General features: G+C 41.1%; 1 protein-coding gene across 1 annotated transcript; it reads left to right on the top strand.

The window, feature by feature from the left end:
• Positions 1-27,850: 27,850 nt before the first annotated feature.
• Positions 27,851-119,555, top strand: ZDHHC17 (zinc finger DHHC-type palmitoyltransferase 17). Its single transcript, XM_054988684.1, has 17 exons — positions 27,851-27,930; positions 49,658-49,761; positions 52,978-53,100; positions 56,708-56,785; positions 59,651-59,795; positions 64,051-64,115; positions 65,985-66,147; positions 77,961-78,086; positions 78,274-78,416; positions 81,296-81,398; positions 95,755-95,877; positions 97,660-97,722; positions 99,807-99,900; positions 101,660-101,743; positions 111,936-112,093; positions 113,385-113,479; positions 116,563-119,555. Exons 1-17 carry the CDS (start codon positions 27,868-27,870, stop codon positions 116,699-116,701), a joined length of 1,869 nt encoding a protein of 622 aa, XP_054844659.1. The 5' UTR covers positions 27,851-27,867; the 3' UTR covers positions 116,702-119,555.
• Positions 119,556-125,084: the final 5,529 nt, after the last annotated feature.

Here is a 125,084-nt window from a genome sequence, read left to right as displayed (position 1 = left end):
TAGGTGACTTTTGTAGCCTTTAAGTTGTTGTTTGGCAGTCTATTGTATATTCAATGTATCTTTTCAAATTGGTATTTCTTGAATGACTTAAAGGTTCTTTAATTTTGGTCTAGTTAGTTTATCACAGCGCTCTGCTTCCTTTTTTTGTGAGTGTTTGTATACACCACAAATTCTGTCTGTAAACTGCAGAGCTGCCCCTACCATTAGGCAGGATGAGGAGTATCATCTCAGGTGGCAGATTTTGGAGTACTCTTAAAAGGCAGCAAATAGTCAATTACACTAGTTCATTCTTATATTTTCACCAATAGAGGTGGGGAGTAGCGTTGGAATTCTCTGCTTCAGGCACCAGGTTTGGGCTGCCTCTGGCATGCCGCTGTCCTCAGCATGCTAGGCACTAAGGAACAGTGGGAGAGCGCATCCTACCTTGCAAGCAGTGAATGTAGCAAATCTTAACCACTCATGTATTGCTCGTATCAGCATTCTGCTACTTCTCTCACTACAGAAGGAAATATTTCTTCTGATGTTCTCTGCAGTTAACATGTTTTAGCAATGTAGTAAAATTAATCACCTCCTTTTTGCAGCTGGATATAGATGATAACAAGGAATGTCCTGTTTACATATTTCTCTGTCAATTTGTTTTGTGGCCAAGCCAACTGCATAAACAAGACATTGGAAGGGACAGAAGGTGCATTGCTGTGGATTTAGAATATTTGCCGTGAAGAATAATTTCCCTGCTACCCTGTCATCATTTTTTGTTGTTGGCTCAGATGTCTGCAAGGATTCCCATTAATAAACTCCAAAGTGCTGAAGGGCCATGTTAGTGGTCTGTATGTTAGCCAAGTAAATCCCACACAATTCATTTGTTGTTGGGGACATTATCATCCAAACAAAAAGGATGACTTTGTTTACCTTACTAAGGCCGTTTCCGTACTACCTTTAAAAAGCAGCAGGCTCCCAAAATGCTGACGGCTTCTTCATGCAATGTTTTCTTTAAAACAGATGTGGGGCGTTTTTCCAGCTCATATCGTGTGAAGAAGCTACCAGTGTTCCAGGAGCCTGCCGCTATTTTAAGGCAGTGTGGGAACCAACATTTTGTGCTTAAGAGTGCTTTTAAAATGGAGTCAGGTATAACTCTCAAATATACTCACAAAAGTATAGGCTATATTAACTCCAGGCACTAAGGTCACTTCCAGACATCAGCTGACTGGCATGCTGATTCAAAGTATCAGTCATCCCTCAAACCTATATTCAAGTGGGCTAAAGGGAACTCTATGCTAATTTTTAATCACTGCTCATCCAAATGAGGTAACAAAATAGATACGGGTGGTTAGGCCTGTTTTGGGGCTTAAACAGCAATAACAGCTCAAAATTCACCACAACAGAAAATATATTAATGAGATACTTTGTTTCAGCACCTTTCTTCCCACTGCTATAATGTATAGTAGTAACAACAAGAAAAAGCCCTGACAGCTAAACTAGGTTTTAAGAATCCTTTATATTAGTATGCTTATCTTACACTAAGAATTCTCACTTGGAAAATATGTATATAGTCTTTTCTGAATATAGTACAAATATTTACTTTGTCCAAGGAAAGACATTAGAATAGTTTGGGGAGCTAGACTTGAAGACTTCTTCACAGCTTTTGGTTCCCATAGATAATTTAAGTCTCAGCTGAAGTTCTGCCCTCAGCATAGCTGATGCGGTTGAAGCATACTGTTGGCTTAGGTTATGAGGAAATGTGTGTAATTCTTTCCTGCAGGCATGGCCAGCATCAGAATACTCTTGAGGTGTGTCAGCTGTTTAGGCCCAGGGCTCCTGGTGGGGCCCACTGCCACCACCATGCGCTTGTCTGCCCTGCTGCCCCCCTCCATTTGCTTGTGCACCCTCATGCCACCTACACTCCTTGATCACACCCACTGCTCACCCCTGCCACACTGAGAGCCAGTGTGGTGTAGTGACTAGAGTGATGGACTAGGAGGACCCAGGTTCAATTCCCTTCTATGCCCTGGAAGCTCGCTGGGTGATCTTGGGCCAGTCACTCAAGCGAACTTCCAGAGGAGGAAAGGAAAACAATGTAAGCTGCTCTGGGTCTCAAGCATGAGGAAGGCTGGCTGGCTGGGTGGGCAGTGGGTAGGAAGGTTGGATGGAGTGAGGGGTGAAGCAACAGGCAGGGGAGGGGAGGGGCCCTGGTCACTCTCTGTCAGGGCCCACCAAAACCTGGAAATGTCCCTGCCTGAAGGTTGTGTCAGTTGTTCTTTTCTGCAGCCATTTAGTTTTCTGTGATGGGGCCACAAAGAGGTTCTGATTTCTCATTTCAGGAGCTGAAGTTCAGTCATGAAGGCATGGATGAAGTAATTGCTACCAACTGGTAATTGTAAGGTGACAGGGTGCTATCAACAAGCCAATCCAATTGACCCAAGTAAGCCACACTGCTGTCCTATGAAGAACCACAGCCAGGGCCACCAGAGGCATGAGACTGATCAGAGAGGGTTGGGGCCATATAAGCTTCGTTTCAGACTTCGCTCCTCAAGCTGGTAAGTTGTTTCATGGGGAAAGATCTAGTTCTGCTCTGCTGTCTGTCTTTCCCCCATGTTTTTGGCATTTTACTTCTATGGTGGCTCACCAAGAATAGACACAACACAATAGGAAACCAAGTGTTCTTATTGTTATGGATGCTGTTCAACAGGAGCCATTATCTTTTTCTCTCCTCTCCTTCTGTAAAATGGCTAATAGGTGATGGATTGGCAAGAACCTTTTTCTCTTCCTTGCTGTGTTCTAACATATCCAGATATTTCTAAAAGTAAGTTGTTAGGTTCTATCATGAGCTAGAGCCTTAAAACATAAGAGCAGACTCTTGTGAAAAAACATTCTGTATGCAGTAATCCAGCAGGTGGCAGGACATTCTCAATAACACTGTTTAGCACCTTAATAATTTAACAGGTTATCGTCTTTCCTTCCTCAATTTAGAATTTTCTGCTATCTCCTGAAGCGTTTAGGATTACACACTGGGGAATGCTGATGCATGTTTACTGCATTTTTAGAAAGTTGCCTTTATGCTTTGTGCATTTACTGAGAGGAAACACTGGTGTAACACAAGACAAGCGATGACAAACACAATTGCTGTGTAAAGTGGAATGTTAATAGCTGTGATGGATCAGAACCAACTTCCTTTGCAAATGGTGGTGCTATATCTTCCTTTTGGAGAAATTTTTATTTTACTAGTAAGATTAAAAGCCCAGTAAAAAGGGCAAAAAAAGAAAAGAAAAAAGAAAAAAGAATATGAAAGACAAAGATTAGAAAAAACGAACAAAAATACATGTTTCATTTTCCATTCTTCTCAACAACACCTATCATATTTTAACAAACATACTTTTAGTTTTTGTTATATCTTCCAATGGGTTATGGAAAGAAATGGGTACAGAAAGAAAATTGCTCATCAAAGCACAGCTTTAGATGGCAGAGACGAACAAGAGGGTTTGTTTGTATTCAGCAGGAGATCCTACTTTGTGTGTGGAAAGAAGCACTTTAATTTACATTGTTTAAAAACCACAATCTTTCTATCCAGCCATGAGGTCTTTTAGCATATAAAGTGGCCTGACAGTTGAGTAGACCAGTATTATTAGAGCAGGTCCTTACATGCCCAGGGCAGCCACTAGGGTTGCCAACTTCCCACTGAGCACAGAGAATTTCACCCTGTCAAGCTGCTGGCAGGAGGGGTAACATTTTTAAATTGCCATCACACACAGTGTGACTTGATGTCCAAAGAAAACCCACGATGTCTTGCCTCTCTAGAAATCACCCATGGTTTTATCATAGAGTTTCCAGTGATTCCTAGGGAGGCATGACATCATTTCCGGGTTTCCCCTGGCAGTGAATAATGATGTCACCTGATGGCGTCCCCCATGTCCCTGCCCCTCTGGACTCCAGCAACTGGTGGCGTGGCAACTCTCGCAGTCACTCATGGTCTTGTGCCTGGGAATGGAAAAACAAAGTCCTGGAAAAAAGAATCCTTGAGTAGACTGTCACCCATCAGTGTTTAAAGACTGCTTCAAGACTATTTAGAAATTGATATACTACTAACTGGCCTTCCCTGGAAGCATTGCACATCTGGAATATGTATGAGTTAAATACTGTAATCAGGGCCAAGTATGAGGAGAAGGGTTGCCAACTCCAGTTTGAGAAATTCCTGAAGATATGGGGGTGCAGTAACGTTGTCAACAATTACCCTCCCAAATCTGCTGCCACTCAGTAGGCCAGGAATGGAATCAAGCAACAATCACTATCATGATGATAGTATGATGTTATTTCTGGGGCAAAATTGAAAGTGACATCAATCAGATCTAGGATTCAGTGCAGAAAGGACATCACAGGTTGGTGTGATGGTGCCCCCCCATATTCCTGCCCCCAGGCTCTCAACAGAGAATCATGGGCATCTGGCATTCTAGGGTGGAGCTTGTGGACAGGGTTTAGTGAGTGGAAGGACCTCAGTGGGATATAATGCCATAGAGTCTACTCTCCAAGGCAGAAATTTTCTTCAGGAGAACTGATCTCTATAGTCTAGAAATCAGTTGTAATGCCAAGGCATCTCCAGGTGCTACCTGGAGGTTGGGAACCCTGGTGAGGAGAAAAACTTAGATACTTTACTGAGTTCTCAGGATCTAGCCAAGCCCAGACTAGTTGCCAACCATGATATAGTCAATGTAATTCAGAAATAAAACAGAAATTTTCCTAACTTATGAGAGTGTATGATTGTCTTAAAACTGGAAAGGGAGCATGTATTACACATTTGTATCAGGCCTACAGAGATCATGTTTTAACCCCACCTGTAAACAGCAAAGTACTTGAGAATATGTATTGTGCTTAAGTTTAGTATCACTAGCATTAACGGGGTCATATCTTTAAGATTGCTTATGTATCTTGTGGCTATGTAAACATCTAATTATGCTGGTGAAGCTACAATTTGTTTGCATTCAGATATATTCAACAAATATAAAACCAACATAAAGCAGGAGTCCAGGGATCTTTATAAGATCTCCCCCCCACCTTTCTGTTGGAAATATAAAAGCATAGACTTAACAGATACACACTCCAAAGCATCTAATGAAGTGAGCTCTGACTCACAAATGCTGAAATAAATGTTATGACTTACGAGTCTTTTATGTGCCGCTGGACTCCTGTTTTATTTTGTAAACTAACATGGCTGCCCATCTAGAATTCTTATTATGGAAAGCATTAAGTCAGCAAGTGCAAAAACCCAATGTTGCTGGGCTTGAGAGCACCTCACTCTCCCACTCCTTAGCTTGATGAAAGAATCTTGGATGGAAACTGACTGGACACCCGCAATGTACAAATGCAGACACGTTAGTTAATCAGAGTTAGTAATCCTCCCACAAAACAGTATTCTAAAGTATTGTTTCATCTAGTCTTAGAAGGCCAGTTTCTTGAAGAAAAGCCAATGCATATTTATTGGTATGAGATGCATAACCAGAGTTAGGCTTGGATCCTAACCTCATTTTCTGTTTCCACAGTCCTATCTTCAGTTGCAGAGACTGTTGAAGAATGCACTGCACTAGCACTAGACGCTTCCTACTAGGGTCTTGCAACAACCAGAAAACACAAAGTCAGAAGAATGAGCTCCAAAATGGACCACTACTGCTATAATGGAGGACACTGTTGTGGGAATGAAAAAATGATCCAAGTCTTAGTTTCTAACTGAGATCCTTTCATCACTTCCTGTGGGAGAAGGGAGGAGCAAGGAGGGAGTTCATGCCCATGTCAGTTTAACCCTGGTTAAAAGTGATGTGAGAATGTAGTTATAGTGTAACAAAGCAGAAATCAAGCCTTCTGTGATGCTTCTCTACCTTAGAAATGCAGATTTTCTTCATGACGCTGCATGACGCCTGTTTAAGTGGCCTAGAGCGCTTGTAAATTATCATTGTCTTGGAAGTCAACAATAATCTGATAAATCTTAACTTGTTAAATATATACCTGATGCATACATGTTTTCTCACCCAATCAGTACAGCCTGGCAATAATGCATTTGCACATAGCCTCTTGTTCTGTGGGTGTCAGGAGCTGCATCTGAGTTTTTAGAAGCTGATGCATCTGAACTGGCCAAAACTGAATGGAAAAGAGTTGTAGTGGATATCTTCATGAAAATGTCTATGCAGCAAGCATCAGTGATTAAAAAAAGGCAAACTCTATGCTGGGGATTATAAGGAAAGAAAATGAAAATAAAATGGCCAATACTGTAATACTTCTATATGTATTTATGGTGTGGCCTCATTTGGAATACTTTGTACACTTCTGGTCACAGCATCCCACAATAAATGGTCAATAGAATTAGGAAAAATGTCTTTATTCGATGAGTGATTAAATTGTGGAATCACTATGTCAGTGGACATAGTGATTTTTTAAAATTTGGATTTTATCTGAAAGGAAAATATAAATAAAATAAAAAGCCTCAAGCGTAATAGAAATAAACACATTACATCAATAATGAAAAATCTACACATAAGCATCCATAAAAGGTTTCCAAATATCTAAAAAATAAGTCCATCTGTAGTTGTCATCTATTTGCCATACATTCGACTATAGATAAAAATTGTAAGGTTCTCCATCCATTGAATTATGTGAGGTGGGCATTTGTTTCTCCAATGTTGTAATATAAGTCTTTTAGCTACAGTAAGGGCATGGAGGGTCCGTTTTCATATACCATCAGTCAAAGATCAATGAATAATCACTTCCTCCCAAAAAAGTTGAATAACTGGACATAGCCAGTGCATATGCTTAAGAGATGCATTCTGTAAATTACAATGCCAGCAATTAGACACTGTACTTCGTCCTTTATTATAAAGGCATATGGTGTCCAATATACTGCAAACCTACTTTTTGCTGAATAAGTCATAGCTTAAGATACATACAAGTAACAGGTACACCATGAAAGGCTTTATCCCATTGCTTTGGCAAAACTGGGCAATCTGACTCATTATTCTATTCATTCCTAAGATTCTGCAGATCATATTTATGATCCAACATCAAATATTTATATACAAATATCGCAGGTTTGGGTTTTTGAGTAGATTCAATTAGAAGTTCCAAAAGTGAGGCAGACTCTGAAACACTCAATGCTGCAGGGCCAAATCTGGATACCAACAGATATTGTAGTTCTAAATATTGCCATTCAGCAAATGGTGACACGTCATATCTTGACCTCAGCTGAAATAATGGAAAAAAAACCTCATCATCATAACCTATCAATTGATTCAAAGTAAAAATCTCCCTATATATCCAAGCCTTCCATAGAAAAGATTTCCTCCCAATTTTTAAATCTGGATTGGCCTGTAATGTTAATTTAGGTAGGTAGAGAGTACCCTCAAGTTATAGCTGACTTAAGGCAGCTCCTGGTGGGGTTTTCATGACTAACAGAGGTGGCCATTGCCTGCCTCTGCAACCCCAGTCTTCATTGGAGGTCTCCCATCCAATTACAAACCAAGGCTGACCCATCTTAGCTTCTGAGATCTGATGAGATCAGCTCACCTGGGCTATCCATGTTAGGGCAATATTAATTTAGCATGTAAAAATTGGTCAAATTGGTATTGGAGTGCCACTATGCCCCATAGTTCTTTAACTGCAGAAATTGCAGGATGAATACAATCCAGTTTAACACGAGTAGACCCTAATTCATTCAGTTTAAAAAGGGGGACCTGACAAGAAGTCTTCAAAAGAGCCCAAGATGGAAAATCCCACCTTGGAGAAGCAGTCCCAGTAATTAAGTTAACAAATATGCCTGATGATATAAAGCCAAATTCTCCTTCATTAAATGGAAGTTGCATCCTCTTTAGAGAAATCAGGTGTCATAAGAATCCCCACATAAATTTTCAAAACAAAGTATTAATTTTATGAATATATCTGCAAAGTATTTGAAAAGGAATTGCATGCAATATATATATATTATTCTAGATAAAATATTCATTTGGAATGCATTTACCTCATAGTGATAGGTTTAAACTTGTCCATCTGTCTAAATCCAAAGATATATCAGCAATCAACTTATTAAAATTTAGCATAATCATATATTTAATATTTATTGGAACCAATGTTCCAATATAAATGACAACATTTAGACACTACCAAAAATGCCTATTAGCAAATGCACTGTATGATATATTGTCTCCCAATGGCAACAGATTTTGTCCAATGATTCAAATGGCCAGACAAATCACCAGAAGTATTAATTTGGATCATTCATTAATACTGGAATTGAAAACTGTGGCTGTGAAATAAGCAATAAAAGATCATCTGCGTATAGGATAAACCACTGGACATACAGTCATTTTAATGGTTGTGGACTTATTTTCTAAGCAAGCCCATTTCATTCCATGTACTACTATCCTCACAGCTAAAAAAACAGCCAGCCTGTTTATGAAACATGTGGTTAGATTGCATTCATTTCCTACTAAGGTGATCTCGGATTGCGGAGTACAGTTTGTTGCCAACTTCTGGCGGGAGCTTCTCAAAGTTGCTGGAATTGAACAAGGATTAAGCTCCGTCCATCATCCTCAGACCGACGGACAAACCAAATGCACAAATCAGGTGTTAGAACAATTTTTGAAATGCTATATTAGTTATCAACAAGATAACTGGATCGATTTCATTTATTTTGCCGAATATGCATACAACAATTTGATCCACAGCTCCACAGAAGTTTCTCCTTTTAAAATAGCCCAAGGATATGAGGGGAATGCTGTACTTTTTTCTACAACCCCTCCTTCCCCAAAACCTGGAGATTTAGGAGAATGGTGGGCCAACAACTTCCCAATAGGAAGTGATACAAGAGACTTTAAAAAAAGCTAAGGAGGACTATAAAAAAATTGCCGACAGGAAACGTTCTGAACAATGGAAACTGCAACCAGGAGATTTTATGTACATCTCCACAAAAAACATTAAGGGAGAATAACCTAGTAAAAAACTCGGATTAAAATACCTAGGACCTTTTTCTGTAAAAAGAGTAATAAATGATGTAACTGTAGAAATAGAATTGCCAAAAAACTTAAAATAAATCCACCCAACATTTCACTTCAGCCTCCTGAAAAAAGCTCCTCCACCAGACAAATGGCATCCAGGAAAAGGAGCTCCTCATCCAACATTGGTGGATGGCCAGATCCACTATGAAGTGGGAGAGATTCGGGACTCTAAAATCAAACACAATAAGTTTTTTTACTTAATCAGGTGGAAAGACTTTGATGAATCTTTCCGAGAATGGATAGAGCAATCTCATGTAAATGCTTCAAGACTCGTTTCAAAATTTCACAAATGTTATCCTGACAAACCTGGCCCCTGACAGGAAGGTCAATTTTTAGGGAGGCAGAAATGTCATGTCTGTACCTCTACATCCATGTCATTGTTCTAGGTGCTGAAACATTGCTAATACTGTGCCTTGATTTCAGTTTGTAAATGCTATAATCATCACTTTCGTTTCTCTCTCTCGCAGCCTGAGAACACAGCTGTGTTATCTCTTTCTTTGAAGCTCACTGAAGTGACCTTGCACTGTCTGAAATGTTGCCATTTCTTTTATGCCTCTTTGTCCTGTCTAGCTGATGTATAAACTCCAGCAGAAGTTCCCAGACTCCTTCCCACACAAACTTGTGGTTTGGGGGGGGGGATAATTGAGTATTTAGAGCTGTACTTTTCTCAAGTTTCTATTCCTGTCAAGGAAGCATGTACTGCTTGGATGCTTTCTTGCCTCTGAGTAATTCTATGGATATATATATGGGAAGATTGGATTTCTGAATAAAAACCATGTAACCAAAAGCTTGGACTTCTTGTTGCAATGGTACAGAGACCTGTTTACCATATCCTGTCATCCATAGCCTGACAGAGTGTATTACAGGGCTTATGGTCTGTTTGATAAAGCTCTTTGGCCTGGCAAAGGTTCTCTCCTGCACCTGGACCCATGGGATCACTTTCCCATTCCTCAAAGGAAGTGTCTGGAGGCACTGGAAGAAGCAGAGGGCAAGATAATTGTGCTTTGCGGTCTCCTCCAGGCACCCCCTCAATCAGGCCAGTGGCTCCCATATTATTGCAGTGAATCTTTCATGCTCCTCTTAGACCCATTGGCACTGATAGAACTAGAATGTTGTATTCCATTCCCTGTAGTGCAGCTACAATGTAGGGTAATGGCTATTACAGAGGGACAGTACAGACACAATGGAAGGAAGAGCAAATGTGGCAGGGATTTGGGGGGGGGGACACACTAATGGAGGGAACCATGGCTATCTTGTGCCCAGTTGTCCCCGAAAACTTGCAGCCAACCATAAGTATACTAGGAGTGTGTGGTTCAGTATCCGGTATACAAACTACATACCGAATAATTGCTTATTCGTTTTTTTCCGGATATACTGAATAACATTAGTGAATCCCAAAGAAAACTGGTATACCAATTAAATCAATACCAAATTAACCCAAATTTATATTGGAACAGATATTAAACACATCAGCCTGCAAGCATCTGATGGACAACATAGTGATATGCAGAAGTCAGCATGGATTTGTCCTCAATGGGTCCTGCCAGACCAACCTCATTTCCTTCTATGATCAAGTGACAGGCTTACTGGATCGTGAGAATACTGTTGATGTAGTTTATCTGGATCTCAGTAAAGTTTTTGGCAAGGTTCCTCATGATGTTCTGATGGGTAAACTGGAGGACTGTGGACTGGACTCTAGGATAGTTAGGTGGATAGGGAACTGGTTGGAGAACCACACTCAAAGAGTAGATGTCAACGCATTTCATCTGAATGGAGGGAGGTTCCCAGTGGGGTGCCACAGGGCTTGGACCTGGGCCCAGTACTTTTCAATATTTTTATAAATGATCTGGATGAGAGTGTGGAAGGGCTATTCATTAAATTTGCAGATGACATCAAATTGGGAGAAGCAGCAACAAAACCAGTAGATATAGAATTCAACAAGATCAGAACATATTGGAAAAGTGGGTGGATGTGAACAAGATGCAATTTAACAAGGATAAGTGCTGAGTTCTACATCTGGGTAGCTAAAACAAGGAACACACACTGACCTCCAATGACACCATTATCTCCAAGAGAGATAACGTTGCCATATGGAGTTCAGTTGTAATGGAAACAGATCTCCAGGTGCCATGTGGAGGTGTTGGCAACCCTACTAAAGAGGGGCCTCTGTGGAGTACAGTGAAAAAGAGGCTAATCTCCAAAACATCTGCTGTCAGAGAGAGTTTTAAAATCTCTCCTTTGGCGTACATTGGTAGTTCTTGGAGATCTCCAGGCAGGTTGGCAACTACTGTAAGGAGGTGTTTCAGACACCCCAGTTGCCAATACCACCATTGTCTCCAATTTAGGTAAAATAGGACATATGGAGTTCAGCTGAAATGGAAGGAGATCTCCAGGTATGGCAACCATAATATGGAGGGTCCTCAGTGGGGTATAATTCCACAGAAGCCACACTCCAAAGCCACCGTTCTGTTCGAGATAATTAAAACCTGTCCTTTGAAAGTCATTTGTAATTCTGGGAGTTCTCTAGGTGGGTTGGCATCAATTGTCAGGTAGTACCTATGTGGGGTATGATTCCACATAGGCCAGCCTAAGAAGCCTCCATGTCTCTGAGAATGTTAAAACCTGTCATTTGGAGATCAGCTGTAATTTGTGGGGATCTCCCGGAGGGTTGGCAACCACAGTGTCATCAAGCCAGGAGGCCTTAGCATGGACCTGCCTGCTGCCAGACCTGCCACTGTCTCCCAAAGAACCCCAGGAGCAGCGAAGGGTGAGGGTGAGGGCAGAGGCATGGACCAAGCACAGGAGTGCATGCCTGGCAACCCATGGCTTTCCCCCTGCTGAGGAAATGTCAGGAGAGCCTTGAGCCAGTACAGGATCTGATCTACTCCTCATGAGTAGCAGAGATGAGTCAGCTTGGAGAAAGAAACTTAATGAACCCAGCCTCACCTGTAGGGGAAACTCCCTTTATAAGGCTGCAGCCAGCGTGGGGTTAGCTAGTCACAGTCGTGGTATTCTGGACCTGGCTGTTGCTGAGCTTGTAGGTTCGGGCTGCCTGAGCCTTGGAGGGTTACAGTCTTTGATTTTGGAATCTGTTACTTGACCATGGAGTTTGACCTGAGAATCTTTGTTGTTGGCCCTATTGTTGTCAGAACTTGCCTCCAACCTGGTGAGCAGGACACTTTTCATCCTTCTGTTTCTATTTGTTGTTCTCTGTTATACTCTTAGATTATGTTATTGCTGTTTCTGCTGGTTTGTCATGAAAATATGGTTTAGAGTACATTACACTTAGTGATACACATGTATTATAATGCACTTTGTATGTTGCTCCTGAGTTTTGTTTCTAAGATTTCTATTCATTGGTCTATTGTTTGCAGTAAGTGTGATCATAAGTGGTGTGAGCTGATTCTGTTGGCTGGCATGTATGCAGGAGAGAAAATAACAAAGTATACACTTGTTTATACATAGAAAGGAAATAAGTGTTATTTATTATAGGAGCTCCATACCCTGACAGGAAAGGAGGAGAGATAAAGCCTATCTAGTCTAAATATAGGAATGGATGCTAGGACAAGTCCTGCATCCATGGTTCCAAGAAGGAGAGAGAGGGCGCCTGGAACAGAGCCAGGAAGAGAAGCGTGAGAAGGAAGATGTCACAAGGAGGAAGTCCTGAGAATAGCAAATACATATCAAAGGGATAGTCAGAGCAGTAAAGCAAAGTCTTGGTAGTGGCTTGGTTAGTGTGTCAGCAGTCATCTCTGTGGATGGACAGTAGATCATCTTTATGATGCCTTTCTGTTGTTGTTCTTTGATGAGGTGATACTTCATGTTGATGAGGTGGTACTTGGTATGGTGGTGGATGTATCCTCTCTGTGAGAAGTTGATACAACTGTCATGGGCTGGGCCTGCCCAAGCATGGTGGTTCAAGTCCAAGCTCCAGCACAAAGCCCAAGGGGAGTTTTAGGGTTGAAAGCCAAGTCCAAACTGTGGTCAGAGCACAAACTAAACACCAGGAGTGAGTCCAGAGTCCAAGAGCCAGGTCAGGTACAGTCCAAGGTCAGTTGGCAATAGTGTCAGGTCCAAAGGCAGGCACAAGCAAGGTACACAGCACACGGAGCAGTTGCAGGTAGTTTGACACTTTGCTCCCACACCTGGCAGTTCCCTCAGCTCCACTTTTATAGCCAGGCATGGATTACAGCCAGCTGCTGGGGCTCCATCCTACTGCTACTCATCATAGCTCTCCAGCAGCTGGCGTCAGTTCAGGAGACGAGCACTGCGCCATCTCTCCTGCAGCTCCAGCCTCAGCCTTTGTCTGTGGTGTTCTTTATGCGTGGGCGAACCTGGGGGAGGTGGAAGCCCCTAGCCGGGCTTCCCCTGTGGTGCTGGCAGTCCCTGACTGAGCTTCCCCTGTGGAAGTCCCTGGCTGGGCTTCCCCTGTGGTGCTGGGGCTGGAGAGTACTGGTGGCTCTGCTTCAGCTGCTGGCTATAAACTCCAATTAGCCAGCAGCTGTGGCTCCTGATTACCAGCCTCTGCTGAGTCAGGGCCGGCTACATGGAGCTCCTCTTCTCCTGAGGAGTCCTGGCTGGCTACATGAAGCCCCTCTACTCCTGAGGAGTCCTCGCTCTCACTGAGCCCAGACTGGGCCATGACAACAACTTTGATTGTCTTCATTGATTGTTACAGGTAGTGAGATCTGTATTCCAAGATATTCTAGTATTCACTTTAGCCATGTTATCTCTTGGCAACATAGTCCAGCTGATAGGTATTCAGCTTCTGTTGAAGATTGAGCGACTCTTTTTCGCTTGACCAACTTATTATTTTTTTTACTAATCCAAATTTAATACAAGAAATGATAAAACCGTACTGTACAAACAAGAAAGGGATTGAAACTAAGCCATAAAAGACATTATCAGAACCACTCTTGGGCTTGACCAACTTATCATTCCATTTCCATAGAAGAAAATATATCCACTGGTAGATAATCTGGTATTCAAGTCTTCTCCATAGTTAGCATCTGTGTACACAATTAATTCAGGTTTGCTGGTAGCTGGTACCTCAAGCTTGAATGTGTACCTTTCAGGTATATGACAAGTCTCTTGACTGCATTCCAGTCTTTGAGTTGGTGCTGAAGTTTTTCTGCATAGTAGACCCACTGCAGTACTTATGTCAGGTCTTGTTAGTGTACTGATGTAGAGTAGCTTGCCTATGGAAGCATGATACTTGTCTGTTGGGAGGTTTTCAGTGTCATCTAGGTCCTTTACATAGCTTGGTTCCATGGGAGTAGAAACTGCATATGCATCTTCCATGTTCTTGAAGGATATAAGGTCTTTGATCTTTTGCTCCTGGTTGATAAGGAAATGTCCATCTGCTCTATAAAGTTGCATGCCTAGGTAGTGAGTAACATTACCCAGTTGCTTGATTTCAACGTTTGCTTAGGTGTTGTACAACTTCCTTTCTGTCATCTGGATTTTTATGTGCCAGAGTCAAATCACCAACAAAAATCAGTAGATAAATCCATTTGCCATTGTTCTGCTTGGTGTATAGGCAAAAGTCATTTTCACTTCTCTTCAATCCTCCTTGGATGAGTAGATCATGCAGTTTTAAGTTCCAAACTTAAGCAGCTTGTTTGAGTCCATAGATACTCTTCTGTAGTTTGCATACAAGGTCATCTTGTCCCGCTTTCTCAAATCCAGGAGGTTGGAGCACATAGATATCTTCTAGTTCCCCATGCAGAAATGCTGTCTTGACATCAAGATGTTCCACATGCATGCTTTTGCTTGCAGCAACACTTAGTAGTGTTCATACAGTGGTGTGTCCCACAACAGGTTCAAAGTTTTCATCAAAATCTTCTCCATATTTCTGAGAGTAACCTTTAGCAACTAGTCTTGCTTTGTATCTTTGGATTGAGCCATGTTCATCATGCTTGACTTTGAAAACCTCTTTGCATACCACGGCCTTTCTCTTCTGAGGTAGCAGTGTGAGTGTCCATGTTTTATTCTTGTGTAGGGCTTCAAGTTCTTCTTGTGTGGCTTTTCTCCATTTCTTTTTTTATTCATTTAATATTTTTCCAATTTAACATATAAAATGAGCAATGTGCATCTCAAAAACATAACATTACTATACCAGAGAAAGTGTAATACTATGAGACGTACAATAGATGTATCAAATGTTACTAACTACAACTATGTTCAGTACAATCAGGGCTTTTTTCAGGGGGAATGGAGTTCCGGCACCTCTTGAAAATACTTTGGCAATAGTGCTTGAAAACAATATGATTTCAAAGAATCCTGTATGTTTCTTCATCATTTCCCTCTTGAGAGTTCTGCCACCTCTTTTCCCAGGAAAAAAAACCCCTGAGTACCATTAAAATGTTAATAAAACTGTAAATAAATTTTTTGGTTCTTTTACTACTAAACTGGGTTTAGCTGTAATAATAACTGGGTTTAGCTGGACATAGCTGTAATATATATAATGAATGGGTTGCTCACTGAGCTAAGGCTGTATAAAGAATTCTTTGCAGGGGGTGTAGGTTTTTTTCAGATATATATTCAAAAAATGGGTACCATTTAGCCATAAAATCAGTTTCTTTTGGAAAGTGCATTGCTTGATAAATTTTATCATGATTTTTTTCTTGTATATAGTGATCCCAAATTTTAGCCATCCAGCTATCGATTGATGGACATTTTGGTGATTTTCAATTAGTTGCTATTACAGATTTGGCCGCCACTAGGAGGTTGTTGATCAAATCTTTTCTTATTTTGGGGACTGATATAGATTCCCATTGATCTAAAAATAATATTTCCTCGGGTGAGTGGAATTGTATAGCCAGTAACTTCTTTTATGTGTTTTAATATGTCTTTCCAAAATTTTTCTATTTGGGGACATTCCCACCAACAATGTGCAAATGAACCTATTCCACAGCAGCCTTTCCAACAGAACGGTGAGTAAGTTGGTGAAATCACAGAAAGTTTTTTTTTGGTGTTATAGACCACCTATGTATTTTATACAATTGGATTTTGTATAAAATGCTTGAGGACCAGATTGTCTCCCATTTTTCTGATGTGAATTCTGATTTACAATTTAATTGATATTTTTGGGGTTTGGCTTTGATCATTGTTAATAGTATGTTGTATAGTTTAGAGATTAAACCCTTTTGTATATGTTTTGCTTTATCAAGAGGGTGTTCAAATTCAGGCATAGGTGTGTACTAAGTATTTTTTTATATTAATTTGATTCATCCGATTGGAAAGTTGTAAATATTTGAACCATTGGATTTTTTGCTGAGTTTTTTGTTCCAATTCTGATTTGCTCAATATTCCAGTTTTGGATACTATATCTGTCAGGTGTGTTAGGTCTGCTTGTAGCCAAATTTTCATGAAGGGTTTTGATTGTCCCTGTGGGAACGAAGTTTGTCCTTGGAATGAGGAAAATCTGGATAAGTTCGGCGTGATCTTATATCTAAATTAGTCCCAGACATTTAATATGGCCTCAAAAAAGGGATTACTTTTGATTTCTTGTGGGCGTTCTTTTTTGTCATTCCGAAACAAATTTTGAATCCTGCTTTGTTTTTCTTTTCTTTTTTTTAAATTTTAAACTTTATTAACAACAAGTCATAACAACATCAACTGTAAGAGGATATATCATATAACAATACACAAAATGATTTTTACATTACAACTGCAACATAAGAAGAGGTTTCCAATGTATATACCGTAGGTGACATACTTTGCCTAGTCTGCGAACATACAGAAAGCGATACTTGTTGGGTTATATCGCATGGGTAAGATAACATAACTACTCCAGTACCACAGTGGCTCCTTGAACACTCACACTTCCGGGTTTATGAGTGCTTGAAAGGGCAGCCGAGATGATAAGAACTCATTTTTGGCTAGATGGTCCAAGAAAGGGAACCACTTGGCAGCAAAGTCAGAGGGTTTCAAGGGGTTTGTAGAAAGTTGCACTCTGTCAGATATTCTTTCCATTATAAGGTGGTCCCACACCAGCCTGTACCACATGTGTAAATCTGGGGGGACAGGTGACTTCCATTTGATTGCTATCGCATTCTTGGCAGCATTCAGGAATGTGTGAATTAGGTCCCTCCGTTGGCGAGGTACAGGAGAATCAGCCCAGACATCCAAAAAGATTAATTCAGGGCTAGGACTGCTTTGTTTTCTAATTGTAAAATAGTTGCCCAATCTAAGGTATGAAATGGAATTAATATTTGCAATGAGTTTAGGAGTCTAGTTGAGGCTTGATAAAATTCCAAATCTGGGTAGTTAAGGTCACCTTGTGATTTTTTTTTTTTAGTTTGAGTGTATTGAAAGCGATTCTTGGTGGCTGGTTTTTTGGGGGGCCATAGAAATTTGTTTAAGGTGCTTTGCCAGTGTTTTTGAGTGTTATGTGGTATTTTCAATGGTATTGCCCACATGAGGAAAAGAAGTTTTGGTAAAATGAATGATTTTATGAGGGAAAACCTTTCATACCCAAAAGGGTTGAGTTTGTTCCACTTATCTAAGTCTAATTTGACTTGTTTCATAATTTTGACGTGGATTAATTCTATTAGTTGTTTGAGATTTGTAGAGATAGTTATACCAAGATAATGAGATTTGGTTTGGGGCCCCCTGGTAATTGCAAATTTGTTTGATTTGGTTTTTGGTATTGGTTTGGATATTTATTGGAAGTAGTTGTGATTTTGTTTGATTAATTGTAAATCCTGATATTGAGCTAAAGTCTAGTAAGGTATCTTGTAAAGAATTTATAGGATCTGTAATAAAGATTAACATATCGTCTACAAATAAGCTTAATTTGTAGTTATTAGAATCTAGTTTGATGCCACGTATGCTATTATTCTCTCTGCTATTGCTAGAGGTTCCAGAGCTATAGCAGATAGGATGGGGGACAGCAGGCATCCTTGTCTGGCCCCTCTTTGAATTAATATTGTGTCAGAAGTTTGGCCATTAATTTTGATTTGTGCTGAGGCTTGAGAGTAAATAGTTATTATTTTGAGTAATTTTTCTCCAAAGCTCATATGTTGTAGGGTTGCTTTGAGATATTGGATTTTGATCAAATCAAAGGCCTTTTCAATATCGAGAGAGAGGAATACTGACTCTAATTGATTTTTCTGACAATGAGAAATTAAATTGTTTTATAAATATTATTTGTTAGATCTCTATGGGGAATGAAACCAGTTTGATCCTGATGTATGTAATTGGATATAACGGCGCTTAGTCTTTTAGTTATAATACTTGTGAATATTTTATAGTCTTGGTTAAGGAGAGAGAGAGGCCTATATGAAGTGGGTTTTGTGGAATCTTCCTTGTTTAGGGATGACTATAACAGAAGCATTTGCCCATGAGAGGGGCATTAGTCCCAGTTCTAGGACTGTATTGCAAGCATCAGTTAGTGGTTTGCATATTATGGTTGCAAATTTTTTATAAAATTCTGAGGTGTATCCATCTGGGCCGGGTGCTTTATTGTTTTGGAGTGATTTGATTGCATCTAATGTTTCTTGAAGCATAATGGGGCCATCTAGCAATGATCTATGGTTATCCTCAAGTTTCTTTAGGTTCTTAAGTGATTGTAGAAACTGTGTAATGTTCTTTTGGTCTGGGAGTTTAGATGTGTATAATTGTTTGTAATAATTTTCAAAGGTTTTTAAGATGTCTTTTGTCGTGTTATGTAATTTATTTTTTTTGTTCTGGATATGTTTAATAAAATTTGATTTTTCCCCTTTTATTTTATAGGATAGTAAGCATAGTGATTTGGGAGTATTAAACCAATAATTTTGCTTAACGTACTGAAGATTTCTATGAATTTTGCTGATTTCTAAAGATTCTTAATAGTTTGAGTTGAGTCGTTAGCTTTTTATAGATATTATTGCTGCCTGTTTTTTTTATGAGTTATTTCAAGAGTTTTGATACCATATAGCAAATCCTGTTTTTCTGCATTTCTTTGTTTATCTGGGTTGAAAGAGATCGTATGGCCCCTCGTGACAGTTTTGATTGCGTCCCATAGGATATTTGGTTTAATATCATTTGTAGCATTATCTGCAATGGCTAGTTCTATGTATTTAGTAATTTCATTTACACTGTTTTGATTGGTAATTAATGATTTATTTAGTGACCAAAATTTTTGTGCAGAAGTGTCTTCTTGATTAGTTGCTAGCGTACATTCAACCCAAGCGTGATCTGATAATGAGATACTACCAATTTCTGAGCGGATTATTCTATTTATGGTCATATCTGATGTTAAAAGATAATATATTCTGGTGTGTATGTTGTACTTAAGTGAATAGTAAGTGAAATCTTTTGTATTGTCACGCAGATGTTTCCATATATCAATTAGATGATTATGTTATAATATTTTCGCTAGTATGGTATATGGGTTTTCCCCCTTATATGGTTTCTTTTTGGGTCTCGATCTGTCAAGTTTATAATTTACTAAATAATTGAGGCCACCGCGCCCCCCCCCCCCCGATCAGTGTACCTTCTTGAAAGTGTGAGAGTTTGTCTATGCTATCTTCTATAAAAGTTAACTGTTCTTGGTTTGGGGCATAAATTGAGTTAAATGTGTAAGTTTGGTTTTCTATTGTGCCTTTAATAAATATGAATCTGCCTTTCGGATCTCTTAGTGAATCTTTTATGTTGGAAGGGTAAATTTTTTGAAATTAAAACAGCTACTTCCATTGCTTTTGAGATCCCTTTTGCGTGGTATTTTAATTGGATCCAGTTGGATTTTGACTGTTCAATGGGTGAAGGTGTGTTTCTTGTAAAAATGACGTCTAATCTAGTTTTGGCCAAATTGGTGATTACACGTTTTCTTTTTATTGAGTTTCCAAATCCACGTACATTGTAAGAGAACTTTAATATTGGAGGGCATTTCTTAATTAGATTTATTAAATGATATATATGCAACTTTGTATAATAAGCTATAAAGCAATAAGTCAACTATTACTGTATTGAATAAATTATAACTTAAGAGCTATAATAAATCTCAAAACCCCTTCCCTTGCTTTAATAGTTAGGTGTATACTATGAAATGTTATAATTCTATTGGTAATAACAGTGAATAAAACTCTTAAATACAAAATACTAACTCAACAATTAGAATGAAAATATGACTGTTAGACTTCATTGTAATAGTTACCTCATTGTTTAAATAACAAGTTGCCGCAAAAGTTAAACATCTAAGTTGTAAATTATTAAACAATAGTATAACTTTAAAACTTCTTAAATTTTACCTTTTTATTTTTAATCCTAATCCCTCTAATTTCCTAATTGCTGGTGTGTGTAAATCACACAACAGTTGATTTGCTAAAGTAACTATGGTAGTCTGGTTCTTACTTAACTATTCCCTCCCTTAAACCTTTACTCCACCCCTCTCTTAGTTTTATTAACAACATTATTAATATATTGTTCTTGCTGTAACGAAAATTAGTGAATTATAGGTGATGTTGTATTCTAATCACATACCAAATGTTTTAGCTTCTCTATTCCCACCCTCCCCCTTTCCCACCTTACACTTTCTTCCACCCTTTCCCCCTCTCCCACTATCTACCCAACTAAAAAAAAGGGGGGGGGATGAAATTAAAGCCATGTTTTCCCTTATAATATTATTTACGTTTGCAATTTATAGCAGTTCACTTGAGTTAGCGTGCTTTTCTCACAAACTAGCTCTTGGTAGTAACCAAATCCGAGGAACTGTAAATAAATAGGAGCAACAGTGAAAAGTCCATACTGTCCCACCCTGAGAAACCCCCCTTTCATAGTTTATATATGCTAGTAAGTACAACATTACTCTTCTGATGTTTTCTGTAAGTCCTGGTAAATTAGGTGTCCCAAACTGGAATCTTACTTCCTTTTTGAGGGGAAGAAGATTGTGGCATTTTTCTTTTTTGATTGGGTCTGTTTATTTCCATCGGTGTTTCTAGATCCAAATTGTGGAGTAAAGCTTCTGCTTCTTCCTGGTCTGAGGCAATGTATTGTTTTCCTTGATGTATCACCGAGAGTTTGGTGTAGTTTAGCCAGCGATGTTGAATGTTAGCTTTTTTTAGGTTTGCTATTGTCAATTTTAGTTCTTTTCTTTTAAGCAGCACTTCATTTGGAAGGTCCATGAAGATGTGTATTGGAGTGTCGTTGAAGGGTATTGAGCCTTTAAGCCTGGCTTCTTCAATGATTTTCTTCCTTATTTTGTGATCTGGGATCTCTATGATGATGTCTCTTGGGGTGTTCCTTTTCTTAGCTTGTTTTGCTGAGCCAACACAATATGCTTTGGTTATTATCGAAGCTGACCCATTTCTTAGGTTCATTTGCTTTGTCAGCCAGTTTGTTGTTATTGTTGCTAAATCTTCATTTTTTGTTAACGATTCATCCAGCCCTCGAAGTTTAAGGTTCCTAAGTTTAAGTTAAGGTTCCTCTGCAGAGGTTAATGCTCTGCAGAGCATTAATTTCCAAATTAAGAATTCTTGTTTTCTGAGATTCTATTATTTTTTTTAAGATCTCCCACATCTATTTGAGACATGATAGCAAGCTCCAGAGCATTTTCTACTTTTTGATTTGTTTCACTGAGTTCAAGTTTTACTTTAGTTAATTGCTCTGCCAAGGGCTGGATTAGCAAAGACATTTGTTTTAGTAGGTTTTGTTCTAATTTCGTGAATGGTGAGTCAAGTGAGGGATCTGTAGCATTTACCATTGCATGGGCTTCGGCAGCTTGTCCGTCAGCCATTTTGGTTTGTTCTTTTTCGCAGCTTTCCTGGGCCGCAGTTTGATTGGCAGCAGAGAAAAGAACCTGCACGTTTTTAGTGGCTTTCGATGGCGATTTCTTTTTCTCCAGCTCTTGCTTTCTGATGATGTTACACAAGAGTAAATGTTATAGGCGTTTTGGCGGGGTTTTCAGGCATGGGAGAGACGGAGCTCTTTCAAAGTGTGTTCAGTCTCTTTGAAACGGACGCCACACCCTCCACTTTTCTCAATTTCTCAGCTTCTTCTGGTGGTAGCTGGGATAATTCATCCCATGAAGTAGGTTCAGGTATTTCCACTGTTCTTGCGAGGTAGGACAGTCACAGAGCTGGAATACCTTCGGTTAAACGTGCTGATCACCTTGGTTCCACCTCTGCACTCTGTGCCTCTAGTTAGTCAGATGTTTCTGAACACTGTTCCTCCTGTGGGACAAGTGTCTCTGGACTTTGGACCTCTCAGGTGTCTCTGGTGGTGAAGCATCTGGTACTAGATCTGCAATTGTTGTACCAGTGATATGCATCATAGTCTCCTGGTTCTTCATCTGAATTAGGATATGTGATTTGGCTGTTATCTTCAGTGGTTCCCCCCCCCGTTCAGGTATACCCACCTCACTTTCATTGAAGTATACAGCTCTGCTCACAATAGTTCTTCTGGTTTGTGGATCATAGATCCTGTATCCTTTGCTTTGTGCTGAGTATCCAACAAGAATCCCTTGTGAGGCTCTGTAATATCATGGCAGTTTGTGGAGTTGAAAGTAGGTGAATGCATTTTTTGTAAAATTTGGCAGGGAATCCATCCCTGCCTGGAGCTTTGCTATTTTTTTCAAGGATTTGATGGTGACTCTAACTTCTTGTGTTGTGATTGGTTGGTCCAGATATTGTTTGTTCTTGTGAGATTTTTTTCAAATTTCCTGTGATGATAAATAATTTAAAATATGGTTCGTGTCAGGATTATCTGATGTACAAAGGGTTTGGTAGTATTCAGCAAATACATAGCTAATTTTTCAGAATTAGCTTGAGTTTTTCCTTGGGCGCCTTTAATAGCTTGTATAGAATGTGAGGAGGTTTTTTCCTTTAATTTTCAAGCAAGTAAGTTTATAGATTGGGTGGTCACATCCAATAATTTTGTTTACTACAAAGTAGATGTTCCTGAATTTGAGAAATCTCTAAATTTTCCAGGATTTTTCTTTCTACTAGGAGTTGTTTATATACTCTTTTGCTACAAGTATTTTTGTGTTTGTCTTCTAGTTTTCTTATTCTAGATATCGTTTCATTTCTAATGTTTGCTTTTTGCTTTTCATGACAGGAGGCAATGGAGATTAATTTCCCTCTAAGCACCACTTCCATAGTGTCCTACACATGGATTTGAGGAACACCACATAGTGTATTTGTTTCTAAACATTGTTTAATTTCTAAAGAGACTTCAGAAGAAATTTGTTTGTTAAATAAAAGTGATTTATTTAGTTTCCCATTTGTTTGATGTCATTTATTCTCAGTGTACATTCTGTCCAAGCATAGTCTGTCCACAATTTGTTGCCAATGCTTGATGTAAGAGTTTGACTAATTAATTTAGGATATAAGAATATGTAATTTAAATATGTAATTTAGGAGATAAGAAAATATAATCAATCCTTGTGTATATATTGTGGATAGAAGAGAAGTATGTATAGTCTGTTTCCAGTGGGTTTTGAAGATGTCAATAGATCAATAAATAAGAAAGCATAAGTGCCATTAATTGATCTTAGCAGCTTAGTAACTGTATTGTTAATTTTAATTGCTTTGACACTATAGGCAGTAAAATTTAAAAGATCATTCAGAGGGGAGTGATACAAATGTTTACCGCTGACACATTGATTCACCCATGCTGAATGAAAGCAGAACTGAAAGCCAAGGGAATCAAGTGCATTCCGCATGAAGACAGCTAGCCAGGTTGTTTTGATCTATAAGTAGCTCTCCACACTGAAAGCAGCTTCCTCAGTAATCATGCTTTGCAGTATTATCCAATAAAATTTTTAAAGTTTGTATATGTACACTCACACATTATGCATTTATATTTTGTATCACTTTCATATTTATCAAAATACTTAAGTCCACAGGTCAAAGGATGGTGTCACGGAAATATAAATAATAATAATAATAATAACTGTGCTTATATACCGCTCTTCTAGACATATTAGTGCCTCACCCAGAGCGGTGAACAAGTTAGTGTTATTCTTATCCCCACAATGGAGCTGGGGCTGAGAGGAGTGGATGACCCAAGGCCACCTACTGAACTCATGGCAGTAGTGGGATTTGAACCAGTAGAGTGCTGGTTATGGTTTAGAACACATACTTAGTGATACACGTGCATTCTAAATAACTCTGTATGAAGTTTACTGTAGTTTTTTCCCTAGTATGTTATATAACTGGTGCTCCTTTATCTTTGACAGCCAATTAAAAATAGTGAACAGTATCAGATAAATGTTCTGTAATTGTTAGTAGGGACTAAGGATGATCTGGTCATGTAACTTTTCCTGTCATTTTTCCTATTCATATCTCTTATCTTGCAGCTGGGCATAGTGGTACTTTTGGCTAGGTAGAATGTCACATGATTGGAAATAGGAATAATTAATTAAGTTATGATTGGTTTGATATTTATCTGTTATCACATGAAAGATCTTAGATTTCTGCATAAGATAACATATAAAAATGCTAACCCAAATAACAGATCAAGGTTTTGGCCAAAAGAAATCTCACGAAGATCTAGGCAGGAAACTTACCCTTGTAATATGTGATATGGGAACTTGAATGCATTTCATAATTAATCTGACTGAGTTAGATTTTGTTAAGAAATGTTAGGAAACTTAATTCTTGTTGTGTTTATCTGTTCTATTTTTGTATGTTTTATTTAAATAAGCATTTATATTTTGATACCTCACTTAATGAAAAAGACTAGCATTGGTTAATGAAAGAAATCATTAAACTCTTAGGAGTCTCTGTCTCCTGGTTGGGAGAGTGCAACAAAAAGGTCCATCCCATTTATTTTGTACTGACAAACAGTTTCTCTAAAACAGAGAAACCTGTTTTCTGTTCTCACTTGAAGGTTTTAAGCTGCTCAGGATTTAAGATAAAACCTTCAACACATCCCCATTGAGTATTTTACTTAATACTTTTTACTTAATGTTTAATAGTAATGTTTAAAAGTTATGATTAATATTTATGCCTAATATGAATGATTATAGAAGCTATACTGTTTGAATTATCTATATACTTATTCGAGTTGCAATGTTAGTAAACTTAGTTTTATGACATTTTTACCATTTTAAACATTACAACTTTGTACCACAAAATTTAAGTTTTGCATGCAGAAAAGGATGCCCAAAACAAATTTTTCTAAAAAAAAATCCCCACCCCCACCCTAAGACAGAGGTTGCGGCTGTGCCACTCCCCAGGGCCCCGCCCACTGGACTCCATGCTTTACAGCTGTGGTCAAATGGCTGAAATGAAACAAATTGAAATTGGACCCACCTAAGATGGAAGTGATGCTGGTTGGGAAGGCAGAAGTCTTGAAAACATTGTGCTTTCCATTTTCAGCGAGGTTCAGTTGACCCTGACTGACTCAGGGTCTCCCTACACAAGATGCCTTCACAAGCTGTGAAGTGTTTAAAAAGACAGATCCAGTGGAGTTCACTCCTCAGAGGGTTTGTTAATTTCAACTTCGCCTTCAGGAAGGCCTCCCCTAAGGCTCTGTCAATTTCACCTCTCTGTTTCTGGCTGTTTTCACACTGTCTATAAATCGCCGGAGACTCACGGAAGGCTGCCGGCTTTCTCGCGCGATTTTTGACGCCATCTGTTTACAAAACACCACAAACAAGTGATTTACGGCGTTTTGTAATCGGATGGTTTTAAAAATCGCACAAGGAAGCCGGCAGCCTTCCGTGAGTCTGCCGCGATTTATAGACAGTGTGAAAATGGCCTCTGTCTTTTTAAAGTACCCTTTCTGGCTAACATTGCACCTCCTGACACACATTCTTCACATGTCAGATGTCTCATGTAGAGAGACTCTCTGTTATGAGACAAAGGGTTATACTGAATCCGGCATAGTAGTTAGGAAAGCAAGTTAATGGAGCTGCAAAAAAGGCCTTCTGCCAACTCAGACTAGTCTGGACACAGACAAGCCTACCTTGAGATAGCCAATTTGGCCACCTGGATTCATGCCATGGTAACATCAAGACTAAACTACTATAATGCACTCTGTTTAGGAGACTCTAGCTGCTGCAGAACACTGCAGCTCAATGACTTGCGGGAGCTAGGCAGAGCATGCATATTACTCCCATTCTGTAATCACTCTACTAGCTACCCATCAGTTACCAGGCTCAGTTCAAGGTTTTGACAATCACATGGCTTTGGTCCCTCATATCTTTAGGACCACCTTTTCCCCTAGGTTCAGATACCAGGTGGGGGTGGGGGTGGGGGGAGGGAGAAAGCAGCTATGTCTCTATGGCTGTAAAGCCTGAATGCTTTTGTCCTTTGCATATGTGAGAAGCCTTTCTTTTCCAAATATGCGGGGGGGGGGGTGATTCCAAACCTTGCCTTTAGAGCTCTGAATTCCACCATGACTGCCCTGGGTCAGTGTTTTCACTTCTAAAATCTTGCTCTCTAGTGTCTGTAATGCTTCCCACTGTTTTCTGTGGTACTGGCATTTCTTTTGTGCCCATTCCGGCCTGTTTTGTGCTGTTCCAGGAGCATTTTGGCAGAGACAGTGTTAATAAAAGCATGCTACTTCAGTGTTTTCATTTTTGCAGTAATAGCATTTCTTTAGTGCCCGTTCCATGGTGTTCTGAAAGCCTTTTGGCAGGGACAGCGTTAATAAAAGTGTGCCACTTCAGTGTTTTCACTTCTGAAATCTTGTACTGAATTGTCTGTAATGCTTCCCGCTGTTTTCTGTGGTATTGGCATTTCTTTAGTGCCCGTTCCGGGTTGTTTTGTGCTGTTCTAGGGGCATTTTGGCAGGGAAAGGGTTAATAAAAGCAAGCGACTACGGTGTTTTCTCTTCTAAAATTTTGTTCTCCAGCTTCTTTAACACATCCCATTGCTTTTTGTGGTAATAGGTTTTTTTTAGTGCCTGTTCCGGCCCGTTCTATGGTGGTCCAGACTCTTTTGGCAGGGAAACAGTTAATAAAAGCATGCTAGTTCAGTGTTTTCATGTTTAAAATTTTGTTCTGCATTGTCTGTAATGCTTCCCACTGTTTTTTGTGGTACTGGCATTTCTTTAGTGCCCGTTCCGGCCCATGCTGTGGTGTTCTGGGAGCATTTTGGCAGGGACAGGGCTAATAACCACGTGCCAGTTCAGAGTTTTCATTTCTAAAATACTGCTCTGGAGTGTCTTTAACACATTCCACTTTTTTTTGTAGTTCCGCTATCTGTTTAATGCCCGCCTTTACCCCATCCCTAAATGAAGTTCTCTGAACTAACGGCCATCCCCACATCCTTTCCATAGCGTATCAGTGAATCTGTTCAGAATCTATTGTCAACCAATCGTATCGGGAGACCCCAATGCTGATGTGGTGATAGACGAGGGAAGAAGGAAAAAAACTTTCTTCATACCATGCCTAATTGTACAAACGGAGATCATGTTTCCCTCTAACCATCTTTCTTTCCCCGAACGGGAGGAAGGTTTAGATGTTCCTTTTTACGAAAGATACCACAATCCCTTGATCGTTTTGATTACTCCTCTTAGCACCCTTTCCCACACTACAATAGTCTTTTTGGAGCGGGGGGACACTGTGACTTGGTTGACGGAGTAGGCGGCGATATAATTCGAAAATACGTTAAAAGTACAGAAACGTGCATAAATAGAACGAATGAATTTTTTCCCGTGAAATAACATGAGTAAAATCAGTCGACGGGGATCTGCAACCACTGGCTGAGGGGAGAGAGGACCGTGTGAGCCCCCTCGGAGGAAGGACGGTCAGCATGCCACCCGGCCACAGAGAGCCGAACTTCCGCCGCTCCTCCAAGCCGCCCCTCCCCAGGCCGGCTAGAGCTGGCCCTCCGCTCCCCCCAGCGTTGCGAGAGGTCGCGAAGGAGCGCGTTACCCAGCATGCAGCGGGCGGCGCGTTCGCACCAAGATGGCGGCGCCTCTGGATGAGTACGAGAAAGAAGCGGGCTGCGTCCCTATCCTGCACCCTGAGGTGAGGCCCTTCTTGCTTCCCGGTCTCTTCTTGCAGCCCCGTTAGGGGAGGGAGGGAGGGACCGGGAAGGTGCTGGGCGGGGACTGGAGGAAGGCACCGGCAGCCGTTGCCACCTCCGCCCTTGGCACTCCCTTCTCGGGGCGGGGGTGGAGGTTGGCCCGGAGGCACGGGGAGGGTACGCGGCACAGAATGTGCTTGCCGGGTTATGGGAAGGGAAGATGAGGTAGGGGACGCTGTTTCCTGGTGTCCTGTACTGTGAAAAACGAGCTGCGAGCGTTGCTTCTGTCAAGCCCTCTCCCCGCCCCTTCTTTATGTTCCCAGGAAAGGGTATGTTTGTTTCTGTATGTATGGGGTTGAGGCCCAGCCTGGCCTGCCCCTGTGCCTTTGCTTAACCCTCCCCACGAGTGAAGGACCCTGAATGCCCTGTGTTCACTCGGACAGGGATACTGACAACCTTGTCGGTTGGCATCCTTGTCGCTCTTTTCTACGCCTTCAGCTGACTGATCCTGAGACTCAACCCTCTAGGGAAGTGACACACGTGCCTCTTAAGTGCCCTCACTCACTCACTCACTCACTCACTGCCTGAATCCTTAGTACAGCAGGAGCACGAAGTTGCACAGTTTATGGAACCCCAGGGCTACTTTATAGATTGAGTGTTTTGTAGATTGCAGTTGCCTGCCTGCTAGGTGAAACGGTTCCTGGAATTCAAAAGCTCTCAAATTGTGGGGTGTGAACAAGTTGGGGCCTAATATGGCTTACATGTTGGTTCAGTATTTGCTTAGAAATTAATGGACATCCCTAGTAGACCACACTTCCTTGAATGGTTGAATTAAATTGCAGACTTTGCCCAGTTTCATAAATTATGGTTTTCCAGCAGTTGCTAACTGTACTTGTTGCAAAAAGTGCCTGTTCTTTTTATCCTCAACACACTTAGTATTCATATTTTTATGTGAGGAAGAATGGTATTGATGACATCTATTGGATGAGGTTCTCACTTATCAAGCACCCCCTGCTTTCTTCATGGATTGCCAATGGGAAAAGATTTACTGCATTTCAATGACTCCCCCCCCCCACATAAAGTTGACAGCATTGATGCATGGCTGCTAAAATTTTAAAACAATCCTGCCCTCTAAAGACTTGCTCCAGTGTTTCCAGCACCTTGAAGGCAAGTAATATCTCACTTCTGCCCAGAAACGGTAACTCTACCCTTTCAATAGAGTGGGGTTACCGTACCATTCACCCCATATAGATAGTGCTAGTAAAGAGGGAGAATCTGGAAAACAGCTTTGTTGAGTTGACTTTGAAACTCTGGTTGATTTTAGTCATCAGAATATAAAAACTGCCCCCCATACATTTAGCAGTTATTTGAAGAATATAGTACATACTGTGCAGGACAATGTCTGTATATTTTTAATTGTCATTCACCAAGTAGGAGCATGTTTTGATTTATTTATGGGGTGAGGGGAATCTGTCATTGAAAGGCGTGCCAAATAATCAGGGTGCTTGGCTTTTATTTTGTTTCAGGATTTTTTTTTTGACTGAGCAGATGGTATTTTTCTCATAGACGCATCTTAAGCTTTTGTCTGAGACAGTACCTTAAATTAGTAATGTTTATCCTTTTATAGCCCTCTCTGTGAAAATAATGCAATTAAACTTTAAACAAAATATTGTGGAAAAAGTATAATAGTGGCAAGAATTCAAAAGGTTAGGGCAGAAAAGATAGCATGTATTTGGTCTTGTTGCTGCCTGCAAAGATAATGCTTATGAAGATGTATGTGGAAAATAAAAAAAATGTATAAACATAAACTCCTAATTGGTCAATGATTTTACTTTACCTAAGGTGATCAATAAATATGTTTGCATTAGAAACATACAATCATTGACTGAAAGGTTGTAACTGAGTTTGCCGAGGGACTGCACTTAATTTTATTGCTTAGCCCTAGAATCTTTGAATTTGTGGTCTTCATACCAGAACTCAGTCTTGGAAAATGAGTTAGTAATAAAGAGTTATGTATGTGTACAGAATGTCTTGACCTGGATAGCCCAGGCAAATCAGATCTTGGGAGCTAAGTGGGGTTGGTCTTGTTTAGTAAATAGATGGGAAACCTCTAAAGAAGACCAGGGTTGCTACGCAGAGGCAGGCAATGGCAAACCATTTCTGTTAATCTCTTGCTTTGAAAACCCCAGCAGGGGTTGTCATAAGTCAACTATAACTTGATGGAGCTGTCCACCACCAACATGTGTGCAGAATGCATTTCCCTTACTATTAAGTACTGTAGTTTAATTCCATACATTTGGGATTAGTCGTAGCCCTTTCAGGTCACATGATAATAAAAATGAAATGTCAACACTTTTACATGTACATAGTCTCACTAATCCTTAATATAACAGTGCAAAGAGAGACACTATTATTACCAACGTACCAGAGATTGGGAGTCTCTCTACACAAGACGTCTTACATGGGGATGTTCAAGTGAAAGATCTCACACTTGTTCTCCCATTGTGGATTACATGTATTGCTAGGGAGACAGGGTACACTTGTATATAAGACCACACAGAAAGTAAGGGCCAAGCTATGAGTGACAAATGACACTTGAATGGCAAGTGGATTGAGTGGAGGGCAAGTGAACAGGGAGAAATACACTTGCCGTTCAAGTGTCATTTGTCACTTGTAGCTTGGCCCTCAGTCACTTGAGTGTCTCCGTGTAAGATGTCTTGTGTAGAGAGACTCTGGGATGGCTGAGGACGGCTAACAGTTATGGTGCAGTCCTAATCGGAGTTACACCCTCATAAAGACCACTGGCTCCAATGGACTTAGAAGTGTGTAACTGCTTAGGATTTTGCTGTTAATAGTATGTCAGAGGCCTTGCAATGAATAAATAGCTTTGCTGACTTCTAGCTCATTTACTGGGTCACTGTGACCAAACAACATACTACATTTGCCACATGATCACCATGGGGCCTTGCAACCTTATGACAGCTGTGAGTTCCCTGTGAGAATTCAATTCAAAAGTACTACAGGGTACCCATTCCCAACCTGAAACAGCCCTGGGGGTGTTATTTGCCCTATCAGGAGGACTGCACATGCATGAATGCTTGTATATACAGCTATCCCACAGGGCAAATAATTCCCCAAAGGCCATTTCTGGTCAAGATAATGGCACAGGGGAGATTGCAGCCCTGCTTCCTCTAGTACCAGGGTTTGGATCTGAATTGGGCCCATGTGGTGCTTCTGAATTTTAATTCTAACATGGATCTCACAGCTGGCATCCTGCTGTAAGTTCCTATGGTATTTAAAATGTGTAGTTTTGCCCTGTGTTACACCTGTGCTACATGGAATGTAGCATCCATGCAGATTAAGGTTTCAGCACTTCACTTTTAAGAAATTAAACACTTCCTAAAACCTAACAATTTGCTGTAAGAGTTGGGGACAAATTCTGGGTATTTGTTGGAAAATGGGAGATGGTTGGAGTTTCTGTGCCAGGTTGTTATGATATGACCCTCTTTATTTTTCAATTAGATTTTGCCTTTAACCCTCTTCTTACACCCTCTGAGTAGATTACTGCCACCAGGAACTATATTCCAAAATATTTAATTTAAATTTCCCCTTTAATAACATGCCCAAGTATCAGGTTCCTTCATGGTACTATGTGGCCCTGAGGAAAGGAATGGGATATAGGAATAACATATACTCTGGGATGAAAAAAAACACACAAACTTTTATCTTTACTAGAAGCGTATTGGTTTCATACTATTACTTAAGCTTGATGGTTTCAAAGATAGTTTTCAGTTCTTAAAGTTTCTTTACATAGGCTCAGTCACACAGATATACATAAACTTTCTCTCTCGGGTGCGCACACAGTTTGCCTGCTTCAGATAGATCAATCATTCACTCAGATGTACAGAGACTTCCTCTCAGGTGCACATACAGTTTGCCAGTCTAAACCAGATTCAATATTTCTCTCAGAAATGCATAGACACCCTAGGCTGCAGCACACAGCTTGCCTGTCTAAACCAAAAAGCCTCTTTTCTCTCTGCTCAGTAACTAAAAACAGCAGTTCACTCCTCCCACACTCTCAGTCATCAACCAATCATCTCACTCACTCATCCTGCACTTTCACCTCCCATTCATTATCTGTACTACACCAAGCATTTAAAGACACACACACTTAAAATCATTACACAGGTCTTCTAGTTTTTTATCAAATTTGTGACATTGCAAGGGTCTGGTAATAATTTTGAACTTCCCTTCTCTCAAGATCTTTTAATCCTTTAAAAGCAAGCAGAACAAAATTGAGCAACTCCTTAAGTCACCAACATGTAATATTTAACTAATTATTATGCAAGTTCATATGTACAGATTTTTTTAAAAAGTGTTTCAGTTAACTGGGTATGTGGTAAACCAGTTGTGGAAATGATCAGTGTCTTTCTTTATCAGCAAAATGTCAGGCCTGTTTTAAGGAATCACTGCAAAAATGGGAAATGCAGTCTCCAAGTCTCCTGTCCTGTCTGTTTAGAGTCAATGATGAATCTTTACTGAATCCCTTAGATTAAAGCAATAGGATCAGCAGTGGGCCTGATCAAAGCTAGTGAGGCACCTTCCTGGGGAGGTAAATTTGTGCCTCCAACTCCTATATTAGAAGAAATGTCAGACCTTTTTATTTCAACTGTCCATTGGTTAGTGATCTAGAAATGTAAAAATTCCACAAATTTTGAAACCATGGGGGAAAACTGTTAGGGGGAGGGAATGGAAATTTTGGGAAAAACAGAAAGAGATGCAATACTTACTTTCCTATCTTGTATCACTATTTTAACAACATAAAATGCATATTTTATAACTTAGTATATAAAATTGTACTACTCGGCATATTTATGGAATTTAGAAGTATGAATGTCTTAGTATTCTAAAGCTAAACTGAAAATATACCCAGTGTTTAAGAAAGAATTGCAAATGGTTGCGCCTAATACTACCTTAGCACGTGTATCTTCATTTTTGCCATCTGAAAGCTAGGTAAATAAACATTGAAATTAAAAATTCTAGTAAAGAAAAGGAAGTGTATTATTTAGACAAACTGTCTTATACAGTAACAATAGAACTACCAGCATAGTTGTATATCAACTTAAACTTTATAACATTCAAAATACTAAATTTGTGAATAATGTATTATCAAACACATAGTATAATAATTGTTGCCTAAATTAATGACATTGCAACAATAAAGATAAACATATCCTTGAAAACATGTTACATCTAGAGTGTACATAAGAATTATATAATGCCGCGGATTGTTTTAAATAAGGAATTTTAAACTACACATTCTGATCAAATAAAACCTTGTCTTAAAAAGCATTTCACTCATTCCAAATGTATTTATACAAATGGAGAATCGTCCACTTCCACTTCTCCTACTTCTCCTTCATATTTTATAACTGCTTAGTTACTTTCTCTTATCTTTTATTCCCCTGCCATATCTGAACCCTTAATATATATGTGTGTGTGTTCATGCGTCGTACGTGCATACATGCTAGGAGGGATGACAGTGAACAGGATTAGCGCTTCTCCTTCCTCAAATGCCTTGAACTGCCAGTTTAGGCAGTAGCAATTTTTTTTGTCCTTGCAGAAAGCTAATGTTAATTGAAAAGTAATTATAATTGATGATATAGTGTTTTCCTTACATACTCAGACTATTCCACATCTGAGTTACCTTTGCAGCTCCGCTTATCCATGAAGCTCTGTGGTTGATCTTGTGCTAGTCACTAACTCTTAGCCTAACCTAATCATAAACAGGTTGAAAAAGAGGCTGGTATTATGGGCAAAAGATTGTGGCTAGACAAAGGTCATCCTGTGAATTCATGGCCCAGCTGAGATTTAAACTAGAATTTCCAGCTCATACTGTTTAACTATTACATTATTCTGTATATAATATGATGTCATAATAACACACACAGAGATAAATTTAGAGGCAATTTTTGTTAGATTTTGTATGCCAAGACAATACAAAGTATTGGCTTCATCTCATAAATATTTAAATATTTTGCTTCTTAGTTTTTCAACGCCTTTTCAAAGTGGTTATGAGATGTTTATGTAAGATTTAAAATGTTCAGGAACTGGTTAGTGCAAACCTTGATAAATTTTCTTTAGCTCTATGAGCCAGCCCAAATATATACGAGTCAATTTTGTTTTTCAGCTTTTGGATTTTGTACTTTATGATATTTTCTCATTATTGGTACCACAAAACCTAATCCTAAATACTTCACTGTTTCTTGTAACTTTATTAATGCTGCGATGAAATTGTTGTAGTATATAAGTAAATGTGGGGTAACTCTGGTTGTTATCACTGCAAAAACCCCAAACCTCTAACCCAGGGATCTTTAATAAGAGCTGCTTCTGAGTAAATATTTCAAGCTACTCCCCCTCCTACCTGTCACAGAAATAGAACATGTAGGGGAGCGCACACACACAAAAATTGGTAAAGCCGGACTGGGAATACTGATCCAGAGAGAAAAATTTAGTATTCCCTGAATACCAAATTAATTCTTAATTTGGTTTGGTAAATAGCAGAAATTTGGTAAAATTTGGCCATTGTTTCCTATGAGAAACTAAATCCAGAGGCTATCCAGTGGGTTGAGTGGAGTGTGTGCAGTTTTCTACCAGTCTTCACTAAATTTTCAGGGAACCTATTCCTGGCTGCCCTCTAAAGTCCTCCCCAAGTTTCATAAAGATTGGACCCAGGGGCCCAGTTTTATGGGCCCTTAAAGAAGGTGCCCCAGCCACTCTCCATTATTCCATAAGGGGAAAACTATTTGGGGGCTATCCAGGGGTCTGGAGTGGCATTTTTCAAGAACATTTCACCAAATTTACAAGGGATCGACTCCTTTTTATGAAGGGTTTTATATAATAAAAACCAAAAAAGACAAAACATAAAAATATAATTACACAAAAACTAGCCAAATAAAGAAATCAGCAAGCAAATTACAATAACCGTACAAATAGAACAAAAATATGCATAGAAAGAAAAGAAAAACTATATAAACTAAACATTGAAGCCATGTTTTTATTTTCCGGGTTAAATTGATCCTGTATTTTCATATGTATATTAACATTTTTGTCTTCTGTTTATTGATCTTAAATCCCGCTCCTGTACCGAATTCAGCTTAATCATTAACGTTTTAGTTCCCTTTAGGGGGATCTTCCAGAACCAACACCAGATCATCAGCAAAGGCTCTTAACTTATGTCTCTTTTTTGACCTTTATCCTTCCAATTCTTTCATCTTGTCTTATATCACTATTTATACTTCAAGAACAAGTATGAACAACTTGGGTGACAGTGGGCAGTCTTGTCTTGTACCTCTTTGTATTTCAAATGGTTTAGTCAACTCTCCATTTACAATTATTTGTGGAGTCTGAGATGTATAAATCGATTTTACCCACTTTATAATTTCCCCCCAAAATCCATATCCTCCAAAACTTTAACAAAAGTTTCCAGTTTAAATTGCCAAAAGCCTTCTCTGCATCTAAGAAAATCAACACTGCTTGTTTTTCATTATGTTTTTCCAAATACTCCAAAATGTCCAGTAGTGTTCTGACATTGTCCCTCAGGTGTCTTTTAGGTTGAAATCCACTTTGATCTTCATCAATAATATGCTGAAGGATTACTTTTAGTCTTCCAGCTAATATTTTTGTCATTATTTAATAGTGATATTGGCCTATAATTTCTTGTCAGAGTCTGATCTTGATCCTCTTTTAGCAATAGTGCTATATTGGTCTCTTTCCATGCCTCAGGCGTCTTCAGGACCAGGTGCCCCTACCTGCTTAATCTTTTTAATAGCATTCAACACTTATTGCAAGGGAACTACTCCTGACCTACTCCTGACCTCCCTCTAAATTCTGTCAGCCCCAAAGAAGGTGCCCCCAGCCTTTAGAGGACAATTTTCTTGAAAAATGCCTCCCCCAGCCCCCTAGATAGCCCCCAGATAGTTTGTCCCACAGGGAATAATGGAGAGAGCGCCTCTGGGATCCAGTCTTCATGAAACTTGGGGTAGGGGTCTTTTGAAGACTGTCAGAAGTAAGTTCTCTTAAAATTGGTGGAGTTTGATTGAAAAATGACCTCCCCTACCCTCTGTGGTAAAAGGGCAGGAACTGCTGTTACTTTGCAGAAAAAGAGCAAAAAAACAGCCCAGCCTGTATTACTGAATTTTACTGAATTAATTTGGTAAAACTGAATTCAGTATTCCTGAATCGGTATTCATTATTTTGATCTGGAATACCCGGATTTTACCGACTCAGCTAAAATTCCTTTTTAATTCCAAATACCAAATCAAACTGCTCTTCCCTAAGAACATGTACTAGAAATGGGGCTATCAGCTAAGCAGCTGATATATGTTGGAGACCCCTATTCTAAACCTAACCTAACTTCTTGCAAGTTATTCATACTTTCATTGTTGCTTTTAAAATCTCAGTTAAATTAAATACTGGAGCCTATATAGAAAGTGACTCATTAAGGAATTCATCTACCACCATTAAATGGTGGAAAGTTAACATATAAACAAGCAATGACAACAAACATACTCTAATATGAAATGAAAAACAAACTGTACTTCTACTGAGGATAACTGAGAGACACTAAAATAAAAAATAAAATTGTGAGTTTCTTGGTTTGGGTAACCACTAAGAATGGGACAGATATATCACATAAGTAAGCACTTGTAAAACTTATTGAAATCAGTGAGATTTAAAAATGTGTGTTATGTTGTATTATATCCAATGTTTAGAAAGCTGTTGATATGCCTCTACAGTAATGCATTCTATATGAACAAATCTTGCTAACCGTTTGTACTAAATCTGTATATTGTTGTTTTTCCAGTAAACAGTGAAGATGCTTTGAAATTGTAGAAATAATTGGAATGTTTCAGTTATTTCAAAGGAAAATTCATACTAAATCCAACAGAGCATGTTATAGACCTCATTGTAAGACATGAAATAGTGGTGAAAATGGCCAAAATGTGTTACTTCTCCGCTGTTGTTGCATCAACCAGTTTATGGCAATCCCAATTGTTTAAGGTATCTCAGCATCTACTATATTTAGATTTCGTAAACTGGAGAGTTTACTGTCTCAGGATCAGGAAATTAATTATGAATCATTTTGATCCAGTTACCATGATGGATTTGACAGGATCCTGCTCTGTGAAGGCTACCACTTGGGCTTTGGATCCTTGTCCACCCTGGTTGCTGAACTCATCTAAGTACCATGTAAATGAGGCAGTCACCAGCGCAGGCACTGTTGCAAACCCTCGTCTAACTCAGGTTTGGGCTGACTTTCCTCTACCCTGAGGTAAAATGTCTCCTCTCCCTGCATATGAAGCTGAATACTGGGCTGGGAAGCCTTTAGTAGCGTGGTTGAGGTTTAGCTTCAACTTTCTTTCTTGTCCCACCCTTAAGGAACATAAAAATGGTATGGTTACCCAGCCAGGTCTAAGTAGGGGAAAGATCAGGGGTTTCCCTTATAAAGAAACTGGCACAGGAGGCTTATGGAGATTCAAAATGAAACAGATGTATTTACAAGTAGATAAAATAAGGCATGTAGGTAGGTGTTTAAAACTGAAGTAACTTAGATAGTTTTGAACTGAACATTTCACTGGTATAAGGCACAAAACACTTGGTATAGTTCTTAAGTTGCTGGCTTGTATGAGAGATATTGGTGTTATCAGACTTAAAGATGTTAAAGTGAGTTCTTTCTGAGGTTGGCACTCCTTCACAAGTTAGGTGCTTCAAGTTTAACAACTACACAGCACAACTTCCCCTTTTCTGCAGACCTCAGGATAATCCACTGAATCCAAAACCCTTTTAAGATACTGGGCAGGAGTTATTGTCATGCCCCAGCTACAACCCTGTTCCTTGTGCTAAAGGGGAGACTCCTTTCTACCCACTTCCTTGGCTACAATTCCCAGATCTCTGGTGTCTGCACAGAAGTTAGTGCTGTCTGTCCCACTTTAGTCCAAGGACTAAAAGTTCTTCATACATGCTATGATTTCTCTTGTACGGGTACACCTTCCCTTTACTTCCTCACACAGAGGACTCTCTGGCTAACCCTCTCTGGTCAGAAGCCAGGCTCCAACTCCCCTCTTCAGTTTTCTCCAACTGTCAATCCCTCAACATTCCATTACCAACTGCCATTTCAGGCTAGCCACAAGGGGGGACATGTCAATCATCCTCCCCTCTTTGCTGCCCGGCAATCCCAGCATTTGAAGCTGAGTCCATCACAGCACCTTCTCTTGGCCACTCAAAAAAGCATTTATTCATCCTCTACTCAAACAGCCATCCCTACAGAAAAATGATGTGGCCAATTACAGCCCTGTCTCTACTTTGCCCTTCTGGGGATTTTAATTGAGAAAGCAGCGGTGGACCAACTCCAGGCTATCTTGGATAACTCATGTGTTCTGGACTGTTCTCATTTTGACTTCATGCCAGGTTGTGGAACCAAGGTGGCTCAGATGGCTTTAGTTGATGATCTCTAACTGAATGTTGACAAAGTCTACACCTCCTAATCGCTCCTACTAGATTTATCTACTGCTTTTTGACAGAAATAAGTATCAGAGAATATGATTTAGATTGGCTTAAATTGTTCCTTACTGACTGGATTCAAAGGGTTGCTGGAATCTAGTAATCATCAATTTGGGATTTGTTCTATGAGGTTTCACAGAGTGCAGTCTTATCCCCCATGCTGTTCAATCTCTATGTAAAGTCTACAGCATTATTGCTGTAGAAGCAAATTAATGTAGCCACAAAAAATGCTTTCTACTTACTTTAGCCTGGAAGATGGCCCTATACCAGGAAGGTTCACACACTTTCCCACAAACTGTAAAACAACTGTTTAGGAGGGCATTTTTATAAATATACATACTGATAATATGCATTATCAGTATTATCTTTTGCTGTGTATTTTTTGTCTTGATCATACTGCATTGTATTTCTACTTATGTAATACCATGTCTTCCATTGTTTAACATGTCATGTTTAATACTTGTGCCTTGTTTCAGTTTTCTGCAATCCTAGTCTTGTTATATTATTTATTAGATGTCTCCTTATCTTATTGATTGTATTGACTTACATTATGTAATCTGACTTGATACTCGGTGACAAAGGCAGACAATTAATTAACACTTAATTTAAAATTTAGAATGTGTTTAAAAAATCAGGTTGACATTGAAAGTAGACTCTGCAGTCCAATGAAATCAGAGGGGGAAATTTTCCTACTGATTTTTAAAAGGAAAGTATTCCATCCTTTACAAATCAAAGCCAGCTAATCAGAGTGGTCCAGTTTGTGATTTATTTATTTATGTATAAGCAATGACTTATTCCTCACCAGCTGTGCATAAAATCAAATGATCTTTCTGACCTCCAAATAATGTGAGATTAAGGGCTCTGATCCTGCATCTGTGTCCCTTTGTTATGTAAAAACTGTGTGAGCATATTAGAGAGTGGGTGGGATTAATCAGTTAAATAATTGACATTTGCTGAATGAAGTTCTGCCATTGTTGTGTTTCAGCTTGAGAATATTTTTGAATGGTTAGAACAATATTCTTTGTGCTATTTGCAGTGAAATCCTAAGCAGTTACACCAGTCTAAGACCATTGATTTCAGTGGATTTAGACTAGCGTAACTCTGCTTAGGATTTCACTGTAGGTTTACTAAAGTTGTTTGATATTATAGTTGCCCCATTTCTACACTTATATTTTTTTTAGTTGATTGTCTTTCTTGAAAGGACAAAACATTCCAACAAATATAAGATTAGAGCTTGTTGCTTTTGTCTATGCATTCTTTCTCAGAAGTTGCAGAGTAAATCATATCAACCACTCTATTATGATGGTGTTTTGGATGGTTTCTTTGGAGATACTGTGTGTTACTTATGACCCTTTCTTTCTCTTGAGTAGATTTTGCCTTTAATCTTTCTCTTACACCCTCTGGGTAGATTACTGCCACCAGGAATATTATATTCCAAGATATTTTATTTAAATTTCCCCTTTAGCAATGTGCCCAGGGGTCAGGCTTTTCGTGGTACTATGTGGCCCTGAGGAAAGGAATGGGATATAGGAATGACAAATACTCTGGGATATTAAAAAAAAAGCAAAATAAACTTTTATTTTTATAAGAAGCTTATTGGTTTCATATTATTTCTTAAGCTTGATGATTTCAAAAGAAGTTCTCAATTCTTAAAGTTACTTTACTTAAACTCAGTCACACAGATCTTTTCTCAGGTGCACATACAGTTTGCCTGCTTTCTCCTGACTGAATGCTCAGGCTACCACATAGGTTATATTCCTCTCAGACAACATACGCAAGTTCAGGCTGCACACAGCTTGCCTGCTTTTGATATTAATTTCTCAGTTACAAGTAAGATCTTTTCTCAGGCGCACACACAATTTGCCTGCTTTCCCCTGACTGAATGTTCTTTCACATACACACAGTTTAGGTTTCCACATAGGTCATATTTCTCTTAGACATCATTAACAAGCTCAGGCTGCACACAGCTTGCCTGCTAAAACTAGACTCAATATTTTTCACAAAAATGCTTAAAATTACTCAGGCTGCACACAGCTTGCCTCTCTTGCCCTGACTGAATCTTTTTCTCTCCCTCAGTTTAAAACTGCATTCACTCCGCCCACACTCTCAGTCATCAACCAATCATCTCACTCACTCATCCCTCTCTTTCACCCCCACTCTTCGTCTATACCACACCAAGAGTTTAAAGACACATACACACATTTACTTAAAATCATTACACTGTGTTTTTAAATTCATGGGTGGGTTTTTTTTAATATAGAGAATTTCTTCTCTAGTGATATAACTAAGAGTGGCTTTGTGTGTGTCTGCAAGGGACTACCTATGGTTAAGGTATATATTTCTGCAAAACTGGGTGGAACTCCAAGATTGCAGTAAAATATGGAAAATTAAAAGGAAGTTGTGGGGCTACCCACCCCCAAAGTGCCCTCTGTGCATGTGCAGATGGCATTGGAAAAAAACTTTCAGGTGGTATTTTGGGTAGTCAGAGCAGCCCAAAATGGTTCCTGAAAAGTGGAGATAAGTTTGTGGAAGGGGAACAAGAAGCAGGTAATTTGGGGTGGGAAAGAGGTGTGGGGACAAGGGAAAGAGACATTGTGGTAGCTATGTGAGGGTGAGCCTATAAGAAAGTAAACAGCAAGTAAATGATATGAGAAGTCACATGGAGTAAAAAGTGGCTTCCAGTTGGGTTCAAGGGGCAGGGAAGGAAAAAAGATTCCGAGGGTGGGTGGCCAAGGAGGAGGAAGTAGTGGAGGCAAGAAGGATCAGGAAGACAGCTAAAGAAACTGAGGGATGAGAGCGATTAACAGGGAAAATGGAGTGTGTGCGTGCGTGCATCAGGAGGAGGACTCAGTAAGCAGGAGTGAAGAAGAAAGTAGAGCCAAAGACAAGAAAGGAAAGCAAAGTCAGGTCAATGGAGAGAAAGCATAAGGTGAGGGCAGACAGGAATCTATAGGTAGAAAGTAAGATCGGGTAGGCAATTAAGCAAGATGTCTGGGGATGGCGCCCCAGCCCTCTGCGAGCTCCACCCCCCCCCCCACGGCCTGCACCAGCACCCAGTTGGAGCAGGACAGCCACGGCAGGGCCACTGGGCTGGGCAGGAGCACTGTGGCGGCGGGCTGTAAGGCAGCACTCTCTGTGGCTTCATCTCCTGATGACTGTAGGCACCCCGACAGTGGTGACAGTACAGGGAGGCAGCAGAAGCGGTAGAAGAGACAGCGGCCTCAGGTGGAGATGGCTCGAGAAGGCGTGGTCTGCTGTGGAGGCCAGCCCATCCCACCCAACACCAGGGAAGGGGATGGGGCCAGAAGCTGGCCCAGAGCACGGCACAAGTGGCGCCACCAGTAAGGTCCACCCCCAGGGGAATGAGACGAGGTGACGGGGCCTCGGAGGTCAGGCGACTCCGGCATTGACGCCAGCCCAGAGCAGGGTGGCAGAAGCCCACTCATTGACTGGCCTGGGATGAGGTGGGTCTGACAGGTGTGGCCACAGTTGGCACAGGTGGTGGGACTTTTGCTGGGTGTGGGTGGATGGGAGAGGGGCTGGAGTTGGCCCTAGGGGAGGAAGAGGATATAAGGAGGTCTCAGACTCCTGACCTGGGAGGAGAAAAAGAGGACTGGCCCTGATGCTAAGGGTGGCCTCTCAAGTGGGGCAAAGCTTCCCAGGGGCACACCACCCCAAATATGCACCTGCTGTTCTCACAGGAGGAGCCCTCCAGTATCCTTGGCGGGAATGGGAGCTGAGGTCTGAGCAGGCAGCCTGAGTCTAGGTCAGGGCGCCACAGCAGAAGGGCGTGTGATGCAGAGGGCAGAGCTGGAGTGTGACACAAGAGAACAATAGGGAGAAAAGATTAAGATGATGTGGGGGAAGGCGTGAACATGTCAGAAGGAAAGGAAATAAAACCAGAGCAGACAGAAGGAAGATGTTCAGACAAGAAGAGCAAGAGGACAGGAATTGGGGGGGGGAGTAAAATGGGATCCCCCATTGAATCTTTACAATCGCCGGCTTATACAAATTAATTTATGACAAAAGGGCAGCCATCAAAATATTCTAAACAGATTTGCTGCCAAGTATGTGAGCAAATTTAAAGTAGATTATTGTCATCTTTTTATAATAACAGAACCAGCTTATCTTATTCTATGACATTGCAGTGGTAATGTTCTGCACCTATTATCAAAACCATTGGCTCTGTAATGGGTTTCTAATACATTGCACTTGTAAATAGTTTAAATTACAGTACATAGCAAGACTTTGGAGCAAAAATATGGCAGTTCCAGATTAATCCTCACAAAGGAGCGGCATTGACACATTTAGGGTAAGGGAAATAATGTTCTGTTGCCATACACTGCATCGGCTTCAGTATTTACATTATACCAGTCCAGGAGCAGGGGGAGTAGAGAGACGGATGAGACGATAATAAATTGCCATGTGCTGTATCATTTGGCTACTCCTCCATTTCCATCACAAAGATCAGCTTGTTAAGAAGAACTTGGAGTGTCAGAAGTTAATTTCTCCTCTGAATCTTTTCATTAGAGAGAACCTGAGGATCCAGCAAATTTTCTTCCCTATGCAATGCTAGTCCTCTTAAAGTGTTAGCCTGTAAGTATCTGTCTAGGTAATGTTCAGATAATCAAATTTATGGGTTTTAATATGTATATTATGTCTCTGTCCTGTCCCTGAAAGGTAGAATTAAGAATGCGCAGCAAAAAAAAAAAGTTTTATTTGGATCTGAATATCAAGAATGCCATAAATATTCAGCATTTCTGATATTTAGGTCAGATTCACTATTCTGATATGATTTTATTCTTGAATCCTAAATATATTTGGCCATTATTCCGTATGAGGGAAACTGTTGGGGGGGCTGAGGTGCATTTTTCAAACAAATGCTACCAAAATTGCAGAGAACCTGGTCTACTTAAGAACCGCCCCCCCCCCCCAAGTTTGAAGAAGATTGGATCCCAGAAAACAATTCTGTGGGCCCTTGAACCAAGTGCCCCCAGCCACTCTCCGTTCTTTCCTATGGGGGAAGAAATTCTAAGGCTTTCCCAGGGTAAAGAAACCTTAACCAAAAATATACAGAGGCAACCGTGGCTGAAATCCAATCCCAATGCAAGCTGAATCAACAATGCATTACAGATCCAATGTCAAACCAGAGAATCCTACCAGAACCAAACTGAAGCAAGAGACACTTTTGCAAACCCAACAGAACCAGTGTTACTTACAGAAGCTAGGCAGAACGCAGGGCCAACATGGGAACACCACAGAACAGAAGTAAGTACCAACATATTAACCATAGAGCAGCAGAACCACCAACCTGTCACAAGGCAATGGCAAGCAAATGCAGTTGTTGTAACCCTCTCCCAAGGAAGGCCTCAGAAAGTGAGAGGGAGGGGTAATTTTGGGTAACCCAAGTTTTTCTCTCTGCAGTCTATTATTCACTGGCTCAGAGGAGCATTGAGAGAGAGCTGCAGAAGCTGCTCTTCATCACTCGCCCTCCTGTGACTTTCCACTCTTGCAAAGAAGAAAGCTAACAGTACAGAATAACAGCCCAGCAGCATTTACTAACTTCATTTTGGGTATTTCTGTGGGCTTGTTTCTGTTTAAATTTAACATTAGCATATATGTGGTGTCAGATTCTCTCCCTAACAACTCTGAATTTTCCTGTTCCAGTGGCAAGAGAACAGCATTTTTGGTGTTGCCTTTCTTAATTTTCTGCACAGAATTGTGCCAGGGTCCAAGAAGTGTGCTGGTTGGGTTAGTGGTTGTTTGGGTGATGGGTAGATTCCAAGGTGGTGTATGTATTTTATAGTGTGCCAACTGGATAAAGTTGACACATTAACTGGAAAATCCTTCTGATTTTCCGCCTAAGTTTAACTTTGGGAAAAGTGCTTTTTCCCACCTCCCAACACAGACTGACAAGATACAGATACAAGGTGTGTTCAGTTCAATCACTCTCAAAGTCCAGAGTTGGGAAACTGAAGAGTGGCAAATCGACCTTCAGAAAGACCAGCTGCTCCACTCTCCAGGGAAGCAGGCAAGTGTGATTAGAGTTGACCGTGTTTCTCATATGGGAGAAGACATGCTTGCTCTGCATGCTGGTTGGAGGGCATGAGAGGAGCCTCTGAGCCATGCAAGAGAGGTCAGACCACCTCTTTCTTGGCCCAGTAGCTCAAAGTAGAAGTCGTACACAATTCTTAGGGTTTTGAAAGGTAGTCCCTGACTATTGCCTCTGCTGAATCCAGGCTCAAATGTCTCATGTTCCCAGAGGGGTCGAGCACCTCCATGATGGCAACAAACTTCATGGATATCTTAGGAGGGGCCACAGCGGGACCCTGCCATGAAGAAGAAGTGCAGGAAACAGCAGAACTGGTCTCCCTCTCCTTCCCATCTCCTGGCAGGGTGGCCCTCCTTGACCAGCATAGGCTGTACCTGCTAACAGAGTTCATCACCCAAAGTTGTGAGCATCCTGGCCCACTCAGCAGTGCTGTCCTTGATACATGGGTTGCACATGGTCACCAACATGTACAACTTGTTCTTATAGATTGCAGCCTGGACTTAATGCCTGGTTGCAGCCTTCTCACGAGCATGCACACTTTTGAAACAAAGTCTGCATTTGCTGTGCCTGGGTCCAGAAAGGAGGCCATCTTTCTCTGAAGCATCTGGATCAGAAGAATGATCATGCCCAGGGGTGCTGGGTCAGACAAGACTGTGATGGTGAAGTCCTTAAAGGGTCTAAGGACCTCTACTATCTGTGAGATGGTCAGCCAGTCCTTTTGGCTGAATTGAATCTCCTCCCAGTTTCGCTCATGAGAATCACATAGTGAGGGTGGAGTTCCAGCAAGTGATAACATTGCTGATAAGGCAATGCTCTGGCATGCCTGCCAGGACCTGCTTCTGGTGCAGTTGGTGCAGCTTTCACACTGCTCGTGAAGTGACCCTTGATACGCCAGCATCTCATGATGAGACACTGTCACTCATCAGTCACAGCATCTAAGTCCTCAAAGGAATCAAGACCCAGTGCATCCTCACCATAAGGTGAAGTTTGTCAGCCACACAATGAATGGGCTTGAGGTCCACTTTCACAGCCTCTGCCCAGATGTCTTTGCCGCCATCAGTTACTGTGTCTCCCATGGTGATGTTCCTGCCTATGCACTGCACTAACTCTTTCTCGATGATGGCACAGATGTCTGCCATGTGTGCCTCATTGATAGCCTCAGCATGGAGGAAAACCTTGTGGTAGCTGGCCCAGCAGCCCTTCATCTGACCCTGCCTGACACTGGTTGTCACACTTCCACCCAGAAGGTTGTCAGGTTGCCACCAGTTTGCAGTCAGTGAGAGGTACGCCTGCTGTGACTGAAGGCAGGTGCAGATCTCTAGTGTGAAGTGCACACTTCTCCCAGCAGTACAGGATAACTGTACCTTCACATACTCCTGGCAACCCCATAAAGGAAGGGCTCCATGGTCCTGCTCAGCATGTGAACATGTGAGAGCTTAGACCAATTGGTAAAGATCTACAAATGTCTGCTTCACAATGTAACTCCCACATAATAAATCACACAACCCAACAGAACCAAACTGAAGCACAGGAATGAAATTCCCTCAGAACCAAAGCGAAGCAAGGGGACCAGCATCACATCAGAGAATCATATCCAATCCGCCCAATCCAAACTGAAGCAAGGAACACTGTTGACACTTAGCCCATCAGAACTAGTGTCATTCGATTCGGTTTCGTTTTCTCAGCCATGCCGGACGCTCCTCTCGGCTGGTCCGGGAGGAAACGACCGGGCACCCTGACCGGGCGGCTGATCCGTAAGGATTAGCCCCCAGGACTCCCAGGGAGGGAGCCAGGGTCCGGGACGCGGCGGGAAGAACTCCCCGAAATCAATGCGGGGGGGGGGAATTGCCCGTTTGTCCCTATGGAGGCCGGCAGATGTGCGCGGCGCCTCGAGTGCCGCCGGGCAACGAGAAACGGCAAGTAAAAGAAACAGGCGGAAGCCTGTAAACAAGCGAATCCCTTCTGTTCTACAAGCGTTTGTGAAGGAGAGGTTGATCTGAAGAAGACTCGCTCTTCCCCTTCGTGGAGTTCCAGAATTTTGTTGGCGCCCCCCCCCCCCAAAATGGCAGCAAAGAAGCAAAGTCCCGCTCTCGGTAAGTCAATCTCGGCCACCTTGCAGAAAGGGGAGTCGCTCGAAGAGTTGGTGCGCAGGGCGGTGGTGGAAGCCATAAAACCCTTTGTTGACAAGCTGAACGAAACTGATCAAAGGGTGGGCTTAATTGAAAGCGAGGTGAAAACCATTAAGGCAGCAGCGGGGGGGGCAGAAAAGTCTGCTCTGGAAAGTGCGTCACTTGTGAAGGCTACAAAAAAGGAGCTGAAGTTGGTGGAGAACCAACTGATCGGGCTACAGGTGGAACGAACGCAGACAATTTTGCGTCTCCAAAACGTGAAAGAGGAGGAAAATGAGGATCTGTGGGATTTGGTCTCGGAACTACTGGCGACACCCGCGAGGACGACTAAAGAAGAGGTTAAAAGCGCCATTTTGGAGGTCCGTCGGGCTTCTTCAAAATATGCAACAAAGCGACAGTTGCCTCGTGAGATCATTATTGACTTTTCAACTAAAAAGATTCGGGACACCATCCTATATAACTCATACAATGCGGATTTGGACTTTATGGGTTTGAAAGTCAAGATTTTGAAGGACGTTCCATTTCTAGTCCGGAAACGGCGTTTTAAATATAAAAAGTTTGCAGCTCTTCTGAGGGACCATGGAATAAAGTACAAATGGTTATTCCCGGAAGGAATATGGTTCAGATATAAAGATCAGGCCTATAAGATATTATCAGAAGATCAACTAAAGGATTTTGAGAATAAAAACCCAGAACTCTGCTGCACCAAGAACGAAGAAAAGGAGGAGCCGGAGGGGGGGGGGAGGAGGAGAGCATCGCAACAGCAGTTGCACAGAGAGAATTGCGTCCGGGACCTAGAAGGGGGAGGAAAGTTTAATCAGAATTTGAAATGTTTATTTTCTGTATGATTAACCACTCCATCATTATTCTATGGAGCTATTCTTGTATTATGACAGTATGAAGGGAAACATTGAAGTGTAGTGTTTAGTGTTTGTAGTTCATTCCCCCCCCCCTTTTTCTTTTTCCACTCCCCTTTGTCCTTTCCCTCTCCCCTTTCCTTGTGATAGTCTGGTGTAGTGTTTTGTAGTTATGAAAAATAAAAAAATTTATAAAAAAAAAAAAAAAGAACTAGTGTCATTCACAGCAGCCAGGCAGTGGATTCAGCCATTGGGGAAACACCACAGAACAAAACGAAACAGTACCCAGCCACAAGCACAAGGCATTCCCTAGCTTCAGTTTGCTTCTATTGGCTAAGTTGCAAGAGTGTCCCTTTCTTCAATTTGGTTTGGGTGGAATGGATGTGATTCTATCATGTTGGGCTTTCTCTGGGATGAGCTCATCTTCCACTTGGGAGTGTGCCTTGGCCTTGGCAGGCTTGCCTTGGTGTGTTTGTGCAATGGGAGTCAGCTGTGACTTCCTCCCATAGGAACCAATGGCATGACTGGGGGCACCTTATTCAGGGGCCCATAGAATTGGCCCCTGGTGTCCAATATTCCTGAAACTTGGGGAGTCTTTAGAGGACAGTCTTTAGAAGAGTCAGTTCCCTGAAAATTTGGTGGAGTTTGTTTGAAAAATGCCATCCCTCAGCCCATTGGATAGTTCCTGGAATGATTTTCCCATAGGAAACAATGGCCAATTTTTTTGGAAATAGCCGAACTGAATTAGAGAATCAATCCAGAATTTAGGGAATTCTGAACTTTTTCTCAGATTTGGTTAAATAAATGGATTTACTGAATTTTTTTTGGTGCACACCCCTATTTTGGAATATAGGCTTGAGAATCTTGGATTAATAAGATTTCAGATAGTTTGTAATGATTCTCCATTTTTTCACGTATCTTCTGAATGCTGGTAAATTGTAATGTACTTTAAGGTGAGTGGTTACTGATTATTCACCCTGAATATTGTTATATTTTTTTTTACAAACCAGGGTTTCTGAACTAAGGCTGTTTGAATTCAATCGTGTTAATTTTTTTAAACCTGCATTGCACCTTCAGAGATGATTAGCAATAGCAACTTCAAAGAATCATGGTTAAGTTGCTTTGTACTTTAGCCTCTGGCCAGGCTGATAATAAGATTGTGCTTTTCCTGTTGCTTCCTATCAGCCCATCTAATTGAGCTTTCAGTCCTGTTTATAAAAGTGTAGCCCCGCTTACTTGAAAGTAATCTCAGTTCTGGCAGTGTAGTAATCTACATAAAATGCATAATCTCTTCTAAGAACAGGTTAACGCCTAAAAGATGTTAACTATAGTATTCCAGACAAGTGACTATTCCCAACTAAATAAAACAGAAGTCCATTAGCACCTTCAAGACTAACAACATTTATTCCATATAAGCTTTCGTGAGTCAGTTTGACAGAATGTATTCTATAAAACAAGTTGGGAGCAATGAGGACTCACAAGGAAGGGAAATCTCATTCTTCCCCACCAGGTTGATCCTAGACTGAACTTAACCTTGATTAAAGTAGTGGAACTATTCAATGGTTGTTTACTGCTTTGACTGTTGAGAGGGGCCAGTGTGTTCTTTCCCCTCTTCTCTTAAAGAGCTCAGAGCCTGGATCACAGGTACATACTTTCCCAGAACAGTAGCAGTCCCTGAAAATCATCTGCTTAGGGGACCCTCATAAATCAAATGCACGGAAGCAAAGGGAGCCGCAGTAAGGAGAAACCAGATGAAGCACCCACCTCCATGTGCAAGTTGAGAGCTTGTAGGATTAAAGCCAGTGTGTTTAAAATAGTATTGCCTCTTTTATGCATGTTGTTTGTTTTTTACAGTTCTGTAACTCAGCTAAATCTAAGCCTATTTCCTGTCGGTTGTCAACGTTTGTAGATTGCTTCTATATATATTGTTTGTTTACTGTCTCTTGTTGCTAGTGCCACAGCTACTTAAATATTAATGGCTAAAACTGAGATTCTTTACTGAAATAAATAGAGGTATGCACAAATATTTTTAGCTTAAAATAACTGCTTCCCAAGTGCTGTTTTTTCTAAGAAGTTTTAAAATTAATCTGAATATTTTTGCCTGACATCAGTTACTTATATTTTATAGGAAATAAAGCCCCCAGCCCATTATAACCATGGATACAGTGACACTCTTGGGCGCAAAAGTCACATTGATGATTATAGCACATGGGATATTGTCAAAGCTACACAGTAAGTAGATTTATTTGGTGCAAATTGTTGTTCCGTATTAACAATATATGGAAACATCTCATGATTGTTCATTGCGGGGCAGTTTGGAGAAAATCAATAGTAGTTCTGGACTGATGAATTCTTTAAAAAACAAAATGTTGGTTGATTGATTGATTGATTTAGGAGTGAAAATGCAGATATGAAAACAGATGTACAAGTACCGCGAACTTAAAAGGGGAGAGGAGGCTTTAAATAATGATACTGAATCAGTTGCTGGCTCTGCCTGCCCTCAATAGCGTTGGGACCAGCCTTTTTACTGCCAGTTACTAGGGGCCTCACAAGATGTGGCAAGAAAAAATAATGTGGTCACCAGAAACCTGTCCTGAAACACAATAACCTGTTCCCCTGCTTGACTTCAGGAGCTAAAGTCAAGCAGGGGAAGAGACGATAAATGCTGGCACTTTGGATATATGAAAACTTTGTCCTCATTTACTTGATAGGCTTGTATTTTCACTGAGTGTTTGCAAGTTGAAAAGATCATCAGAAGTTTCCAAGTGTGCTGCTACCTCTAGATAATGAATTGTCATAGTGCTAGTATTTTATGAACAGAATGTGAATTTGTATTTAAATTACTGGCAGAAGAAGAGTTACAGTAGTAGAAACTCAGTTTTCTACCAAAATGTATCATTGGTGGGGAGACTGATAATGAAATTTACAAGTTGAATCAAGTAATCAGAAGGCTTCTTTGGATGATATGAAAGAATGGTCAAAATAGTTTTCCGTTGCAAATAAATACAAGGCTGAGAACAAAAATGGTGCACTGTTAAAGAACTTAAGTGAAAGGGAATTTATTCAAAGTACTCTGCGTTTTAATTTTATCTCCCCTGTGAGCCAATGACTTTACACAAATGAAGACACCAAAGGCAAAGAAAAAGAAATTGTTGATATTCCCTCCTTGTAGGGCCGACGTGACCTCAGCTTCTCTCAGCTTAATCTGAGAGAATCAATTTGCCCATCAAGGCAGATTTTGCCTCCTGTGTAGGTGGTCAGCTTCAATAGAGCTCATCCATAGGTCTTTAGGCAAGGGGTCCTCAAGAAAAATCCTTTTACATTAAGTTATTCTAATAATGTAAACGGCTTTTCCTTTTTGATTTTACTTCTTTCTTGTATTTCAAATTACGATTTATTGCTCTGTAATGTAACAGCATTTATAACTGGTGTGTTAAAAATGCTGAACGCTATTACTCTGAAGCCTGCTATTACTCTTAGTGAGTAAATAGAATGAATTCTAAATAAATCTGCCTAAAGTAATTGCTTATGTTTTGGGAATGTAATTAATTATTTGGATGAATTACAAAAAACTAAAACTCGTAGTATGAAATAGTAAACATAATTGTAAAATGAGCAGAAAATCCCAGACTAATGGTTATAAGCTGTAAAAGTTATTAAAATACTGTGCTGCAGGAAGTGGAATCCACACGGAGTCTCTCTCTTTCCCTTCCCAGACTTTGGCTTCATTGTAAGTTTTTGCTTAACAAAATTACGGTCAATAGCTTCAGAAGCCCTAATATTAGAATGAAAAAATATCAAATTTACAAATGGTATTGATGGGACAACACTGAATAGTTTCATCACAACATTCTGTAGAGAAAGATGGTACTCTGTTTTTTTCTGACAGTTAAATTTGATAACTGGTGAGAACTATACATAGTGTGAAAATGAGCACCATCTAATGGTCTAAACAAGCATAGCTACACTTGTAATACCAGGCCAGTTCCAATGTGTGTCTTCTGGAAAGGGAGAAAATTGATGATGCGGTTCAAAAAGTTTAGCAAATTTTCTATAAAGTTCTGTTGTGTGTGTGTACGTGCATGCGCGCGTGCCTGCATGTGTTTTAAATGGTGCACAGCAAGCATACGCATTTTACTCAGAAAGGAAATTGACTTTCTCTAAGCAGTTAAAGATATGGTATGGAGTCATACAAGACTTTTCTATAATAATTCAGCATGCTTAGAGTATTCATATGTACTCTAAGCATACTCTCATATATATACTCTCTCATATATACAGGTGAAGAGCCTTTCCTTTTCCTATGTTTGTGTTTTTGTTGCTAGTGTTTTTGTTACTGTGGGCTTCTGTTATATCAAATACCAGGGGACAAAAATGTAACTGCAAATATTTGTAGGATATTAAGAAATTATAAAACATCATTTTAGAGAACTCATGATGCTCATTGTGTTTGTCAAATAATCTAGTCTTGACAGTTTTGCTCTGTTATGATAAAAATGCATATTTCAGGTCAATGCCTAACTTTATTTATAAGTAATTCAAAATGTAAGTCTCACTGCAGTTGATTATGTGGATCTAATTTGAAGCCTGGGATTCTGGAAAGGATGTGGAAGGTATGATGCAAACAAGGGTCAGTGTGCTATGAGACGTATACGCACCGTGAGCTAGCTACAACAGGGAAACAAGGAAAGAGGCCTCCATTGAGTCGAGGCACTATGGCAAACCCCCCCCGCCCCGCTGCGCGTGCACCACGGACTGCACGATGACGCCATCGGATGACGTCATCGTGCAGCGCAAGCCGGGGGCATTCACTGGCGGATGGCTGGGGTGGCAGGCGGAGGCTGCTCTGCGCTCCACATGCCGCCCCAGCAGTGGCTCGTGGCTGCTGCGCCCAGCTGGGGGCATGTGGCAGTGGTGGCGGCGGCGGCGGCAGCGGCGGCAGCACGGGGCTGGCTGGCTGGCGGCGGCAGCTGCGGGCCAGCCATGCCAGCTCCGCTGCACGCGCCTCCGCCCCCGACACCCCCTCTGGCACCTCTCCAGTGCCCTCATGCCCTGAGGCCACCGCCTTCCTGGCCTCAATGGGCGCGCCAGCCCTGAGTCAAGGTTTCTTTTGTAGGCAAAGGCTTGGATTGCAAGTGGAGTCAGGCTAGAAGAAAGCAGTTTCTAGGAACAACTAAAAGTGTTCTGCATTTCAGCGGATATAAAGGAACGGTGTGGGGAGCAAACTGAAAGTCTGCTGCAATAGGGGGAACTGGCAAATTCTCCTTCCCTTCCTCTGCAGATGGAAAAGTTCTTCAGTTGGAGGAGTTACTGCTACACCAGCAGAATGGCACCTTAGGATCTAAGCCAATGTCTACAATAGAGGGGACTTTGTAATCCAAAACAAGGTCCGTACATGTGTGAATTTTATTAATTTGAAGTAAAGGAGTTGTGATTTTTTTCTTCAAGGTATGGAATTTATGAACGTTGTCGAGAGTTGGTAGAAGCAGGTTATGACGTACGGCAACCAGATAAAGAAAATGTTACACTTCTGCATTGGGCTGCAATCAACAACAGATTAGATTTAGTGAAGTAAGTGAATATCTCACTTTGTTTGGTATCCACTGTTGATACTAAATCATATATTTGTGTGCATGTGTCTGCAAACATGTATGGCTAGAACCACATTATGATAACATAGCAGGAAATATTACAGGTGTATAATTTAAAGACTGTTTATATTACTGGCTTGATGGTTTTGTACCACTGTCCTAATTTGGTTGAAAAGAATTTTAAAAATTCAAGCCAATGTTACCTACAGCTTTTTGGCAGTCATTTTGCAGATAGTATTTATTTGTATTTTTCTCAAATTTCTTGTGATTTCATAATGGCCAAAGCTGCCTAACAGGCAAATTGATATTAATTTGAGAGCATATACTAGAACAGTGCAGTGTATAAGTGTTATGACAGTTCCTATACCCAAAAATGGTGGTATACACACTCAGAAATCCAAATATTATACAATTCTTAAGTTATTAGTTCATTCAAATAAATTGTATGCAGTTGTTTTGGAAAAGTTAATATGGCAAAATCATAATGCCGTGTGTGTGTGTGTATAAAAATGTTTTTAAAAACTCTTCATTTTAGTTGTCTGAAAGGATGTGCTGCTACACTATGTTCAATTTCCTTGTCTTCTAGTGTTTTGTTTTTACTTTTGTTTCCATTCATGTGTAAAACTGTTTATTGTTACATCTTTTTTGTTTGCCGATTTCTTTTCCTTCTCCTGATGTTCGGCTCCCCTACAGCTCATGCTCTTTTCCATCACCAAGAGAAAATATATGTGGATACCATACAGTGAAATCCTAAGCAGAGCTACTCCAGTCTAAACTAGAGTGGCACAAAACGAACCACGGAACAAAATTCCGTGTGGAATGGCTGGTTTGTTTGCACCGAAACGCGTTCTGTGGGAACGCATTTTCTGGAACAAATGAATTTTTCCAGCCATTCCATGGGTTTGGAGTTTCACAGACCCTGCGCCGGTTTCAGCCCAGCCCAGCGGTTTCAGCCCAGCGCAGGGTCTGTGAAACTGACATCCTCTTTCTCCTGCCGTTCTGGGTTCAGCCGATGGACTGAAACTGGCACAGGGTCTGAGAAACTGACAGCCTCTTTTCCTGCTGCCCGGGCTGTCAGTTTCACAGACTCCATGCTGGAACTGATGCAGGGTCTGTAAAACTGACAGCCTGGGCAGCGGGAAAAGAGGCTGTCAGTTTTACAGACCCCGCACCGGTTCCAGCGAGGGGTCTGTGAAACTGACAGCCTGTTTCTCCTGCTGCCCGGGCCGTCAGTTTCACAGACCCCACGCCGGTTCCAGTGCGGGGTCTGTGAAACTGATAGCCCATTCTCCTGCTGCCCAGGCAGCAGAAGAAAGGGGCTGTCTGTTTCAGATGCCCTGCACCGGCTTCAGCAGCCAGTGCAGGGTGGTTGAAATGCCACGGAACAATGAACCACGAACTGGGGAAAGGTCGGAAGTTCGTGGTTCAGGGTTCCGTGGAATGCTATGAACCACGAATCACGTGGGGGGGGGTTGTGCCCATCTCTAGTCTAAACCCATTGAAATCAAGGTGGGAAAGGGCAGGTTGCCATTTCTTAGTAAAGCGGTAAAGAAAAGGCACTTTGCTGCAGATACTAAGGCAGCTTCTCTCTTTTTGCCTCAGTTCCCCAGGTCTGATTGTGACCACAAGCCTGACCTTTGGAATTCTCCCTTGGCATGAAGTTACATACAGCAGTGTCCCTCTTCTATTCAGAGAAATGCCACAGGCTATTTCTTCTCCCTGTTCACTTCCCGTAGATATACTTACAACCTACTTACAACAAGTTCTCCTGCTCCTCCTGTGTAATTTCATTGCCCCAGTTCACTCATCTCCTGCCTCTCCAGTCATACTTTTGGAGAATAATTTTTGGTTTTATTTTTTCTTTTTCTTTCCCATTCAAATTAACTGATGTGACCAAACTTGATTCCTGAGAAATGCAGAGACTTGTGCATATGTGCTGCCATATCTCCTATTAAAATACACCCTTTTCAGCATAAGTACCGGTAGCTGTTCGGCGTAACAATAACAGTGTTGATTTTGTTTAATGTCTCATGCTGCTATCATATGCAGTTACTTGCAAGTAAGTCCTTTTGAAGTTAGTGAGATACTCTTGTAAGTAAATATGCAGAGGTTCATGCTTGTTATGGATTTCATATATCTGTGTTCTGTACTTATACACAAGCTGCACATTTGCTTGATGTATGGACACATTGTTGTATCTCTGAGCCTTAGTGTTCCCTAGCTGTAAAAAGGTGCTAAAAATGCTAATACAACTTTCTGAAAATGAAAAAAGAGCTGCCTTTCATAAAACCAAGCATGGTTGTAATGGTTAGCATCCTGGGTAATCCTCCACGCAAATCCCTGCTCAGCCATGAATCTCATTGGATGACCTTGGGTCAGTCGCTCTCTCAACTTAATATACTTCATAGGTTCTTGTGAGGGGAAAATGGAGAGAAAAAGAACTACATACGATGCTCTGAGCTCTTTCACATTTGATTCTTGTAAACCACCCAGTTTGTGAGAAGGAAACAAACTCCATCTTGCCCACATATTTGTCATTCAGACTGCCCAGACCATGAGGGAAGAAGGAGGGGCACAGGAGAGCAATGGCAAACGATCCATGTTAGTTTAGGTCATGAACAGAGGTACGTTGTGATATGTGGCCATACACTAACCAATGATCTAAGACTGTTTTTTCTACAGATGAAATAACTTCAAATTTTCATTTGAGGGCAATCTTTTAAAAATGTGTTTATGATGTTTTATGCATCATTTTATTGTAAACTGCTTTGAGGGCCCTCTGGGCTGTAAAGCAGCTTTTAGGTGTGATTATAAATACGTACATTCAGGAAAATCTGAAATTTAAGTTCTATAATCAGAGACTTCCTTTAAGACCTCACACATGTATAGTTCTGAAAATACTTAAAGTCCAAATATTATTCATTTGATTGTCTGGTTGGGCATTGCAGAACTTGTATCAGCCCCTTGCACAATCCGTTTCATAAACACGGCTCCCATTGTCTTTTGTGCCTGATAACAATGTAATGGAGGAACACTTGGCTGGCATTCGCTGGTATCAGGGAGAGACCAAGGCCATTAGTAGACTCCTTATGTAATCTCTTGGGATGCTTTCAGTCGCCTCATGGCCATGGGTGTCAGTTCATCCCCGTAGCCCCCATTTGCCTATTGTACGGGGCTCTGCAGGAGTGTTACTAGTAGGTCTGCATTTTCAGTGTTTGTACACCCTCCAATGAATATAAACTTTTAAAGCTTAGTATATTAATGTTTCCTCTGATGGAAAGTAATAATAATGAAATGCACAGCTTTGCTTATAAAACATTTTCACTAGATAATTGATGTTTATTAGATGCCAGCTATTGCTTCAGTGTTAGAAGTGACCAATCTATTTTTTTTTTAAATTTTGAACTTCCCATCAGTTTCACCTCCTCTTCCAAAATCTCAAGTTTCGTTTTATTTTTTTCAAAGAAGGCAACTGTTAATAAGCGAGGAGGAAACAAACATCTATTGATTTCCATAGCTGGAATTGATGGCAGTGACTCTCGCTGCAGTCTTTTATTACTATATATGTACGCATTCTTGGATTGCAGGTACTACATATCTAAAGGTGCTATTGTTGACCAGCTGGGAGGGGACCTAAACTCCACACCACTTCACTGGGCAACGAGGTGAGGCAAGACTTGGATGTTTTACTTTCAGTGTTACATCAGAGGCATTTGGTTGCTGCTTTTCATGTTTGTTTTGGAGAATGCTCACACATTGTGCAGTAAAGTCTTCACCTTTGCATTAGAGGGAATTTTCTTGCTTAGTTAACATGAGGCTGATTTTATCCAAGAATTCTTGTGGATCTTGGCTTAGGGGAGTATCTTACACCCAGATTCAGCCATATCTCTGCCTACAGCAAATGTATTCAACTTGGTCTCAAGCATGTCAGTAGGAAGTAAATTCTTCCTATTTCTTGTGCTTTCAGCCTACTAAACAATCTGATATGGCAGTCTGTTTAAATATGAAATAGTCTGTTTAAATGTAACTTGAGTTTATCCCCTCTCACTTCCTTTACATTGTGTAGAAGTGAATTTCCAAATTTAGATTGAATCCACTTTGCAAGTGAGCATGATAGTTAGAAGTAAAGGAAGATTGCATATTCAAGCCAATACATGGTCTTTCAGGTGTCCATATCTACACCAGTCAAGTGAGAGGGAAGGAGTAAGAGGAAAGAGAAGGTATGAGTTCATGAGAGGTGAGGGAAAGTGGGACGTGAAAGGTGAGGGAAAGGGGGACATAACATCTGAACTGCCCTCAAATGTTTAGTTTTAAAGGCTAAAAAAATTACATTTGCTAACTTTGTGTATAAAAGAGTATGATCAAACTGTGGAAAAATGACTTGTACAAAGAATACTAAAATGGCTTTATTCAGATTTGGATTAATTTACATGATAAATGGCTGCAGTGGCTTAATGACTAAGAAAAGGTCTCCTAATGATGATTTCCATACTTTAGTTGTTGTTACCTCAGAATACTATCATGTTGCTAATGCCATGGATAGCACAGGTGTGGCGGAGTCCACTTTTTTATTAGAGAGGTAATGTTTGCTTTCCTCCTGTGTGCCTCTCCCCTTTGCCTAGTGCCTTCTCTTTCTGCTTCATGTTTTCTTAATGTGTATATGATTATGCAGTGTGGAACTCCCTCCTACCCTGTCCTAGCGAGAAAGTATACTTGGACCAATTGTCAAAGGTTTGTTTTAAATAGCAGGGTCTGGGACTGAGCATTGTACTGATGCTTTTGACTTAGCAGGAGGTGCCCCGCAATATACAGTTATATGTTTGCTTCTGTCATCAGAAAGAGCCACCCTGAGGCAGCCTGTCTTGGACACAGATTTTGGAGTATTTTTATACGGGTAGTAAGTTGTTGATTGATTGTGTTTTCTGACTGCCCTCCAAATGTTCAGCTGCTTAAATGAGTATTGTAAAGAAAAGAAGATCCAAACAAGAAACAAATGAGCTAGAACAAATTTAGGTTGGCAGGACTATATAACTTTGAGGTTTTTGGCTATCTGTGCACCTAAAATAGGCCTGCCAACAGGCCTAGATAAAAATGTTCTGTCCCTTTAAAAGAGGGTTAATGTATGGAAATAGGTAGCTGAAACTTTTCATGACATGGAGATAAATAACATCATCTGGTACGTAATATTTTATTAAACCTCTATTAATGGGACAGGACTTTTTTTCTTCAGGCAGTTGGTAAACCTGAAAAATCAGTGCTGGTTCCTTTAGGCTGAACAGGAATAAAATTCCTGTGTGTGATTGAACAGCAGATTTATTATTTATTTACATTATTTGTAGTCAGCCTTTCTCACTAAGACTCAAGGCAGATTACACAATGTGAGACAGTACAGTCAGTTTTATAAACAATGTAAACAATGTAATAAGGTATATAAATGCAAATTGACAAAGATTTCAAACCAGCGAAAATCCAGTACAGAGTTGAAGAAATGCTGAAATGGAGCATAAGCAATTCTAAGACTGACATATTAAACAGTATAGATACTATCCAGTAGGATCATACTTATAGCAACAGACAGTACATAGTAAAGTATAACTCTTAGGATCTTAACTGAGTCTGCAAGGGTCCGACAAACTCCATTGAAGGTGGGGAGTACAATGTCCTTCAAGATCTTTGCCTGCCCCACCAGCATCACACCCATCTTGTCTGGGTTCAGTTTCAATTTGTTTGCTTTCAGTTATTTGACTACAGCTGTCAAACAGTGACCCAAGATCTCCTCTGCATCTCGTGGTTATTTGGATAGTGAGATATAGAGCTTGGTGTCATCTCCACATTGATGGCATCCAATTCCATAGCTATGAATGAGTTATCTTAAAGGCTGAGTAACATAGGGGACAAGATCGTGCCCTGTAGAACCCCGCAAGATAATTAAAACTCCGGAGATAGTCTCCAACAGCAACTTTTTGAGTCCACTCCATGAAAAAGAATTTAAACCCGTCTGAGTCACATCCCCTGATATCCCCTTTGGTCTCCTAAAGCCTCAGCAGGAATGGTATGGCCTACTGTATTGAAAGCTGCAGTTAGATCCCAGAGGAGCAACAAAGAAGCAAGGCCTTTGTCTACTTTCAGGCAGAGATCATCAACTAAAGCCACCAGAGCTCTTTCTGTCCCATAGCCTGGCCTGAATCCAGACTAAAAAGGGTCAAAAACACCAGAGCTATCCAAGAAGATCTGGAGCTGTCCAAGAAAATACAAGAATCACATTCTCCAAAAAATTCTAAATAAGAGATTTTTCTGAGCTATATATTCAAACATTGCTAGGGACATTGTGGGAAAAGTGAACTCCTTGCTTTTTTTAAAGTCAGTTTTCATGCGACTAAACTAGAAGTACTTCTGCAGTCTGAGTTTATCTGTGAGGGCACAGGGGTTTGTGGATATAGCCCACTTTCTTCCAGAAGCATGCATCTGTTTAAAGTTTTTTTTTAAAAAAAAATCTTGTAATGAAATATTTTCTGTATCTTTTATTTTAGACAGGGTCATTTATCAATGGTTGTACAGCTAATGAAATATGGTGCAGATCCATCTTTAATTGATGGAGAAGGATGCAGTTGTATTCATTTGGCAGCCCAGTTTGGACATACCTCTATTGTTGCGTATCTAATAGCCAAGGGACAGGTAAAATGTGTTGTTATTTGTATATTTTAGTGGTTGCTGCATTTGCAGACTCGGTTTTACTGGGTGTTCAATATGAAAGAAATATCACATATCACAAAATTTCAGGACTAGCTAGTAAGCCTGGCCTGTTTTGTGACTTGTGATGTAAAGCCCTAATTCTTGACTGAGTATACAGCTGTGACTGGGATATGTACAGGAAAAAATAGGTAAATTCAGGTTCAGTAACAACAAACTGAAAACAAAATTTGTATTCCCCAAATACTGAATTCATTCTCCAGTTTGGTTTGGTAATACAGAGCAAATTGGATGAAATTTGGCCATTGTTTTTTCTGGGAAATTCGGAAATATCCAGTGGCCTGGCGAGGGAGGGGGGAATAATTTTTGACTGAATTTCACCAAATTTGCAGGGGACCTACTCCTAACTGTCCTCTAATGATCTCCCAAGTTTCATAAAGATTGGACCATGGGGGCCATTTTATAGCCCCCCCCAGGTGCCCCCAGCCACCTCCAACCTCTATTATTCCCTATGGAGAAAATTATGGGGGCTGTCTAGGGGGCTAGGGATGGCATTTTACAAGCAAAATCCACCAAATGTTCAGGGAACCTACTCATCACTGTCCTCTAAAGACCTCCCCAAGTTTCAGGGAGATTGGACCCTGAGGTCCATATCTGTGGGGCCCTGAACAAAGTGCCACCAGCCCTTCCATTTGTTCCTATTGTGAGAAAAAAACTCCAAGCTGACCCCCACTGGAGAAACACATGGACCAAGGATGCCATGGCCAGAGACATACTCCCAAATACATGCTCCATCCCAGATAGACCAACAGAACCAGACTGATGCCACCTAAAAAACCCCAGAGCCCTCTGAGCAGGCTAACCAGCCACTCTCCGTTGTTCCCAATGATGAGAACTTTTACAACTTCTTTCCCTGGAGTACATGCACACAGAGGAAGGATGCCACAGCCAAGGCTCATCCCTAGGGAAGCCCAAAAGATTCCCCCCAGAAAACCCCAGTGCTTTCCGAGCAGGCTGACAGCCACTCTCCATTGAGTGAGGACCAACATCACACCAGAGAATCAAAACCAAACCGCTGCAAGGGACAGTCTTGCAACTAGAAGCAAATTGAAGCAAGGAAATGGAACCTCCCCCTACCCCCGAACCAAAGTGATGCAAGAGGACTGACTTCACACCAGAGAATCACATCCATTTCACCCAAACCAAACTGAAGAAAGGGAAACTATTGCAGCTTAGCCCAACAGAACCAGTGTCATTCACAGCAGCCAGGCACTGGGTTCATCCAATGGGGGAAAACCACAGAACAGAAGCAAGCAGTATTCAGCCACAATCTCCAGTGCAGAGCAAAATGGAGGCTGACTGAGGCAAGCTCCTAATTTAACTCCTTGCAGCAGTTTAAAAAAGGCACTCTCTTTCTTGAGAATGCCATTAGCCAGAGATGGATTGGCCACTCACTCCCCCTACCCCTCCCTTCTCCCAGCCTCCCTTCTCCCTCTCTTCTCCTCCCTCCCTCCCTTCTGGTTAAAAAAAGGGAGGAAGCAGTATTTCTTTGCAAAGGAACAGCAAGGAACAGCTCAGCTGTGATTTCCAAAGTTTACCGATTTGGTAAACTTAAATTCATTATTACTGAATCTGATTCGGTAATCCCTTTTAAGTTTGGTAATACCAAATGTTACTGAATCAGGTAAAATTTGGTATTTTTTACTGAATATCATACTCTAATCGAGCTATGACAGTTATTACACTATTTTTTCCTCAACGCTCTTTCTTTCCTCAAAAGAACTTAGGGAGAAATGCTGTTTGGGAGTTTAATTAACTTGGGATAATTTTATATCTTATTCCCAGGATGTTGGATTTTAAAAAGAAACTTCTTCAACTTATCTGCGTGTATGTATAAAAATGCAGTGCAGCACCCATATATTTTATTTTGTATTTATTATTTTATTTACTTACACTCTGCCTTTCTCCCCAGTGGGCACCCAAAATGGCTTTATATTTATAAAGCAACATATAACTAACACGCAATTTCATATTCCATTCAAAGTGCATTTCTTTAATTGTCATGCTTATCTGTAGTTGAACAATAGGTATTTTTAAAGTTTCACTGCATACTGTCAAGTGCTGTGCTTAGTGCTCAGTATTTCTCTTGAAATCCTAATTATTTTTTAAAAATTCCTTTATTTCCCAAAATTTTGCTTAAACATAGATACAAAAAAGAAAGAATGGCAAATCTGTACACAAATAAAAATCCTTCTCAAGCCTAACTTAGTGCAGAAAAGAAAATTGCTACCCTTACAAGAATCACCCAATCTCTTTATTAAACCATAATTTCATCATATTATTTATGCCCAGGGCCATTGAATCATGTAAATTTCACCCCCCTCTTCTGAAACAGAAATTCTTCCAGCCATATCAGACCAGTCTCGACAGTGATTAAGTGTTGCATCAGTTGTTACTGTGCTTCTGCTGCAGGGGTGTTACAGTCTAGATTAGGAGGAAAACTTCTGGCAGGCTAGTATCTGGCACATACTGGGTGGCCAGAAATTTCAGTGAGGCCTCACTTGGTTGGTTGTGGCTATAGCCCTGAAACCTAAGATTTCCTAGAATGTAGCTCTGTCTCTGGGCAAAAGCCCCTTGTGTAAGGCCTTGGTCCCAAGTTACCTTATGGGGACCCAAGCTAGTTCCCCATAACCCAATACAGCTGTTCCCTCCCATGCTTCCAGGTTCAGGGCTTCCCTCTTCCAGAGGCTTACTTAACCTCTCCCTCCGCCTTCCAACCTTGTAATGATCCACTCTTCCCTACTTTAGGTCACTTGTTCAGGTGCATTTCCCCCTTGCTTACTTCCTGGGTCCTTCCACTTGCCTCTCCTTTCCATCCATCCTCCCCTTGGAAGTCTGCAGACCACCTCCAGGTGGAGAGCTGCCCCATTGCCACAAACATTGACTGCTGCTCAGGCTAATCAGAGTTCCTGCTTAATCAGGATTCAGAATAACTATCATAAAGGAACTGGAAGACTTACATATCTACCAGCCCAGAATGGATTTGTTCTGTGTTGATTCTGCAAAGAATGTTGAAGCAACAGCTAGCTAAGCTGGTTTTGCATCTGTTCTGTGTCATGGTAGACTGCTGTGTAGGATAGTAAAAAACCAAACAGTTTTATTAAACTGTGTAAATATTTAAATACATTCATAAATAGCATTATATTTTAAATATTGTGCTTTGTTCTGATATTATGTACATAAAAGCTTTTGTAGTTTTATATCAGCACGTGGCCTCTAGAAATCTGCACATGAAACTGATTTTTTAAAATCTCAGATTTTATTTCTGAAAAGTTTGTAAGCTCCATGACTATGGGAGGGAAATCTTGAAAACATTTGGCAGTTTTTACTACTACTAACACAGAATTTCCAGTAGTCAGAGAATGGTGCAGATGTCCTTAAGTAGAGCCCTTACTCTATATCTCCCAGAGCCTTAGAGTTTCTTTGCAATTTCCAGGACTGCCAGCATTCTTTCACTATTTCTACCTACTCAAACTTCCAAATCAATATTTTAAAAATATTATCAAGTACGCAAATAACAAAGTTTCAGTCTACTTATTGGGTCTACTTATTTCTGAGGCATTTGTGAATTAATGAAGATAGAATAGTGATGAATTGTTTAGTTAAGGAGGAGGAGCTAATAATGTGCTGGAATCCAAATAATTACTTGCCTGTATCTGGTGAATTTTTGATTTTTTTTCCTCTGGGGGGAAAAAAAAAAGATCCCCAAACTACTTTTCCATTTGAACAGTTTTTGTTATATGGAAGGGAAATTTGCTGTTCAAGAAAAAGAAATCCAAAACCTTCTTGGGTACATAGAAATAACTACAATTTGGGTCCTGCCCAGTATGTTTATTTCATGCCCCTCAAACCTTTCCACAAGATCTTACTGTATGATCTCTGAATGGTGTATTGAGCAACTGGTTCATAAAAGTGACTGACTTGTAACAGCAGATGGTGCTGTAGCATCTGTTACAATCTCTGATCTTGTTTTGTAGTGCTGTATTGTACTTTCTGCAGTGGATGACAATCTCAGTAGATTCAAAATATTTCTGTTAACAATGGGTCAGTACACCAGTGCATCAGATGTTAATAATTCATTATGATTTATTGTCTGCTTCAGACACCTAAAAAATTGATTCTCAGTAGTCTCTCTTTATTGCATTTTATTTGTGTGGTTACTTACTGCTGTTTTTATTAGGATGTAGATATGATGGATCAAAATGGAATGACTCCCTTAATGTGGGCAGCCTACAGAACTCACAGGTAATTTTTTTAAATTCAAAACTGAATTTACCAGAAGGTAGTCAAATAGAACATACACTTTATAAAAAACATAGATTTTTATCTGTTGAGCTAGTTTATTCTGTTTACAGTTAAAAGTTTTATTTCTAAAAATACATGAAAAGGGAATTAATTTCTCAGCATCAGACAAGTGTTGTATTAGGACTGAGATGAAGAAGAGCAGTATTTGCGTCTCCTGGTATTAAAGTGAGCTGTCCTCAGGCCTCTTTCATCTCATAAGCAAATGCAAAGCATGTCCCAATCATCTCACCTTCTCCAGTTTGTATCTGATTTTTTTTAAATTAGTGGAAATTGTATTTGAAATCTGGGAATTTTCAGAGTAATTAAAATATGTTTTAGATTAAACTATAGGGGTGTGTGATCCAGGGCCAGGAACCAGGGGGGGGGGGAAGCTGGGTTTATGCTCTTTTTATGTTTTTATGTTCCCCTATGTGAACCTGGAATCAGATCCAGGCACTAGGACTCAAAGAGCTGGATTATTTGGCTGTAGGCAGCTGCCTCAGGCAACCATAGATGAGAGGGCAGCAGCGTGAATGGAGCCAAGCTCCGTGCCACAGCCACTATCAAGAGGAAAGTAGCAGCACAAATGGAGCTGAAACCAAGTTCTGCACCGCAGTAGGAGAGTGGCGTGAAAATGGTGGCATATGGATGGAGGCAGCAGGCAGAGTGGATTCCCATCCCATTCTGCTCCTCCCCCCTGCCCAAGCTCCAAGAGTGTTCTTCAAGCTGCCACTGCCGCTGGCTGCCTTTTAAACTCTGCAGTTCAGCAAGCCTCACCCCCCCTTGCTTCAGAGATTCCCAACGGGATTCTCTGGTTCAACACTGAGATTATCTAAGTTTGCAATGGAATAATGTTGAACCAGAGAATCCCAAGCAAGCAAGAATCCCAACCTTGTGGCAGAGGGAGGCTAGCCATGGAGTTTAAAAAACACTCTATAGGAAACAATAGAGACGAGAATGGTAGGGGCATCTTATTTAGGGGCCCATAGAATTGGATCCCAGGGTCCAATCCTCCTGAAATTTGCAGGGGAGGGTTACAGGACAGTCAAGAGTAGGTTCCGTGCAATTTTTATGGAGCTAGCTTTAAAAATGCCCCCCCCAGCCCCCAAATATTTTCCCCGTAGGGGCTAATGGCCAGTTAAATGCCAGGTTCTCTAACTCAGATCAGAGAATCTGCATCTGGATTTCCCGTTTTTCTTTTTTGGGGTTTTTTTGGTGCATACCCTTACTGAACTATCACTAGTGTTTTGTCTTCATTCATTCATTCATTCATTCATTCATTCATTCATTCATTCATTCATTCATTCATTCATTCATTAAGAGGGGCAGAACTTTTAAAGATGGCTTTGCATTAATGCAGAAATTATATAATATTCTGAAGGCAAATGCAGTGGCATGCCTTCTGCCATCCAGGTACTTTCTCTTTATTCCCTGGGTCCGTGTCCTAGGCTTGCTTGCTTGTTCTTCATATTTCACATTGAGAGTGCCTTTTGGGCAATTGAAAGGAAAGACTATTAAGTTATGTGATACAGATAAAATATCTTTGTGTTCATTAAAATGCTAATGATCCCCCCTTTTTTTGATTCCTGGTGCTCTCTAGCAAATATTCTGCTTCAGAGCAGAAAATGGTAATTAGTGCTTTCTTCACAGAGAATGTGTGTATGGGAGCTGGGGGAACAGCTCATTAGTGCTTTTTATATTGGAGAAAGATATCTGAACTTTATGGCATTGATAAACATGTTCTCTCTGAGAGAATCATATCCTTTAGTTAATATAAATATAATAGAATGTCCTTGTTCGTACAGATTTAGCTTTGCTTTTATTTTTCAGTGTGGACCCAACTCGGTTGCTGCTTACTTTTAATGTTTCAGTGAATCTGGGAGACAAATATCATAAGAATACAGCATTACACTGGGCAGTACTAGCAGGGAATACTACAGTGATTAGTCTTCTTCTAGAAGCTGGAGCTAATGTTGATGCCCAAAATATCAAGGTAAATATACTTATTTCTAACCAGTGTGAAATTTAGTAGCCCTATCCATAGATTCTTTGTTGTTATGATGCTGGCATTTCTTTCCCAAGCCTGCTGTCTTTTTCTTTCTTGCCTACAACCTTCTCATGTGTATGTTATCTGCCTCTGCCCTCCAAATCATGTATTTCAGCCCTTACTTTGCCTCCCTACATACAGTTGCCATGCTTCTGAACTATACCTTATCTTCGCACCCCTCTCTCTTTCCTAGTATCTCCTCTCACTCATTTTCCTGCCTCCCCAGCATACTGGACAGTTCCCAGCTCCTGAAACAATTTGTGTAATGAAATTATAAATTGTGTTTAAAACTACTTCACTAAAATGTATGTTCTTTACCACTTTTTACAAGGTTCTTTCTTTCACTTCTTAGATTATGAACTAGCTCTGCAAAGATTTTATCTTTAAAAATCTGCTTTAGTCTGGAACATCTGTGTTTTCTCCTCAATTGTTGGCAAGCAGCAGTTGGTCACAGTACCTTTCTGCAGACATGCTTTTATTTAGAATGCAACATACTAACAAGAGAAGAAGTCTGGTAACAATGGATCTGAATTGCATTGTAATTTACTAGAAAAGAGAATATGACTCAAGCAGGTTTACTATATTTGCAAGATGATATCCATAAGATGAGAAAAAAAGTTTTAGGTTTACTTTTCTGAAGTGTTGAGTGTTATAAATATGTTGTAACTCAGTGATAAAGCATCTGTGAGTTCATTCTCTGGCATCTCCACTTAAATGATCTATTTAGGAGGTGATGCAAAGGACTTCTGCCTGAAACGCTGGAGAGTCATTGATAGTCAGAGTGAACCGTGCTGACCTTGACAGACCAGTGGTGTGGCTCAATAAAAGGCAGCTTTATGCATTCACATAGAGAATATAAAGAAGCATGACCAGGCAGCTGACATGAAATACTGTATTCTGTATTATCAGTAAACAAATGCATCTTAGAAGTTTGTCAGCTGTCATTTACATTTTTTAGCATTTAAAAATCATATGCCTTATTCCTTTTATTGACTCTGTGCTTGGGCATCATTAGGAAACCTATCTTCTGTGCTCTTCTTTGCTTCCTGACGACCAGATACTTTAGCATGTTGTCCATCTATGCTATTTTGCTCTTTTTTTCCTTAAGAAAAAGAGAGGGAAGAGTGGACATTGAATTGTCTCTGTGCTCTGATATTGAATATTAAGCTTTACCATGATTTCACTATTGTATATGACTAAAATGCCCAAAGGAGAGAGGTAGGTAGCCAGTAGCAGCATCTGAAGTATATCAGTTGGTTATGCCATTGCTACTGTTTACTCTTCCTACCTCTTTGTGGTGCCTGAAATGGCTTGGGAGTGGAGCTAGTACTGTAAGAGGAAGACAGATCCTCTTTGTCACATGATGTTTCCTGTCCTATTCCTCAGAGCTATTTGAGTCTGCACAGAACCTTATTCCATACTTCCTGAAATTGTTCGTGATCTATGGGAGAGAGTGAAAGATAGTCCTCTTTCTGAAGAATGTGATTCTTTCTCCCTCTGAGCTATTTCGTACTATGTGAAAGAAAGGGGGAAGGACAGAGGTATGATGTAGAGCATTATTGCCTCAGAGACTTCCATGCAAAGGGTTCGAACCAGGATAAACTGGCAATTTCCACCAGTTCCCCCTTCCTACCACAGATCCCCTCATGTCATTCCTCAGGGCTCCTGTTCCCCAGGAGCAGCATTTCATGGAGTTCAGTGGTTTACATTGGGATGGGAAGGCAAGAAAGTTCCATTCTGTTATTGGAAAGGTTAGTCTGGATTCAACCCAAAATGAGTTACTTATGTAGATTTTTTGCATGTATGCAAGTCTTACCCATTCTACTGTCAACACAAATTTGGACTCCATTGACAGAGAGTTAAATTTATAATTTTTAAAAAAAATCTTAGCTGTCAGCTGTATTTCATGCTTCTGGCTGATCGCAGGGAGGCTGTAGAAACTCTAACCAATGCCTGGAGGCAGTTTTGGAGTGGATACAGGCTAATAAACTGAACCTCAATCCCAACAAGAAGGAATTGCTGCTGGTGAGCAGAAGGTCTGACCTAGGATTTAAGATATCACCTGTTCTGAATAGGGTTGCACTCAGCATGAAGGAACAGGTCCATAGTTTGGGAGTGCTCTTGGCCCCTGACCAATTGTTAGATAAACGGATGGTAGCAGTGGCCTGAAATGCCTTTTACTAGCTTTGTCTGGTTAGCCAACTGCAGCCCTTCCTGGGCAAAAAGATCTGGCCACTATGGTGCGTTCACTGGTTACACCTAGATTAGATTACCTCACATAGTGGTTATGTAGCTAGGCTGCGATGCAGCACTTTGCTGGTTCAAATCTTGCTACTGCCATGAACTCACCGGGTGACCTTGAATAAGCCAGTCCTTTCAGCCCCAGGTCCCCAGCTGCATTGTAGGATAACACTGACTTTGTTCATCACTCTGAGTAGACACAAATCAGTCCAGACGAGTGGTATACAAATGACCTGTTATGACTTAAGGCTTGTTATGAGCCTGGGTCTACATAGTGAGGACTAGTGGCTCTGGGGAAGCCTGTACTAAAGTGAATACAGGGCTTACATTTCTCAGGTCCCCCTTGAACTCTGTGATTGATTAAGAGGGGATTTTGAGGAGGAAATTGCACCAATAGAGAAGTAGGAGGATGGTGCCTGAGAGAAGGGATAAAAGGCCTCTCCACAGTGGAAGAGTGTTCACTACTAGGGAGCAGAGCTGAAGAGAGGCTGCTGCAGACAGAGGAACCCCTCATCCAGAAGGGGTGAGACAGTTGAGTCAGTAACCAGGAGACTTCTAGGACCAGTCCAATTAGACATATTAGGGTGTTTTATTTTGTTTGTTCACCAACCTTTACTTTTCTCTTTATTTTACAGAGTTTTGAACGCCAGTCAGTACTAAACCTTTTAATTTTTTTAAAAAATTATTCTGCCTGGGTCTTCATGCCTCATTTGGTCACACATAACTGGGAAAGATTAAACAAAAGGGGTCAGTTGGGTCCCTGGTCCGTGCCTGCTCTGACAGGGCTGTCCTTGAGAAGTGTTTGGAAACTTCAGTTGGTGCAGAATGCTGCAACTAGAATGTTGACTGGAGTGAGTCAAAGGGGCCATATTGCTCCAGTCTTAGCCCCTCTACACTGGCTTCCAGTCTGTTTCTGGGCAAAATTCAGGGTACTGGTTCTTCTAACCTTTAAAGTCCTATATGCTTTGGCCTTGCTTTAAGTACTTCTGCCTTCTGGGATTAGATGGGTGACAACCGTGGGAGAGGATCTTCATGGCACCAAAACTCTAGAATTCTCTCCTCAGTGAGGCTCATCTATCTCGTTGCCCTCTTCTGCCAACAGGTGAAGATTTTTTTGTTTTGTTTGGCATTCCTCCTTCCAGCCCAACGTTTTAATTGATGTTTTTATATGTATGTGGTTAATGATGTGTTTTTGTTGGTTTTAATGGTTTTAAAATGTGATTTTTATTATGTATGTTTTAATAAGTTATCCAAATTGGTGGCGATTATGGGGGCAGAAAGGCAGGGTATAAGTTTTGTAAAATAAGTAAGGACTTATGGGGGGGCATCTCATTTCCCCCTCACCCACTGTGTCATCTTTGTCTTCCCTAACCACCCCATAGCCTCTCCCCCTTTCCTGATTCCTTGTTTCCTTACCAACCAAGTTTGTCTGCCCCACTGTCTTTAGCTTCCCCCCCCCCCCAGCAGCCTCCCCCTTCGGTGGCCCAGTTGCATGGTGCCAGCTGAGCCAGGCCCAGGTGCAGGGACTTGCCAGGGGCACTCTACTTTCCTCACCACAGCATTTCCTCTTTCCTTTCCCCTGGCAGCCCCCATATGTTCACCTTTCACAGCTTTCTTCTGTCCTTCAAACCCACTAAACAACTTACATTTTATCTGCTTCCCATCTTCTTCTACACTTATTATTCATTTACTTAATTTATATACCACATTTCTCCACAGTGGGCACCAAAAGGAGCTTACATCATATCCTTACCTCCCTATTATCCTCACAAAACCCCTGAGAGGTAAGTTATGCTGAGAGTGTACGACTGGCCCAAGGTCACCTAGTGAGCTTCCACAGTAGAATGGTGATTAAAACCTGAGTCTCATGGATCCTGCTCTGAAACTCTACCCACTACACTACACTGATTGGGGTGGGGGCTTCCGTTGAACAGTAGCAAGCATGCCTGGGTGAGTCATGACAGTTGCATGGTAGCAAATCACCTGGTAGTGACTTCTTGGCCTGGCCCACTGAGTCCTCCCTCAAAGGCCAAAACAGCTCTGGAAAGGGCCCTGCTCCCTCCCGCCTTTTCATGGCAGAAACCAGGCCAGGAATAGTGGCTGAATTGTAGTGGTCATTGGGGGCATCTGGTCAAAGCTTCAGGCTCTCTTTTTATCAATTTGGGGGTTTTTTTACCCCTCCAAGGTATTTTTTTAAAGATTTTGGATTTTTCTGCATACTTGGGGCATTTTTCAGATGTGTAGTCTTATCTGTCTTCTCTGTTTATGGCTCCAGTCTTTGGATTTAAGTATTCACAGATCAGGGCCACTTGGCTATTAGTATGTAAGATAATAAATATGATAAATACCCTTTTGGTATTTGAAATGGTAGGGTATTCACTCTGTTGGGCTAATAGATGTTTGAAATTGTTTCCGTGTTTTGTGTGCCTTCTCTCATCTTCTGAAAGTAGTAGTGAAGAGATAGATGCATGTAGCCAAAGGTTTTTATCCATACATACTGTTATTAATTTCAGTGCCTTTTAGTTAAGAGCTAATCAGCTACATAATCAACATAGTAACTCCATAATCCGTCTTAGAAATATATAAAGGCAGTTGTACATGTATTCATCTACCAAAAAAGTTTACTGCCTCATTTCCTTACATGTGCCAGGATTGCTTGAATGTGCATTTCAAGTAGTTACTTGCTCAGAACAAATAGGTTAACTCCATGTGTCTTACACAGATATTGAAATATAACTTGCAGAGCTGTCTTCTTCCTTATGATAGCACTCATAAAATAAGTTTTGTCAGATTGGATTTACTCATAGAATTATCTTCATGTGCGTGTTGGAATTCCTTTGCAGAGCTTATGCAGGAAAGTGATCTTAAATTTCTTCTCATCTGAAGTGTGCTGGATGCACACCTATTTTGATAGATCTCCTTCTTCAGAAAATTCTCACATTCCACTTTTTTTTTTCAGTGTGATGATAATATTTAGCTTGCCTGTAGCAGCAGCCCTGTAAAGTGTGATGCTTTCTTTGAAGCTTCCAGGAGTGCAGTTGCAGTTAGATTGAGCAGACATGGGAAGACCCTTGTCCAGTGGTATATTAGATGTTTGTAATGTGCCTGGGAAGGTTCTGTTGGTATGCACCCAATATCGGTCACTCCTGCTTTTTGCATGAATATCTTTTTAGCTTTTAGCTTGTTCCAGGGACTCAGGATAGGTTACATCATTTTGCTCAGTTGTAGTGCAGGTTCTTATCAAGGATTGCTAGAAGGCAGCAAGCCACTCTGGACGTGGCATATCTTTTGAAGGATATGTATATATATGTTTTGTTGTCTTTGTGAAGTAATGTTTTTTAAAGGAATTGTTTATTTACCATTATGTTACAGGCATTCTTTAGGGTTTTTTTCTTGATGAATTTTGTAGTAAACGATGTTCCCAATTTAAAGGCACATTTGTTTTTACTGGAACCTTCTTTGTTGGGTTCTTATAAGTTTAACAAATGAAAGTGCTAAGTCTTTAACAGTGCAATCCTAAGCAGAGTTACTCTTGTCTGGGCTTAGACTGGGGTAACTCTGCTTAAGATTGCACTGTAAGACTGACAAATGTTCCATCACCACAGGAGTTTGTACTTCATTTCAGATAGGCAGAGCTGTTGCTTTGTGAGAAATTGGAGCACTATGAATACACATAAAGTATTTCACTTTTTAAAGAAATATGAAGCCAGCTTAATGATGTCTAGCTTATAAAGAATGGAAATAATTGTATTTTTTTTACCTTCATTTGCATGCTTAAGGGGGAAAAAACCAAGAAACAATTGCAATATGCATACTGAAGGAAAGTAATTCACAGTAACTGCACTATATCATGCAGGTACAGTGTATCATGCAAGTGTACAGTAAGTACACTCTGTTAAGCAGCATTGCCCAGAGGGTAAGTTCTTTTCTCTCAGCCATCATACCTTTGCCTCTTTAGGCGCACGTCCCACTCTCATCTGTCCAGCTGGCCAGCTTGTTGCCTCTGGCCATTGCTGGGCTTCTGACAGCTAGTAGTGCTGCCAACTGATGCTATTCTCTGGTGGAACCAGCTCTGCTGGAGGCTCCTGGGCAGCTATCCTGCTTTTCTGCCTATTACATAGGGTGACTTGGGGGGAAAGAAAGGGTCCCACAAGGTGTGGGGACTGTTGCTTTGGTATTCCCAGTGGGTGGGGTTTGGTTGCTGTGGATTCCTCTGGGCAGGAGGTGCACAAGAGCAGTAAGATTGATTATCCAGCACATTTGATCTGTCAATAAGGCCAGATAACAAAGTTTTGACTGTTTATGCCTCGGAAGCCTCTGTTATGAGAAGCTTGTGACTTATGTTTACTAGTTTTGTTCAATTATAACTTGCTATGGAATAGAACCTACTGATCCCTTAGGCCGGATGGTGTGCACCCAAGAGTGCTCAAAGAACTTTCTAGAGAACTTGCAGAGCCTCTGTCCATCATCTTCAAGCCCTCCTGGAGGACTGGGGATGTGCCACAAGATTGGAGAAGAGCGAATGTTATCCCAATCTTTAAGAAAGGGAAGAAGGATGACCCGGGAAACTACAGGCTGGTCAGTCTGACTTCTGTTGCTGGGAAGATATTAGAGCAGATTTTAAAGTGATCGATCTGTAAGCATCTGAAGGACCGCTTAATGATCTGGGGAAATCAACATGGTTTTGTCCCCAACAGATCTTGTCAGACCAACCTGGTTGCCTTCTTTGATTGAGTGACGAGCTTACTGGATCATGGGAACTCTGTCGACCTGATTTACCTGGATTTCAGTAAAGCTTTTGATAAGGTTCCCTATGACATTCTAATGCGTAAACTGGAAGACTGCGGACTGGACTATAGGACAGTTCGGTGAATAGGGAACTGGTTAGAGGACCGCACCCAAAGAGTGGTGGTCAGTGGCATTTGATCAGATTGGAGGGAGGTGTCCAGTGGGGTGCCACAGGGCTTGGTTTTGGGCCCGGTATTTTTCAATATTTTTATCAATGATCTGGATGAAGGAGTAAATGGGCTACTCATTAAATTTGCTGATGATACCAAATTGGGAGGAGTAGCAAACACTCAAGAAGATAGAGTTAAAATTCAACAAGACCTGAATACTCTGGAGAAGTGGGCAGCTGTGAGCAGGATGCAATTCAACAAAGACAAGTGCACAGTATTACATCTGGGCCACAAAAATGTGAAGCACAAATACAGGATGGGAGATACACTTCTGGGTAGTAGTGTATGCGAAAGAGATCTTGGAGTAAGAGTGGACTGTAAACTAAATATGAGCAGTCAGTGTGATGCGGTGGCAAAAAAGGCAAACTTTGTCTTGGGTTGTATCAAAAAGGCCATTGCATCAAAATTGCAGGAGATCATAGTCCCTCCCTATACAGCCTTGGTCAGGCTGCACCTGGAGTAATGTGTACAGTTCTGGAGGCCTCATTTCAGAAAGGATGTGGACAAAATTGAGAGGGTGCAGAAGAGAGCAACGAGAATGATCAGGGGTCAGGAGACTGAGCTGTATGAGGAAAGGCTGAGGGCCTTGGGAATTTTTAGTTTGGAGAAAAGGAAATTGAGGGGGGACATGATCTTTAAATATTTGAAAGGCTGTCATTTGGAGGAGGGCAAGGAGCTGTTCCAGTTGGCAGCAGAGGATAGGACTCGAAGCAATGGGCATAAATTACATGCAGAAAGGTACCAGCTGGATATTAGGAAAAACTTTTTCATATCAGAGTAGTTCAAAAGTGGAATCAGCTGCCTAGGGAGGTGGTGAGTAGGGGTGTGCACGGGGAGGAGATTTGGGTTTCGGGAGATTCGGGGGGGAAATCCGGAAATTAAGGCATTTTACTCGCTTCAGTATGCTCCGTAAATATTCGGAGCATACTTAAGTGAGGGGGGAACTCCCCCACCCCCCTCCCACCCCCCCGGGGAAACCCCTCCACCTCCACCCACTTACCTGGTGGGAGGGTCTTTGACAGCTGGGCGGCGGGGGCAGCAATGGCAATGGCAACATGAGGCTGTGATGGCCTGGAGCCAGCTGGTTTGGCTCCTCTGCTGCCGCACTGCCACCTGAGCCTGCAGGGCGGTGGAGAAGGCTGGAGCTGCCGCTTCCGCTTCCTCCAGCCCTTCCTGCCCCTCAATTGGCCACTACCACTACATGGCGGTGCGGCGGTGGCCATTTGAGGGGCAGGAAGGGCTTCCTCCACCTCCTCCGGCCCTTCCTGCCCCTCAAATGGCTGCCGGCGTGCTGCGGCCAATTGAGGGGCAGGAATGACCGGAGGTGGCAGTGCTGGCTCCAGCCTTCCCCACCGCCCCGCAGGCTCAGGCGGTGGCGTGGCAGCAGAGGAGCCAGAGCCACTGCTGCCGCCGACAAGGTGGGTGGGGAGGGGGTGGGATGATGTTTAAAGGGCAGCGGCGGGGCCCTTTAAACTCAGCCCTGAAGCTTTCCAAAGCATTCCGAATGCTCACCTAGTGGTGAGCTCCCCTTCACTGGCAGTTTTCAAGAAGAGGCTGGATGAATATTTGTCAGGGATGCTTTATGCTCATCCTGCATTGGGCAGGGGGTTGGACTAGAAGGTCTGTGTGGCCCCTTCCAACTCTGTGATTTCTTTTCAAGAAACACTGTAATATATTTATAACAAATATATTTATAATAAATATATTATAGAAAAGAAACTTAGCTTCCTTTATTCAACAGCTGGTTGCTCTTTTTGTTACAACAGACTACACACTTATCCCTCTGGAATTAATATTTAACTATTAATTATTAATATTTAATTATTTAAATCGAATGTTATTATTGCTCTTCAAGAATGACTTCTGTACTCTCATGTAAGAGGGAACAGTCCAGCTTGGCTGCCTGTGTGTGACATCCTGTGAACTGCAACTCTTTATTCCTCCTAAAGTTTTGATCATATTTTTTTGAGGATGTTTGAAATAAAGGGTTTTACTCAAAAGATTAAAAAAGGAACTAAATCTGAAGCAATAACCCTAAGATTCTCTCTGCTATTAGAGATAATAAGAAGGGAGCTTTGACTCTTGAAGGCTTATGCCCTTAAAATCTTGTTGGTCTCTAAGGTGCCACTGAACTCAAATCCTACTGCTCTCTGTTAACAATATTTTAAAAGTCTCCAATTTATTTTCCATTGAAAAAGGAGAGAGTAATTTCCTATGAAATGAATAAAATGAAATGTATAAAATTAACTTAAGGCATTGGTTTTATCTCGAACATCTCACTTGATATGCAATTGAAGCTATATTATTGAATTCTTCTCTTATGTTGAATTCTAGTTTATTAAAAATTATTGCTGCGTAGTAGTAGTCAGTCCTTGGTTTCTCTAAAGGTGTCAAAATGTATTGTATGGTTAATATGGAGTCAGTTAAGCAAAGCATCATTGGTCAGTTAGCATGGATATAGTTTCTAGATACTTTTAAGTTCATTTCATCACATTATCTGAAGAGATCCTGAGTATCATATGATTCTATTAAAAATAGAAGGTTCTGGGAATAGCATTTACACTGGGCATTGTTTCTGCAAAGTGATTGTCCACAGACATAGTGACTTTTTTGTTTCCAGTTTAGGACTCCCCCCACTCCTTACCCAGAAACTAGTAGATATATGAACAATGTTTGAGCTCACTCTTGTTTGTGTGATGCTGAGGCAAGACTAGTTCATTGGCTTCTTTGGTAGTAACAAATCTTGGGTCTTAGAATGCCCAAAGAAAAAGCAGTATCTTTTGATTTTAAGTTGTTGGATTTAAAGTTTCTCAGCATCCTGTTGAAGTGGATGGAAGTTCCCCTGAGAACTAGAAAATACTGTGTCTGGTTTCCACTATATTCAGTTCCCAAATGGGAGTTCGCTGGTTGAGATTTCAAAAGCCACACATGAGATTTCAGGGTGCAAATCTTGTCGGTAGAAATTATGTGCCTAACTCTGGTTGGGTATGAAATTGCCATTGATACCGGGATTCACATGTGTAATCCTTGCAGTGTATCCTCCTGTCTTAAAGGCTGTTCGCCTTTTCTGGGTTATTTTTCAGTTTCTGGTACCTGTCTCATTTTTTTTTAGGCGGGGCCGAACGATGGAGGATTCAGCCATTTTTCAAGCCTCCATGAATGCTTTGTTTAGGAGGGAAGTTGCCTTCAGTAGAAGAGAGGAGGAGTGCAAAACTGGAGCTGGAGGTACCTTCAGTTGGTTGTCTATTGCCTCCTCTGCACTACAAGAAAACAATCACACTCTTTCCTGCTTGTAAAAGAGTCGTAATTTTCTGTCAGTTGAAAGCTGTGCGATGAGCTAAGTTTAAGGTACAGTGTACTAGCCTCACATTGTGAGCTCTTGCTTTGGACCACAAGTGGGTTTCAGCAACACATGATGAGTGAATTACTTTGCTCTGAGACTGTGCAGTTGGATCTGTAACTCCAGGTAGATTTGTACTTTTAAACATTTTGTGTAAAATAGATAGGATCTGCAGATGAAAGTGGGCACAGCTCACTACACAGTAATATCTCAGACAGAGAAGACTGAAAACTGGTTTAATGGTTGCCATGCTCAGCAGTGCATAGGTTAGGTGATCATGAGAAGATTCTTTTTTGTTCATCCTTTGAGTTGAGGAGAATTATTAAAATTAGTAAAGCTTCCTCGGAACACTGGGCTAAATATAAGCTCAGGGACATCGGCAATCAATTCATTGCCTGTTCATTTCTTTAGGATTTTGGTAACGTAGATATAAAGTACTATTAAATTTTAAGATACATTCCTTGCTTGCTGATGATGTTTCACATGTGTTCTAATGCTTCTTTCAGATACAGAAGTCCTGTTTAGATGTTCAGTATATATATGTGGTAGGGAATTAGGGTTGTACTGATTTATTTTGCCTAATGGTCATTCTCTAGTTTTAATGTTTGTGTGTAGAGGTTCCTATATAAAATTGTAAAATTTAGGTCCTAAGTAGTCAATATCCTATAAAATCAAGGTGTATAGAACATCCTGAAAGAACCTAGGCATGTTGGACTCTATCCATGTACAATGCAAACAATAGGTGGCGCAGTGCTTAAAAACATGATTGCCTGTCCCATACTGCAGTACTTCTAATCCGCCACATGCATGGGTTGAACACCTGCACTGCTGCTGGTCTCTACACCGTAAGCATGTCTGTTGGAAAAAATCCATGAAAGGAACTGCTGCTTGTTAATATTTGAGAAGGAAGTTCTTGTTCCAGACTAGTGAGCTAAGCATGTAGAGTTTTTAAACTTCCAGTCATTATACTGTATATTCTCTAAGGGAAATAAAAGAACCTACACGAGACCAGAAAACTTGTTTCAGGAGACTGGAAATAGTGTTCTGTTCATTACTTATCTGATTGTGACAAAATAATGGAAGAAGTTCTTTCTGACAAAATGCATAATAATTTAATTATTAAATTATTAAAATTAAATAATTTGAAAACACATAATTAAGCCAATTAGATTTGCACTGGCTTTACTTTAAAAGGCCCCTATCTTTCATATCCTTCCCAGGGTGAATCTCCACTTGATTTAGCAAAACAAAGAAAAAATGTTTGGATGATAAACCACTTGCAGGAGGCAAGGCAAGCTAAAGGATATGACAATCCATCATTTCTCCGAAAGCTGAGAGCTGATAAGGTAAGAAGAATAATTAAATTATGATTCCTGTAAAGTTTTTCCTGTTTCATATAAATTGTAGCCCTGCTCTAGTTCTGGTTTCCTCCTGGAATAAAGTGTCTCTATATATTAAAATTGAGTAGTTGTTTACTTTTAAAACAGGTATAAAATATCTCAGCTGCTTATTAAAATGTCTATTTTTATGCAGGAATTTCGTCAGAAGGTGATGCTGGGAACACCTTTCCTAGTTATTTGGCTGGTTGGGTTTATAGCAGACCTTGACATTGATTCTTGGCTCATTAAAGGACTGATGTATGGTGGTGTTTGGGCTATGGTCCAGTTTCTTTCCAAGTAAGTATTGAATTAAAGAGTTCTTCTGCAAGAGAAAGAAAAAGTGGTTATTACATAAAACATAGTCACATGTATAAAAATATCATTCTTAAAAAGAATCCATTGTTATCTTATTTCAGTCTTCCATTAGAAGACTAAAATACAGTATTTTGTACAATGGATTTGTACAGTATTTTATTTTGTACAGTATTTTGTACTATTTGTATTTCAGTACAAATAGAAAATTGCATGTATATGTGTATTAGATGGGGGGGTTAATACCCTTATATTCTGCTCTTTAGCTAGATAGTAGAAAGCATAGGGTTGAATCCTGTGTCCTGTTAATGGAAATCACATCTCTCCTGCAACCCCTTTTGAATGATTGGAAAGTCTGTGCCTAGGGATGGTGAAATGTGTGGATAAAAAACATGGAATTCAGGCAATTGCAATGAGGAGAGGGAAGTGGGCAAAATTACCTCTCTGTCTTATATGCTAGCAGAAACTCTTAGGGCTGGTTTCGTTCTTCCCCTACCTCCTTGCCACAGCCATATATTGCATGCCTTGTATCCATGTAGGTCCCCCACCCCTTACTTTTCAGCATTCATGGAAGGATGCTTTGGGAAGGGGAAGAGGAGGACAAACTGTTTCTGTCAGTGTCTTATGCTGGCAGTAACAACAACAACATTCAATTTATATATCGCCCTTCAGGACAACTTAACACCAGCTCAGAGTGGTTTACAAAGCATGTGATTATTATCCCTACAACAAACACCCTGTGAGGCGGGAGGGGCTGAGAGAGCTCCAAGAAGCTGTGACTGACCCAAGGTCACCCTGCTGGCTTAAAGTAGAGGAGTGGGGAATTCAACTTGGTTCTTCAGATTAGAGTCCTACTGCTCTTAACCACTACAATAAAATGGATCTAGTCCATTCTGCTCTAGATGGATGTAGCTCTCATCTTGTGTTCTATATAAAAATAAATTTTAATCTTACATAATTGCCAGTTGATGGATTATTCTGCCCTTAGATTAGTGAGTATTATTAATAATAAGATCTGCACTAATATACCACTCTTCTAGACAGATTAGTGCCCCACTCAGAGCAGTGAACAAAGTCAGTGTTATTATTATCCCCACAATACAAGGCTTACCCAAGGCTACCAACTGAGCTCATGACAGTAGTGGGATTCAGACCAGCAGAGTGCTGATTCGGAGCCCAACCACTTAATCACGGTGCTACAGTATCTCTCTTGAAATGTATCGGTGTAATGTTTCCGCCTCCATAATTCTGATGTGACTTTTAGTTTTGGAACTAAATCTTTATAAAATGATTAGCACAACTTCTGCAGAAATCAAAAATATTCTCTTCTATAATGTAACAACCTATTAAGAAACAAATGCTTCTAGAAAAGTAGCTTCTTGGACAGATTTTCATAGTATCTGATTAGTTAAACAACTGCAAGATTATATTCCTACAGTTTGAATAACAAATATAAAATGCATTCAGGACAAGGTAATTATTGCATAAGAAAAGGCTCTAGGGAGTGTCTTAATTTTATTTCTTTTCATTTTAAGAAATAGTGCACATGTCCAGTAAGTCTCTTACATTTTTTAAACATTGGAGTTGCTTGAGTAAATGTAAGAGATGTACATTTCTCCTGCTTATGTTATGAATTAGGCTTTCACGTTATTCTAACTCCGTTCAAATAACTATCATCTTGCACATTGCTGAGCATGCAGTTTAGGCTAATGTCTAACTGCTGTCAAAATGTGGCTTTAGGAAAACATTAGCCTGAGATTGTAGACTTTTGTAATATCGTTGACTTACAGAAACATGTAATACTATCCAACTGGAAGCATTAAAGCATTAGCAAGCTTGCATGGCCAGCCTAAGGGTTTTCCCACACACTCAACTTATCCTGATTTTCTTAGTAGTCGGTTTCCAAGTATTGGGATCAATTTGTATACAGTTCTTCCGCACGTCTGCCCTCGCTTTGTATTTTTGTAGTTGTAGAGTCAATTCATTATCTGCATGTGCCTTAAATAATCAGTATTTTTAAGTGATGATCGTCATCAGTGACATCACATCATCTCCCTTTTTATTATTTTTAGCATGCTTATAAAGTTATATCAAGGGCTGATTTTTTAAAAAAAGATTGAAATGAACACATGAGAAAGTCTTTGCATGGGGAAGCCTAAAAGAGAAGCAGCTCTACCATCCATAATTAAGCCCCCCTCCCCCACTGTGGTCCAAACCAGAGAGCCCTGCCTGGGCTGACCCAGAGCTAGGAGGCCAAGGCCAGCACTGGCAGGGCAACCTGACCTCTGTTGGGACAGAGCCAGGAACAGCAGCAGCTATGAGCTTTTCAAACCATGTTGCTTTTTCTGGTACCTGAAGTGCCCCCCAAACCCTCAGGGCATTTGCCATTTTTTAAAAAAACATTTTCATTTTTTTAAAAAGTAAGTCTCCAGCCTCTTCCCTTGTGGAGATATAAGGGAAAAGGCATATCTGTGCAGTGGAATGGGCTAGAGAGTTGCTTAATTTTTAAATGAAAGCCAGGAATTCAGAAAATCTGCTACATGGATTGTTACAATGGTAGGTCGATATAACACTATGAAAATGATGATTAATGAAAATGATAGGTGGGAGTGTGCCTGGCAAACAAAACCAAAAGAAACATTATGTGCGAGGAAAAATCAAATGAGAATCGGCTTCCAGAAAAAAGATTGGAGTAAAAAAGAACTGGGAAAAAACAAGAAAAACCAAAAAACGAATAATAATGTGTTTTGGCTATGGAGGTTTTTGAAACTATGTACAAAAAACTTTAATGAATGATCCATGACAGGAGATTTGAACAAAATCTGCAGCTGATTATGTGATACTACTTCTTTGTTGTTCCACAGATCTTTCTTTGATCACTCCATGCATAGTGCACTGCCTCTTGGAATCTACCTAGCAACAAAATTCTGGATGTATGTTACATGGTTTTTCTGGTTTTGGAATGATATCCTTTATATTGTGCTCAACTGTTGGTAATTTAAGTCATTTCATTTTACCTGCAAGTATGTAAAATTTAATGTTGAATTACAAATTCATAGGCTAAGATTAGAAGAGAGGGATCATGGCTCAGAGGAAGAGCATCAGCTTTTTGCATGCAGAAAGTCCCAGGCTCAATCCCTGTCATCTCTAGTTAAAAGGACCAGGAGGCAGGTGAGGGGAACACCTTTATCCTGAAACCCTGGAGAGGCGACAACACTGCCTTTCATAGACCAGTTGTTTAACTCATAGTAAGGCAACTGTATGTGTTCATAAGAGGATATAGTTAAGGAGAAGAAATTAAAATTAGGTTTCAGTGAGGAGGTAGATACCCAAGACAGAGACAAGGTAGTGTCAGGAAACTCACTTTGTTGGTTTCCTGTCAAAACAACTGTCAGAACAGTTAACTGGAATCTAGTTGATGGATGGCAGAGGTACTTAAGTTTAGGGCCTTTTCCCTTTATGGTCCTTTCCCCCCCACCCCTTTAAGATCTGAGAAGTGTTCTTTGAAGGCTGGAGCTATTTGATACCATTGCTCTCAGGCTGTTAAGGAAGAGCCTGTCTTTGGAGGTGTCAGGATAAAAAGGCCTTGGACTGCCCAGCCCTTGCATTCCAGCTGATTAGTGCAAGGCTTCTTGATTTTCCTTCCTCAGACCTGCAAGGCTTAGTAACTGCAGAACTAATCTTGTAGGCCTTTCTTCTGATTGGCTGACTTGTGGGCACCCTGCTAGCTGTGTGTCCTTTAAAAGATAGCCTTCTAGTTTAGTCTTTGTTCCTGTTTGGGTGCCATGGTTCCCCTAATGATCCATTTTGCCTTCTTGTTTGTTTTGCTGAAAGCCTTGTTTTTTGGAAGACCATTGCCTTAGCTGGTCTTTCTTTGGATCTTTGGACCTTTTGAATCCTTTTGGACTTGTTGTCTGGAAGCCTCCTGTTTTCCAGAAAGTAACATCTGGAAAATTAAAGTTAAGGGTTTTAGTATAAACTAGATTCGTTATTTAGTTTTTATTATATTGCTTGCTTGCTGCCCTGTTCTATATTTCTTGATATTTGGCTTGCACTCTTTAATAAATATTAGTAATTAAAATCTGAATGGAATTCACTGTGTTGGTGTTCCAGTCCAAATCCTGTTCTTTGGCCACTTTGCCACACGTTACAGCTCCTTGTGTCCATCTTGTTTTTGTTTTCCTATCATAATCCCTGATCGTAGAGCCAAACTACAAGTGACGTCTTACACAGGTTGGACACTAGTCGGCTTCCCTCAAGTTTTGATGGGAAATGTAGGCGCCCTGGTTTTACAGCTTGGCTCTCCATTACAGCTGCAAGACCAGGATGCCTACATTTCCCATCAAAACTTGAGGGAAGCCGACTAGTGTCCAACCTGTGTAAAACGTCACTTGTAGTTTGGCTCGCAGTTAGATTTTGTCCCAGTCTCCTGCTGCCTGGGCCCATGAAATGCTTCGCCTTTTCTCAGGCCAGGCTTTTTATTCCTTCTTGCTTGTAAGTCTGTGTGAGTTTTCTGTTCTGCCACAGTGACTTTCTAGCTGCATTGATTGTTAAATCACTGTTAGTAGTTTTTGCCTTCCAAGTTTATTGTTCCTGAACATTGTAGCAGATCAGAGCAAGAGTGCATGTTGCACGTGCCACAGGGAAATTGCCAAGAACAGCTTCCCCCTAAATATTACATCAATTTATTTTAATTGATTAATGTAACAAATCTTCATTATTAGCCGTAACCATACTAGTTCTGCTGACAGTCAAGTTGCGTACACAGAAAAAGAAATTACATGTCTGCTTTGTTTTTATAGAAAAATTGTGGTCAGGTCCTATTTCTTACATTTTTAGAAAATTATTTTCAGCAGGGCACAGTGCTGTCTTTATTCTCTGCAAGATGAGTAATATATCTGATGAAATGCATCCTTGGGGCTTCTATTTTAGAACTGCTTGTGGTACTATATTTTGATTAGAAATAAAGGACTTCCAGAAAGGTTAACAAAAACCTCTAGAGCTGACACTCTGGTCCTTACCTTGATTACACTGAAAACAATAATTGGAATTTATATGCTGCATTCCACTTGAGCCTTTTCAAGTTGGTTTGGTTACCTCTGTGTATTGGAGTCTGAAGTGATATTCCTCATGTTGGATAATTAAGAATTTCTAATGGATTAGATTGAGAGAACAAACATGAATGCAATATTCTCTTTGCTCTGTTAGACTAGTGTAGGCAATAGATAATGTGGTAGAAATATAAAGCTTAGGATAGCCAGACTATGGTTAGGAGATCAGAAGCCTACCATGGACATGTGTGCTCCCCCCCTTCTCTCCAGATTTCCCTTCTTTTCCATTGCTTTCTGTAATCATGGTTTTCTATGACCATGCCCTGTACATATTTTACAGTCTTTAATTAAATTACCTAAATTGCTTGCTATATACCATTTATAAATTGTATACATATAAGAAAGGTGGAATACACAGGGGGGAAGAGGAGCTCATAATCCCCTGGCACAGTCTCAGTTAGGAACATTACATATGTAGTATGTATCTCAGATAGAAGAATTGTATGAAAATAGCAAAAAATGAATAACTTGTACAGAGCAAGCAATTTGACTCGATAAAAGAAGTCATGTCCTCCAATTTGCGGGATTTGAGTAAGTCTGTTAATGAGAGGACGTTTTGGAGGTCTTTCATTCATAGGGTCACCATAGGTCGGAGGCGACTTGATGGCACATAACACACACAGCAAGCAATTTAGAGGACTTAATTAAAGATTATAACTATTTCCTGTGCAGTGAAATAGGTTAGTATTCCCCAATAGGGAATACTTTGGCTAAAATATTAGAATAGTTTTGATGAGATCAGCATTAAAATCAAGGAAAGACAATACATGATTCCTGAATTCAAAAAGAGGATATATATGTACAGAGTTGGTTTTCTTTTTTTCTGTGCTGCTATGCTCAGTGCTCAACAAGCATAGTGCTTTGCTCTTAACAATCTGCCTGTCAGTTGGGCTGTAGGAATGGTTGTAGTAAAAAAAAATGTAAAAAGTAAATCACCAGCTTTATAGTACTTTCCTATGTTCCTGCATCCTTTCTTTGAATCCTGGACCAGATCCTGAGGCATATCCCCACTGATTTTGTCCGTGACTGTCTGGATAATAAGTAACATATGAAATGGTAAAAACAAGAGCTATGTATGCAATATCTTTTCCTGCAGCTCACAAAAAAATCTTATCATCTCTTGACTGGAAATGATTTTGAATTTCTTCTAGAGATAGAGAGCAAGTATTTTACAAGTACAAGGTGTTTGCATTCCATGTGACAAAATGCTCATCTTATCCCATGACCACTAATTTGAAATGGAAATATTTACCTTTGGTGAGGGATTTTGTCAAAAGCTTTTTGATTTCTAGATTAATTTTGTGTGTTGGGTCACCTGTATCCAAATGATTAGCATTCTTGAAGACCTCCGAAAGGTGAGCAGTATTTTTCTTTGCAGAAGCTATGCTGATTATTATCAATAAGGTAGATTTTTCATTATTTCTGTCTTTTAATAACAGTTTCCTTGATGTACCTGGCCTAAGAGGTCTTTGATTTATTTGGTCCTACTGGGGTAGTATCCTGCCACCTTTCCAGCCATCTACAGGTCCCTTAAAAAAAAAACCTTTGTATTTGCTACTTTTCAGTCTCCTGGAATGAGACATTGCATAATTTTGTTAGATCATCAGCAGTTTCATGTTAGTAAGAGCCTTTGGTTGTACACTGTCATATATACTTGCACATAATGTCACTTGTACATTAAAGGCATGCTGACAGGTTAAAGTTGTCAGATTATTGCTGCTTCAATCATTTCATGTTGATGATCAGTAAAAGCCGTATTTTTTTAAGAGCACATACTTTGCAACTGAGAGTCACCAGGGCAAAAAAAAAGTCCATATAGGAACAACAGAGGATCTAGTAGACATCATGGATATTCAATACCCATTTTTTAAAAGTATCACTGTTCAAAATAAGAATTCAGAGCATAAAACTTTTGCAGTCTAAGAATAAAAAGTAATGGTTTCTAAAACAACTTTAAAAATTGGAATGATGTAGACTTCCATGGAATTTTTACAATTGACTCTTTTTTTTCCATTCGATTTTTAAATTATAGAAATGGCTAATGCAAGAAATGGTCATTTTAAACTTAAACATTATTATGAACAAATGTGGTTGTTCAGTTGAAGTGATCTATGTGGGCCACGTTTTTTTTATAAAGTTAGGATGACCAGATGTGGTCTTAAAATACACATGAATGTCCTCTGATAATCATTTTTGTGTTGAGAAATGATGTAGTCAGACTTTCCTTCTGAGGATCTTGTCTCTTCCATATTACAAAATGGTTGGATTTAAGAGCATGAAAACATGCCTATTTTTTTTAGATGTGTTGCCTGTGGTAATGTGATATTCTGAATACACTTGATTGAGACTACCCCAAGCACCATCTCCAGACAAGAGTCCCAAAGCCAATTCTCTGTCTTCTCTTTCCAATTCACCAATCGTTTAGCTACAAAGATCAGAGAATTCACATTTAAAGGGTTGTGGGGTCAGATCCAGGCTATCTGCATTTCTTACAGATTCACATTCCCATCCAATATGCATTTCAACATACATAGGATTTAGGTTGATCCAGTAGGTGATACATATTTGAAACTGCTTTCATACATGAATCTCCTTGATTGGAATGGGCAAGAACGCAAGAAGGATGGTAGTAGATGATAAAATAAAGAAGGAAAAGCCCTTTTTAGCCTGGTTTTCTTTGTGTGGAATGGAACAAAAAGTAGGAGAAAATATACAATCCATAAAAATTATTCTGGGTCTGCATGTATTAAACATAATGAATAAGTTTGCAATCATATCTGAAGGCAGTATTTTGAAATAGGATAAATTTCATTTAAATTAGGTAAACATTTGTTTGTAAAACTGGGATCCACTGAAGATGGTGAAACTTTTGCTGTGCCCCAGAACATGCTCAGTGGTTTTACTTTGACAAAACAAGCAGGAGGGGAGACACACATTGCAAGCCTAAGTAGTTACTCCAGTCTAAGATCTTTGATTTCAGTGGGCTTAGACTAGGGTAATTCTGCTTGTGATTTCTCTGACAGTTATTTAAGTGACTAATTGGATATGACAGAGATGTGGAGGAAGGGGGAATCCCTAAATCGGGATAGAATAGTCTAAATACATGTGTAGTTGAAAGAACAGGGCGTGGCAGCAGAAGAATTAGCATTAGTTTGCCCTTATAGGATTCTGGTGGGAGTCTCAAGCTTCTGTGACTTCCTGAGAATTGGACCTTCTCCCTCTGAGGCGGAGGACATCTTGGGTGTTTCCCACCATCCAATCGGGGAGGCAGGAAGTTAAACTTTCTTCCTCTTCCTTTGGTGTATGTGGGACCACCCTCTCTCCTCAGTTCTTTTCCTGCCTCAGGGGAGAGCAGTACTCATTAGAATAGCTTAGCTACCCTGATTGTTATTTCTCTTGTATCTCTTCAGTCCTAGTACGCTTTTTTCCTTTGTCTGTCCTCTACTGTCCCTCTCTAGTCTTTCTGTATATATATATATATATTTAAAAAAAAAATAGAGAGAAAGAGAGGAAAAATTATCTTCTGAACTTGAAGAGGAATGGAGGGACAGACGTGTGGGTCATCCGACTCCGAAGACTCGTTTCTAGAAAGGGCTGAGGGCTGTTCCCCGGAGACCGTCCTTCCGACGGCGGGAACACGCCCGGCCGGGTCCGACTCGCCTCAGAGGCTTGCTCGGCCCCCCGGCAGAAGAGTGCACGCAGGGGAAAAACAGCCCGCCAAAAAACGGCCCCGTCTGTCGCAGACGGTGCCGGGCGCAGCCGCACAGCAACATCAAGACGCAACAACTAGTGCGGCTGCGAGGAGCCCTGTCTCGGCGGGAACAGCCGCAGCGGCCGTTTTCCCCGCCAAATCGCACCGCCGCGGTTACCAACCTCCCGGCTGGAGAGACGCGGCCTTCTACACCTTTCCTGATACAGGGCTCCACTTCTGGCACTCAGGAGGAATACGTAAGTGACTCTCCTCCTAATCTACCCCCTGATATGCTGGCGGCAATCAGATGGTCCCTAAGAAAAGAGCTTTGGTCCATCTGCCAAACCGGGGGCCCAGATCCCTCCCCTACCATGCCTGCCACGGTCCCAGGCACTTCCCAGGGACAGGACAACAGACCCACAGCCTGGCCCACTAAGGCAGCCAAGAAACAGCAGGGTAAAACACCCAGATGGGTAGAGGGGGACTCCTCAGTCGATGAGGACTCTGACGAGGGGGATTTTCTCTCAGAGGAGGAACAAGAGCCAGCCTCACTGTCCTCCGATCCATCTCCTAGGCTGTTCCAAATGGATGACTACAATTACTTATTGTCCAAGACGCTGTCAGCACTGGATCTGAACGAGTCAGAAAAGAGGGAGGAGGAAGAAACTGCCACACGGGGGGCCAAGTCAAGGCCAAAGGGGAATAGGGAATTTTTCCCCAGGACTGATAACAATCCCAGGGTGTTCCCCTTCCCAGACTTCTTTGAACGGCAACTTAAAGCCGAATGGTCACTGCCAGCGGCCACCAAGCAGGTCCCCAATATCATGAAAAAGCTATATGCAATGCCTAATTTTGCTGATGAGCTCTTGCAGGTGCCGATCATAGATGCACCAGTGGCAGCACTCCAGTCTCAAGGCCTCCTTGCAGAGGATGGACAAGGCATGATTAAAGATGGTCTCGACAAGAAAGGCGAGGCGGTCTTAAAGCGAGCACACGAGGCCATGGCCACGTCCATAAAGGCCTCTGCCATAGCCTCCGTGGTATCTAGGGCAGCTGTCGTGTGGACCAGAAGGCTGATTCAGCTGCTACCTCAGAGCAACAGTAGGCTATTGGAAGGAGCCAACAGAATACTCAAAGCCTGCACGTTCACGGCTGACGCTACATTGGATTCACTATCCATGACTTCTAGAGCTATGGCATCTTCCGCCGCGGCAAGGCGCATGTTGTGGCTGCAGGTTTGGCAGGCTGACCTTCAAGCCAAACTGATCCTGATGTCCTATCCCTTCCAGGGCGGCAAACTCTTTGGGGAACAGCTAGAGAAGATCCTAGTTGAGACTAAAGACAAAAAGAAGTCACTTCCAAAATCCCTCAAAAGGCCAGAGAGAAGGTTCCTCGGCTATCAACCTTTCAGATCTCACCACACATTACCCAGAAGCAGACAGGATCATAGGCGCAACTGGGCACCTCCTCGAACTCAAGCACGCAGAGGCTCTTTTCATCCAAAATTCACCAAACAGCAGGGATTCCGTGGTGGCAGGCAGGACGCCGAGGACAAAGGGCAGAGGCCCTGACTGGCAAGACGCTCCAGTGGGGGGAAGACTGCTCAGGTTCCAGCAAACCTGGGCAGAGTCCAAGGCGGATGCCTGGGCATTAGAGATTGTCTCCAAAGGCTACGCGATAGAATTCGCTACCTTCCCTCCGGAGCGATTCCTCATATCGCCATTCAAGAAAGACCCTCACAAGAGGAACATCACAGTTCAGGCCATACAACATCTACTGAAGATAGCAGCTGTCGAACCTGTCCCCGAGAAGGAAAGGGGGCAGGGATTTTATTCAATCTTCTTTACAGTACCCAAAAGAAACGGCGACTGGAGGTCCATCCTGGACCTCAAGTACGTGAACAAGTTTATCAAGTTAAAGAGGTTCCGCATGGAAACACTTCGATCCATCGCAGAAGCATTGCAACAAGACGAATTTCTAACGTCAATAGACCTGACGGAGGCGTACCTACACGTGCCTATCGCTCCGGCTCACCGAAGATTTCTAAGGTTCTGTGTAAAAGACATTCACCTCCAGTTCAGAGCGATGCCCTTTGGGCTGGCAACGGCTCCAAGGGTATTTACCAAACTACTAGTGATACCCATAGTCTGGCTCAGGGAGAGGGGATACCAACTGCATCCCTACCTGGACGACATTCTTATAAGGTCTCCTTCACTGGAAGCCTCAATCAAGCAAACAACATTTGTCATTCGGGTCCTGGAGAAGCATGGCTTCCTAATCAACAAATCAAAGTGCTCTCTACAGCCCTCACAATGACTAGAACGCCTGGGGCTCATACTCGACACCAAGAAGGGCTCCTTGTTCCTCCCAAAGGAGAAGAGGAAGAAGCTCATCCGGTTAGCTTTAGATGTAATCAGGCAACCATCATCATCGCTTATGGACCTATCCAAATTTATGGGTCTACTGGTAGCCCACTCAGAAGCCATTTACTGGGGTCGTTACCATCTCCGGCCCCTACAATCAGCACTTCGACCTTTCCAACTGCAAATAGCACACAAAGTCAACCGCAAGATTCAGCTCCCTCTACCGGTCAGGGAAAGCATGCGATGGTGGACCATAGAGAGCAACCTACGCCAAGGCAAGAGTTTCCTGTCCCATCGTCTGGTACAGATTTTCACAGACGCCAGCCTGCTCGGTTGGGGAGCGACCCTGGAGGGCCATCCAGCCCAGGGGGAATGGACCGACGTAGAAAGAAAACTGCCAATCAACGTGCTGGAAATGAGGGCGATCCTCCTAGCCCTGAAATTCTTCAGAAACCGGATAGCCCACAACCACGTTCTGATACGAACGGACAACATTTCAGCGAAGGCATACATCAACAAACAAGGGGGAACCAAGTCTTCACGTCTGCAACGGGAAGCCAACAAGATCATCGGCTGGGCAGAAATCAACCTACAGTCTGTACAGGCAGAACACATCAGAGGAGTTCTCAACGTCCAAGCAGACTGGTTGAGCAGACAAGCTCTTCATCCGGAGGAGTGGGCCCTGAAGAGAGAGGTCTTCCTACAGGTAGCAGAACATTTCGGACAACCGGAGGCGGACCTGTTCGCCTCCCATCTAAACAATCAACTACCGAGATTCCTTTCCCGGTATTACCATCCTCGAGCAGAGGGGACGGACGCACTCCACTCTCAGTGGCCAGCAGGGCTCCTGTACGCCTTTCCTCCACTTCCAACAATTCCAAAGCTCCTGAGGAAGCTGAGGGAACAGCGAGCGACATTAGTTCTGATCGCACCCTGGTGGCCAAGAAGACCATGGTTTGCCACTCTACAACGCATGTCCGTAGCACCTCCTCTCAAACTTCCGATTCAACCGGATTTGCTACAACAGGGACCCATATGGCACCCCAGGCCGGCGTGGTGGTCCCTGACCGGATGGAAATTGAACGGAGACGCTTCCTGTTAGAGGGCTACCCAGCAGAGATAATAACTACTCTACTGGCATCCAGAAAGAGATCCACTATCAGGATCTATAACTCGACATGGAAAGCCTTCACTCACTGGTGCAGGCGTAAGAAAATTGACCCTATTCTACCATCCAAAACTACTGTTTTGGGTTTTCTACAGGAAGGGCTGGACAGGGGACTACGTCCTGCTACGCTGAAGAAGCAGGTTGCTGCTATAGGCACGGTCCTACCGGTGCTGGAAGGAATTCCACTATCCTCACATCCTCATGTTCACAGATTCCTCAGAGGAGCTACCCTGCTGAACCCGCCAACTGTACACAGGTTTCCGACATGGCGGCTGAACGTGGTGTTGTCGGCGCTCACGAGGCCTCCATTTGAACCCGTTAGAGATATTCAGCTACGATGGCTGAAATTGAAGACCATATTCCTCGTGGCCATCACCTCGGCGCGCCGTATCTCGGAGATGAGTGCCCTATCAATTCGTCCAGAATTGTGCATCTTTCACAAGGACAAGGTGGTTCTTCGAACAGATCCAACCTTCCTTCCCAAGGCATATTCAAAATTCCACAGGTCTCAGGAGATCAATCTCCCATCCTTCTGTCCGAATCCCACTCATGCCAAGGAGAGGGAATGGCATAACCTCGACGTGAGACGGGTCCTCAAGACGTACATAATCAGGACTGAATCGATACGCCTATCGGATTCACTCTTCGTTAACATCTCACGCCCTAAGTTGGGCCACCGAATGTCGTCTGCTGCAATTGCTTATAGTATAAAGTCCTGCATTCAAGAGGCATATAAAGCCATGAAAAGGGAAGTCCCGACGGGGATCACGGCACATTCTGCAAGGAGCGCGGCCACTAACGCGGCCCTCAGAAAAAATACTTCAATAGAGGACATCTGTAAAGCTGCCACGTGGTCTTCGTCCTCTACCTTTATCAAACATTATCACCTACACACATATGCCTCGGCCGATGCAGCTTTCGGCCATACGGTACTTCAACACGTAATTGAGGACGAAGGATCCATCCCACCCAGGATATAGAGAACTGCTTTGGGAGCACCCAAGATGTCCTCCGCCTCAGAGGGAGAACGGCCCCTTGGATACTCACCGAGAAGGGTCCTTCTCCTCTGAGGACAGGAGGACATCTTGCCCTCCCAGGATCCTCGTCCGTCCTGTGCCAATACTGTGTTACGTGCTATATATATATGTGTGCCTCTACTGTTCAGCGGTGCGAACTGCTGTTGTGTTCTTCTTGCTTTACTAATTTCGACCGTTGTCGTTAGCAGTTGGTGTTCTCGTGTTTGTTTGTTAACTGTGTCCTTTTTCATCACCCTAAGAGTGACAGTTTTGTTCCGATAGCTTAGGGATAGAGAGAAGGTATACTGCTGAGGGGATTCACCCGAACTGAGGAGAGAGGGTGGTCCCACATACACCAAAGGAAGAGGAAGAAAGTTTAACTTCCTGCCTCCCCGATTGGATGGTGGGAAACACCCAAGATGTCCTCCTGTCCTCAGAGGAGAAGGACCCTTCTCGGTGAGTATCCAAGGGGCCGTTTTCCTAAGAATTGCGCCTATTTGTTTTCTACTATGTCTGCCAACCATAGGTTTGAGAACACATCTGGAAGAGGAGCTTTCTCTAAATTTCAGGCATATAAAACTTGCTTGGAAGAATTCAGCATTTGTCAAAAACCTCCACTGCAACTTTCCATCTGATCTGCCCTCAAAAGAGAGAGAGAAGAGGGTTTTTTTTTATCATTTCTAGTCATTTTATTTGCCTGTGATTGTTTCAGTGTAAGCAAGTGACTTAGACGTGCCCTTTTCTTTTCACAGGGATAAATACATATATATCATTGTCTTATCTAGAAGGCTAAAAATAGGGAGATGGAAACAGGACAAAACCCATGGAATCTTCTCTTTGTTTGTTTGGCTTGCCTGTCTGCAGATTTCAGCCATAGGAGCACATAGTCCAAGTTGTAACTAAGCAGCAGATTTTGGAAACAATGTAGTGCAGAAGACAATTAAAATAAACAATATATACTAGAAGATATATGCTATCTTCTTTTAGAAATCTAGACATGGGTTAGCACTTGGGAGTGAGTCATGGCATGTTTTTTAAAAATGTGTTTTTTCAGACTCGGACATCTCTATGTTAGGACATTTAAAAACTTAAAGTGGTCAAGACGAGTGGTATGCTTGCACCTAAACCTGGTGGAGTACTATAGAAGTTAACGTTTCAGCTATTTATTTTATTTATGTCATTTATAGCCTGCCTTTCTCACTGAGACTTGAGGTGGATTACACAGTATGAGATTAATGTAATCAGTATCAAGTACATTTCAATACTTATATCACACACACACATATTACACACACACGTATGTATGTATATGTATGTTTAAGATCTTGTACGCCAAGTTTTGGTTTTCAAACCTTCTAGCTTCATGGAACTTATTCCTGATCAGCTGGAAAATGCTTGCACATCTGCTCCAGAATTTCTGTTAATTTAACATATTTGTATCCACTCCCATTTAAAATAGGGCTTTGGTTAAGCAGATTTAGGTGGCAGAAAACCTGTTGGCAGATTTCGGTGGCAGAAAACCTGTTGGTATTTTTGTAAGTTTTTAGTACTAGAAGCAAAAACATGCCAGTGAAACCATTGCAGCTGCAGTTTATAGGAAGTAGTTAAATCTGTCAAAATATAACTAGCTTTTACTTTAAATTTACCTAAGCACAATAAATTACACTCCAGGTATTGAATGAGAAAGGATGAGAGGATATGGGGTAGCTAGGAGGAGGGAAAGAACAAGTGAACCCCCCACAAGTCCTTCTCATATCCTCACTGCCAGGGTGAGGGAAAGAAGGAAAGCTGAAGGCGGGGGTAGATAAAAAGTAGGTTGGCTGGGGTGTAAGAAGAAGCAAAAAAGGGGATTTGAGTCCAGTGGCACCTTAGAAACCAACAAGATTTTCAGGGTATAAGCTTTCATGAGGCAGAGTTCTGTTCTTCAGAAAAGAAAAGCAGAAATGCTGTGGGGGCTTTTAGGGAAGGAAAAGAGGAAATAGTGGGGAAGGAGAAAATGAGATGTCCTCCTAAGTCCTTGTAGGTCCCCCACTTTTCATCATATCTAATTCTCAATGTGGCTTCATCTGTGGATTCTTAAATCCAGAGACTGGACCCATGAACAGACAGGACAGGTCTTTCTACAAACCTGAGAAAAGTTTCAGGTTTGCAGAAAAATATTAAATCTTTTTTTTAAAGGTGGGGGGCTAAATGCCCTCCAAATAATAGAAGCAGCACCTGTTACCTTTAAGAAAAGAGATCATGTTGAAGGTTGGTATGCAAGCACAACAGTATTACCAGTGTTCAAACTTTGGGTTCTGTCAGTAAAAGGCAGGGAGGAGGACCTTTTCAGGGCTATTTTGACCTTCCAGTTTACCTCTGTTCCTCTCCCTCCTGCCCTGGATGGAAGGCTCATTGGGGCCAGACACAACAGCAACCACCAGGCAACCTGCTACCATGCAATTTGTGTGACTCACCCAGGTGTGACAGTAGCTACAACTTGATGACATACAGCTCACCTAGACCCAGAGGCAACCTCCTCACAACTTGGCCAGGCATGATGGTGGCCACCACACAACTCCATGAGCAACTTGCTACTATACGACTTCTGCAACTTGGCTAGACTTTTCACAGAGATAGATTGCCAAGGAAGGAAAGGAGGGAGAGCTGAAAGCCAATTTCGTGTAGTGGTTAGAGTCCCAGATTAGGAACTTGAAGGACCAGATTTGAATCTCTACTCTGTTGTGGAAGTGGCTGGGTGACTTTAGATCAATCACTTCTCAATCTAATCTACTTCACTGGGTTATTTTGAGAATAAAATAGAGGAAAGGAGAATGATGCGAGCTTCTTTGGAATCCCGGTTGTGGAGAAAAGTGGGGTACATAATATATGTACATAAATATAGCTGAAGATGGGGAGCAGATAAAACATAGCGTGATGGGAAGGAGAGAAGGAAGTAGAGAAAAGTGAGGATATGGGAGTGGCCAGGAGGAGGAACAGAGGAGGATATGGAGGAAAATGAGATGCCTTTTGCAAGTACTTGCAGGTTCCCCACTTGTGAAAATTTATTTTGTTGTTCCGAAGTTTTCAACTTTCTGGCTCATATGATTGACTAATGCAAGGGAAGATAGATCATGGAAGCACAGTATGTCTCAGAGATGCTTGCCCACTGTCACTGATCCTCTAGTGGAATAGCCCCTGAAAAAAAATTCTAAGGAACCCCAGACAGATACCTGAAATACAGTTGGAAATCCACTGTTATTCTTACCACCAACTCTGGGGGCCCCACTATGGTTCCTTGCCTGAGTAATAGAGATGGAATAGAACAAATGTGACCTGAGCACCTCTTTTTCTCTGTATCTTTCCTTGATACAGTTCTTGTTCTTTTAGGTAATTATACTTTGAAAACAAATTTTGTATGGAAAGGTAGATGCTTTACTGCATACAGATTATAGTACATTAGAAGTATAGTACATTAGAAGAGTATAGTACATTAGAAGTTTTAGATAATTAGCATATTTATTCCTATACATTCTTTACTAGATAAAGAGATTAATTCAGTTAATCTGTTTTAATGGAAATGAATCTTAATTTTTTTTCAAGAAATCATTTTGTTTCTGTCAATTCACTTATATGGCTAAAATTATCCTCTCCTGGCTTCACCGTAGTTTCAATCCCCTGGAGACATAAACAGTGAAAAAATATTAATGTTTAGACATTTGGAAAGTTGCTGTTAGAAAATATTGTAAAGAATTATTAAATTTAGACCTTTGAAAATAAATCAAAAGGAGATAATAGACACAAGAAAGTTAGCCAATGATTTTTTTAAATAATTCTGTCTTGTAACATTTAGTATAGACTCTGTGAAATATATCAAGTACAATATAAAAGTGTACTGAAAAGGCCTTCTGTGTTTATTTCAGAGCATTATTAAGAATAGGAATGGAATTTTTGAAAATGTTCTCATGCTTTAAATTCCTTAATGTTAAATACATCTAAATTTCTTGTTCATCCACCTTCCATTCCTTGCCAATAGCGTTGCACTTTTCTATAATTTTGGAAAATCCTGGAAATCAGATCCAGGAATAATTAAAGCCAGCGAAGAACAAAAGAAAAAGGTAAGGAAAACCTACAATATTTTTACTACAAAATTATTTGGGATATTTTTGAAGTATAAGATTTTTCTGTTGACGTATAAGATTAATTTTTAAGTAATTACAATCTTCATGTTTAAAATATTGTACGGTAAAATAACCAATTAAGAACAGTATGAAATATTTTGTTTGTTTATTTATAGTCCGCTTTTCTCACTGAGATCCAAGGCATATTACACAGTGCAAGTGAAATACAATATAATTAACAACTAGGACATTCATTGAGTAAAGTACAATTCTGAACCACAGTTAGGACATTCAGTGAACAGACACAATAGTGTATGGTTGCAGAAGATTTGAAAAGAAGTATAAAGTCAAGCATTGTGAGGAAATCTTTCTGAAACAATGCATAATTAAGTTGCGCGGCATGTTTAGCAATGCAGAAAATTCCTTGTATGCTCATATTTGCACCAGCAGGCAGTACTCAATCGCATAGAATATAGTCCCTGTCCCTACCAAAGCATCTCCTTGTGCTATTACTTATGGCATAGCCTTATAATCGGAGTAGAAAACCCTCTTGAATAATTCAGTTTCGCATAGTTTGTGGAAAGCCAGGAGAGTGGGAGCTTTCCTGACCACTTCAGGCAGGCCAAGAATGCTGGAGGCTACAGAAGATAAAAGTCTAGTTTTTACTAAACGGCAGGAAGATAGCTAGGCCTCTCTAGGCAGAGTTTTCCAAAGATTCAGCATCAGTATCAATAAAACTGTGTTTAAAAAAGCCCTCTGAACTGGCTTCTACAAAGAAAAGAGACCTCACTGGGCCTCCCACAGTAGACCTCAATGGGAAAGGGATATTATATGGAAGATACATTTCAGATTTTCAGAACCCAGGACCATTCGGAGTGTAAGAGGTGGAATGAAAGAAAAGGGGGCTAAGTATGTAATAGCACTTTTCCTTGGCATAAGGAGCCTTCTGCTGATGCACAAAGCTCTTCTGCTGACAAAAGACTCATGCTGTGCGAAATGATAGCATCCCATAAATCCATCCTGCGAACTATGAGGTTCACAGAAACGAAACTATGGGTCCCAAAATTCTGTACCACCTGCAGCTTCTTAGTGGGCAGTTATAGGTACAATGCATTGCAGAAGTCCAGACAGGAGGCTACCTGTCAGTCCTTGACAGGTAGACCCCCCAAGTCCCCCACAGCAAGCACTCAGGTGCTTTGGTTGAAGTAACTTTTATTAGAGATCTATACAGTCCAAGTGACCTATACGAATGCATTGGCAGAAGTGACTATTCAAAAAGTGGTAGTGTTAATTATAGGGAAACTTCCCATCCTTCAGGTCCGTTAACATTCTGGCGGGGAAACCCCAAAGAGTTACATGGGAACTGATTAGTTTAGGCTAGACATAGTACAGAATGAAATCATCTCAGTCTCTGAGAAAAGATACATCGCTCGCTGCCCGCAGCTTGCCTCCAAGGACACTCACTGTAAAAATGAAAGTAAATACCTTCAACAGATAACAAAGAACCCCCACTGGCTCTCTTGTACATTTCGTGTTAGCAGTTTACACACTCAGATGATCAGTACAGCGCACAGAATATCAGCAAACATTTGTGATCAGCACAGAATTCTGATCGCAGGCATACATGACACCACCAAAGCATGGCTGGTTTACTTGCCAAGGTCTTCTAAGATAATCTTCTTTTTTTAAAGCTAACCAATTTTTCTGTTATAAAAGGGAATGTCCTGTATGAAGCTGGCTCTGAAAAAGTTAAATACTTTGGTTTTGCTTTTTCTGCAGACAATTGTAGAACTTGCAGAGACAGGAAGTCTGGACCTCACTATATTCTGCAGTACCTGTTTGGTAGTATGCTTTTTTAGCTTACATGTAATTAAACTATAAATTTCAATGCCCTGTTTTGTTTTTAAAATAAAGTGTGTGTGTTTTCGAATTGGAAGAACAAATATTCATACCCAGTATAAGTGAATCTGCTAACACGGTACAAAATGAGTGTTCTGCTCTGCTGAAGATAAAAAAGTAGTATCTGCTGTGCAGCAAGAAATCAAAAGTTAACATTGGTCCCCATCTCATTGCTGTTAGAACCTTGCATTCTTGTGAGCAATTCTGGAAACAACTAGCTTTTGGTGGAATGTTGAACTTTATTTTCTGTAGGCTAAAATGGTAAAATCATAATACTTCTTTGTTTAATAATTCTATTCCACCTCCACTAACTAATGCATTTGGGAAGCATGGTAAACAAAAATTATAATTTTGTGGATGTTTAATTGTATCTTAGTATCATGATAGAAACCCTGGAAAGTATCAGAATAATGGGAGAAGGTGCTTCTAGTAGGCTAGATTCAAACTGTGTATGGAGCAAATTATGATGTCTGCGCTTGGATCTGTTTCCTGGAAGATACTTCTGTGCTGACTAGTGACTCTTACTTTCTGTTGTTTTTCTGAGTCATACCACACATGGACTGTGTCAGCCATTGCTACCAGATTATCTTGCCTTATTCTCATGTTTCTAAATCCATGACCATTCCTGTCACTATATTTTGTCCATCTAACGTAACAGATCGCTTTTCTTTTAAGTGTGGCAGCTTGAAAATCAGATGCCAAATAAATGACAACTGATGGGAATAATCAGGGTACACTACACTGGCTGCCTTCTGTCTTGGGGAATTTGGAACATTCCATGTATTACGTTGAACAGTTTTCTTCTCTTGGATTTGAAATAAGTAAACAGGTTTACTGATGAAGAACAGAATTTAATACTGTGTCCTTAGAGCTTTGCTCTAATGTACTTGTACAAACAGCAGCTTTATATACAGTAGCTTCAGAGGGATAGCTGTGTCAGTTTTCTACAGCAGAAATAAGCAGAAGTCTTGTGCCACCTTAAAGACTAACTAGACATGATGTTGAAGAGTAGTGACTAGGTTCTTCCCTTTTTTAAAAAAAGAATTGATTAGCATTTTGTATATTTCCTTTGAAGTTCAGAGAAAGGTCTCTGTGGGAGGTGATTTGAAAGCTTTCCTCCGGAGTCTTTTCCCTACATTAAATAAATGGCCCTCCTTCCAGCTGATGAGAATTCAGTGGTGGAAGCTGCAGCATCTGAACGTCTCTGTTTTACCCAGAGGATCTAATAGCAGCTTACAGCCTGGGATTCAAACTGAGGAAGAACTGGCAGAAAAGAGTTCAACACCCCCTTCACCCAGTGAGCTTTCCCCAGTGCCTCATGAGGATGTTACTTATTTTGTTTTTTTAAACCTGTAAGAATCCTAATCACAGGTTTTCTGCTTCGTTTCTAGTTTGACTCTGAGACCCTGTGGACGTCTGTATAGATGCCCATTACAAACTTAATATCTCAACTGTATATCCATCATTGTGGTGGGTGTGTATGTACACAACATATACATAAGCCCAGTTAAGTTGACCAAAATAAGGGATAGTCAACATGTGGAAGGTGATGGTCAGAATTTTACCTGCTGGTCCTAACGCTGATCTTCTCTCATCATGCTTTGCATATAGTCTGTATATACATGAGGCTCTGCAAAAGCCAAGTTCCCTTGTCCTGCAGAGAGATTCAGCAGTGTACAACTAGTGCACACAGCTAGCCTTTCTGTAGAAGAGTATGGTGAGATCAGAGTTGGGATCAGTGGGCACAACCTTGCCCTCTTTGTATTGACTAATCCTTGTTTTGGTTCTCTGAATAGGTTTTACTTTTTAAAGGGAAGCTAAGGAGGTGAATGGGCAATGTTTTGGCCAGTTGCCATACAGAGATTGGAATGAAGAGTCCGTGTTAATAAATTTTATATGACCCATCACATTTGAAGATTCTTAATGGCACTGTAATACAGGAGAGAAATAGAAGTAACAAGAAAAAATGTGTCCAAAATTTCACCTCTCTCTTTCACCTGAAAAGCTTATTTTACTTATTCAAACAGATACGGAAACCAGTGAGATCCAAACACTGTGGCGTGTGCAATCGATGCATAGCCAAGTTTGATCACCACTGTCCATGGGTTGGTAACTGTGTAGGTAGGTATACATTAGCAGAGTCAATGTCCATTGTGTTCATCTTTCAGTGTTAAATCATTTCCTTCCACAGATTTGAATTATGGGTTTTCTGTTTGTTTTTAATCATAACATTGTTCCTTAGTTTTCAGCTCAGCATGATGGGGTGGAACTGTAGTTCATGGTAGAGCATCTGCTTTGTGCACAGAAGGTCCCAGACTCCCAGGTTCAATCCCCAGCATCTTCAGTTAAAAGGGTTAGGTAATGAAAGATCTCTGAGACCATGAAGAGCTGCTGTTAGTCAGAGTAAACAATACTGACCTAGATAGAGGCACGTTCACTTTAAGACATATTCATGTGTTTGTTCCATGTATTCATCATTGCTGTCAGATTTAAATATATCGCACCACGTATAGCTTATGAAATAGGTTAGCCCAGGTGAAGCGCAATCCAGCTAATCTCATGCTTGCATGCATGCTAATCGGAAGGGTCTTTGACAACACAATGTGGACATGAGCTAATGCCATACATTCAGCAAAAGTCAAAAGTGCAACCACTTCGGGCTGTTAGAGCTACACAAATGCACTTAGTTATCAGAATTATAACTAATTATATAATTATACTTATAACTAATTATAATTATACACAGCTGAGAGTCAGGGGGGTATCTTTCTCAAAAACCCAGCATTATTTCAATGGGGTTTGACAAATGTGTTCAGTTGAAATTGGCAACTTGCTAATACACTTCTTGTAATTGAGTGGTAAAGTATAACAATGTAATAAAATAAAATTGGGCAAGGCTACAATTCATGGGCATGTATGAAGTCCCTAGTTTGCTTCTTGTCATTTCCAGTTACAAAATGTCACATAACAGAAAAAAGAGATGGTTTTGCCTAACAATACAGAAAGCAAGAAGACTCGCTTTCTGTTGGTGTTAATAGTTCTGAACTGGACATAGAATTGATATGGCTCAGTGTAAGGCAGCTTAATGGATCATAGAATCATAGAATCCATAAAATCATAGAGTTGGAAGGGGCCATACAGACCATCTAGTCCAACCCCCTGCCCAGTGCAGGATCAGCCTAAAGCATCTCTGACAAATGATATATTCTTAATTCTATATATTCTCATGATATATTCTTAATTCTTTAAGCAAAAGTTTGGTTGTTACTATATAGTCACAGTTTTAACATAAATCTCATTTCAAATCTTAAGGTAAATTTGGGTCTGCGTTTTATGGTGAACATTTGAGGAAAAGCAAACACATTTCAGTAACAATATTTCTCACAAGGAATCTGAACATCCTAACTTAACTGTTCTTAATATCATAGGCCTAATGAAAAGTTTGCATAGATTTATTAGAGGAAAATGTTCTTCATATGATAGTTTGTCCTTGAAGCAAATGTGACAAACCTCAGAGTCATTGTTTGAGCTTGACATTTGAAGCGCTTTCAACCATCATATTTTATATGTTAAGCTAACTGATTTCAATTTTGGGGGAGAAAGACTGCTAGACCAAAGGGTCTGGTTTACGCTGTGTATTTATGCCCATGTATGCAGACATCTGCTTCTCTTCTTGAATACTTTAACTCTTTCCTTGGAGAGGTTTGTGGTTTATTTGCATACCATGAGATGAACTCTGCTAGCCAGTTGAAACCAAATTGCTCTAGCTTATGGCAGGAAAGATATGATTACATCTTACAATACCCATTGAAAATGTCACTCTGGTATATCACCCCCTGATTCTTAAAAAAGACATTTATTTTAATTCCCTTGTCCCCAGGAGCAGGCAACCATCGTTATTTCATGGGCTATCTATTTTTTTTACTCTTCATGATTTGCTGGATGATTTATGGATGCATCTCTTGTGAGTATAATGTCCTGAATCATTTTTAAATGCCTGGTTTAATTCCTAATGTCAGTAATCAAAATAAATATAGTAAAATTAAAAATAGTAAAGAACACTCATTTTGAAACATTTGTGCACAGTTAGCACTGTTCTGCAATAGCTTCTCTGAACTCTGAGATAGAGGAATGATGCAAGATTATTAATAAGTTGTACCATCTAATAGCGGTGTGCACAGGGAAAAAAATAGTAAATTTGGGTTCGGTAATACTGAACTGGGGGAAAAATTGGTATTCCTCAAATACTGAATTCATTCTCTAGTTTGGTTCGGTAATACAAAGCAAATTCGGTAAAATTCATCCATTGTTTCCAATGGGAAATTCAATTTGGGTATATCCAGTGGTATGGTGGAGGGGTCATTTTTGACTGAATTTCGTCAAATTTGCAGGGGACCTACTTACTGTCCTCTAAAGACCCCAAAGTTTCAGAGAGATTGGACCTCGAGGGGCAACTTTATGGCTCTCCCAAAATGGTGCCCCCAGCTACCTCCAATCTCTATATCTGGGGGCTATCCAGGCACAAGGGGTGGCATTTTGCAAGCAAAATCCACCACATTTTCAGGGGACTTACTCCTCACTGTCCTCTAAAGACCCCCCAAGTTTCATGGAGATTGGACCCCCAGATCCAATCCTGTGGGACCCTGAAAAAGGTGCCCTCAGCCACTCCATTTGTTCCTATTGTGGAAAAAAAATCCAAGCTGACCCCCACTGCAGAAACACATGGGCCAAGGCTACCATGGCCAGAGACACACTCCCAAATACAAGCTCTACACCACACAGTCCAACAGAACCATCTGACACCTCCCCCCACAAATCCCAGTACCCCCTGACCGGGCTGACCAGCCACTCTCCATTGTTTCCAATGATGAGACTTTTGCAACTTATTTCCTAGGGGCACATAAGGAAAGAGCAAGGATGCCACAGCCAAGGCGTGCACCCAAATGCAAACTTATCCCTGGGGAAGCCCAACAGAACCAAACTGATGCCCCCCCCACAAAAAAAAAACCAGCGCCCCCTGACCAGGCTGACCAGCTACTCTCCATTGTTCCCTGTGAGGACCAACATCACACCAGAGAATCACCCAAACCAAACTGAAGCAAGGGACAGTCTTGCAACTAGAAGCAAACTGAAACAAGGGACAGGAGCCCCTAGAACAAAAGAGAAGCAAGGGGACCAACTTCACCACAGAGAAAAACATTCAATTCCCCCAAACCAAACTGTAGCAAGGGAGACTCTTGCAACTTAGCTCAATGCTCCTCGGAGGGCATGAGAGGAACTTCTGAACCTAGAGAGAGAGGTCCGGTCAGACTGCCTCCTTCTTAACCCATAGCTCAGCGGATCAATGGAAAGTAACTCGCAGGGCTCTGCAAGGTAGTCCCTGACTATTGCTTCTGCCAAATCCTGGCTCATAAGACTCATGTTCCCCAGAGGGGCTGAGGGCACACCAGAGTATCTCCATCTCCGTGCCATCTCAGCACTGGCAATGGGGGGAGCCTGCTGGGAAGGGGCAGGAGGGGGACCAGCAGAACTGGGCCTGTTTCCACTAATTGCAGGATGCCCCTCTTGGCCTGCCTACACCACACCCACAAAGAGAGGGCATCTCTCACGCTTGTGATGTGCTCAGCCTGCTCAGCAAAGGCTGCCTTGATGTGTGGGTTGCACATGGTAGTCAACACATATGACTCCTTCTCAATGAGAGGCTGCAGCCGGGACAAGATGAGTGTTGCAGCCTTCTTACAAGTGTGTGCACCCTTGGAACAAGGTCTGCTCATCCTACATCTGGGTCCAGGAAGGAGGCCATAGCACTCTGAAGTGTATGAATCAGAGGAATAAACAGACCCAGGATCGCCACGTCAGACAAGACTGTGACAGTGAATTTCTTGAAGGGCTTCAGGACCTCCACTGTCTGAGAGATGGTGAGCCAATCCTCTGGGCTGAACTTTCCCTCCCCGCTCCAAATGTCGCTTTCTGAGAGCTACCCATGAGGGTGGCCTGCTGCTCCACCAAAGGCTCAAGCATGGCACAGGAGGAGTTCTAGTGAGTGGCAACATCAATGATCAGGCGATTCTCTGGCATGCCTGCTCTGGCCTGCTTCTGGCACAGTTGGTGAGTTGCTTTGATGTTGCACAAGAAGTGACTCTTGAGTTGCTGACATTTCTGGAGGAGACAATGAAACTCACGAGTTGCAGAGTCCTTTGCAGGTTCCTTGGAGAAACACAGACCAAGTGCATCCTTCACCAGGAGATGAAGTTTGTGGGCCAGTAAGTGCACTTGAGGCTCACTCAAGCGGCTGCTTTCTTCATGTTTGCGCCACCATCAGCAGTGTTCCCGCTAATGTGACCAGCTGAGCGATTGACTCCTCCACTCATAGCTTCTCAGCTGTAGCTCGCAGGTACCAACTCTCGGGTGTCCCAGCCCTCCCACTCAGCTGGCACCTGCAGGCAGACCCTAGAGGGATGGAGCAAGGATGGAACCTCATCCCGCTTCTTTCCTCCCTTCCTGGCTGTGGCTGTCTTGGCCCCTGGGGTGGACCCAGAGAGCGCCTCCAGCTGCCACTGCCTCTCTAGCTGGGGAACAGAGCATAGCCAAGCAATAGGGCCCAGCCTGACCTGTTCAACCTGAACCTGCTGGGATCCTTTCAGCCCCAGAGAGCAGAGGAGAGGAGGTAACACCTCAGCTGCCATGGTGAAGGTGTTGTTTAACTTGGCCTTGGTGCAGAAGGAGGCCAGCAAGAAGGACGACAAGGGAAGGAGGGCGGGGCGGCTGAGCCAGGCACTCATCTTGCCTGCCGATAGCCAGATGAGAAGGAAAAGGCCATTGAGGTGCTGAAGGAGGCTGGTTGAACTTTGTCATTAATGAGGCCTCCTTTTCCAGGCCTCTTCCGAAGTGGATTTTACAGCCTGAAATGCATACTCGGCCAAGAACTGGATCTGACCACCCTGTCATGACAAGCAGAGCATCTCCATCTAAAATGAAATCAATGGACATAGACCAGAGTAACTCTGCTTAGGATCGTGCTTCTGGGGGTTTATTTTAGTGCAGCCGCTTTGGGGCTGCCTCCAGCTTGGCTTTCTCATTTTCTTTTTTATAGCCGCCTTCTCTGCAGGCTCATAGCCCTTCTTCACCCCCCACCCCAAATCTGATCTGAAGTTAAGTGAGCCTCCAAGGGTAGCTGTGTCTGATTTTCCTTCTCTTCAGCAGAAGCTAAGAGAAGGCTCCCTTGGTCACAGGGGAGTCTCTAGGTGCAGAATTAAACAGGAAGCCTTAAAAGATTTTGCAGGGGTTGAGAACAGTGGCACCTTAGAGACCAACAAGATTTTCAAGATATGAGCTCTCCAGATTCAAAGCTCTCTTCTTCAGATACAAAGAAAAAGGGAACTTTGATTCTCAAAAGCTTATACCATGAAAATCTTGTTGGTCTCTAAAATGCTACTGGACTCTGATCCTGCTGTTCTACTGCAGACCCAAGACAGCTACCAAACTGAAACTCTTTTGGTGCCACAAAGTCTCCTCTATTGTTTTGTCCAAAACCAGTGGTTACTGGCCAAATCCAGAGGTTTAGGTTTTGATTCTGTTCATGTTAACTGGCTTGCAAGCTGCTGGTAGGCCCAGTTTTAGGGTATCCTAATGATGATAGATCGAAGCATTCTGGAAATGTTTCCTCCTGTCATCCTGACTGCTTACTAATTATGTTCTTTTCTGTTTGTGAGCCACCTCAAGCAGCTCTCTGTACAGGTGGTATATAAATATTTTAAAGAAAAATCAAAGCTTGCAGTTCTGTATTTGCACGTCCCGTCCCTCTGAGCTGCAACACTGTGCAGTTCTTGTTTATTTGCCCCAGAAAACTGGCAAATGGACTTCAGGGTATTGAAGTTGCATGCACAAAGTTATTAAGGCACCAGGTTTGCCATTCCTGAGATTCTGTCTAAAACGAAAGGAGTAGATGAACCACATTTTCTTTGTGACGTGGAGAAGAATACCCTGACCTGGATAGCCCTGGAGAACTTGATCTCGTCAGATCTCAGAAGCTAAGCAGGGTTGGCCATAGTTAGTAATTGGATACGTCAATTATGACTTGAGGGCAGGATTTCATTCATAGAGAAGAACTGAAGTCTATGAGAGAGAGACTGCATTTGGACAGGTTTTATGTGTTTTGTAATTGTCTAAAGCACAATTGTTCCAAATGTTGTATGATGTTAGATTTCCAGGTGCTTGTGTTAGGTAATGGCTAACAGCATGAGTTGAGAAATCCACAGTCAGAATCACACCTGAACTGCAAGAAAGCTAGTCAGCATGAATGTAAAACAAAAGTCCAATGGCGCCTTAAAGACTAACTTTTATTTCAGTATGAGCTTTTGTGAGTCACTGCTCACTTCTTGAAATACAGAAATCAAACTTAGAATCCTTCTTATAGGGCAGATTAGGCGAGGCGGGGATTAAGATCAAAGATGAATTCTGTCATGAGTCTTTCAAGTGCAGATTCATTATGTGGGGGGGAAAGAAAACATAAGAGTGATTCTCAGGTTGATTTCCATACATATCTGAAGAATTAAGCAGTGACTCACAAAAGCTCATCTTGAAATAAATTTGCTAGTCTTTAAGGTGCCACTGGGTGTCTGCTTTATTTTGCAGCAGAGGGCTAACATAGCTACCCCTTTGCAATCACCATGAACATATCCATTTTTATCCAGAAGTATACTCTGATTTTTGTGGCTCTTTCACCTAATGGGACTAGATGGTCTTGGACAACTGTTTTTTATTGTTAATTTGTTTTGATTGTAATCGAAATGTATTACATGGTTTTTGGTTTTGGATTCTATAGAGGCTAGAAATCAGAGGGCTTAGACTGGCGTTATTTTGTACAGTATTATACTGTAAATCTCTCTGCCTACCTGCTGCAATCTTTTTGGAATAGAGAAGGCTAACGTGTCCAGGATGAGATGCAGACCCTAGCACATGTTCTCAGATATATTTATATTTGTATATCAGTCAGTGGTGAAGGAGAAGTATTAATAACTACCTGTAGAGTAATTTACTTTGATAGTTAGAAACCATTTATGAATGACTGCTTGCATTATTGTTTCTAAGCAAGAAACACTACATATTAAAGTAGTTTATAGTTTGTATGTTTTGTATGTTTGTAGACTCAAATAATTTTTTTTTAAAAGGAGGCACGCTCAAAACTTTAATGCAAATTGTTGTTTTGGCTCACAAAGTAGATTTTTGGCTCACAACATTGCACTACATAGAGGGAACATTGACCATCAGCTACCATGTATCTCGTGGCGACAATGCCGTCACCTGCCCAGTCCACTAATTCGCTCTTGATGGTGGCAGCATTGTTCTCCATCGTGTGCATCTTTTTGAGAACTTTGGCATGGAGCAGTCTCCCATCTGGCCTTGCCTGATGCTGGTCAACCCATACCCACTTTGGGTCATCAGGTTCCCACCAGTGTGCAGTAAGCAAGAGGTACACATGCTGCAACTGAGGGCAGGTCCAAATGTCTGCTGTGAAGTGCACAGTTCTTCCAGCGGCACGAGACAACCCTGCCTTCATGTGCTCCTTGGCAGCCCTGTAAAGGGAGGGCACTACGATCTTGATCAGCATGGTGTGAGCAGGGTGTGTGTAACAAAGACAGACTAGCTGGAGCAGCCCTTGGAAGCCAAAGTCCTCTACTACGGAGAAAGGCTGCCTGCTTATGGCAATCATCTCCGTGATCTTCCAAGTAGATCCAGATGCCCTCTGGATCCCCTCTCAAGGCACACGAGTGTCATGCACCCCAAACATCTCCAGCAGAGATGCTTGACATCCCTTCCCTACAGGAAACCTGGGTGGGGAGAGAGCACCAGAAGTGGTTATGGGATGACCCTTCTGTTGGCTTGCTGGCAGTTGTGTGGTCTCAGTCTCTCTTTCCCCCCAAAGAAGCACCTCCTTCTGCTCCTCCTTCTGCTGCTAGGTCTCAACAGCTGGAGGAGGGGGTCCCTCAGCTGCAGACCCTTGCCCAGTGCCAGCTCCTCTCTCAGGCACCTGTGGTGGGGGTGGTGCTCCTTCAGCTGCCTCAGGAAAGAGGGCCTTGTGAATCCTTTTTCTGTCACCAGAAGCCACCCTGGTGAACAGCAGCTGCCCTGTGGCTGGCCTCCTCCACTCAGGTCGGGGGGGGGGGAGCTGCAGCCCTCTCCTTTCCCCTCCCCTCCTTCCCTCTAGTCTTAGCCCTCACCTTTCCCCCTCTCTTTGGTCTCCTGTCAGTCATTTTTCTGACCCCTGGAATCTACACTAACTAGTAACTAACCTTATTAAGCAGGCCCATCCACCCAAAGCACCTAGCCAAAAATGAAAGTTTGTTTTAAAACCTACCTATCTACTCTAAAAGCTTGCTTTTTGTGGGTCTAAACTTGGAAATGGACACACAAATCTCTTTTTAAAAGGCCCTATATAAGTATGTGGTGGCGCTACACTAGCAAGCAGCTGAATTCCTCCTCAGGAATGAAGCTACCCCTGAACCCCAATCTATTGTTGTTGTTGTTATTTTATTACACTTCTAGACTGCCCTCCCCGTCAGACAGTCTCAGGGCAGTGTAACAACGTATAGTGTAACAATGTACGATAAAGATTAAAAACAATAAAAACATTATAAAAACATTAAAACATTATTCCATATACAATAAAATTAACAGATATAAATATTAAAATACAGCATTTTAGACGCAGGGTTTGGCTCTTGCATCATGCCCTGCGGCACACTTATGAGCTCCTGCATGGGTGGTGGATGGTCTTCAGTGGTATGGCCAGCGAGAGGACAGCCTAGCCCCCACCAAATGCCTGGCGGAACATCTCTGTCTTGCAGGCCCGGCGGAAAGATAACAAATCCCGCCGGGCCCTAGTTTCCTCAGACAGAGAGTTCCACCAGGTCGGAGCCAGGACCAAAAAGGTAAGCCTCTGACAAAAAACAACTTCTAATGTGCCTGGCCTGGCTCCAAGGGAGCCAGATGTGGGCAGGGAAAACCTAGTTAAATTCACTAATAGACAGCCTATTTATTTATAGAATTTGAGTAGAACCTGAACTCTTCTTAATTTCCTACACAAGCCTATTAAAGGAGAAAAAACCTCTCTTGGTCCCAAAAAGCTAGGAATGAATTTTTTCTTTACAAATCCTACAAGTAGCCTATCTTAAAAACACTTATGAAAAGTTCACAGTTCACAGCCCTCTCAGGATACCCCAAAGTACATACAAACACTATTAAATAATTTAAGTTAACAAGCATCCCAACAGAAAAACCCTCCCAGAAAAAGAACAACCGGCAATTTAACACCTCACCAACCCAAAAAGAAAATCAAACCCAGCAAAAAATATCAATCAAACTTCTGTAAAGAAAGTCCAACAACAGGGGAAAACAGCCTCCCTCCCCAAAAGAACAACCAGGAAAAATTAACAGTGACAAAGAGAGCACCCAGAACGGGAAAATACCTCCCACCCAGAAAAGGTGAATTTAATAAAACGAACAGGAACATTAACTCCAAACAACAAATTACCCACAACAGGATAAAACACCCCCCACCTGAAGGAAAAGCAGCAAAATGAACAATAAATAAAACCAGGAATCAACCCTTTTCCCTCCCTCACAATCCCATCCATCTCAGACACCAGGCCAATCCCCTCCTCCTAAAAAGAGAAAAAAAACCAGTGAGTCTAACGACTGTCAAAACAGGCAGCAGCAGCAGAAGTCCCCCAACAGTCCTCCAAGTGAAGCAGGCAGCAGGAGGAATCCATTCACTCCAGATCAGGGTCCTGTTGCAGTCCAAAGCAGACCAGAGTCCCGGAACACAGAGACGGAGCCAACAGCTAGCCTCAGCAAGCAGGCAGTATCTCTCTCTCTCTTTTTTTTTTTTGAAAATTTTTTATTTTTAATATCTAAAACAGAAATCTACAAAAAAAACTACAAAAGTACTAGGAAAGGGGAAAAGGGAAAGAAGAAAGAAAAGGGGAAGGAGGGCTGGAAAAAAGGGGGGGTTACATACAAACAATAAACACTACACTACAATGTTTTCCCTTCATACTGCCATGGTTAAAAATTTAAGCCTTCATAAAGCAATGATGGAGTGGTTGACCTTGCAAAATACAAAATACAACCCATATTAAATTTTCTTCCCCCCCCCCCGGGCCTCGGACGCAGTTCTCTCTGAGCAGCTACAGCCACTGTGCTCACTGCCTCCCCCCTCCCTTCAGGCTTCGAATCTTCTTCATTTTGCATGGTATCTTGCCCAAATTCTTGATTTTTGTCCACAAAATCCCTTAGCTGATCCTCTGAGTTTATCTTGTAGGCTTGATCTTTATAACTAAACCAAATTCCTTCCAGAAATAGCCATTTATACTTTATCCCTCGTTCCCTCAGGAGAGCTGCGAGCTTTTTGTACTTAAATCTTCTTTTCCGAACTAGAAATGGAACGTCCTTCAGTATCTTGACTTTATTTCCCAGAAGGTCCAAGTCCGCATTATATGAGTTAAATAGGATAGTGTCTCGGACCTTCCTGGATGCAAACTCAATAAAAATCTCGCGAGGCAGCTGCCGCTTCATTGCATATTTTGAAGAAGCCCGGCGGACTTCCAAAATGGCACTTTTCACCTCTTCCTTAGTTGCCCTCGCGGGTGACGCCAATAATTCCGAGGCAAGCTCCCTTAGATCCTCGTTTTCCTCCTCTTTAACATTCTGGAGACGCAAAACAGTCTGTGTTCGTTCCACTTGCAGCCCGATCAGCTGGTTTTCCACCAGCTTTAGCTCCTTGTTCGTTGCTCTCGTGAGTGACGCATTTTCCCGAGCAGACTTCTCTGCCCCCCCCACTGCTTCCTTAATGGCTTTCACATCGCTCTCAATTAAGCCCACCCTTTGATCTGTTTCATTCAGCTTGTCAACAAAGGGTTTTATGGCTTCGATGACCGATCTTTTCACCAATTCCTCCAGCAACTCCGCTTTCCCCTGCAGGGCAGCCGAAATTGACTTGCCCAAAGCGGGACTCTTTTTTCGCTGCCATTTTAGGGGGAGGGGACCGCCAACCTTCTGAAACTCAGCGAGGGGGAAGAAATCCGAGTCTTCTTAACTTCAGATCCCACCACTCCTTCGCATACGCTTGTAATAACAGAAGGGATTCGCTTACTTACAGGCTTCCGCCTAGTCCTGTTCTTTGCCGTTTTCCGTGGCCCGGCAGCACGCAGGGTGCTGCGCACGTCTGCCGGCCTCCATGGGGACAAACGGGCAATTTACCCCCTGCCTCGATTTGCCAGAGGGCTCTTCCCGCAGCGTCCCGGACCCTGACTCCCTCCCTGGGAGTCCTGGGGGCTAATCTTTGCAGATCAGCCGCCCGGTCAGGCTGCTCGGACGTTTCCTCTCAGACCTGCGAAGAGGAGCGTCCGACATGGCCGCGAAAACGAAAACGAATCCAAGCAGGCAGTATCTCTCAATTTCCAGGCCAGAGCAACATGGAGGCAGCTCTGAAGCAAGCCTAATTTAACTACTTGCAGGGCAGTTTTTAAAAAAGGCACTCCCCTTCTTGAGAATCCCATTGGCCAGAGAAGGAGAGCTCCTTCAAGGATTGGCCACTCTCTCCCCCTTCCCTTCCCCCTCCCTTCTGCCTCACTCCCCTGTCCCTTCTTCCCTATCCCATCTGGTTAAAAAAAGGCAGGAAGCAGTTTTTCTTTGCTGTTCCTTACCAAATTTTGCTGAATACATTTGGTAACCTTAAATCCTGATTCAATAATCCCTTTTATGTTCAGTAATACCAAATTTAACCGAATACCAAACTCGAATCACACAACCCTACCATCTAAGTCCTGAAAGTTGCAGTTTGGACCACAGATGATGATGATAACATTTTATATATATACCGCCCTTCAGGACAACTTAACACCCACTCAGAGCGGTTTTCAAAGTATGTTATTATTATCTCTACAACAACAATCACCCTGTGGGACTGAGAGAGCTCTGGAAGAGCTGTGACTGACCCAAGGTCACCTAGCCGGCTTCAAGCAGAGGAATTGGGTGGGAATCAAACCCGGTTCTCCAGATTAGAGTCCTGCTGCTCTTAACCACTACATTTAACTGTAAGAAATAGAGAGTTCAGAGAACATCTTCTGATCCCATCATATTTTATTTCTTTCCAGACTGGGGAATCCACTGTCAGACTAGTTACACAGCAGATGGATTTTGGACATATATTACCCAAATTGCTACCTGTTCGCCTTGGATGTTCTGGATGTTCCTGAACAGTGTCTTTCACTTCATGTGGGTGGCTGTGCTACTAATGTGTCAGATGTATCAGGTAGGAAAATGCATTACACATGAACAGTACAGGTACCAGAAATAAATATGAAGTTGTCTGTACTTTCTATTGACTCGGTCTTGCTGTGGCTGAAGAAAAAAATAATTAAATTCCTACTTAATAAATTGTTCTCATCCTGACCAAGTGGCTGTGGAGTACACACCCAGTTTAGAGTGTAGAGGCTTCCTAGGAGGTGGTTATGCCCGGAGGGGAGCAGTAGGCAAACCTCCTCCCTCCCGGCATGCATGCTGAAGAACATTCCTTTTTTTTTTTAGTGCTCATGGCTACCTCTCTGCCCAGTTGACCGAAACAAGCCCCTGAGATACTGGCAGTACTACTGGGGTTCAGCTCACACAAACCTGTGTGTCTAATCTAGAACAAAACTCATCCTTCTCCCCCACCCCCTTAATTTCTGGCACCAACATCTTCACAGGTAGATATTGAGGCTTGAAAGCACTTGGGCAAAAGAGGCTGCTTATTCTTGATATATGCATTCATCGGGATTCTTACTGCTACAGAAAGAAAGTATGCTTGCAATGATATGTGCATATACTGCTTGCACTGTCTACTTTTTAATGGGTGAAGCCCAGCATAAAACTTAAAGCATTTTATTTTCCAAATCTATATATAGTATTAGAGTTAAGACAAGCATTGTGGAATTTGGTTGGTACATGATACAAAAATAGCTTGTAGTTTTTAGAATAGCTTTCATGCAACTGTCATCATGAATGATGATGAGAGACAGAAACACAAAAAATAATAGAGATACTGTGAACCAAATAAATATTAACTACAGCTGTTCTGCTGGCAGGCGGCATTTATGAAACACAATTCACTTTTTACATGTTTCAGTTGAGATCTTGTCCTATAATATTCTGAGCCTGTGTGAGTTTATTGTAGATGTTAACCTAAAATTGCTTTTTCATTGGAGAAACCTTGTAGGAGGAAAGGGTGGCAGTGAAGTGCCACCTCCCTGGTTCCCACTTCACTGCTCTCCAAAGCAACTGTATGGGGCTGCTGCTTAGTATAGCAGCAACCCATGGGAAATCCTAATCACAGTTGTACAGTGTGATGCCTAGTTGTGTCCATATGCTGCAATATTGTTTCCTGCTTTCACTCTATAAACTCTATTTCTCAGACTTACTTAATTCCCTAGACAATAGTTAGAGTCTGTCTTCTGTTTACTGATTTGTATATGTGAGATTTCAAAGCCTGCTTGCTGGGCAAGTGGAATATAAATCTAATAAATAAAGATTCTAAATTCATTCTTGCTCCTTTCCATTTTCTCTAGATCTCTTGTTTAGGTATTACTACAAATGAAAGGATGAATGCAAGACGATATAAGCACTTTAAAGTTACAACAACATCAATTGAAAGCCCATTTAAGTAAGTATATGAGTAAACAAACACAGAGAAATGTATGTTTATACTAATGTTATGGATGGCCTTCACATCCATTCACCTTACTGGGTGGCACATAAAAAAATGTATCTATAGTCTCATGTCTCTTCAAGTCCCATTTTTCACTGAAATGCAAGTGCAGTAAGGGGTTATCTCTTTCCCTCCCACACCCCATGGAGAAGCCATAGGTAGGGGCTACAATTTTGATAAGAACTGCTTGCAGAAAAGACCCACAGTTCCCCACCCCAATTGCTCTCATCATGTACCTGCAGTTTAGTTTTAAAACATTTATTTTGGAGTATGCTCATATGTTTTCTGTGTCTGCTTTGGCTCTGACTCATAAAAATACAGCTGAACACGTTTTCTTCCAAATGCCTGAAGGATACCAGAAATTCCCAAATAATTGATCATCACTATAGATCTTTTCAAATGTTACAGTTGGACATACTGAAAACTTACTAATTGTGCATAGATCCTCCTGATAACCATTACCTGTGGGTTGTGTGAACGTGAGCAATGTCCATGTTTCCATGCACATACAGCTCTGGTACACACAAACTAGCCACTGAAATTTTCACTGTTTGATTTTTTTCATGGTGTACTGAGGCTGTATGTCCATGATAAATACATACATTGTGCATGTTGTGCACATTGCCATTTGGATTTAGTTTTAATTTTTATATCTTGTCTTATATTATTGTATTATATTACTGATTTTATATTGTATTTTATGTTATTCTAATATTATTAATGTTGTTGCCAGCCCTGAGCCCACTCACAGGGAGGGCAGGCTAGATATGCAATCAGTTAAATTAAATTAAATGTTCACAGAACACAGTGACTGTGTGTATTGGGAAGATTGCAGGTAGTACATGCTACAGATAGTTTCATTGATTGATTGATTTCTATTTTACTTTGTTTATATCCCACCTTTCTTTCCAAAGGGGACCCAAAACAGCTTACATCATTCTCTCCTCCTCCATTTTTTCCTCACAGCAACCCTGTGAGGTAGGTTAGGCTGAGAGAGCACGAGTGGCCCAAGACCACCCAGCAAACTTCTCTGGTAAAGCAGGGAATCAAACCTGGGTCACCCAGATCCTAGTCTTTACTTTAGCCACTACACCACACTGGCTCTGTAGTGCCAAGTTGATAGGCTCCTGGTCTTTACGATTGTAACATCTGAAAAAAGCTTATGTATTGGAATATTTTGGAAGCGCAGTTACAGTCCTTGGCAGCCTCACAGTTATACTTTAGTGTTATTTCAGTAGATCAGTAACTACAGTATCTTTGTATCTGATTTCTTTGTGTCTGAGAATAAAACACTCATTAATTAGACACATACAGCTATCACGCACAAAAGGAATTTCCCATTTTATATTAATCATCTATCCTAATCCTAAGATTTCTTCAGAGGTAACTGTGCCATCTGTATATATGAAAGTAACAAAATACCCAGTTGCATTGATCCAAATGAAAAGTATTGCCTGCAAACAAACTTCAGAAACATCTGTATGTTCTCTACTTGATCAAGCCAGTTTTAGCCCTATTTCCTTGACACTTGCCAATGATTCCTGCAGACCCCTTGAGCTTTATGTAGCAATATGTCTCTTCATCTTCTGCTGTCTCTCTTGCTATACTGGACATTCCTTTGGAAATAATGATACTAATAATGTATTTCACAATAAAACTAATAGCATGAAAAATAAACAGCCATTACTTAAATCTAAAAAGCATTTTCACCAACTGTTAACCATCATCCATATTCGAATATTCACATCTTGCGCAGAGGCCGTGTCCACCCTCTGTTTCCCCAAAAGAGTCCACAAATAGTGTGGCACCACTATTGCATTTTGTGTCTTCTCATGGTCATCGTTAACTCCAGTCCATGCCTCTGTCCCAGATCTGTAGTCTATTAACTCTGTTTACATGAATGGTTTATTTCACAACCAGTAACTTCATTAGTACCATAGACATACAGAACTTCACATTTGTTGTTTCATCAGTCCTATAATCCTATAAAGCAGGAAACTGTTATCTCTTTTTTCCTTTTTGGGGTGATAGGTGGCTTTGCAGGTGAGATATAGGATTGCAGCTAAGATTATCTAGGGACTAGTTGGCTGATAGCTGGTAATTTTGGCTGTTACTTACAACTATTGAGTCTGGAAGATTATTATTAATCCCGCTTCAAAGAGAGAGTGGTAACTATGATAATTCTGGCATCTTGCAATCGCCCCTGTACAGTATGGCACCATGGGAAAGCCTCTGTGTTCCAACAGGTGAAGGACTCTGTTCTTTCGATCCTTTCACCTGCTGTGTTCTCTCTCTCTTTTTTAAATTACTTATAATGGTAGTGTAGTATTATAATAATAACATTCAATTTCTATACTGCCCTTCCAGACAACTTAACACCCACTCAGAACGGTTTATAAAGTGTGTTATCCTCACAACAATCACCCTGTGAGGAGGGACTGAGAGAGCTCTGAGAGAGCTGTGACTGACCCAAGATCATTCAGCTGGCTTCAAGCGGAGGAGAGTCCCACCGCTTTTAACCGCTACAGCAAACTGGCTTATATGCTGCCCATTTTATTGCTGTGTATTAGATAGCAGTTTTTCCACTGTAAATTGTTGCTTGGGGTGGGGGGGGGGTTGGTTAACTGTTTTGAATAAGATGGGTAGCCGTGTTGGTCTGTCTTTAGCAGTAGAAAAGAGCAAGAGTCCACTAACCTATAAGACTAACACAATTTGTGGTAGGGTATGAGCTTTCATGACTCCCAGCTCTGTGACTCGCGAAAGCTAATGCCCTACCACAAATTTTGTTAGTCTTAAAGGTGCTACTGGACTCTTGCTCTTTTCTACTGTTTTGAATAAATCATATTTTGGGAAAGCAAGGTACAAGCAATTTTTAATTAAATACTTCCTCATTCTCAATAGCAGTGAACATTTCCATAGTTATCAGTAACCTTATCAGCAGCAACAATCATAACTTAAGATAAAAATGAATAATGTTGAATGAGCTGTATGCCTAGATTAATGGCATTTATGTAACTTTGCTTTGTTTTTGTTTTTAGCCATGGATGTATAAGAAATGTTATAGACTTCTTTGAATTCAGATGCTGTGGTCTTTTTCGCCCTGTTATTGTGGACTGGACAAGGCAGTATACAATAGAATATGACCAAACATCCGGAAGTGGCTACCAACTAGTGTAACACCCACCTCCAACCTGTGAGCATATCGTATCTGAGTGGTGCCTGAAAATTTGTTTCTCTCAAATCCATATCCCCTGAACAGTAGCATGCTATGAATACAGCTAACGGTGAATCTAATGGTACCTTCTCTACATCAGTTTTATTAACAGATGTAAACAAAGGACAGAATAAACTGCCAATTCTGATAAAGAGGAGGAAGAAGAAAAATGGATTTTAATGGTTCTTACCATGAAAATTATTCACAACATGTTCACGGAAATTTTCCTTTTAAGCGCTTTCACAATGGAGCATGAGATTGCTAAAATACAAACATGCTAAGTCCATGCTATGCGGAACATTAAATATTTATTTCATATTTTGAACAATTTCATTGGAATTAAAGTCACATTTCACAAATCAGTCAGACTTTCAGATCACTGTATTATATTTCCTTTAATGGAATTTTTTGTATAGATTTGCTATAGTATTATGTGCATTGAAGAATGTACATTCAGTACTCTTAAGGAATCGTATGGTTTTATTTGGGATCCAACACAAAGTGTGAAGTTGCTGAAGCAGGACACAAAGATATTGATCACAAAACTGTTACCTATATGTAATGGCTGTCAGCTGTTAGAGCTGTCTTGTTTTTGATATAGTGAGTTCCTCGTAATAAATCTTGTGTGAAGATATACATTCTGAGAAAAAAGTTGCATAGGGGAAGTACAGCTCTTCTGTCCAATATAACCCCCCGCTTAAGTGCATGGAAATAAGTCTTAAGATTAGACCACAAAATAAAATATAATGCATATAATACTCTGCAGAAAGTAAAGAAAAACATTAAAATATACAATCAAGAAATGCCAGTGTCTAAATACTGAGAACAATCCTGCACAATGTAAGTAATTGGAGTCTTCAAGAATTTGAGAAGAAGTTACATAGGCGGAACCAAAGAATGAAATGGGAAACTCTACAATGCAAAGGAACAATACAACTAATTACAATGGATGCAGTTGCTGAAGAAGTTAAAAAATTGGGAAACAAACCTTTTTTTCCATAAAATGATGGAATTCAGTCTAAAACAAGTTATGATTTCTTTGTGGCACATATAAGTGGGAAAAGTAACAAGGCTTGTTGGAGAATACAGCATGTCAGTAGGTGGGGAAACACTTGTTTCTCTCAAATACTCAAACTCAATTATATTTGGAAAGCAAGAAATGGTCTGAAGTTGCATTCCAGAGGAGTTTTTTGGTGTTGAATGTGATGCACTGATTTTCTGTTATGGCATTTATATATATTACTTGTGAATTGTTCACTGCTTCCTTAACTATTGTTTACAGAGAGACTTGAAAATCTGTTTAGTTCTCTAAGTGCTGTAGCAACATAGTGGTTCAAGAATCCTGTGAGGGGGATTTGGGGAAGGGGGTGGGACCTTTAAACAGATGATAGAGACCAGTGTAAAGAATGTGTATCTGTATATAAATAATTTATCAGATAGTTTTCTCTTTGTGAGTGCGTGTGTGTGTGTGTTAGTAATATTTAAAAGCTGCTCATTTCATTTTATTCAACCAAAAATGTAGGATGATACCTAATGGGCGTTTTAGTGATGATCAATATTGCTGTTAATAGGCACTGTACCCTGCAACTTCGCCGCATGTTTGATGCTTGGCCAACCTAGCATTTCCTGTAATGTGTCAATTACAGGTATTAAAGCAATCTAGTGGTATTCCCGCCCCTTGCCTTAGTAAGAGGAGCAGTGAAACTGTAAATAATTGATGTTCAGTATTTGCAAGTAGACATTTTTTCTTCTAGCCAGTTTTTTGACGGCCAGGTGTGCATAGTTTGCAAGTACGAGATATCAAGATTTACAGAAGTGCAACATTAGTGTACTTGAATGTTTAATACTGGAAAAATTCAACCTTATCTTATGACACACTATTTTTGAGGGGGAAAAGAGAGAAGGTAGGTAGGGGAGGGGGGGAACTGCTTATTGCCATTTTGTCAGATACAGCTTAGAAATATAACAAGAATATATTATTCTTACACCATCACTTGTAATTTTTATTTTAATGCTGGAAGAAGTTTGGGCAGGGACTTAATTTCTTGTTTAACTTTCAGTGTAGAGATATTTCACAGAATTGCTTATTTGGTGTTTAAAAGCCATCAGTAAATACATTTCAATAACACCACACATTTATTGGGCCACTTAAGTAACGTAAGCTACATGGATGCTTTATAAAACTAAATGAATAAATCCTACTTGACAACAATTAATGAATCCTACTTCAATTAAGCCAGACAAAACACATACTATACTACAAAACTAAGAGAAAATATAATAGTAGAGCTAGGTTCATCCAGAGGAACGTTCTACATTTGTAGTACCTAAAATCTTATACAGTTCTAGGTGTCTTCACAAGTACAAAGGGATATATTCTGAAACATCTGAATGGGAAAGCTATCTATGCAGCTGCCTTCTTCTGCCAAGAAATCTGTTGTATGTACTGCCTAGGAACAGTATGACATCAGTCCATATGAACAAGGTATCAAACAAGTAAATGAAATTTTATATCCGCCCTAGACAAGCTGATTTTATTTTTGCAGATTTTAAATTTTCCAGTGCCCTCCTGATTTTTTTTTAAGGAAAAAGGTTCATATGCATAACAGAGCAACACTGTTTTCAACTGAGTATTTTGATTTTTAATTTACTTAATTTATAACTGTGCCAAGTATTATTTTACTAATGTCAAAATATCGATGTATTACATTGTGAACAAAAATCTGTAAAATGTGTAATAAAATAGCCCTCCTTACATAAATTAAAACCTGTCAATTTTTTGTAAGTTATTAATCAAATAAATACTTGTCTCCTAGATGCTAGTGTTTGTCATCATGATTTCTGCAGACAGTATGTCCATTTTCACAAATCAAAAAAGGCAGTTATTTTAATTTGTTGCAGCAAAATCAAAATTGGCATCTTATTTTCTTGAAAGCTAACAATTTTTTATTCTTTTGTAAATTCTGTCTAAAAATCATTTGCTCCAGGGCATCTAAAGAAGTGGGTTGTAGTTCAAGAAGCCTTTTGATAACCTTTTAAAAAAATGTTTTAAGGTGCCCTGAGACTACTATCAATTCTGTAACCTAACTGGCTTTAAAAGTTGTTTTGGTTAAGACTTGTTTAAAGAATTCAGTCAGATTCTCTGCAATAAATTCATTTTTAAATGTTGTCATGAATATAAATATTCCATAAGTCTCAAACACATCGCTGTTTCGGAGCCTCTTCCCCTAGTTAACTCTCTTACAAAAGGATTCCAAAACATTTCATGTCTGTCAACAGAGCCAATGGCCTGGTTCGGGGGCTGCTTATTCCTGACAAGTGTGTGTAAAGCTGTCTTCAGCTAGGGCAGCATCAGTGAAATTCTAAGCAGAGTTACTCCTGTCTAAACCCATTGAAATCAATACCCAACATAGAAACCAATACCTCGGTTGGATCCATCTACAGTTCATGGTAGCCTGAAAAAGATTCCTACTTTTACAGATTGTTGCAGCTATGTGTTTACCTTCCATGTGGAGATAGCTCTTTGTAAAACTTCCATGTTGTCCTACCTGGATTGTGACTCTTTACAAGCCACTTGCAACCTCTTGGGGCTAAGATGCACCCAAACCAGATGAGTCTCTAGTAGTTGTGTGTGCTAATTTTACCACATTTATGGCCCGCCTTTCTTCCCAGTGAGGATCCAAGATGGCTTATATCATTCTCCACCCCCTATTTAATCCTCACAACAACATTGTGAAGTAGGTTAGATTGAGATGGTGTGATTGGCCCAAGGTCCCCCGGTGAGCTTCCATGTAAGAGCAGGGATTCAAACCTGGGTCCATCAGATCCTAGTCCAGCACTAACCCCTGCAACACACTGGCTCCCACACTGGCTATTTTATCACATACTCATCTTCAATTGAGGAATCTTTTGTTTTTTTTGGAAAACATCTTGAAATCTCTATAGGTGACATACCCAACTAGATGTTAGCATTAGTTTTAAAAATTCATGCGTCAGGTTATGTTTAATTTCATGTTAGTGTGTGAAAAGCAATCTTGTAGTGCTAGAAATTGTGAAAATCTCTGGACTGAATCTGTTGAATGTCCTGTCCCACTAGTTTATGTATAAATAGGCAACATATGCCTTATATACCCAGGGACATTTATCCCAGTATAACCTAACAGTATGTGCCTTATATTCCCCTCATACAGATAATGAATGGCAAAAGTGTTGTAACTAATGTCACCTAAAGCTGAATATTTTGTATTATTCAAATAGTTCTAAGGGATCTCTTTCTCTAACCGATTTCTAGGTGCACGCTGATGAATTCAAGACATCAAAATGGAAATTGAACTTGACTGATATAAAAAATAGTAATAGGGTGAAATGCCTATTTCTGCTTTAACTTCTGTGATTGGGACTTTGCCATGCACAAAGGCATTACCTTGGTATGTGCACCTAGCAAAGAGCAGCCAGTGAAGATAAGCAGCAATCCTTTTAACAAGTCACAAGTTGCCACAGGGCAAAGGCTGCTGAACACCTTGAAAGGAAGAGGTCCTTGACCAGTCCTCACCCTTAGGCAAGGCTGAGCAACCATCACAGCACTGAGTTGTGGTTAGCCTAACTGTATATCTAGATGTTTACACAGTGCATACCACACCTCTCTCCTGTGGCTTCTAGCATGTTATGAGGATCAGTTCATTCCTCATATGGTTATTAGAGTTAATTATGTCACCAGCTTCTTCAACCTAGTAACAGGCTCAATGGTACTGTCTGCTCCCCCATGAGCCCCAGTAGGATTTCTGCTTCTGGAATTCCTCCCCTTCGTGCAGGAAGACACAATCATATTCTGTAGCTGATGTAAAAGGAAAACTCCACTAAGCCACTTTATACACCAAATATATTATTTTGCCTTCTGGATGGGAATCACAGCTTTATTTCCTATATTGGATACGACATTATTGAGCTACAGGGATTATGCAGGGTATTAAATTCCTGTCCCTTAACCACAGGGAAGCTTCTTCAGCAAACGTGCATATTATGCAGAGTTCTGCAGACGTTTTACCCTGCTCCCCCAATATTTTCAAACCGTAACGGCTCATGATTGCTTTTAAAAAGAAAGATAAGATTTTAAAGTCTGTATCTGCTATCACACTGCATGCCTTTTGTATTTCCCAGTAGTACTGCATGTGCACTTCTGGGCAAAGTACTGGTTTAACACTTCAAAATCAAAATCTAAAACCCGGCTGCATTAAGTACCATATCTCTGTTTATGTTTCTACTTAGATCAGCCCACAAACAACTTGTGGTTTCAGCTGTGCATTAATAATAAATGGCTTTGGTTGGTTGTTCCTTTACTATGATAGCTCCTGACCTATGAACCAATCTTCCAACAGAAAATCTGCAATGCCTCAATTTCTAAGAGATTAAAACATGTAAGAGGACATTTGAGTGATGTGGTCTAAGAAGGGGAAATTTGAGGCTTGATTGTAAATTTGTCTATTGTGACTACAAGTTATTTTGATGCAGCAGAGCATACATATAAATAAACCACTATATTCAAATTCAGTATTTTTACAATTTCTACACACCTTTCACCCCTGCTTGTACTGCCAGAATTATTCACTCACAAGACTGATGAAATACAACTGCCTATCATCAGGTTTTCCAGAAATGTCACTTGGGACATCTCCAGGATTTTTAGTTTAAATGATGCTATAGTAAGAATAAAATGTCAATTAAACCCTCCAAACACCTTCTCCAGCTCATTATAGTTTGAAAGTCAGTTTCAGTAAGAAGAAAAATGAAAATGGTTTTAAATCTTACATAATTATTACCTACATTTTCTCTTGCATTTAGAGTGGTTGCATTTGATCATCATGTTATAATTATTTCCACCTGGGCTGTGTTTTTCTAAATTACATGAGTACAATAAAAATTTTATTGACTCAAAGAGGATCATTGTCTGATTTGGGGCCTTTGTAAGATTTCCGCAGCTCACAAAATTAATGTTGAAAGGACTGGTGAAGTCATTATTGGCAGTCTATCATTGTTGAAACATGCCCACTTCCTATACATCTTTGATTCATCTGTAATTCAAATGACATCATATCCCAAGGACTTGGAACAAAATCTAGTTCAGAATGACCTGCATAGTTCATATAAAGAATACCAAGAAAAAAAATCAGTGAATTAAGTAAGAAAGGCAAACATTAAAAATAAGTAGCTTTGCTTGGAAGCAGTACTTTGTAGCCTAGATAATTCTATAAGAATTTACTATCTTCCAAGTGCATTAACAGATGAGTTTCTATATGGCAGACTATAAATAATTTAAATATGAAAAACCAAAGGTTAACACCAAAAGAATTTATCATTCTTAGCTAAGAGACCTGCCAATACAGTCAATGATCTTTGCACAAATTCCTGTTTGGGCAACCAAGGAGCCGCTGCATTGTGTGTATCACCCTCCACCCTGAGATGACAGAAGAATGTTGATGTTGGGTGAAGATATACTTGAAAGAAAATCAGGTTTGAGGCAGCATAAAATTGTGCCTAGAAATTCACATTCATGCTCTATTTCAGCCAGTGGTGAGTATTTAACAAATGAAAAGCTGGTTCCCCAGCCCTTTTTATTAAAGTAATGTTTAGTTCCATCTTTCTCCCATACACAGCTTCACTAAACCACTGGTCAACTGCTTCACAGCCTTAAGCTGCAGTACTTATTGTATCCAACTGGAGGTAGAGTAGGAGACTGGGCAATTGTGCCTAGCATTGGTTCAGTGGGAACTCACATACTGCTTTCTGCAGCCTGTCTCCATTTGGTCAACTTTATGGGAGGGCACCAATGGCTGAGCTCCAATTCTGTCTTGCACTGCAGGCTGGGCATTCTGTCTGCCAGCAAAGTATTCTGATACCCAAAGATCACAAGTAAACATTGTATGCATCTCAGCAGACAACAGGTCTAGGAAAGCTGTAACTGCACAAGCAGTAAGATTCTCGTGTGGGCACTGTACCTGCAATATGCTTAGTAATATCTGTGTTGGATTCTACCATTTGCAGTTTAACAGGGATCTCATATCTGAATGCTCTAGACCAGAAACTCCCTGCGGCAAGTCAGAACTCTTCTTTCTGAAATCTTATATACTAATAGCCAAGTGGCCCTGATCTGATGATACTTAAATCTGGATATTGGAGCCATAAACGAACAGGACAGATCATCCTACACACCTGAAAAAAGCCCCAAGTTTGCGGGAAAAATCTGAAATCTAAGAAGAATACATTAGGTTTTAAAAACAAACTGATAAAAGGAGTGCCTGTAGCTTTAACCAGATCCCCTCAGTGGCTGCTGCAAGGCAACCATAAGAGTGTAGACAGTATTCCAGGATTGGTTTCGGTCAAGAAAAGGCAGGTGGATGGGGCAGGGCAGTGCCCTTTCCAGGGCAGTTTGGGCCTTTAAGGGAGGACTCATTGGGGCCACTTGCATGACTCACCCAGGCCTGGCTGCTTACTACTGTTCAACAGCAGCATCCTCCCACCCACCCCCACCCTGCCCCAACAAAAGTCAGGGTAGATAGTGGTTAGAGTTTCCGAGTAGGATCTAGGAACCCAGCTTTGAATCATTACTCTGTTGTGGAAGCTCACTGGACAACTTTGATCCCATCACACAGCCTAACATACTTCGAAAGCTTGTTGCAAGGATAATTGGAGAAGAGAACAATGTAAGCTGCTTTAAGTCCTCTTTTTTGGAATAGACAGTATATAAATTAAGAAGCATATATGAAGAGAGGGGGCAGATAAAAGGTAAATTGTTTAGTGGGTCTGAAGGAGATAAGGACATAGAGAAAGGTAAGCCAATGGAGGCTGCGAGGAGGAGGGAAAGAGGAAATCGTGTGGGGAAGGAGATTTGAAGCATTCCTCAGCAATTCCATGCAGGTTTCCCATGATGCAGCTGGGCCCAGCTCAGCCAGCACCATGCAACTGGGCATAGGAAAGAGGCTGGGAGGGGGGGGAGGCAAAGTTGAGGACAAGGGCAGACAAAAGGCAGATGGGAAGGAGAGAAGGAAGCAAGAAAAGGGGAGAGGGTATAGGGGTGGCCAGGAAAGGGAAAGAGGACATGGTGGGAGAGGGAGGAAATTAGATGCCACCTGCAAGTCCTTGTGGGTTCACCTCTTGTACTAGTCTAATGTGCAAAAAAACCTTTGGCATTGAGCTACATGCAAATATGCCATCCCACCTCTAACCTGAATAGTTGTCCAACGATTTGACAAAGATACTAGAATGTAGTTTGGATTTGTGGTTCTGCGGACAATTCAGTGACTAGAACCTAGCATTACAACATATATTTTTCATTAAGGCTATTTTACACAG

The sequence above is a fragment of the Eublepharis macularius genome, chromosome 9 (genome assembly GCF_028583425.1).
Source record: "Eublepharis macularius isolate TG4126 chromosome 9, MPM_Emac_v1.0, whole genome shotgun sequence".
Classification (NCBI taxonomy): Eukaryota; Metazoa; Chordata; class Lepidosauria; order Squamata; family Eublepharidae; genus Eublepharis; species Eublepharis macularius.
The sequence above is the reverse complement of the archived record's forward strand: the minus strand, read 5'-3'. Positions and strand labels throughout refer to the sequence as shown.

Coding starts and splice junctions, on each gene's coding strand:
- ZDHHC17 (XM_054988684.1), top strand. CDS start 27,868: ATGGCGGCGCCTCTGGATGAGTACGAGAAAGAAGCGGGCTGCGTCCCT. Junction 64,116..65,984: donor GCAGCCTACAGAACTCACAG/GTAATTTTTTTA, acceptor TTTATTTTTCAG/TGTGGACCCAACTCGGTTGC. Junction 66,148..77,960: donor TTGATGCCCAAAATATCAAG/GTAAATATACTT, acceptor TATCCTTCCCAG/GGTGAATCTCCACTTGATTT.